Source organism: Lampris incognitus, chromosome 15, assembly GCF_029633865.1.
Source record: "Lampris incognitus isolate fLamInc1 chromosome 15, fLamInc1.hap2, whole genome shotgun sequence".
Taxonomy (NCBI): Eukaryota; Metazoa; Chordata; class Actinopteri; order Lampriformes; family Lampridae; genus Lampris; species Lampris incognitus.
Window position 1 is genome coordinate 7770694 of NC_079225.1, and position 144179 is coordinate 7914872.

Consider the following 144179-nt stretch of genomic DNA (forward strand, 5'->3'; position numbering starts at 1 on the left):
ACTGCCCACAAAGAGTGAATCCACTGTCTGCACTGCTTGCACTCCTTTCATTCTGCACAGCTTGGAAACGTGATGGCCCTTCCCACAAGCTCTGCACTTCATTCCATATGCTGGACATGCTTTTGGGCCATGTGTCTTTCCGCATCTGTTGCATACTTTTGTTTGGTTGACATATTTCTCCTGTTTATGATGAGCATTGAACGCTGTTTTGTTGACATTAGCTTTATTTTGCCTTATTGGTCTTGTTGCCTCTGTTATTGCATGCACCTCATTTTCCTTCTTTGCGCACACCATTATGCTGATTTGCTCCTTGGCTAGCTCTGATGCCCTGCAAATATCAATGGCTTTAGTTAAAGTCAGGTTAGGTTCTCTCAGCAGTTTCTCTTTCAGATGCTTATCTGTCACACTGAAAACGATTTTGTCTCTCAGCGTGTCATTTTCGGTTAGTCTTTGTTCCTGTGTTTTAGCTCTGTGACAAATCTGTCGATGTGCATCGGTTCTTGCATTGCATACATCCAAAATTGGTGCCTCTCAAATACCACGTTTTCTTTGGCGTACAGTAGTCTCTGAAAGCCTGCAATATGTGGTCCCCCTGCACGTGTTGGGGCTCGGCCCTGGCTATGTCAAGTGTGTTGTACACCTCGAGCGCTTCTTCGCCTAGCGTGTGCAGTAATATCGCCACTTGCACCTCCTTTTCCTTTTTCCACATTTCAGTTGCCGTCATGTACAACCTATATCTTTGCCCCCATCCGCGCCAGTTTTCACATATGTTGCCTATTAATACTAACGGAGGTGGTGATTTAAACTGTTCCATTTTGTCTTCTCTTCCGCGTTAGCGTAACCCCAACCTCTACTGACTTTCCGACCCAACACGTTTACCTTATGGTCACTGGGACTTTGCGACAAGCTCACCACTCTCTTCTCTCGGTCTCTCGTCTTCTTCGGCGATTAAACATCAAACGCCGCCACTTCTGACACCATGTTGTGGTCTGTACTGATGAGGAGACTGGCGGGGAGTCCTTCCTATGAACTTTATTCAGGAACAAAGCACAACAACCGCGCATGCGTATCCTAACCGACTTCAGTTCTACTTAAGTACATCCGCCCGAGAGCGCGCCTACTGGCCTCTCGTCGTATTACCTATAGTATAGGCTCAACACCGTATTACTCCGTGTATATGTTCAAACCTATATACAACACGGACTGAAGATCGGATGGGATGACGACCTACCTGAACACATTAAAAAGCGGTGGTCTGACTGGTTAGCTGGCTGGTTAGCCGGCCGGTTAGCCGGCCGATTAGCCGGTTAGCCGGCCGGTTAGCTGGCATTTCCAGCTTTGGAACGCTCCTCAGTTGCGAGACGTCCTACAGCTGAGAGTTGTGGAGTTCATGATGCATTCACGCAATTACGTCCCTTTGCCGATGCAAGTGAAGACGCATATGAGTCAGTCAGTTACCTTTTGTTGCGGAACATGGATAACGAGATCCTACACAACTACATCATGTCTTCCTACACAACCACCCGTCCTACACAACTACATCAGGTCTTCCTACACAACTACCCGTCCTACACAACTACATCATGTCTTCCTACACAACCACCCATCCTACACAACTACATCATATATTCCTACACAACCACCCGTCCTACACAACTACATCAGGTCTTCCTACACAGCCACCCGTCCTACACAACTACATCATTCCTTCCTACACAAACACCCGTCCTACATAACTACATCATGTCTTCCTACACAACTATCCGTCCTACACAACTACATCATGTCTTCCTACACAACCACCCGTCCTACATAACTACATCATGTCTTCCTACACAACTACCCGTCCTACACAACTACATCATATATTCCTGCACAACTACCCGTCCTACACAACTACATCATGTCTTCCTACACAACTACCCGTCCTACACAACTACATCATGTCTTCCTACACAATTACCAGTCCTACACATCTAAATCATGTCTTCCTACACAACTACCCGTCCTACACAAGTGCATCACGTCTTCCTACACAACTACCCGTCCTACATAACTAAATCATGTCTTCCTACACAACCACCCATCCTACACAACTACATCATATCGTCCTACACAACTACGCATCCTACACAAGTACATAATTTTCTTTCTACACAACTACCCGTCCTACACAACTACATCATGTCTTCCTACACAACTACCCGTCCTACACAACTACATCATATCTTCCTACTCAACTACCCGTCCTACACAACTACATCATATCTTCAAACATTTTTTAACATCAAGATTGGTGTTATGGTATTCATTACTTGTGTTCATGTATAAGGTCGTTTCTTGACGAACTTCAGCGACCAGACTTCCGGAAGTAAATTAATGGTTCACGATATGCTCCGCCATCGTCATTAGTTGTTCAGTTCAAATGCCGTTCTTCTATAGTGTGCTAGCTAAAGCAACGTTTGTAAGTACAGTTCATCCGACAATGTATGTTAACATAACCAGCAGGATAATTTGTGTCCGAATTAATGTTGAAGTAAATATTTTACAGTAGCCGTGGCAGTAAGCGGCTTAGCTAGGCTAGCTCTGTACCTCTATGCTACCTGACTGTGGCTAGGCTAGGCTAGTTCTGTACCTCTATGCTACCTGACTGTGGCTAGGCTAGGCTAGCTCTGTACCTCTATGCTACCTGACTGTGGCTAGGCTAGGCTAGCTCTGTACCTCTATGCTACCTGACTGTGGCTAGGCTAGGCTAGCTCTGCAGGCTAGCTCTGTAACTCTATGGTACCTGATGGTGGCTAGGCTAGGCTAACTCTGTACCTCTATGCTACCTGAATGTGGCTAGGCTAGGCTAGCTCTGTACCTCTATGCTGTCTGGCAGTCTTATCCAGAAAGGGCCGGTGTGGGTGCAGGTCTTTGTTCCAGCCAAGCAGTTACACACCTGTGTCTCCTAATCACGTCCCCCAGCAAAGACTACTGGTTGATTAGTGGGATCGGGTGTGCGTAACTGCTTGGTTGGAACAAAACCCTGCACCCACACCGGCCCTTTCCGGAACAAATTGCCCACCCCTGGTCTAGCAGCTAACTTACTAACCTGTTCTGTGTTTATCGTTTAATACTGTTTCATAATTCCGATGCCCTGTTTGTATCGTGCTTGCAGTTTCACAAGATTCCCAGTAAGCCTCATGAAAACAGATACCCTTGCCGTGGGAGTGATTATCTGGTTGGATAGTTAGTGTCATCGGCTAACGAGGCCTACACAGCTTGCATTGAATTTTCAAACCTGTTGCTCACCTCTGAAGAGATCCTGTGAAGCTTGCTTATTTGTTGGCATCATATTTATTGTGCTGTGTCCAAAGATGTACAAAAATACCATGAATATGAAATCTATGAGTTACCCTTATTGTAGGTAGTTATGGATAACAGCTTCAGAAAACAAGCCTTTGCTATTTTCAGTTAAATAAATTCGAGGTAATGTAAACTGGAGTATTGTTTTCTTCTTGCTGTTTAAATGTTCCTGTCAATATACTTGAAAGAAGACGAGCCCCAGCGTAACTGCTAGTCACATTCTAGAATAACAAGCAACACATGTAGAGAACAAGAGGATTTCCCCACTTTATTTACTTTTTTGATCCGTTCTGATATTAAGAAACAAGCAGCCACTTATAGGTTCACGTTCCATCACAACAACCAACGGACACACAGTCACTGACCAGTCACAGTGCCTTCAACAAATTAAACCACCCAACAATGACATAAACCAATTAAACCATCCAACAATGACATAAACCAATTAAACCACCCAACAATGACATAAACCAATTAAACCATCCAACAATGACATAAACCAATTAAACCACCCAACAATGACATAAACCAATTAAACCATCCAACAATGACATAAACCAATTAAAACATCCAACAATGACATAAACCAATTAAACCACCCAACAATGACATAAACCAATTAAAACATCCAACAATGATATAAACCAATGTGAGTCTCAGTAATTCCACAAAAAAAGAAAGAAAAAAAACACCAGTTTTTGAACCTGTGGCACTCTGTAAAGTTTTCTCCTGGGCGTATGTGGTATTTGCATGGTCTAGGTGGTATTTGTATGGCATATGGATGGATGGATTGGTGTGTGTGGTTGTATGGTGTGTGTGTATGGTGTATATGTGGCACCTATGATTCACCCTGGCTCAGATATTTTCTCAGCCTAAACAAACAACCACCTTAAAACATGGAACTGAGAGGAGATGTGATCATGTGTACTGTTAATACTGTGTACATGTGTACATATAATACTGTGTACATGTGTACATATAACACTGTTAGGCAGGAATGAGGAGACATCATTAGAAGAGGCAAAAGGAGGTGAAAGGAGAGTCCTTCATGGTTGTCTGCTTCCTGTGGAGTTCAGTCCGTCTGCCCCGTTGAGACGACTGCGTAACGCAGGAGTCCACATTCTTCTACTGGGATCTGAGTCACCTTCAGGATGTGTTCTGTTACAAGTTATTCAAGAAATCACTGCAAAACTGAAACCCAGTGACAAAAATCTCACAATTTATACTTTTCTTTGGATTACTGTACCGCCAATTCATGGACAAATAAGTAAAGGTATCGTATAATTTGAATAGTGCATTCTGTTACGTAAGAAGCATCATTTCAAGAGTCATACACATTTTAAAGTCTAAAGTTCACATCCGGCACATCTCTTACTTCGAGGATGCCTCTGAATGACTAAATATTTATCCAGTTTTTCCATAATATTTGCAATCGGGTAACAGGTTTTGTTTTTTGTTTTTTTAAATAAGAGTGCTGTATGTCGTCCTTCTATCGTCCCTACCAAGAGCAAGGTTCTTAGGGAATAATAGAGGATCGTTCCCCTCCAGAGAGGTGGGTGGAGATGTTTATTGTTGTTGTTGTTGTTGGAGGAAAGTCAGTGAAAGTGATATTTTCTCTGCCTCCCATCTCCATCGTGATCTTAAACCAATCCTTCACTGTGCTGGTCCCGTTCCCCCTTCATCTGACTGACCTGACATCATCAAATGTCCACATTTCCTGTGCTTTGCAGGGTGCAGATATTAACAGGTGTTAACAATGCACTGAGCCTTCTGAGTTTCCTCGATCACAGTGTCATTGCTGAGTGATCATAGCAGGAGCACTTGGACCACTTCTTCTTAGACTCAGAATCCATGTTGGTCTTTGTAAGACTTTGGTCTCAAGTATGTCCACAAATGCTGTATATATAAAATGTGTAAGTGTATAGTAGTCACTTAACGTCACAATCCATAGGAATTGGTACATTCCGGGTGACAGTGGGGTTTGTCTGGAACATGCAAGTGTTTTTCAGGCGGCAGAGACAGGATGGGGTTCTATGGGGTTCTTGTAAGGTCCTGATGGAGGACGGGGTTCTGAAGGGCGGTTCCAGCTAGAGAGTGTTGTGGGAACATCACAGAACATCAGAAGCAGTAGGATTTCATCACCACATGGCACAGTCATCCAAAGAAAGTAAAAACGTTGCTCAAGTAACACGTGATGACCAAGGAAAAGCAAGAACATGAGGTCGCTGGTTCACAAACACAAACTCAGAAGAAGAAGAAACACTCATCTGTTACATGACTCTAAAGCTATGGTGTCTGAAGTGTACATGAAGTGTGCACATGGCAAAGGGTACAGGTATTTCACTGACTTCTGTTTCCATTATTTTTTAAATAATTTCTTCAACATCACTTCAATTTAAACCATCAAAAACTGTACTGGTTTTGACCTTTCACAGTTGCTTGTTCAGTACGTGATCCTTTATGGGACACTCACGTGGTGGTAGACAATGAGAAGAATTTACACTTATGTTTGTATGAGGAGCTAGAATTTGGCCAGACATTGTATTTCATAGGTAGCCCATAGCTCTTATCCAGTTAATTGGGTAAATCTCTCCAATCAGATACTAATCAGAAACATGTCTTCGCTTTGGCAAATAACTGCCCACCCACTGGATGCTCGATACTTTAGACTATCCACCCATCGCAGAAAAGCGCTTCAATTTGTTTCTCCTTATTCTCTAACCCTGTGATTGAAAATCAGTGCAGTTTTCTTGGTTGCTCAGAAATATACAAAACGGCAAGGCTTCAACTGTGGATGTTCCAGTTTCTTCACAGTTACCAGATACCACTGGAGCGACCACCAGGGGGGGCCAAGATACGGGCGGAGGACCTCTTGGGGATGTGATCGTCCACTTGTGAGCCTGACAGAAATAAATAAATGTGAATAGATAATATTTAAATGCGGTCTGGGAGTCTAAGACTCGGACATATCATGTTCGCTGCACCGATGCTGTGCAATACAAATGAAAGATACATGCATCCTTCTGTTAGGTCTTCTGCTGTACTGCATATAAACCAGGTCAACACACATCCCTCAGTCTAGCTTCACACCTTTCTTTAGCCATCCATCTATCAGCCAAGCCCCTTATTCTAATCGGAGTCACGGGATGCTGGAGCCTATCCCAGCAGTCATCGGGCGGCAGGCAGGGAGACACCCTGGACAGGCCGCCAGTCCAGCACAGAGCCAACACATTCACACCTAGGGACAATTTAGTACGGCCGATTCACCTGACCTACATGTCTTTGGACTGTGGGAGGAAACCGGAGCCCCCGGAGGAAACCCACGCAGACACGGGGAGAACATGCAAAATCCAGACAGAGGACAACCTGGGATGACCCCCAAGGTTGGACTACACCGAGGTTCAAACCCAGGACCTTCTTGCTGGGAGGCAACCACGCTAACCACTGCGCCACCGTGCCGCCCACCTTTCTTCATCTACAGTAAACACAATTCATGCATTCAATAACTTCCTCTGCTGCTCCATCCCAGAAGCATATATTTACTGTCATCTTTCTGTTCCTGCTTTCTGTAAGATCCCACTATCTTTTATTTTAGGCCTCCTTTTGATTTTATTTTGTTTGATGCAGTTGACTTGGTAATACTTTTGGGAAGATGTTTAGTATTGTGTTGTTACTGTTACAATAGCCAACCTGAGAGGCTGAAGGAGGACTCATGGAGGTCTCGCACCCCCGTGTGCATCCGCACTGGGGGCTTTGTAGGTGTTTCTCCATCTATTGGGCCCAGCCCTAGCTCCTTCTTCATCGAGTTGGCCACCTTGGCCACATCTCCAGAGTACGGGTCCCTCTCAACCCCTTTCAAAATCTGACTCTAAACAGATTGGGAAAAGTGAGAATTAAGGTGTTCATATTTATACATTTATGTCTACTGTAGGTATATATATATATATATATATATATATATATATATATATATATATATATATTTGTATTTCTTTATAGTTATTCAACTCTGTATCGCTCCATCTACCCCTCTACAAATACACACAAGCACAAACACATTGTGATTTTTGACTTCTTTGTAGGACTTTTTTTTTGTGGATTTTCCCCCCTTTTCTACCCAATTGTACTTGGCCAGTTACCCCACTCTTCCGAGCCGTCCTTGTCGCTGCTGCACCCCCTCTGCCCATCCGGGAGCGGGGGGAGATCTGCAGACTACCACATGTCTCCTCCGATACATGTGGAGCCACCAGCCGCTTCGTTTCACCTGACAGTGAGGAGTTTCACCAGGGGGACGTAGCACACGCTATTCCCCCTCCTCCCCAAACAGGCGGCCTGACCAACCAGAGGAGGCGCTAGTGCAGCGACCAGGACACATACCCATGTCCGGCTTCCCACCCGCAGACACGGCCAATTGTGTCTAGGGACGTCTGACCAAGCCGGAGATAACACGGGGATTCGAACCGGCGATCCCTGTGTTGGTAGGCAACGGAATAGACCGCCACGCTACACGGACACCCCGTTGTGGGACATTGTATCAGAAACATTACTGCCCGTGTTGATGATATTGATGCACTGAGGATTCATCCCCGGTATCAGTGGAACTAGACAGTTATCGGTGGAACTAGATAGGTATTGGTGGAACGAGATGTCAGTGGAACTACATAGTTGTCAGTGGAACTAGATAGTTGTCAGTGGAACTAGATAGTTGTCAGTGGAACTAGAAAGTTATCGGTGGAACTAGATAGGTATCAGTGGAACTAGATAGTTATCATTGGAGCTAGATAGTTATCAGTGGAACTAGATAGCTTTCAGTGGAACTAGATAGTTTTCAGTGGAACTAGATAGTTATCAGTGGAACTAGACAGTTATCAGAGGAACTAGATAGTTATTGGTGGAACTAGATAGTTATCCGTGGAACCAGACAGTTGTCAGTGGAACTAGATACGTATGAGTGGAACTAGATAGGTATCAGTGGAACTAGATAGTTGTCAGTGGAACTAGATAGGTATCAGTGGAACTAGATAGTTGTCAGTGGGACTAGATAGGTATCAGTGGAACTAGACAGGTATCAGTGGAACTAGATAGGTATCAGTGGAACTAGATAGTTGTCAGTGGAACTAGATAGGTATCAGTGGAACTAGATAGTTGTCAGTGGGACTAGATAGGTATCAGTGGAACTAGATAGTTGTCAGTGGGACTAGATAGGTATCAGTGGAACTAGACAGGTATCAGTGGAACTAGATAGTTGTCAGTGGAACTAGATAGGTATTAGTGGAACTAGATAGTTGTCAGTGGAACTAGATAGGTATCAGTGGAACTAGATAGTTGTCAGTGGAACTAGATAGTTGTCAGTGGAACTAGATAGTTGTCAGTGGAACTAGATAGGTATTAGTGGAACTAGATAGTTGTCAGTGGAACTAGATAGGTATCAGTGGAACTAGATAGGTATCAGTGGAACTAGATAGTTGTCAGTGGAACTAGATAGGTATCAGTGGAACTAGATAGTTGTCAGTGGAACTAGATAGTTGTCAGTGGAACTAGATAGTTGTCAGTGGAACTAGATAGGTATTAGTGGAACTAGATAGTTGTCAGTGGAACTAGATAGGTATCAGTGGAACTAGATAGGTATCAGTGGAACTAGATAGTTGTCAGTGGAACTAGATAGTTGTCAGTGGAACTAGATAGTTGTCAGTAGAACTAGATAGGTATTAGTGGAACTAGATAGTTGTCAGTGGAACTAGATAGTTGTCAGTGGAACTAGATAGGTATTAGTGGAACTAGATAGTTGTCAGTGGGACTAGACAGGTATCAGTGGAACTAGATAGGTATCAGTGGAACTAGATAGGTATCAGTGGAACTAGATAGGTATCAGTGGAACTAGATAGTTGTCAGTGGGACTAGATAGGTATCAGTGGAACTAGATAGTTGTCAGTGGGACTAGATAGGTATCAGTGGAACTAGATAGGTATCAGTGGAACTAGATAGGTATTAGTGGAACTAGACAGTTGTCAGTGGAACTAGATAGGTATCAGTGGAACTAGATAGGTATCAGTGGAACTAGATAGTTGTCAGTGGAACTAGATAGGTTTCAGTGGAACTAGATAGTTGTCAGTGGAACTAGATAGGTATCAGTGGAACTAGATAGTTGTCAGTGGGACTAGATAGGTATCAGTGGAACTAGATAGGTATCAGTAGAACTAGATAGTTGTCAGTGGGACTAGATAGGTATCAGTGGAACTAGATAGTTGTCAGTGGAACTAGATAGGTATCGGTGGAACTAGATAGGTATCAGTGGAACTAGACAGGTATCAGTGGAACTAGATAGGTATCAGTGGAACTAGACAGGTATCAGTGGAACTAGATAGTTGTCAGTGGAACTAGATAGGTATCAGTGGAACTAGATAGTTGTCAGTGGAACTAGATAGTTGTCAGTGGAACTAGATAGGTATTAGTGGAACTAGATAGTTGTCAGCGGGACTAGATAGGTATCAGTGGAACTAGATAGTTGTCAGTGGGACTAGATAGGTATCAGTGGAACTAGATAGGTATCAGTGGAACTAGATAGGTATCAGTGGCACTAGATAGTTGTCAGTGGAACTAGATAGGTTTCAGTGGAACTAGATAGTTGTCAGTGGAACTAGATAGTTGTCAGTGGAACTAGATAGGTATCAGTGGAACTAGATAGGTATCAGTGGAACTAGATAGTTGTCAGTGGAACTAGATAGGTTTCAGTGGAACTAGATAGTTGTCAGTGGAACTAGATAGGTATCAGTGGAACTAGATAGTTGTCAGTGGGACTAGATAGGTATCAGTGGAACTAGATAGGTATCAGTAGAACTAGATAGTTGTCAGTGGGACTAGATAGGTATCAGTGGAACTAGATAGTTGTCAGTGGAACTAGATAGGTATCGGTGGAAAGTAGATAGGTATCAGTGGAACTAGACAGGTATCAGGGGAACTAGATAGGTATCAGTGGAACTAGACAGGTATCAGTGGAACTAGATAGTTGTCAGTGGAACTAGATAGGTATCAGTGGAACTAGATAGTTGTCAGTGGAACTAGATAGGTTTCAGTGGAACTAGATAGGTATCAGTGGAACTAGATAGGTATCAGTGGAACTAGATAGTTGTCAGTGGAACTAGATAGTTGTCAGTGGAACTAGATAGGTATCAGTGGAACTAGATAGTTGTCAGTGGGACTAGATAGGTATCAGTGGAACTAGATAGGTATTAGTGGAACTAGATAGTTGTCAGTGGGACTAGATAGGTATCAGTGGAACTAGATAGGTATCAGTGGAACTAGACAGGTATCAGTGGAACTAGACAGTTGTCAGTGGAACTAGATAGTTGTCAGTGGAACTAGATAGGTATCAGTGGAACTAGATAGTTATCATTGGAACTAGATAGGTATCAGTGGAACTAGAAAGGTATCAGTGGAACTAGATAGGTATCAGTGGAACTAGATAGTTGTCAGTGGAACTAGATAGGTATCAGTGGAACTAGATAGGTATCAGTGGAACTAGATAGTTGTCAGTGGAACTAGATAGGTATCAGTGGAACTAGATAGTTGTCAGTGGGACTAGATAGGTATCAGTGGAACTAGATAGGTATCAGTGGAACTAGATAGTTGTCAGTGGAACTAGACAGTTATCAGAGGAACTAGATAGGTATCAGTGGAACTAGATAGGTATCATTGGAACTAGATAGGTATTAGTGTAACTAGATAGGTATCAGTGGAACTAGGTAGTTGTCAGTGGAACTAGACAGTTATCAGTGGAACTAGATAGGTATCAGTGGAACTAGATAGGTATCAGTGGAACTAGATAGTTGTCAGTGGAACTAGACAGTTATCAGAGGAACTAGATAGGTATCAGTGGAACTAGATAGGTATCAGTGGAACTAGATAGGTATTAGTGTAACTAGATAGGTATCAGTGGAACTAGGTAGTTTTCAGTGGAACTAGACAGTTATCAGTGGAACTAGATAGGTATCAGAGGAACTAAATAGTTGTCAGTGGGACTAGACAGGTATCAGTGGAACAAGATAGGTATCAGTGGAACGAGATAGTTACATGATGTGAGTGCACACACCTTTTCTCTCTGCACCATCTTCTTGTACAAGTAGTCAGGGAAGGTGCGCAGGGGGTAGAACTTTCCGGAGCCCTCAGCACACATGAACGCTCCATTCTCACACACCAGACGACCCCGGCTGATGGTCACAAGGGGAACGCCATGGCAGCGCATACCCTCATACAGGTTGAAGTCGCCACCCTGCACCTGAGTGCTGAGAGAGATCGTCCTGGAGGAAGAAAAAAGGCGTGATCTTTGTTGTGTCTTTTTTTTACCCGTATGTGTGTTTATATATGTGTATGTATTTGGGTGTGCATGTGCCTGTTTGCGCATGGTTGTCTACACGTGTGTGTGTGTGCGTGCATGTGTTTGAAGTGTTTATGCATTCGCATAAATGTAATCCCACACAGAAAATTTGAGACTGAAGCCAGGACCTTCATGACCATGCCACTGCCCAGGCTATGTCACTGAATGTTACATCATGCCACCAGTCATCCTTAGACACTTAGTGCGTATGCTCCAATCACTTCTCCATCACTTTGTGTAATTGTCATAAGCAAAAGTAAATTCAGATTAGAGCCTCTGCTGTCAGACTCGATATCTTTGCGTGTCTGCACTGACTGCAGTACCTGCATTTGAAAAACTCGTAATAAAGAATCCACAATATCTTTATGTACCTGGTTGCATCAGGGTCCCAAACCACCACATCAGCATCGGCCCCAGGGATGATGCGACCCTTTCGAGGGTACAGGTTGTAAATCTTAGCTGCGTTAGAGCTTGTCACTGCTACAAAACGATTCTCATCCATCTTTCCCGCCACCTGGAAGGGAAGGTTTTCCAAAGCAATAGCCAACAGATTAGTTCTGTCACATGAATTTATATATTTGCTTCCCTCTCGTAGCCCCCCTTCCCATCCACCCCTGTTATATTATCTGTTGTCTTGTTTCACCCCGTTTATTGTAAAGCAACTTTGAGTATTAGAAAAGCGCTATATAAGTTTAATTCATTATATATATATACTTGGCACCAAAAGTAAGGAAATATGTGTTTGGTAGATTATTTCTTTGTTGTAACGATGCTTCTTGGCAATAAGTCTCACACCGTTGGAAAGCCTGTTTATCTCCCTTTTAAATGTGTAAGGAAAATGCATTTGTGGGATGAAGCCTCTTGGATGAGAGGCGAAACGTCTTCACGGATATATACCAAGTCCAGTTGCACTTGATTCAATTCCTTTGGATAACCATGACCTGGATGAATGAGAACATTCACAGACATGTTGCGGAACAATTTGGGTCTGACACCCTTAAAATGGTGAGGGAATATGAAAGGATGGCTCGGAAGATTGCAGACTACAGAAACCACTTGCAATTTAATCTGAGATGCAGACAACACAGGCTCATACCCACTAGCTTGCGCCTGTGTACCACAATGAAAGGACACAGAGCAGACAGAATCATAGAGAAGGCACAGAATCAACTCCTGAATGAAAGAGTGAGACAGGTCCATTTCGCTATTGAAGGGCTGAAGGAGAAATCTGACCAACTACTCCAGCAAATAACATCTCACTTGCCTGGTGCAGTCTTGGAGAGGTTCATTGATTTCACCAAGAAAGCCCAACTATCTCAACACCACAAAACCAAAGAAAGTCAGACAAGGAAGTTTCAAAACTTACAGCGACGAAACAACAACACTAGCCAAGCAGGTATACTTACCTGGAGACAAAAGACAGAACATCCCACACAAAACGGAACGCAGGACAGATGGATCAAGAATCTGTCGGGCAAGGTACTTACCCAATCAGAGAAGGAGGTCTTAGCCAAAGGACTGAACTTCGCCATGACACCCAACTACCTATAGTTGACCTCATCACATCCACAGAATCAGCCATAAGGAAAAACAAGCTAACGGAAACCGAGGCGGAACAGCTTAGGTTAAAGGTATCAGCAGCTCTGTCCAATGTGAAACTCCCTCCTTCCAACCTAACCATGGAGGAAAGGAAAGCCGTGAAGCCCTGAGCAAGGATGAAAACATCACTATCCTTCCAGCAGATAAGGGGAGATGCACGGTTATCCTCAACACAACAGACTACCACGCCAAGATCACGTCATTACTCAGCGACACCGACACCTATGATGAACCTCTGAGACGCGATCCTACTAGTGGTTACAAGAGGAGAATAATAGAGTACCTACAGAAACTACAGAAAGGAGGAACCATTGATCGGATACAATACCACCGTCTCTACCCACAAGATAACATTCCATGCATATATGGACTCCCTAAGATCCATAAAGATGGAACCCCCCTCAGGCCCATTGTCAGCAGCATAAACTCGGTCACGTACAACATTGCCAAACATATAGCCAACATCTTGACCCCTTTAGTGGGCGAAACACCTCACCATATCCAAAACTCCATTGACTTCATGGACAAGGTCCAAGGCGTAAAACTGGAACCGGATGAAACCATGGTATCCTACGACGTGACCTCGTTATTCACCTGCATCCCAACCATGGAGGCTTTGGAAACTGTGAGGCAACGTTTGCTACGGGACGACACCCTCCACAATATGACCAACCTCAGCCCAGACCAGATTTGCCAACAACTGGACCTTTGCCTGAACACTACATATTTCCAATTCAGGGGCCAGTTTTACAGACATAAACACGGCTGTGCAATGGGCTCACCGGTATCTCCCATTGTGGCCACCTTATATATGGAAGAGGTAGAACACAGGGCCCTGAACTCTTTCAGAGGAACACCTCCGAGGCACTGGTTCAGATATGTGGATGACACATGGGTCAAAATCCAAACACAAGAGGTGCAAGCGTTTACCAAACACATCAACTCAGTGGACAAGAACATTAAGTGCACAAGGGAAGACATAAAGAACAACAGTTTTCCCTTCTTGGACTGTGACGTCCACATTGGGGGAGACAGGAGCCTCCACATTGGGGTTTACAGGAAACCTACACACACAGACCAATATCTACTTTTCGACTCACACCACCCTCTGGAACACAAACTGAGCATCATCAGAACTCTGCAACACAGAGCTGACAATGTGCCCAGCAGCACTCAGGCCCAACGAGAAGAACACAAACACCTGAGGGGAGCTTTAAAAACCTGCGGCTACCCCAGTTGGACCTTTGTGAAAACTGCAACACGTTCCAGAAAGACCAACCGGATGAGCGAGGAGGAGAAGAGGAATAACATAGTCATCCCGTATGTTTCTGGGGTCTCCGAGAAACTCAGGAGAATTTTCAACAAACACCGCATCCTGGTATACTTCAAACCCAGCAACACACTCCCACAAAGACTGGTTCATCCCAAAGACCGTGTACCACACACCCAGAAAAGCAGTCTGGTGTATGCTGTACAATGCAATGAGGATTGAACTGACTTATACATAGGAGAAACCAAACAACCACTACACAAACGGATGGCCCAACACAGAAGGCCAAACTCCTCAGGACAAGACCCAGCAGTCTATCTACACCTAAAGGAGAAGACACACTCCTTCGAGGACAGCAACGTACACATTTTGGACAGAGACGATAGATGGTTTGAAAGAGGGGTGAAGGAAGCCATCTATGCGAAACTGGAAAAACCATCCCTCAACAGAGGAGGAGGTCTGCGACACCACCTATCTCCCACTTACAATGCCGTCCTTTCATCTCTACCCAGGAGACTTGAGAAGCCTAGCCTCCAAGAGCAACAGTCGGTCACTAACGGCTCCAACGACTCTCATGACCACTGAATAATGAAGTCGAAACTAACACCCCCAACGACCGTCGCTGCTTAACATCGGATCACAAAGAGCCACGCATATCAATACTTCTGATAACGACGGGCGTTGCTTAACATCGGAACACAAAGAGCCATGGACATCAATAGCTCTGATAACGACTCCAAAGAGGATAAATATCTGAGTCTCATCAGCAGCCAGTCAGACTAGCTTGGTCTAGTCAGGAAGGCACGAACTGAGGAAGCCTGGATGAGAGGCGAAACGTCTTCACGGATATATACCAAGTCCAGTTGCACTCCATTCAATTCCTTTGGATAACCATGACCTGGATGAATGAGAACATTTACAGACATCTGCCAATGCCAAACATCTTATTTTGCTGTTGCTATTGACTCTTGTTTTGAGCTGCTGGTACCCTATGTGCTGACAATCAGGTGCCTGATATAAGATTTACTGTCAAGAAGCATTGTTACAACAAAGAAATAATCTACCAAACACACATTTCCTTACTTTTTGTGCTAAGTTTATATGTGTGTGTGTGCGTGTGTGTGTGTCTGTGGTTTGTTTGAATGAAGGTTAGAATTGGGGGTTAGGGGGCATCCTGGTGGCGTGGCGGTTTATTCCATCACCTACCAACACGGGGATCGCCAGTTTGAATCCCTGTGTTACCTCCGGCTTGGTCGGGCGTCCTTACAGACACAATTGGCCGTGTCTGCGGGTGGGAAGCCGGATGTGGGTATGTGTCCTGGTCGCTGCACTAGCGCCTCGTCTGGTCAGTCGGGGCGCCTGTTCGGGGGGAGGGGGAACGGGGGGGAATAGCGTGATCCTCCCATGTGCTATGTCCCCCTGGCGAAACTCCTCACTGTCAGGTGAAAAGAAGCGGTTGGCAACTCCACATGTATTGGAGGAGGCACGTGGTAGTCTGCAGCCCTCCCCGGATTGGCAGAGGGGGTGGAGCAGCGCCCGGGACGGCTCGGAAGAGTGGGGTAACTGGCCAAGTACAACAGGGGAGAAAAAGGAGGAAAAGAAGAAGAAAAAAAAAGAATTGGGGGTTAGGTTAACCTTAAAGCAGTGATCACCAAAGTGAGCTTCTCCATGGACTTTCACCTTGTCCTGGTGGAGAAGCTTGTGTGGTCCTGAGATTCCAAGAGCAATGCCATCTGGAGCTATGCTTCTGGTAGGGTTACCCATGGCGGTAAGGTCAAGGGGTAGGTCTCTGACAAAGAGCAATCCAACCAAGACCTCAGCGGTAGAACAGACGGAACAAAGTAGAAAGAGCCCTGCAGTAGCTGCACTCAAGACTGAGCAGACCTCTGTAGGATCCACTCTGCTCACCCCACACCTGGAGAAGGGGCTCGACAAGGTGCACTAAAAATAGCCTGCCTCAAACCTCCTGACTGGATTACCGCGTCGAGGCATTACCACATGCGGTCAGAAACATAGAAATATAAACTTTGGAGCCTGGAACGTACGCACACTGATGGATAGTCTAACCAGTAACAGACCGGAGAGGAGAACTGCGATCATTGCTAGAGAACTGAAGAGATGCCGGATTGACATAGCTGCCCTTTCTGAAACCCAACGTGCAGATGAAGGACAGCTGAAGGAGGAGAAGGGTGGCTACACCTTCTTCTGGAAAGGAACAGCTGCTGATGAAACCAGGATCCATGGCATTGGATTTACCATCAGGAACCAGATCATCAGCTGCCTGTCTGAACATCCTGTCGGGATCAGTGAGTGTGATGAGACATCTGGTGCTTGCCAACAACCAGATGGCAACAGTTGTGAGTGCCTATGCCCCTACTTAAGACTCTGAAGAGGAATTAAAAGAGACCTTCTACACCTGCGTAGATGAGACACTGTCAAGAATCCCCAAGGAGGATAAGATTATTCTCCTAGGAGACAACAATGCCAGAGTCGGCAGGGATCAACACCTCTGGAAGGGCACTATAGGAATTGAAGGCATCGGGAACATCAACTCCAATGGAGTTCTGCTTCTTAGCAAATGTGCGCAGTACAACCTCACCATCAGTAAAAGACTGTTTCACCAGGAAAAACAAATTTAAGGCATCTTGGAGACACCCCCACTCCAAACAGTGGCATCTCCTTGACTATGTCATTGTACGAACCAGGGACCGACGTGACGTGAACATCACAAGAGCCATGATCGATGCAAATGACTCCTGGATGATCATTGCTTCATCCACTCCACGACCTCCATCAAACTCAAGACGAAAAGGAGGGTTAAAAAGATGCAGATCCGGCCAACACTGAACCTTGAAAGCCTGAATGAAACTGCCACCCAGCAGTGACTTCAGGCCTCTCTTAGGGAAACCTTCCAACAGGAATATCCTGATGACATTGAGAACCACTAAAGCCTGCTCAAATCTACCATCCTCTACTTTTGCAAAACCACCATTAGGTACGAGTCCATTCTCATCAAACCAGGACTGGTTTGATGAGAATGACACAGAGATAGAACAGATCATCTTCAAGAAAAGGAAAGCCTTTCATGCCTGGCAAAATGATGTAACCCGCAAGGCTAAAAGAGTAGTTCCCTCCAGAGCCAAGGCAGACATCCAGAGAAGGTTGAGGGAGCTTAGGAGCTCTTGGTGGACAGAAAAGGCTCTGGAAATCCAGTGACTGGCAGACTCGGGTGACACCAGAAGCGGAATTTGGAAGGTGGAATGTGGAAACTATAGGGGCATCTCACTCCTGTCAACAACAGGCAAAGTCCTTACTCATGTCCTTGCAAACTGACTGCTACCACTGGCTCAGGAAGTATTCCCAGAATCTCCGTGTGGCTTAAGGCCTTTGACTCAGTAGACTGCCAGGCTCTGTGAAGCATGCTATCAAAATATGGCTGCCTTGACAAATCCATCAGAATATTTAGGCTTCTACATGATGGCATGTTAGTCGAAGTGCTCAGCAACAGCAGCTCTGAGTCAGAGCCCTTCACTGTGTAAACAGGTATCAAACAGGGATGCCTCATCACACCAACCCTGTTTGCCATCTTTATTGCTGCCACATGCCACTTCATTGGCAAAGAGCTGCCACGAGGGATCACACTCCTTTACAGAACTGACGGCAGGCTCTTCAGGCTCTTCAACCTTAATAGGTTCAAGGCCACGAGCAAAGTCTGCTTCAGTATGCAGATGACAACACCATTGCAGAACACTCCGCAGAAGACCTCTGGGACATTCTGAATGCATTTGCCAAGGCATAGAGAGCCCTGGGTCTAGCGTTAAACATCAAGGGCACCCAGGTCCTATATCAACCTCCATCCAACCAGCCCTCTACCCGGGTCCACCATAAAAGTGGACAACAAAATTCTGGAAAACGTTGCTCACTTCCTCTACCTTGGCAGCCTTCTCTCCTCAAAAGCTGACATCGACTCTGAGGTCAACAATCGCCTGAGTTGTGCCAGTGGTGCTTACGCCAGACTCAGGAAAAGAGTTGAAGACTGAGACCTAAAGGCCCAAACAAAACTCCTGGTCTACAGAGCTGTTGTTCTCCCCACCCTGCTGTATGGAGCAGAGTCATGGACCACCTACACCAGGCACCTGAGAGCCCTGGAACAATACCACTGAAGATCTTTTAAAAAAGATCCTGATTATCAGCTGGAAGGACAGACACACCAACATCAGCGTTCTGGAAGAAGTTAACATGACTAGCATCACCACCACAATAATGCAGCACCAACTCTAATGGACAAGGCCATGTCATCCGCATGTCCAACACGTCTTCCCAAACAGATCCTGTACTCCCAGCTGAAGGAAATTCAGCGAATTCAAATTCAACATCACATCGAGCAACTGGATAGGCACTCCTGGAAGAAATCCATATAAGAAGGAGCTGCATGTCATGAAACGGAACTCTGTGCTGCAAGAGAAAAAGTGACAGCACCGCAAGGAGAGAGAGAGAAAAGGGCTCAACCACCACCACCACTACTTTCACCTGTTCACACTGCACCAAAGTATGTGGATCGTGGATCGGCCTCTACAGCCATCTGAAGTGAAGACCCACAAGTAGACAACCCCACGGGGAGGACAATCATACTCACTTTGAGTGACCGCTGATGATGATGATCACCAAAGCATGAGATACACCCACAGGGGGGCACAAGAGATGAGGCACAATGGTAAGAAAAAATACACTGAAGACTGAAAATCTATTAAAAGAATGTTGTGTGCAGAGAACATCACTTGTGCATCTGCAAAACATTCCTTTGATGTGCTATGCTCAGTCACTAGGGTAACCTGGAATCAGCTATTTTTCCAAAGTTGTTGATCAGAATCCCATCGTTGTCATTCAGTTCATTTATTTTATTTTTCATTTGCTGTTCACATATGCAGTTTTGCAAATGTATTTCTGTATTGTGCTAATGAGATATAGTATGTTCATCCATCCATCCATTATCCAAGCCGCTTATCCCAAGTGGGGTCGCAGGATGATGCAGCCTATCCCAACAGTCACTGGGCGGTAGGTGGGGAGACACCCTTGACAGGCCGCCAGTCCATCGCAAGGCCAAGACACTCACCCCTAGGGACAATTTAGTATGGCCAGTTCACCTGACCTACATGGCTTTGGACTGTGGGAGGAAACCAGAGCACCTGCAGGAAACCCACCGCAGACACAGGGAGACTATGCAAACTCCACACAGAGGACGGCCTGGGATGACCCCCCAAGGGTGGACAACCCTGGGGTTCGAACCCAGGACCTTCTTGCTGTGAGGCGACCGCGCTAACCACTGCGCCACCATGCCACCCGATAGAGGTTCAATTTCAGGTTTATGAGTGCCAAGTTGAAACATATCACTCAAACGGAATTAAATTGTATTTATATGCCACATGTCATTTATTAAAACATACTAGAAATTTGTCTTGGGGGGATTGTTGTAGAGAAACAAGAACATAAAGTATTTTATATCCAGAAAAACAGAAATAAGACCATCTGACTTTAAAGAAGAAATTATATGGACATATATAAAATACGTGCCTAATGTTCAGCTAAGCAAGGGATAATGTGAGAGGGAGTTCCTACTCATACATGTAGGCCAGAAGCAAGTTCTTCCATTGTTAAAGGCAGGTGGTGGTGGTGGGGGGATCGCCTAAAAGTTGGGGAATCGCTAATTTAGACCAAGTGGTTAGACTTTCGTGGCTAAGGTTGGGATTATTGATAGGGGATGAATATAAAACAATGCAATTATCCTTACAATTGTATTTAGCATCAGTAGTAGAACCAGTTTTCTATGTAGGTGTAGTGTTATATGTGTATATGTATACCCACCACTCCCCGCTCCCAGATGACACTCATTCTGTCCTGCACCCCTGCCACTCCATGGGGGATTTTAGTGAAGTCCTCCTTGCCCAGGGCTCTCTGTTTGGTGCTGAAAGGACGGTGCTCCGAAGCCACAACGCTCAGCGTGTCACTGGAAACAGGGCATTAATATGTCCTTTTAGGTGCTGGATGGTCTATCCAGAATGCTCTATACTGCCCCTGTCTTTACCAAAACCACATGGACGATGGTAATTTGTACACAGACTAAATCGTTTTCTGTTAACACCACCTAAGGACATCGTGTCAAATGACTTGACCATTGGTACTCCCTGGATTTGCACATTGAGGAGTGAAATTTCCCTTTAATTTAATGTTTTATCTACACGTTCGGAGTAAGTGTACAGGTCAGTGTATTAACGTGTGTGGTTATATCTGTGTGTGTGTATGTATTTCATTGCTGTTGCAGGAAAACTGCTGCAACCATGGATAAACCATTTTACTGCAACCATGTAACTGCTTTGTCTCAGTTAAACTGAGCATTTAAATTAATTTTTTGGATTTTTTTAATGTTTTTTATTTTGAGATACTTTATTGATCCCCGTAGGGGAATTCTACTCTGCATTTAACCCATCATAGCTTTATAGCTAGGAGCAGTGGGCAGCGACCATGCAGCGCCCGGGGACCAACTCCAGTTCGTCTTGCCATGCCTCCGTCAGGGGCACAGACAGGAGTATTAACCCTAACATGCATGTCTTTTTGATGGTGGGGGTACCGGAGCACCCGTAGAAAAGACACAACAGACACGGGCAGAACATGCAAAGTCATCCCAGGTCATCTTCTCCACACAGAAGACGACCTGGGATGACCCCCAAGGTTAGACAACCATGGAGTTCGAACCCAGGACCTTCTTGCTCTGAGGCAAAAGTGCTAACTACTGGGCCACCATCCAACAATTTATATAGATCATATATATATATATAATTATTTAGGTGCCCAGGTAAAACATGCTATCATAATGTTACATTAACTTTAATGAGAGTGAGGATTCTTTCCTCACAAGTTCAAGTTCACTTTTTTGTCAAAAACATATATGTACCATGTACCTTCAAATGCAGTGAAATGCATGTGCCCTGGCTCTCTCAGCCCTTAAATCTAGATCTAAGGAAATAATAGATCATAACAAAAACAATAAATAAGAAATCCCACAAAAAGATTAATCCCTGAAAATTATGTAAGGCAGCTACTGTTCATTATTCTGACGGCCTGGGGGTAAAAACTGTGTGTGAGGCGGCTGGTGGGAGCTCTGATGCTCTGTAAGTGTTGTCCTGAGGGAAGGAGGAGAACAGCCCACGTGCTTGGTGGCTGGTGTCCTCCATCATACTTAGGGCCTTCCTTCTGCAACGGGTGGTGTACATGCCCTGAAGCTGTGGCAGTGCTGTTCTTGTGATTTTTCTAAGCTGTTTTTACTATCCTCAGTTGTTTGTGGTGCTGTTCAGTCAGGTTGCCATACCACACCAGTATGCTTCCAGTAAGGATGGTCTCTATGGAAGTCTGGTAGAAACTGACCAGGATTTTTGCAGACATTCTGTATTATTTCCAACATCTCAGAAAGTATAGTCTCCGTTGTGCTTTATTAATGATACAACTGGTGTCAAGAGATCAGGAGAGAGAGTCTGAGATTTTAATGCCTACAAATATGAAGTTCTTCACAATTTCAACTAGGACACTGTTGATGTAAACTGGTGTCTGAACTGTTCTGGACTACCTAAAATCAACAATTATCTCGTTTTTTTTCTCAACATCAAGGGAGAGGTGGTTATCTGGACATCATATGGATAGATCCCTCACCTCCTTCCTATGGGCATCTTCATTGTTGTCATTTATTAGTCCAGTTAATTTGGTGCCATCTATGAATGTCACTCTGCTGTTATGATATTTGGTAATACAGTCATGAGTGACAGACTGTAGAGTAAGGGACTAAGACAACAACCCTGAAGTGCTCCTGTGTGGAGAACTACGGTAGATGAGTAGCTGGTACCTGTGTGGAGAGGTATGGTAGATGAGTAGCTGGTACCTGTGTGGAGAACTATGGTAGATGAGTAGCTGGTACCTGTGTGGAGAACTATGGTAGATGAGTAGCTGGTACCTGTGTGGAGAACTATGGTAGATGAGTGGCTGGTACCTGTGTGGAGAGGTATGGTAGATGAGTAGCTGGTACCTGTGTGGAGAACTATGGTAGATGAGTAGCTGGTACCTGTGTGGAGAACTATGGTAGATGAGTAGCTGGTACCTGTGTGAAGAGGTATGGTAGATGAGTAGCTGGTACCTGTGTGAAGAGGTATGGTAGATGAGTGGCTGGTACCTGTGTGGAGAACTATGGTACATGAGCAGCTGGTACCTGTGTGGAGAACTAAGGTAGATGAGTGGCTGGTACCTGTGTGGAGAACTATGGTAGATGAGTAGCTGGTACCTGTGTGGAGAACTATGGTAGATGAGTAGCTAGTACCTGTGTGAAGAGGTATGGTAGATGAGTAGCTGGTACCTGTGTGAAGAGGTATGGTAGATGAGTGGCTGGTACCTGTGTGGAGAACTATGGTACATGAGCAGCTGGTACCTGTGTGGAGAACTAAGGTAGATGAGTGGCTGGTACCTGTGTGGAGAACTATGGTAGATGAGTAGCTGGTACCTGTGTGGAGAACTATGGTAGATGAGTAGCTGGTACCTGTGTGGAGAACTATGGTAGATGAGTAGCTGGTACCTGTGTGAAGAGGTATGGTAGATGAGTGGCTGGTACCTGTGTGGAGAACTATGGTACATGAGCAGCTGGTACCTGTGTGGAGAACTAAGGTAGATGAGTGGCTGGTACCTGTGTGGAGAACTATGGTAGATGAGTAGCTGGTACCTGTGTGGAGAACTATGGTAGATGAGTAGCTGGTACCTGTGTGAAGAGGTATGGTAGATGAGTGGCTGGTACCTGTGTGGAGAACTATGGTACATGAGCAGCTGGTACCTGTGTGGAGAACTAAGGTAGATGAGTGGCTGGTACCTGTGTGGAGAACTATGGTAGATGAGTAGCTGGTACCTGTGTGGAGAACTATGGTAGATGAGTAGCTGGTACCTGTGTGAAGAGGTATGGTAGATGAGTAGCTGGTACCTGTGTGAAGAGGTATGGTAGATGAGTGGCTGGTACCTGTGTGGAGAACTATGGTACATGAGCAGCTGGTACCTGTGTGGAGAACTAAGGTAGATGAGTGGCTGGTACCTGTGTGGAGAACTATGGTAGATGAGTAGCTGGTACCTGTGTGGAGAACTATGGTAGATGAGTAGCTGGTACCTGTGTGGAGAACTATGGTAGATGGGTAGCTGGTACCTGTGTGAAGAGGTATGGTAGATGAGTAGCTGGTACCTGTGTGGAGAGGTATGGTAGATGAGTAGCTGGTACCTGTGTGGAGAGGTATGGTAGATGAGTAGCTGGTACCTGTGTGGAGAACTATGGTAGATGAGTGGCTGGTACCTGTGTGGAGAACTATGGTAGATGAGTAGCTGGTACCTGTGTGGAGAGGTATGGTAGATGAGTAGCTGGTACCTGTGTGGGGAACTATGGTAGATGAGTGGCTGGTACCTGTGTGGAGAGGTATGGTAGATGAGTGGCTGGTACCTGTGTGGAGAACTATGGTAGATGAGTAGCTGGTACCTGTGTGGAGAACTATGGTAGATGAGTAGCTGGTACCTGTGTGGAGAACTATGGTAGATGAGTAGCTGGTACCTGTGTGGAGAGGTATGGTAGATGAGTAGCTGGTACCTGTGTGGATAACTATGTTAGATGAGTAGCTGGTACCTGTGTGGAGAACTATGGTAGATGAGTAGCTGCTACCTGTGTGAAGAGGTATGGTAGACGAGTAGCTGGTACCTGTGTGGAGAGGTATGGTAGATGAGTAGCTGGCACCTGTGTGGAGAACTATGGTAGATGAGTAGCTGGTACCTGTGTGAAGAGGTATGGTAGATGACTAGCTGGTACCTGTGTGGAGAACTATGGTAGATGACTAGCTGGTACCTGTGTGGAGAACTATGGTAGATGTGTAGCTGGTACCTGTCTGGAAAACTATGGTAGATGACTAGCTGGTACCTGTGTGAAGAGGTATGGTAGATGAGTAGTTGGTACCTGTGTGGAGATTTATGGTAGATGAGTAGCTGGTACCTGTGTGAAGAGGTATGGTAGATGAGTAGCTGGTACCTGTGTGGAGAACTATGGTAGATGACTAGCTGGTACCTGCTCTCACTGTCTGAGGTCTGCCTGTCAGAAAGTCATATAACAACATACAGATAGAATTACAAAGACCAGGTGACATGATCGCTGGCCAGAGGGTCAGTAGCCAAGGGGTGTGGCATCTCCCTGTCGGCCAGTGTGAGTGGCACCTGCCCTTGGCCTGTGATTAGGTGCACCTGTGCTGGGGACTATTTGACCGCGTGCTTTGCAGACAGACGCCGTTGAGTCTTGGAAAAGCTTAGCATCGGTCTGCGGATGCCCGTGTCTCCTGAACCCTCGTCTGCCTCCTCTGTGTGAGCGGGTGTTTAGTATTTTATGTTAATTCGTGTTTGCATTTCTGCCTGCCCTGTTTGGCAGTGGTTTTTGGTTATTGTATGTTTTCCGGAGTCCAGTAAAGCGCCTTAGTATTTAACAACTGCCTCTGCCTCGTCTCTGCAATTGGGTCCAAACACACGACGTTACAGCAAGACTCGACCAGACATGGACCCAGCAGAGTTAGAGCAGTTACGCGTCGCCATTACCGCCCAGGGTGCAGCTCTGGGCGAAGAGCACACCGAGCTGCAGCCGCTGAAGGCGGGCATCCGCTCCATCTCCAGCCTGGTTGGAGAGATCCGCCCCATGCTTCAGAGGCAGGCAGCAGATCACTCCCAGCTGCAGCAGGTCCAGGCTCAACAGTGGCAGTTGGTGGCCGCCATCACTAGCTTCACCCCCCCCCCCAACAGCAACAGCCTGCCCAGGCGGCACCACAGCGCCAGCAACACCGAACCCGACCGTCTCTACTGACCAGCCTTCCACTCTATCCAGACTCTCAGAACCGAACCTGCCCCCCCCCCCCCAGAGAGGTATTCTGGGAACCACGAGACCTGCCGCCAGTTCCTGGTCCAATGTGAGCTAGCCATTGGGGCTCAGCCCTCCAAGTTTGTAAACAAGATGGCTAAGGTCTAGTTTATTATACAGCTCCTGTTGGGCCCTCCCCTGGCATGGGCCACTGCTTTGTGGGAGCAGCATGCGCCCGCCTGCCAGTCCTACCGAACCTTCGTGGAGGAGCTGCGCCGAGTTTTCGACCACCCTGTGACGGGACAGGAGGCAGCCAAGTGACTATACGCCCTGCGACAGGCAGGGGAGACAGTAGCGGACTACACCATCAAGTTCCGCACGCTGGCAGTAGAGAGCGGATGGAACACTGCCTCCCTCCTCACCGTTTATCAGCATGGACTGTCGGAGGACATTAAGGATGAGCTGGCCGCCAGGGAGCAGCAGGACGACCTGGAGGAGCTCATTAAACTCGCCATCCGAGTGGACAATCGCATCCGGGAGCGGCGGAGGGAGAAGAGCGTTCGGGGCGCCCATGGATCCCAGCTCGGTACCTACGCCACTCAGCCCACTGGCCGCTTTCCGGCACCTGCAGCCCCCCCCCCCGCTGGGAGCAGAGGAGCCCATGCAGATCGGCAGGGCCAGTCTGTCAAGGGCGGAGCGTGTCCGCTGGCGGAGGGAGGGCTGCTGTTTGTACTGCGGAGAGGCTGGCCACTTCGTCGCCCACTGTCCCAAGGCTCCAGCAAAAGACGAGACCCGTCAGTAGCTGGGGAGATTCTGACGGGTCGAGTCTCCATACTTCCTTCTCCCCAGCCCCCCGTGTTGTTGTCCGCCACCGTTTCCTGGGGCTCTCAGACACATCAGCTCAGCGCCTTTGTTGACTCCGGCGCCGCCGGGAACCTGCTAGACATTGCCCTGGCCCAGGAGTGGGGCATCCCCACCCGACACTTGGAGGAGGACATTAACGTGACAGCCCTCGATGGCCGGTCCGGGAAGGTTCGGCTTTGCACCATCCCCATCACATTGGTCCTGGTGGGGAGTCACCGCGAGGAGATCTCCCTGCACCTCGTCGACTCACCCGCCTATCCTCTGGTGCTGGGGTATCCTTGGCTGGCCCTACACAACCCGCAGCTGGATTGGACCGCAGGTCGGCTGGAGGGGTGGGGGCCCCTCTGCCAGTTTTCCTGCCTCAAGGAACCTCGGGAGACACCCCAGCATGTAGTGGAAACCAAGCCCGCTGACCTAGCCAATGTTCCCCCTGAGTATGCTGACCTACGGGAGGTGTTCAGCAAAAAGCGGGCAACCGTCCTTCCTCCGCACCGCTCCTACGACTGTGCTATTGAGCTCCGTGCCGGCACCAGCCCTCCCCGGGGACACCCGTACTCCCTCTCGGCTCCAGAGACTGCTGCCATGGAGCAGTATATTAAGGAGGCCTTGGAGATGGGATTTATCCGGCCATTGACTTCCCCAGCGGCTGCTGGATTCTTCTTCGTGGGGAAGAAGGATGGCACACTTCGCCCCTGCAATAGATTACCGGCCCCTGAATGCCATTACCATCAAAAACCGGTACCCTCTCCCTCTGCTGGCCGCCGCTTTTGAACACCTTCGAGGGGCCACCATCTTCACCAAAATCAACCTGCGCAATGCCTACATGATCCGGATCCGAGAGGGGGACGAGTGGAAGACAGCATTCATCACTCCCATGGGCCACTATGAGTATCTGGTGATGCCCTTCGGCTTGGCAAACGCCCCAGCCGTATTCCAGGAGCTCATCAACAATGTCCTGCGGGACATGCTGGGCAGGTTTGTGTATGTATATCTAGACGATATTCTTGTGTTCTCCCAGACCCGGCAGGAGCACGTCCAGCATGTCCGCAGGGTCCTGAAGAGGCTCCTTGCAGCACCACCTGTTTGTCAAACCGGAGAAGTGTGAGTTCCACGCCACCACAGTCTCCTTCCTGGGCTCCATCCTTCCCCCCTCTGGCATGTCAATGGATCCAGAGAAGGTGCGAGCCGTGGCAGAGTGGCCCCAGCCCAAGTCTGTAAGGCAGGTAAACCAATTCATGGGCTTGGCCAACTTCTATCGCAGGTTTATCCGGGGCTTCAGCACCATCGCGGCCCCGATAAACGACACCACCAAGGAGAACTCCTCCCCGTTCCGCTGGACCCCCCAGGCAGACCGGGCCTTCGCCCGGCTCAAACAGTGCTTCGCATCTAGCCCCATCACCGTCCATGCGAACCTGACGCTGCCTTCGTCGTGGAGGTGGATGCATCGGAGGTGGGCATCGGGGCCGTCCTGTCCCAACGGGCGCCCGCGGACGGTAAGCTCCATCCGTGTGCCTTTTTTCTCCATCCCGCAGAGAGAAATTATGACGTTGGGGACCGGGAGCTGCTGGCAGTAGTGAAGGCTCTGATACAATGGCGGCACTGGTTGGAGGGCTCGAGGCATCCATTTGTGGTTTGGACCGACCACAAAAACCTGTCCTACAGCCGCAGTGCCAAACGGCTGAACTCCCGGCAAGCCAGGTGGGCTCTTTTCTTCAGCCGGTTTGACTTTGTGTTGTCGTACCGCCCAGGCAGTAAGAACACCAAAGCCGAGGCTACGGGGAGGAGTGCAGAGCCCGAGCCAAGCCCATCCTGGCCTCATCCCGCATCATCGCACCGGTCCTGTGAGGGACTGAGACCGAGGTGGTGGCTGCACAATGCACTGATCCAGGGCCTGGTGGCGGCCCGCAGGACTGTCTGTATGTGCCCCCTGCAGTGCGGCCACAGGTCTTGGAGTGGGGACATTCGTCTCATCTGGTGGGCCATCCAGGGGAGAGGAGGACTCTGGAGTTTGTCGGCCGCAGGTTTTGGTGGCCAACCATGCGGAGGGATGTTTTCTCCTTTCTGGCAGCCTGTGTCACCTGTGCCCAGCAGAAGTCCCCACGCCAGCATCCGCCCAGCCTGCTCTGTCCATTGCCTATCCCACATCGGCCCTGGTCCCACCTGTCAGTCGACTACGTCACCGGCCTCCCTCAATCCGAGGGGAAGTCGTCATCCTGGTTGTCGTGGATTGGTTCTCCAAGGCGGCGTGGTTCGTTGCTCTGGCCAATCTCCCGTCTGCTCGGGAGACCGCTGCCTTGATGATGGAGCATGTGTTCCGCGTGCATGGCCTTCGTCGTGATGTGGTGTCGGATCGTGGTCCTCAGTTCGTCTCCCGTTTCTGGAAGGCCTTCTGCTCCCTCCCCGGGGCCACTGCCAGCCTCTCTTCAGGCTTCCACCCTCAGTCCAATGGGCAGACGGAGAGGGTGAACCAGGATCTAGAGACCATGCTGCGCTGTCTGGCTGCTTCCAACCCGTCCTCCTGAAGCTCACAACTGCTGTGGGCGGAGTATGCGCACAACACCTTGCGGTCCTCCTCAACCGGCATGTTGCCGTTGGAGCACCAGATGGGGTACCAGCCGCCAGTGTTCCTGGACCAGGAGGCTGAAGTGGGGGTTCCGGCAGCAGCCGACTTTGTGAGGCGGTGTGCGCGGACCTGGAGGAGGGCCCGAGCTGCGCTGTTACATGCCAGGTCCAGGTACACTCAGCAGGCCAACCGGCCAGCGGTTTCCTTCCAGCCGGGGGATAAGGTGTGGTTGTCGTCCAGGGACCTCCCCCTGCGGGTGGAGAATCGGAAGCTGGCTCCGTGCTTCTTGGGTCCATTCGCCGTGGTGGCACAGATCGGTCCAGACTCCTACCGGTTGCAATTGCCTGCTTCCATGCGGGTCCACCCAGTATTCCATGTGTCTCTCCTGAAGCCTGTCTCCACCAGCCCTCTGTCTCCTCCAGTCCCGCCCCCGCCTCCTCCTCGCCTGATCGATGGGCTGCCTGCCCACACAGCGGAGGATTCTGGACTCCCGCTGGGTGCGTCGTAGCATCCAGTATTTGGTGGACTGGGAGGGCTATGGGCCGGAGGAACGGTGCTGGGTTCCGGCGCAGGCCATCTTGGATTTCCAGCGCCGTGGCCCAGGCCCGGTCAGGGGTACGTCAGGCGCCGTCGCTGGGAGGGGGGTACTGACATGATCGCTGGCCAGAGGGTCAGCAGCCAACAGGTGTGGCATCTCCCTGTCGGCCAGTGTGAGTGGCACCTGCCCTTGATTGGCCTGTGATGAGGTGCACCTGTGCTGGGGACTATTTGACCGGGTGCTTTGCAGACATTCCTCATCGAGTCTTGGAAAAGCTTAGCGTCGGTCTGCGGATGCCCGTGTCTCCTGAACCCTCGTCTGCCTCCTCTGTGTGAGCGAGTATTTTGTGTGTGTAGTGTTTTTTGTTAATTCGTGTTTGCGTTTTTGCCTGCCCTGTTTGGCAGTGGTTTTTGGTTGTTGTGTGTTTTCCGGGGTCCAGTAAAGCACCTTGGTATTTAACAACTGCCTCTGCCTCGTCTCTGCGATTGGGTCCAAACAGACGACGTTACAGCAGGGTCCCTAAGCCTTAACGCCAGTTTAGATGGTCCAATGGAATTAAATGCAGAGCTGTAGTCAATAAACAACATTGTGACATAGTAGGTGTTTTTTCCTCATTCAAGGTGTTTTAACACAGTATACAGTATGCAGAGCCAACGACACAGCAGCTTCCACACATCTACCGGACCGCTAAGCAAACTGTAGTGGGTCAAGGTTGGCAGGAATGCTGGATTTATGTATGTCTTAACTAATATTTCAAAGCATTTCATTATTGCTGAGGTCAAAGAGACAGGTCTGTAGTCCTAGGACAGGATACAGGGTTTTTTCTGGGTACAGGCATAAGGGTTTTCTTACAGCATGTAGAAACCACACATAGTGATAATGACAGGTGAACTATGTCTTTAAAAACGTTTGATAGCTGACTGGAGCATGTCTTACGGACGCCAGATGAGATGCCTGCTTGGACAGATTTAAAAACCCTACTCACGCCAGCCTCCGTCACTTGTATACAATCAACTTTTGGCAGTAATGTGCTCGCCAATAGACGGCAGGGACATTTTCACTGCTGTCGATGTACAGTGCACATACTTGCCCAGCAGGCCCATGAGGTAGTTTGGTGTGTTGGGGTCCAGGCGAAGGGGAGGGGCTATGACATGGGCGGCAGCATGAGCCCAGTCTTGGTGGTAATACTGCATCCCATTCAGCACGGCGTGGGCTACTGTGGTTTCTGCATGGACCACCTTCCCTGAACAGAGTTAAGAGAAGCGAAGGAGGGGAAGGAAGGGTTGCAGGGAGGATGGAAAGAGAGGGAGGTGGGTGTGCGGGTGAAGAGCAGGAGAAGAGAGCAGCAGGGATGAGCTAAGAGATGGTGGGAGAGGGAAATGGTTGGCGGTAAAGGACAAAAGCACAGAGATCCACAGAAAATGAAAAAAAAAACGAGTTCATTATTTGTCACAGTGATAGTATTACATGATACACAAGTTATTTGTTACAAGGGTGCCATCTTCGTTATCATTACTATAAAACAAAGTAAAATAACATGAATTTAAATGAAATAAAATAAAATAAGACATACATTAGAGCCCGAATAAGTCAGAACCTAAATTAGAAAGTTGCAGGAACTATTCATACTTGACTGTGTCCTCGGTATACCTTGGCTGGACATATGCTGCTGTGAGGGATTTGAAAGAACTGTTTGCTGTGGCGTTAGGGGAAATCCCTCATGAAATAGTAGGCTGCTCTACACAAAGTTTGGCACTTCTCTTGTTCCAGCCTATCTAACTGTGCGTGCAGTCTGCCTCTGTTAAGTGATAAGATGGTAATATAGGTGTTAGTGTTGGTATTGGTGTCGGTGTTAGTGTTGGTATCGGTGTTAGTGTTGGTGTTGGTGTTAACGTTGGTGTTGGTGTTGGTGTTAAGTGTTGGTATTGGTGTTGGTGTTGGTATTGGTGTTAGTATTAGTGTTGGTGTTGGTAGTGGCGTTAGTGTTGTATTAGTGTTGGTGTTAGTATTATATTGGTGTTGGTGTTGGTACTGGCATTGGTGTTGGTAGTGTTGTTGGTGTTGGTATTGGCGTTAGTGTTGTATTAGTGTTGGTGTTAGTATTATATTGGTGTTGGTGTTGGTACTGGCATTGGTGTTAGTATTGCTGTTAGTGTTGGTAGTGGCGTTAGTGTTGTATTAGTGTTGGTGTTAGTATTATATTGGTGTTGGTGTTGGTACTGGCATTGGTGTTGGTAGTGTTGTTGGTGTTGGTATTGGCGTTAGTGTTGTATTAGTGTTGGTGTTAGTATTATATTGGTGTTGGTGTTGGTACTGGCATTGGTGTTGGTAGTGTTGTTGGTGTTGGTATTGGCGTTAGTGTTGTATTAGTGTTGGTGTTAGTATTATATTGGTGTTGGTGTTGGTACTGGCATTGGTGTTGGTAGTGTTGTTGGTGTTGGTATTGGCGTTAGTGTTGTATTAGTGTTGGTGTTAGTATTATATTGGTGTTGGTGTCGGTATTGTATTGGTGTTGTACTGGTGTTGGTATTGCTGTTGGTGTTGGTATTGGTGTTGGTATTGGCGTTAGTGTTGTATTAGTGTTGGTGTTAGTATTATATTGGTATTGGTGTCGGTATTGGTGTTAGTGTTGTATTAGTGTTGGTGTTAGTATTATATTGGTGTTGGTGTCGGTATTGGCGTTAGTGTTGTACTGGTGTTGGTATTGCTGTTGGTGTTGGTATTGGCGTTAGTGTTGTATTAGTGTTGGTGTTAGTATTATATTGGTATTGGTGTTGGTATTGGCGTTAGTGTTGTATTAGTGTTGGTGTTAGTATTGTATTGGTGTTGGTGTTGGTATTGGCGTTAGTGTTGTATTAGTGTTGGTGTTAGTATTATATTGGTGTTGGTGTTGGTATTGGCGTTAGTGTTGTATTAGTGTTGGTGTTAGTAGTGTATTGGTGTTGGTGTTGGTATTGGCGTTAGTGTTGTATTAGTGTTGGTGTTAGTATTGTATTGGTGTTGGTGTTGGTATTGGCGTTAGTGTTGTATTAGTGTTGGTGTTAGTATTATATTGGTGTTGGTGTTGGTATTGGCGTTAGTGTTGTATTAGTGTTGGTGTTAGTATTGTATTGGTGTTGGTGTTGGTATTGGCGTTAGTGTTGTATTAGTGTTGGTGTTAGTATTATATTGGTGTTGGTGTTGGTATTGGCGTTAGTGTTGTATTAGTGTTGGTGTTAGTATTGTATTGGTGTTGGTGTTGGTATTGGCGTTAGTGTTGTATTAGTGTTGGTGTTAGTATTATATTGGTGTTGGTGTTGGTATTGGCGTTAGTGTTGTATTAGTGTTGGTGTTAGTATTATATTGGTGTTGGTGTTGGTATTGGCGTTAGTGTTGTATTAGTGTTGGTGTTAGTATTGTATTGGTGTTGGTATTGGCGTTAGTGTTGTATTAGTGTTGGTGTTAGTATTATATTGGTGTTGGTGTCGGTATTGTATTGGTGTTGTGCTGGTGTTGGTGTTGCTGTTGGTGTTGGTATTGGTGTTGGTATTGGCGTTAGTGTTGTATTAGTGTTGGTGTTAGTATTATATTGGTGTTGGTGTCGGTATTGTATTGGTGTTGTGCTGGTGTTGGTATTGCTATTGGTGTTGGTATTGGTGTTGGTATTGGCATTAGTGTTGTATTAGTGTTGGTGTTAGTATTATATTGGTGTTGGTGTTGGCATTGTATTGGTGTTGTACTGGTGTTGGTATTGGCATTAGTGTTGTATTAGTGTTGGTGTTAGTATTATATTGGTATTGGTGTTGGTATTGGCGTTAGTGTTGTATTAGTGTTGGTGTTAGTATTATATTGGTGTTGGTAGTGGCGTTAGTGTTGTATTAGTGTTGGTGTTAGTATTATATTGGTGTTGGTGTCGGTATTGTATTGGTGTTGTACTGGTGTTGGTATTGCTGTTGGTGTTGGTGTTGGTATTGGCGTTAGTGTTGTATTAGTGTTGGTGTTAGTATTATATTGGTGTTGGTGTCGGTATTGTATTGGTGTTGTACTGGTGTTGGTATTGGTGTTGGTATTGGCGTTAGTGTTGTACTGGTGTTGGTATTGCTATTGGTGTTGGTATTGGTGTTGGTATTGGCGTTAGTGTTGTTTTAGTGTTGGTGTTAGTATTATATTGGTGTTGGTGTCGGTATTGTATTGGTGTTGTACTGGTGTTGGTATTGCTATTGGTGTTGGTATTGGTGTTGGTATTGGCATTAGTGTTGTATTAGTGTTGGTGTTAGTATTATATTGGTATTGGTGTTGGTGTTGGTGTTGGTATTGGCGTTAGTGTTGTATTAGTGTTGGTGTTAGTATTGTATTGGTGTTGGTGTTGGTATTGGCGTTAGTGTTGTATTAGTGTTAGTGTTAGTATTATATTGGTATTGGTGTTGGTATTGGCGTTACTGTTGTATTAGTGTTGGTGTTAGTATTATATTGGTGTTGGTGTTGGTATTGGCGTTAGTGTTGTATTAGTGTTGGTGTTAGTATTATATTGGTATTGGTGTTGGTATTGGCGTTAGTGTTGTATTAGTGTTGGTGTTAGTATTATATTGGTGTTGGTGTCGGTATTGTATTGGTGTTGTATTGGTGTTGGTATTGCTGTTGGTGTTGGTATTGGCGTTAGTGTTGTTACAACCCCGGCTCAAGGGACATAACAAAAGAAGGGCGACAAGTTGAGGGTTGCAATAATAATCAAAATATTTAATAATACAAAACAAGATGAATCAAGTTCCAAAAGCAATGTGCTGGTGGGAGCGAGGAAGCGGTGGGATCCGGAAGTCTCAGGAAGCGCACAGATCCCCCGGAAGCCTCCCCGGAGCGCGGGAACAACAAAGTGTGAATCCGCCAACCTGAAACTGAAACAGAGACAAAGCCAGCAGGCAGGAAGGGGAGGCCGCAACCCCCCGCCCCCCCAAAAAAAACCAGGGACCATAAAGGACCCAAAACTAACAGGCACAACAACAAAACAAGCAAGACACAAACAACTCAAACCAAATAAAAAAACAAAAAACAAAATACTGGCCTGACCTGGGACAACCTCTGCCCCCTCCGGTCACCTCCCCTGGCGGACCCCCCACCCCTCAGCAACCAAGGGCCCTAGGAAGCAAATTTAAGAGGGGCGAGAGAGCCAGGGGATGGAGACAGAGGAGGTAGGGAGACCGAGACAGACAGGACAGTACAAACAACACAGAACACAAATACTAAATGTGCCCTGACCCAACTCAGGGAGCAGGGGCACGGGAGAGAGCATCCGCCACAACACTGTCTAGCCCCCTAATGTGACCCACGTCCAAGTGGTACGCCTGCAAACACAGGCACCACCACCGCATGACCCTCTGATTTGGGCACAGAATGGACCTCAGGAACACAAGAGGGTTATGGTCTGTATAAACCACTAACAAAACGATCCCTGACCCCACATAAACCTCAAAGTGGATCAGCGCCCAGATCAGCGCAAGCGCCCCCTTCTCGATCACTGAGTAGTTTAGCTGGTAGATGTTGAACTTTTTAGAGAAAAAACTAACGGGTCGATCCACCCCCGAACCATCTGCCTGCAGCAGCACAGCACCCCAAACGTTGCTGGCGTCCACCTGGAGTGAAAACGGAACATCGAATCTAGGCGCATCTAGAACTGGACCCAAGGTCAAAAGTTGTTTAACATTCTCAAATGCCAGCTCACATGATCGATCCCACTCAAATTTGGCCTTAGCCTTAAGCAAACTAGTCAGGGGAGCCACAACCGTGGAACAATTCCGACAGAGCCCACGGTAGCAACCCACCAACCCTAGAAAGTGTTGAAGCTCTTTCTTGGTCGACGGGACAGGGTACAGATTGATAAAAGACACTTTTGCACGCACTGGACACACCTGACCCTGTGCAACCACCTTACCGAGGTACGTCACAGTGGCCTGCGCCAACTCACACTTTGCGAGGTTAACAGTGAGATGTGCCTCGGCCAGACGATCAAACTGCTCCCCCACCCGGGAGAAATGCCGCTCCCAAGTGTCACTAAAGACAACCACATTGTCTAGGTAAACAGCACAACCCTCCAACCCGGCAACAACTCGATTCATCAAGCGCTGAAAGGTGGCTGGGGCGTTCCTCAATCCAAAACTCATTCCAGAGTACGAATACAGTCCTGACGGCGTGATAAAGGCGGCTATCTCTCTAGCACGCGCTGACAGCGGAACCTGCCAGTATCCCTTCAAGAGGTCAAATTCGCTGACAAACGCAGCATATCCGACCTGATCTACACAATCCTCCATGCGAGGAAGGGGATAGGAGTCAGGCTTTGTGACACTGTTGACTTTTCGGTGGTCAGTACAAAACCTAAATGTACCATCAGGTTTATTCACCAAAAGACATGGAGAGGAGGATGGCTACGCAATACCATTCTCTAACATATATCTAATCTCGTCATCCACATGGCTACGTTTCTCCGCTGACACCCGATAGAACCACTGCTGGATCGGCTCCACACCCCCCACGTCGATGTCGTGTTCAATAAAATGCGTACAGAAGGGGGTGTCACTGAACAGCAAGGGATACCTGCGGATCAAAGCAGCCAACTCTGAACATCTACTCACAGACAGGTGAGCCCACAATGCCTCCAGGTTCAAGAGGGACTCAGAGTTCTTTAACCGGCCTAGTAGCACACAATCATCAGGCCCAACTACACTATCCTCACTCAGTGCTGCCACCACCGGGCCAGGAGGTGAGTTGGGCACCTCTGCACCACCCGCCAGCAACACTGGCTTAACGTCACCATCAGCCTCAGAGGCTCGAGAGTAATAGGGCCTCAGGAGGTTAACGTGACCTGTGTCTTCTTCCTCCACTCGGAGTTGAGATGAGATAGTTTTGAGGAGAGAGACAGCGAACGACAGAATAGGGGCCAGAAAACTTAGCCTGAAAAGGAGAACCAGGAAGTGGCAACAAAGCCACAACCTGATCACCAGGTGCAAAATCACGTTTCTCTGCTGTACGATCTTCTTCATTTTACTCTGGGAGGATGCTAACTTCTCCCTGGCCATCATGCCAGCGGCATACAACCGTTGCCTAAAGCTGCTCACATAGGAAAACAGGTTCTGAGAAGGCCCAGACTCCTTCCAGTCATCCATCAGCACAGCCAGAAAACCCCGCTCTATGTGACCAAAGACTAAGTCATTGGGACTAAACCCAAAGCTCTCCTGGGAAACCTCGCGGGCAGCCAAGAGCAACCAAGGCAAACCCTCCTCCCAGCCTTGCTCCAACTCAGTGCAATAGGAGCGGAGTAGCGACTTCAGCGTCTGATGGACGCGTTCTAATGCACCCTGACTTTTTGGATGATAGGCACTGGATTGGTTGTGTTTCACATGCAGTTGTTTCAACAATTGTGCAAACATGTGGGACGTAAAGTTGGACCCCCGGTCACTCTGGATAACCTTAGGGATACCAAATATGGATATGAACTACATTAAAGCCCTCATGATAGACTTGGCGGTTAAACTATGCAACGGATAGGCTGCGGGATACCTGGTAGCCTGACACATCACGGTCAGCAGATACATGCTGCCTGACTTCGACTGAGGTAGTGGACCAACACAGTCAATGACCAAGTGCTCAAAAGGTGTACTGATAGCAGGGATAGGATACGGTGGAGCAGGTTTTATTACCTGACTAGGTTTTCCAGTCAACTGGCAGGTATGGCACGTTTGAATATAGGCAGAAATATCAGCCTTTAACCGAGGCCAATAGAAATGATACAAAATGCGATCATACATTTTCTTAACACCCAGACGACCAGCCATGTCATGCGAAGCCTGCAAAACCTTCTTTTGGAATGCATGGGGAACTACAATCTGTACGACTGGATCTCCAACAAAACAATCACCACGAGGAACCCATTTCCTTACTAGCAACGGATCTGGGAGGTAATAGCCACCAGCAGCACTCTCTACCTCACCAGCAGAGAGAACCTGGTCAAACAAGTCTGCCAATTTAGGGTCAGCTTTCTGTTCTCTCACGAGGTCATCTCGAGTAACTGAACCGGGAAGTTTAGACAGGTGATCACTGGAGTTATCGACCACTGGACAAGGGACCACCGGAGGACCCACAGCAGCCGCACAACTCATACAGCATGTTACAGCACAAGCTGGAAAAACCCCAGGGAAACACTTCTCACTCTCATCAGTGCAGAGGGGGACAGACGAAACAACCAGAGGTGGGGAAACATCATGCCAAACGCGCCCACCAGCTAGATTATTCCCCAAAATAACCTCCACCCCCAGCACAGGCAACGAAGACCGCACCCCCATAACAACCTCTCGCTCTACCAGCTCAGAGGTAAATACGAGTCTATGTAAGGGAACCGACAAGGTGTTAAGTCCTATACCCCGGGTCAGGACACTGTCACCTGTATCCGTCACCCGAGAAAAGGGCAGCACAGTTTGTAAAACAAAAGATTCTGACGCGCCAGTGTCACACAATATTCTTACTGCCACTTTCTCCTCACTGCCAACCATAGACACAAAGCCATGTGTAATGAACGGTGCATAATCTGAACCAACCGGGGTTTTCTCGACTGGCTGCAGGTGAGGCAATAACACAACCTTGGTGCTAGGCAGCGACTTAGAGGCCTTAGCCTTCAGGACAGGACACTCATCCTTCCAGTGACCCCTACCCTGACAGTAGTTACAGACTCTATGAAAGTCACCCTTCTCTTTGGGAACCACCATCGGATTTAACAGACGGATACTCATTCCCAGCACCATAGCATGGCGAGCCCCAAATGAACTCTTCCTTCTCATTACATCCCCATTCATGAGCACGGGTTTCCCCCAAACGGCCCTTGTGCGTTAACACATATTCATGCCAAACCAGCAGCCTCTGCAGCTGTATCTACCTTGTGCTCATGAAGACAGACTGCGAGACGCTCCGGGAGAGAATCTTTAAATTGCTCCAATATAACCAACTGACACAACGCATCAAATGTGGACACGACAGAAGCAGTGCACCAGTGACCAAACTGCACAGTCATTTCACGGACAAAGTCAACATGAGATTGTTTATCCTTTCGTTTTAAGCCTCTAAACCGCTGGCGATGAGCTCATAGGCCCTCAAAATCACAGTTTTAACTGTCGTGTAATTCTCAGAAGTGCTCAAAGCAGAGTAGGCTTCTTGAGCTCTGCCCGTTTACACACTTTGTAGAAGCAGTACGCGGTCCGAATCAGACCAATCTCTAGTCTCAGCGACTTGCTCAATAATACAAAGAACGTATCTGGATCATCCTCATTAAACTTAGGCACAAGCCGCAGATTTGCAGTCACATCGCTCCCCCTAGGGGATTCGGGAGTAGGAGAGCCCTCCACCATTTTACCTTCCCTGATCAACACCACACGCTCGTGTTGGAGTTCTAGTCTTAACTTTTCAAGTGCATTCTTAGCTTCCTCCAACTCCCTTTGTTTTTTTTTGTGATCAAATATTTTTTATTTTATCATTTTTTAAACAAGACACACAAATGAACAATAATGCAAACAAAAACCCACCCACAAACGAGAAAAAAAAGGGAGAAGAAAAGAAGAAAAAAAAAAACTACAGAAAAAATTGCAAAAAAGAAACAGCATACAGTACTCGGTCAGTGTTCAGTCAATAAAGTTCTTCTTCAACTCAGCGGCCACAGAATTCCACATGTCTATAGTTCCAGCCCTTGCTCCATGGATCCTTGCTGTCGCTCCAAATATACAATGTCCAGATATAAGAGGGCCCAATGACGAGATGACAAATCATCTGGAGCTTTCCACGCATAGCAACCATCTTCTTGGCTGCTGTGAGTCCCGCAAGCAATATGCGCTGCTTGATTAGTGGTACAGGTAGTGCAGAGAAGTCATTTAGAAGTAATACCGCAGGCTCAGCGGGTACAGTAATCGACAAAAATTGGGACAATTTATCAGCAACCATTTCCCAAAACCCTTTCACCCTTGGACATTCCCAGACCATATGAAAGAAGGTTCCAACCACATTCAGCGAACAAAATGTACAGTTTGGGCTATCAGCAAGTTTCATACAAAACCTCTGTAGTGGGGTGCGATATGTCCGATGTATAAAATTATAGTGTATCTGCTGATGATCTGGATTCCTAGACGCTAAGAGAATACTAGACCACACTGTCTCCCAACAGAACTCAGTATCCAGATCGGGCACATCTGTTCTCCAAATTGTGTCCAGTGCAAGGGGTTTGTATGTTCTTTCCAGGATAAAGCCATACAGCACAGAAACTAAACCCCTAGTACTAACCTTTTCACTAATTATTCTATAAAGTGGATGCACTGGGAGAGAAGAGAGCCACGGCACCCCGTGAGCCTTCATGGAAGCCCTCAACTGAAGACAGAAAAAAAAAGACCAGGCCGGTAAATCATATTGATTCCTGAGATCCTCAAAAGAATGCAGACCACGGTCATCACACAGATTACCAAGAGAGTGTACACCCCTACTGGACCAGCTATTATGCGGGATAGGACGACGATCAACTAGGAGACCTTGGTTGTAAAATATAGGAGAGCAAACGTTCCACTTAGCGGTGATCTTACATGCCGACTCCACAGATCTCCAGACCGCAACCAGGTGTGATATGATGGGGCCGAATCGTTTCCTACACTGGGCAGTAGAAATATTAGAAAACAGTAAATTTGCTAGTCGTATGGGGTGAACCAAGTTTTCTTCCAAAGATTTCCACGGGACCTCTGCACAAGGATCGAGCCAGGTCGTAAGTGAACGCAAGGTGTAGGCCCAACAGTAATACTTTAAGTTAGGGAGCGCAACGCCACCATCTGATCTGTTACGATTCATGGTCGTGCGTTTGAGGCGAGGAGGCTTGTTCTTCCAGACGAATTTGGTAATCGCTGAATGGAGTTTATCCCAGTACCGAGGAGGGGGCGGAAGAGGGAGCATAGAGCTAACAAAATTAACCCGCGGCAATATATTCATCTTGACGATGGAAACCCTAGCACGAATGGAATTGGGCATTGAAGCCCATCTAATCATGTCCTCAGAGACCTTCTTAAAGGTCAAGTCGAAGTTAGATTTTGTTGTGACTGTCAGAAACGGAAAGATGTCAATCCCTAAATATTTGAAGTGGCTTACAATCGGAACAAGCGGGGGAAGTACGGCCGACCGCATGGCCTCGTTCAGGGGCAATAACGCTGATTTGGTTCAATTAATGCTGTAACCCGATAAGGAACTAAATTGGTCAAAAATATCCAGGAGAGGAGGAATTGATTTGGGGGCATCGGCTACATACAGGAGACAATCGTCCGCGTATAACGAAATAAGGTGAGAGGTACCATTGAGCACGAGGGGAGCAACGAGATCAGACTGCCTAATAGTCTGTGCTAGGGGTTCCAGTGAGAGCACAAACAGCAGGGGGCTAAGGGGACAACCCTTCCTGGAGCCCCTGGCTATATCAAACAAGGGTGAAGAAGTCTTCCCGGTTAGAACTCTAGCAGTAGGGTTAGCATACATCACCCTGATCATATTAATAAAGGGATCACTGATACCCATGGCAGCCAGCACAGACCAGAGAAAAGACCACTCAAGGCGGTCAAAAGCTTTAAGAGCATCAAGTGACAGCACAGCAGCAGGCGTTCTAATGCTAGAAGCTTTATCAATAATGTGGAGCAAACGTCTGACATTGTCAGAGGCCAGCCTTGTTCTGATAAACCCAGTCTGGTCGCAGTGTACTAACTTAAGCATATAATTTTGGAGGCGGCCTGCTAAAGTTTTAGCGAAAATCTTAACATCAGCATTGAGCAGAGAAAGAGGTCTATAATTGCCACATTCAGTGGGATCTTTGCCTTTCTTCAATAATAATGAAATAATAGCAATATTCACATCCCTTGCGAGAGACCCTTCATCAATAGAAAACAATATCATGTTGAGAAGGTGTGGACCCAGAACTTCCCAAAAAGTTAAATAGAATTCGGGGAGGATGCCATCACACCCAGGCGATTTGCCTCTGCGCATAGCCTTAACCGCCTCCTTCAACTCATCCAGAGTGACAGGAGAGTTCAGTGAGGCAGATTCCTCTTCTGTGAGACGAGGTAGTACGAGATTGTCTAGAAAATCTTTATGCTTGGCTGCATCTGGAGTAACCTCAGAGGCGTACAGGTCTACATAAAAGGACTGGAATACCTTGTTCACCTGCACAGGATCAGATCTGACTATGCCATCAGCATCCTTGACAGTAGAAATATCAACAAAATGTTCATTAGATTTCAAACGCATGGCAAGCAGATGACTCGGCCTTGCCCCATTAAAATAATAAAACTGCCTTGTGCGGTGTATTTGGAATTCAGCTCTTCGTTTAAGGAGAGAATTTATTTCTTTTTTAACTAAAATGCGCTGTAAGGCTGTGCTGTCACTGTATTTGGCCTGTAACTGACTGTCCAGAGCGATGAACCTATTTTCAGGATCACAAAGCTTCCTAGCCCTCGCCTTACTTAGAGTCGAAGTATATACTGTAGTATTATTCAAAATAAAACCCCTAATCGCATTCCAAAGAATCCTTGGGTCACCAACTGATCCGACATTAATAACTAAAAAGTCTTTCATAGCAGCCACAAACTGTGTCTTAAATGACTCATCATTCAGGAGGGAGGTGTTGAAGCGCCAGCGAGGGGCCTTGTTTAAAGAAGGGCAGATAGAGGCCTTAGCTAACACTGCTTTGTGATCGACAAGGGTCATGGGGACAAGTATAACATTATCAATATTTTGGAGTAAGCCCTGCGAAACAAAAATATAATCGATTCTCGAGAAGGACTTATGCCTTGCTGAATAAAATGAAAAGTCCTTAGCAGATGGATTAAACCTTCTCCAAAGGTCCATCACACCCACCTCATCAGCCACCTTACGAGCATATCCGAGGCCGCCTTTTGGTCATGCGATGCACTACTCCCTGACCTGTCCAGCACATTATTCATGACCACGTTAAAATCGGCCCCCACAACGAAAGCACAATCGGAATATTTTAACATAGTGACAGTAAGTAGATTGAAAAAGTCTTTGACACAGCCATTAGGAGCATACGCAGATACAAGAGCAATACGCCGTCCTTCAACAAAAACCTTAACCAAAGTTATCCTACCCGACTCGTCAGAGAAACACTCATGCACAACCATATTTAATCTGTGGCAGCAGAGTATCGCTACCCCTCTCGTTCTACTGTTTGCGCACGATGATGCCACAATCTTGAAATATTTATTAGCTAGTCTGTTCACATCAGAGGATAATCTGTGGGTTTCTTGTAAAAGGATGATGTCTGCCCCCCTCTTACGAACCACCTCCATCAGTGCAACACGCTTGCTATGGTGATTCAGACCATTGGCATTAAGGCTAATAAACGTTAGAATCGCCATGGGCTGAGAGTGTAAAAATGGCTGACTAGACAGACCACTGACCTGGCATTTGTCAGAGTGAAAGATGCATCAATGAAAACAGTAACAAAAAACCCCCCAACTAAACCCACCCACATAACATTAACCCCATTGCGCACACAGGCATAGAGATGTTCCTGCATTTCTCTAGGCTGTGACTGGTATGCAAAGCAATGCTTCTATCCAGCAAATTCGACCAGAATTATATTCAAGAAACAACATAAAAGATAAGCAGTATATGAAGATAATTAGGCCACTACGGACAGTAGCCCAGAAACAACCATCGACAATAACATTAGAAGTAGTCCTACAGCCAGAGGAAGTGCGACCAATATTGAATTATAGCCTAATGGCTAGGCCTGAGTCGGGAGGGGAGAAAAAAAAACACATACTGTGTTATGAAATAAAAATAATAATTGCAAAAAGCCTCACCTCCCCACACTATAAAAACAACATAAAAGATAGGCCTAAGCAGTATATGTAGATAATTAGGCCACAACGAACAGTAGCCCAAAAACAATCGACCTTAAAAGTAAAACCATAGGCTATAGGCCTAGAGCCCGGGCGGAGGCGGAGAAAAGTGTAGGCCTATTACAAAAATATTGATAGACCTAGGCTAATAAGCCACTAACCCAACCTTACCCGGTAATGAGTGTTTGGCCTATCACACAAACCACACTTCCATGGTAGGACACAGGAAATAATAACATTCAAAAGTAGGCCTACAGCCAGAGGGAGTGCGACCAATATTGAATTATAGCCTAATATATGGCTGAGTCGGGAGGGGGAAAACAAAAACACATAAGCCTACTCAACAAAATTAGCTTAATGATAAATGTATTATGAAATGAATTACAGAAAGCCTCACCTCCCTACACCCTAGGCTAGATAAATAAACAGCCAGGTAGGCTATAATGTGTATAATATATATTATTAAACTGGCAACTTCTTCAGGACATTGAAGACGGCCTTAAAATGGCGCATAGATCTTATCCAAACTGGCGTCCAATAATGTAGGCTAGGCCTAGATCAGATTATTGTGTGAAAAAAAGCGACCAGATAGGCTAACATAGAAACGAAAAATATAGCCGTCTGGCCGACTACAAGTAGCACACAGACATCAAACTCAAGAACAGGGCACCTACCCCAGCAAGATTACACATTAGTGAACGGCATCAGACGTCAGTCCAGGTCCACAAACGAAGGTCAGTGGCAGCTAGCAGCGGAGACTAGCCGCCAAGATCAGGCTGGACCCAGGGCGTCCAGAAACCGCATGGCTTTCTTGGGGTCGGCAAAGACGTGACGCTCTCCGGGTTTGGGGAGCAGGACCAGACCGGCGCTGAAGTTGTAGTGGTATCTGAAGGAGGGGTGGTCCTGTCGCAGCCTCCTCCGAACCTCATCGAACTTGGCCCATTTCTGCGCGTGGACGGTAGAAAGATCCGGAAAGATGTGGATCCGTGCGTCCCTGTATTTAAGAACACCCATCTTCCGCGCCTTCTCCAGAATATCCTCCTTCTCCCTGAAGGTCTGCAGGCAGAGCAGGTAGTGCCTGGCCGCGGGACGGTTCCCTTCCTCCCCGCTCCGCACGCGTCCCACACGATGAGCTCTCTCAACTCTGGGCAGAGAGGTCAGGTTCAGCATGTCTTTCAGGAACCTCGCAGCAAACTCGTGCTGCGGAGGCGACTCAGAACTCTCCGGCAGGCCCATGATTCTCAGGTTATTCCCCCTAGACCTCGACTCAAGATCAGCACAGCGTTCGGTCAGATATTCCACCTGAAGTTCCAATTTACCGATTTTTCCATCTCTGGTATCACCCTTGTTCTGGAGCTCGAACACGTCCGCTCGGTTCAACTCGACAGACTCCTCGCATTTCGTAATGGCGGATTCCAGCGCACGCGTCTTCTCAAAGAGGCACTTGTCCATCTGATCAAACTTGGCTAGAATCGGGTCAATGTGCCCCTTGATCTTCTCGTCAAAGGTGTCTCTGAATTCTCTGACCATGTTCTGTACCTCCTCCATCATTTTGGCCAGCGGCTCAATCTGTTTCTGCTCTTCTCTCGCCGAGCGGCCCGTCTTCCTTCTGGGAAGCGACTTGTTGCTAGCAGGTGCCTGGCTGGACCTGCTAGCATCGGAATTTTCATCCCCAGACGACATTCTTCGGCCAAAAAATCTAACAAAAAGTCGAAATACACTGCGATAACATGAACTTGAATACGAATGTCAAGAATACAGGATTCTGCTCGATAGAAATATGAAATAAAGTCACGGGCCTCCGGAGCTCACAGCAAACGTGGCATTTCGCTCGCTGGCCAAACCGGAAGCCTCCAACTCCCTTTGTTGATAAAACATCAAATTACTACTCATAGGCAGAACAGCAGGTGATGTAGCTGACGTATGCGGAGGTGGACTAGCCTCACTCTTAATGACACTGGTCTCCTTAAGCTTGTCAGACAGAAAAGACCTAAGACTCTCTTTGTTTCGGGAACCAGTTATCTTAATCTCAAAGGCCTCTGCAATTTGCATAAACTTGTCTCTCGTACATTTACCCAGCAAGTCATCGGACGGCTGCTGGACAAACTTGTCCACTAGAGTAGCCATAATAACCAAAGTTGTGCATATCGAGTAGCTACAACAACGATATGTCTCACTCCTCCACCTGCTAAAACACACCAAACCAAAACGGAGGCAACCGTGCTAATCGCCCCAAGAGTCTTCGTGCGGCTTCGTGGTGGGAATTTATGCACTATAGACCGCTGGCTCACTCAGAATAACCAGCACGTTGGCGACTCTTAGAACCACGGCCGGGCTCCCGAGACAAGATGCTGTGACCACTAGCGCCACACAACAATAACAAACTAAAATAACAAACAAACGCCCAACACACCCCAACAGAGGGAATACGCCGCTTATGCCGATGTGGGGATAATAGAAGGCAACAGCTCCGGGTAGCAACAAACCACCCCAAATCTCTAACCACTGCACAAGGAACAACCAACACTCACCCCTAGGTCTGATGTCCCAACAGGTAGCAAAGCAAAGCCTCCCCAGCCTGGGCGGATGGCTGGAGACAAACCGTGGCCCTCTCTCCAACGCAGCACAAAAAACGAACAGCCGCAACAACTACGCCCGCAAAATACCACAATGGACATATCTCCCAACAGCGCGCAGCAAATGATATCACTGACAATATCATAACCACTGCCAAGCAGTGAAACGAACAAAACGTGCTAACAAACAAAAAACAATAGGCTACTAGGGGCAGTAGGCTATAACGACGGCCTGGTTCAAACCCAGATCCCGGACGAGCCCCCACTTGTTACAACCCCGGCTCAAGGGACGTAACAAAAGAAGGGAGACAAGTCGAGGATTGCAATAATAATCAAAATATTTAATAATACAAAAAAGGATGAAGTAAAAAAAAAATGTGCAGGTCGGAGAGAGGAAGCGGTGGGATCCGGAAGTGTCAGGAAGCACGCAGATCCCCAAAAGCATCAAACAACAAAGCGCAAAAACCGCCGACCTGAAACTGAGACAGAGACAAAGCCAGCAGGCAGAAAGAGGAGGCCGTAACAGTGTTGTATTGGTATTGGTGTTGGTGTTGGTATTGTATTGGTGTTGGTGTTGCTACTGGTGTTGGTATTGGTATTGGCGTTGATGCTGGCATTGTATTGGTGTGGTATTGGTGTTAGTGTTGGTATTGTATTGGTGATGGTATTGGTATTGGTGTTGGTAGTGGTGTTGGTGTTGGTATTGCATTGGTGTTGGTATTGGTGTTGTATTGGTGTTGGTGTTAGTGTTGGTAGTGGTGTTAGTATTGGTATTGGTATTGGTGTTAGTGTTGGTATTGGATTGGTGTTGGTGTTAGTGTTGGTAGTGGTGTTAGTATTGGTATTGGTGTTGGTGTTGTATTGGTGTTGGTATTGGTGTTAGTGTTGGTGTTGGTATTGGTGTTGTATTGGTGTTGGTATTGGTGTTGGTATTGTATTGGTGTTGGTATTGGTGTTGTATTGGTGTTGGTGTTAGTGTTGGTGTTGGTATTAGTGCTGGGATGCCAACACCAAGTTTATATTCAGTATTAGTCACCCCGCATGCCAGTGAAAGCAGATGTGAAGCTATCGATCCCTGGTTTGTTGGTTTCCAGTAATTAGACTGCTCTCACAACCGGGGTTCAGACTAAATGTGGTCTGTCAGGTGACTTACCCTGCATCTTAGCAGCAGAGATCATGTCCACAGCAGACATACTGGATACGTTCACCAAGTAAATTGGACAGTGGGCCTAGAATCAGAGTAAGTCATTCGCTCATTGTCATGAACACGTAGGCTCTTACAGACTGGGTGTGTAACCCCTGTAGTCTGTCCACTTACCCGATTGGCGATGGTGATGGCTCTGTGAGTAGCCTCGGACTCCAACTGACAAGAAAAAATCACATTTTTACAATGTTGCACGTAATTAATACTAATTTGCATTTAAAGCTACAACAAAACAAAACCTTTTCCAGTAACAGTATGATGACTCCCACAGCAAAACAGGCCTGGACTCACATACTGCCAACATTATGGACATATTGTAACGATCATGGACGAATAGGCTCCGCAGCCCTTGGCTAATGGGTCGGACCCTGTAGTCGACTGGTTAACGTTGTCGTCCGCGATGCGGGAAATCTGGAATAGGGCGTCGCTGGCCGGACCGTCACAGCCAGGGATCCCATTTCTGACACCAATGTAGCGAATTCGGAGGGCAGCCCGGCCGGACCGTCACAGCCAGGGCGCGAACTCGGATTTCCCGCATTGCGGGTGACAAAGTTAACCAGTTGACTAAAGGGTCCGACCCGTTAGCCAAGGGCCAACGAGCCTATTCATCCGTGATCGCTACAATATACGTATTACCAACATTATGAGCAGTAAACTCACATATAACTAATATTATGAGCAGTAAACTCACACATTCCTAACGTAGTGAACAGTAACCTCATGTATTACCAACGTTATCCCCAGCAAATTCATATATTACAAACATTAGGAGCAGTAAATTCATATACTAGCAAAGTTATAAGCTGTAAACTCACATATTACTAATTTAATGCACAGTAAACTCATATATTACCAACGTTATGACCAGTAACCTCACATATTACCAATGTTATGAACGGTAAACTCATATATTACCAATGTTATGAACAGTAAACTCATATATTACCAATGTTATGAGCAGTAAACTCATATATTACCAATGTTATGAGCGGTAAACTCATATATTACCAATGTTATGAACAGTAAACTCACATATTACCAATGTTATGAACAGTAAACTCATATATTACCAATGTTATGAACAGTAAACTCACATATTACCAATGTTATGAGCAGTAACCTCACATATTACCAACGTTATGAGCAGTAACCTCACATATTACCAATGTTATGAGCGGTAAACTCATATATTACCAATGTTATGAACGGTAAACTCATATATTACCAATGTTATGAGCGGTAAACTCATATATTACCAATGTTATGAACAGTAAACTCATATATTACCAATGTTATGAACAGTAAACTCATATATTACCAATGTTATGAGCGGTAAACTCATATATTACCAATGTTATGAACGGTAAACTCATATATTACCAATGTTATGAACAGTAAACTCATATATTACCAATGTTATGAACGGTAAACTCATATATTACCAATGTTATGAACAGTAAACTCATATATTACCAATGTTATGAGCGGTAAACTCATATATTACCAATGTTATGAGAAGTAAACTCATATATTACCAATGTTATGAGCAGTAAACTCATATATTACCAATGTTATGAGCGGTAAACTCATATATTACCAATGTTATGAACAGTAAACTCACATATTACCAATGTTATGAGCGGTAAACTCATATATTACCAATGTTATGAACAGTAAACTCATATATTACCAATGTTATGAACAGTAAACTCATATATTACCAATGTTATGAACAGTAAACTCATATATTACCAATGTTATGAGCGGTAAACTCATATATTACCAATGTTATGAACAGTAAACTCACATATTACCAATGTTATGAGCAGTAAACTCATATATTACCAATGTTATGAGCGGTAAACTCATATATTACCAATGTTATGAACAGTAAACTCATATATTACCAATGTTATGAGCAGTAAACTCATATATTACCAATGTTATGAGCGGTAAACTCATATATTACCAATGTTATGAACAGTAAACTCATATATTACCAATGTTATGAGCAGTAAACTTTTACAAGCATCCTTGTAAACAATCAAGAAATCAAAGCAGGTGTAAATGAACCTCCTCTGGTCTGCTGATCTCAATACCCTCAGGTCCACTGATGCCCAAATCCAGAGCCTCTCTGGCCCCCTGAGAAGACAACACACACACACACACACACACACACACACACACACACACACACACACACACACACACACACACACACACACACACACACACACACACACACACACACACACACACACACACACGTTAATACAGGCAATGCAAATATTAATTCAGCACCTTCCAACCTAGTGAATATGACTATCACTTCAGTAGGTTTCCTGTTTTCCCTTTATCAATGAGTTTTGCACACACACACACACACACACACACACACACACACACACACACACACACACACACACGTATATATGTATTACATGTGTACGTATGTGTGCATCTTAACTCCTGGAGTGATTCTGAATTGCTGGTTCATCTAGAATAGAGTAAGTATCATCTTTCTAGCTTAACAAGCTGCTACTATGTAGTCTTATTCCAGCTGCGTGAGTATTAGTCCTTTTCTCTATACATCTGCTGCTGGTTCCTGGTGGGAAGTAGTGGGATCTTATTCTAGCTGTAGCTGTCTTATTCTATTTTATTTTTTTAATTTGTCACCTAGTGTGTCCTTAAATATTTCTTGTTGCCTAGCTGTTTTGACTTAGGTATCCTTTTAGATTATAAATATATTCCTTGGTAACTTGCTGTTTGCAGTTTTAATACTATTGTGTGAGGTTTGATAGAGTTTTACATAAGTGACCAGTTTCTGGGCAATAGGCCTATTTTCAGTGTACCTCTTTGGCCAATTGGGTGTTAAGTGGTCAGGGTGTGGCCTGCACTCCTGGCAGCCAATTAGCAATCAGTGTTCTTTAAATCACTGCTGCTACTTGGCAGGCAAACAAGCCAAGGGCAAACAGGTCTAAGTTGAAGGAAGGCTAGAGTGAACAAAGGCAAGTGCGACTTTTTCAAGCCAAGACTTCGTCAAGCACGGACTGCTATTTTTAGATCCGGTCAGTCATCTGTATTTTGTGTACCTAGTATAGACTATGTGTTTCCTTCACATTCCTGTCCTTTCCTCTTCCCGGGGCTGGCATAGACGTTGGGTCACTCCTAGGCGCGGTGACCCAACCAATCTCATCTATCCCACTCTCTTCATGCACGTTGAGCAAGCGGTGATGGGAGGGCTCTGGAATTGCCAGTCTGCGGTGCCGAAAGCTGAGTTTATCTCAGGCTGCGCATCCTACGCATCCCTCAACTTTCTTGTTCTAACTGAGACCTGGATCATGCCAGAAAACACTACCACACCCGCAGCTCTGTCTGATGTGTACTCTTTTTCTCACACTCCCAGAGCTGGGAGGCGGGGTGGTGGTACTGGCCTGCTAATCTCCCTGAAATGGAAATACTCTCTTGTTTCCATTCCACAATTTTCTCCGCCCTCTTTTGAGTTTCATGCTGTTACTGTCTCTTATCCAGTCAAACTCACCATCGTGGTTGTGTACCGCCCACCAGGCCCCCTTGGTGAGTTTCTGGAGGAACTTGACACACTTGTCTCGCACTTCCCCGTTGATGACTCTGCACTTATCCTTCTCAGTGACTTCAATGTCCACACTAACAAGCTAGATCCTCTTCTCTCTTTCCTCTCCTCCTTTGGCCTTCACCACTCACCCTCTCCCCCTACCCACAAGGCTGGCAACCAGCTGGACCTTATCTTTACTAGACACTGTCCTATTTCCAATCTCTCTGTTACTCCCCTCCAGCTCTCTGACCACTATTACATCTCCTACTCTCTCTCCCTATCTTCAACCCCCTCAGCCCCTTCCACAACCCACATGGTTTCCACCCATAGACACCTCCGCTCTCCCTCCGCCACTGATCTTTCCTCTTCTCTTACCTCTATCCTCCCTATACCTGAATCTTTCTCTCTCCTACCCCCTGACACTGCTACTGATCTTCTCTCTACCCTCTCCTCTGCTCTGGACAATCTCTGTCCCCTCACCCCCAGGCCTGCACGCCCAACTCCACCTGCCCCTTGGCTGTCCGACTCAGTATGTACTGACAGACAGAGCCTAAGAGTGGCAGAGCACAAATGGAGAAAAGGCAAACTCCCAGAGGATCTTCTCAACTTCCAATCCCTTCTTTCTACTTTCTCCTCCTCCCAGCTAAGGCTGCCTTCTATCACTCTAAAATCCTATCTTCTGCCTCTAATCCTAAGAAACTCTTTGAAACCTTCTCTACACTTCTTCAACCCCCACCTCCTCCTCCTACTTCCTCCTTTCTTCTTGATGACTTCGCTAACTTCTTTGACAAGAAGGTAAACGACAACAGATCCTCCTTTTCTCACCACCCGGTTAGTGCTGCTTGCACTATCCCACCCTCCCTTCTACCCTTTCTTTCCAAAACTTTCGAACGTGCTGTCTTTAACTAACTTTCTTTGTGCCTCCACCAGAACAACCTCCTGGACCCCAACCAGTCTGGGTTCAAGGTGGGTCACTCGACAGAGACGGCCCTCCTTGCAGTGACAGAATCGCTGCACTCTGCGAGAGCAAACTCTCTCTCCTCTGTCCTGATACTCCTGGACCTGTCAGCTGCGTTCGACACAGTGAACCACCAGATCCTCCTCTCTACCCTCGAGGGGCTTGGTGTCACAGGCTCTGCACTCTCAATGTTTGCATCCTATCTGACGGGTCGCTCCTACCAGTTAACATGGGGGGGATCTGTGTCGAAGCCTCGCAGACTGACTACAGGCATTCCACAGGGTTCGGTTCTGGGTCATCTCCTTTTCTCCCTGTACACGACATCCCTGGGTTCTGTTATTTGCTCGCATGACTTCTCTTACCATTGTTATGCTGATGACACCCAGCTGATCTTGCCCTTTCCTCCCTCTGACACACAAATAGAGACACGCATTGCTGCGTGCTTGTCTGACATCTCGGGAGTGGATGGTGACACACCACCTGAAGCTCAATCTGGGCAAGACAGAGCTGATGTTCCTCCCGGGGAAAGGTTGCCCACATCGGGACCTGGCCATCACCATTGACAACACCGTGGTGACACCAACTCGGACTGTGCGGAATCTGGGTGTGATCCTGGACAACCAACTGTCGTTTGCTGCAAAAGTTGCATCGGTTGCTCGCTCCTGCAGATTTCTCCTCTATAACATCAGGAGGATTCGCCCATTCCTCACTGACAACACAGCACAGGTGCTCATCCAGGCTCTGGTCATCTCGCGGCCGGACTACGGCAACTCCCTCCTTGCTGGCGTCCCGGTGTCGGCCATCAGACCTTTGGAGCTTGTTCAGAAAGCTGCAGCTCGTCTGGTGTTCAACCGCCCTAAGTTCTCCCACACAACTCCCCTTCTCATGTCCCTACACTGGCTCCCAGTAGCTGCTCGCATCCACTTTAAGACTCTGGTGCTAGCCTACAGGGCAGTGAAAGGAACAGCTCCTTCCTATCTCCAGGCCATGGTCAAGCCCTACACCCCCGCCCGACCACTTCGCTCTGCTGCCTCGGGACACCTGGTTGCCCCGTCGCTCAGAGGCCCCTGGTGCTGATCGACCCGGTCACGGCTCTTTTCTGTCCTGGCCCCACAGTGGTGGAATGAACTCCCCACTGATGTCAGGACAGCGGAGTCGCTGCCCATCTTTCGGTGCAGGTTGAAAACTCACCTCTTCAAGAACTACTACCCTGTTACTTGTTCTTGCCACTTACTGTATTCACTCACTTAAAAAACAAACAAGAAAAAAAATCTCTTTCTTGCGCTTTTACTGTAGCACTGGTTTTGCTCTTAGATGCTTGTTTAGATGCACTTATGACCTCTGATGACTAGTAGTTCTCCTGATCTCCTGCATTAAATGCTGCACTTGCTGTCACTTTGGATAAAAGCATCTGTAATGACTGTAATGTAATGTATATACATATATATACGCATATGTGTGTGTGCATACATACATATATATATATATATATATATATACACACACATATGTTTATATATAATATCCGCGATATAGCATAATATTGTTTCCTACTTGTGTCACTTGTTGTAGGACCCCGCAGTGTTTTTCACCAGCAGATGCGCTAAAAATTACAGATAGTAATGTTTTGAAAATCTTTACTGTATATACTTAAAGGTTCCTGTGTGTGTGTGTGTGTGTGTGTGTCTTTCCATAGACACACATACCTCTGCCACCAGCCCGCCGTTCTCGGCGTGCACGCGTGCAATGGCGCCGATGTCCTTGCAGGTCTGCAGGGTCTGGTAGAGCTCTGAGTCCTTCAGCATCATCATGTCTTTGTAGGCCATGAACATCTGGAAGGAGTTGACCCCATGCTCCCTCACCAGGGTCTCCATCTCATTACGCACCTGACGGCCAGAAGGAAAAGGTCAAGGGTTAGAGCTGAGTTGGTGTCGGAGCCAGTACCTGGGGATTTACCACAAGTTGTGATGTTGGTAAAGGAGTGAGAGGGTCTGTGTACTGGCCAGGAAATGAGAGACAGAAAGGAGGTGGTGTATGTGTGTTTGTGTTTGAACATTACATATGTGTGTTTTATGGGGCATGAAATGAGCCTTCATAGCAGTCGGCTGCAGATCAGGTTCCACTGCCATGGCTTAACACCATGAACCCTCAGACAGGTGTTTAGAAAAGCTCCTGAACTCACAAAAGACAGTAAACCAAACGATGTGGTCTTAAAACGAAAACATTTCTGCTACAGGAAGAGTGTGTAAAGACCAAGGCAACCTTGTAAACCAGGTTAGGTTGGTTGTAAACCAGGTTAGGTTGGTCGACCTGGCAGAAAGGACAGGGATTAATCAGTATGTGGTACGAAACCAATGGTAGTCATCCTTTGAACAGAGCAAAGTTTAGTTTGTGAGAAATGAGCATTAGCTAGCTATGTTAATGCATTAGCATTAGCTAGCTATGTTAATGCATTAGCATTAGCTAACTATGTGATTATTAATGCTGGTGTATGTCAGGGGTGTGAAACCGTGCTCTGAAAATCAAAAGCAATGTCTTTTGATTCCTTATATGTGCATTTATACTGTAGGATGACAGCAGAATAGTAATAGTCATAATAGTGTCTGTGGTGTTACTACACTGCTCAAAAAAATAAAGGGAACACATAAGCAATGCAATGTAGCTCCAAGTCAATCACACTTTTGAGATATCAACCTGTCCAGTTAGGAAGCAACACTGACTTGTGAATCAATTTCACCTGTTGGTAAATTGTCTAATTTCCACCAGGTGGAAATTAGACAATTTGCAAGACAACCCCTATAACAGGAATGGATTTGCAGGTGGTGGCCACAGACCATTTGCCTGCCCTCATCTTTTCTGGCCGATCTTTGGTTAGTTTTTCATTTTGCTAGTGCCCTCACCACTAGAGGTGGCATGAGGCGGTATCTGCAACCTACAGAAGTTGCTCAGGTAGTGCAGCTCATCCAGGATGGCACATCAATGCGTGCTGTGGCAAGAAGATGTGATGTGTCTCCCAGCACAGTGTCCAGAGCATGGAGGAGGTACCAGGAGACAGGCCAGTACACCAGGAGACGTGGAGGGGGCCGCAGAAGGACAACAACCCCGCAGCAGGACCGCTATCTGGTCCTTTGTGCAAGGAGGAACAGGAGGAGCACTGCCGGAGCCCTACAAAACGACCTTCAACAGGCCACTAATGTGCAGGTTTCTGCTCAAACAGTGAGAAACAGAATGCATGAGGATGGTATGAGGGCCCGACGTCCACAATTGGGGCCTGTGCTCACAGCCCAACACCGTGCAGCCCGATTGACCTTTGCCAGAGAACATCTTGGTTGGCAGATTCGCCATTGGCGCCCTGTGCTCTTCACAGATGAGAGCAGGTTCACACTGAACACATGTGACAGACGTGAGAGAGTCTGGAGACGCTGTGGAGAACGTTCTGCTGCCTGCAACATCCTCCAGCATGACCGGTTTGGTGGTGGGTCAGTGATGGTCTGGGGAGGCATATCCTTGGAGGGCCGCACAGACCTCTACGTGCTAGCCAGAGGTACCATGACTGCCATTAGGTACCGGGATGAGATCCTCAGACCCCTTGTCAGACCATATGCTGGTGCAGTGGGCCCTGGGTTCCTGCTCATGCATGACAATGCTCGTCCTCATGTGGCCAGAGTGTGTCAGCAGTTTCTGTATGTCGAGGGCATTGATGCTATGGACCGGCCTGCACGTTCACCAGACCTGAATCCAATCGAGCACCTCTGGGAGATCATGTCTCGTACCATCCGCCAACGCCATGTCGCACCACAGACTGTCCAGGAGTTGACCGATGCCCTGATCCAGGTCTGGGAGGAGATCCCTCAGGAGACCGTCCGTCGTCTCATCAGGAGCATGCCCAGACGTTGTAGGGAGTGCATACAGGCACGTGGAGGCCACACACACTACTGAGCCTCATTTTGAATCGTCTTGAAGAATTTCCACAGAAGTTGGATCAGCCTATGTTCTCATTTTCCACTTTGATTTTGAGTATGATTCTGAATCCAGACCTTAATGGGCTAATGATTTTGATTTCCATTGATCATTCTTAGGTTATTTTGCTCTAAACACATTCCTCTGTCTAATAAATAAAGATTTTCAGCTGAAATATTTCATTCATCGAGGTCTATATTGTGTTTTTAGGTGTTCCCTTTATTCTTTTGAGCAGTGTATTTCCTCCCCCCCCTTTTTCTCCCCAATTGTACTTGGCCAATTACCCCACTCTTTCAGTCTGTCCCGGTCTCTGCTCCACCCCCTCTGCCGATCCGGGGAGGGCTGCAGACTACCACATGCCTCCTCCCATACATGTGGAGTCACCACCTGCTTCTTTTCACCAGACAGTGAGGAGTTTCACTGGGGGGACGTAGCGCGTGGGAGGATCACGCTATTCCCCCCGGTTCCCCCTCCCCCCCAAACAGGCGCCCCGACCGGCCAGACGAGGCGCTAGTGCAGCGACCAGGTATCATGCCCACATCCGGCTTCCCACCCGCAGACACGGCCAGTTGTGTCTGTAGGGACGCCCGACCCAGCCGGAGGCAACACGGGGACTGGAAAGGGCAATCCCTGTGGCGGTAAGCAAGGCAATAGACTGCTACGCTGCCCGGACGCCGCCTGGTGTAAAGATCTTAATGTGATCCTTACTGTAATGGTTTAATCCCATCTAAATGGCAGTGGATTATTTTGACAGGAAGTAAGAGAGCTAGATCAGTGTTCCACGGAGAACTAACCTTTAGGAAGCCACAGTGTCATGACAACATCCTGTCCGTCCCCCACCTCAAATGTTTCCCAGTGTATTATAGTGTTACTGTATCCTAGTGTTACTGTCTTATAGTGTTACTGTATCATAGCGTTAAATGTATCCTAGTGTTACTGTATCCTAGTGTTACTGTCTTACAGTGTTGCTGTATTAGAGTGTTAATGTATTATGTTACTGTCTTATCGTGTTATAGTGTTACTGTATCATAGTGTTGCTGTGTTATAGTGTTACTTTGTTATAGTGTTAATGTGTCCTAGTGTTAATGTATCATAGTGTTACTGTATCCGAGTGTTAATGTATCATAGTGTTAAATGTATCATAGTGTTACTGTATCATAGTGTTAATGTATCATAGTGTTATTGTATCATAGTGTTAAATGTATCATAGTGTTACTGTATCATAGTGTTAATGTGTTATACTGTTAATGTATTCTAGTGTTACTGTATCATAGTGTTACTGTGTCATAGTGTTACTGTGTTATAGTGTTTATGTATTCTAGTGTTACTGTATTGTAGTGTTGCTGTATCATAGTGTTACTGTGTTATAGTGTTAATGTATCATAGTGTTGCTGTATCATAGTGTTACTGTGTTATAGTGTTAATGTATCATAGTGTTGCTGTATCATAGTGTTAATGTATCATAGTGTTACTGTATTAGAGTGTTACTGTGTTATAGCGTTAATGTATCATAGTGTTTCTGTATCATAGTGCTAATGTATCATAGTGTTAATGTATTCTAGTGTTACTGTATTGTAGTGTTACTGTATCATAGTGTTACTGTGTTACAGTGTCAATGTATTCGAGTGTTACTGTATCATAGTGTTACTGTATCACGGTGTTACTGTGTCATAGTGTAAATGTATCATAGTGTTAATGTATCATAGTGTTGCTGTGTTATAGTGTTACTGTGTAACTGTATCATAGTGTTACTGTATCATAGTGTTAATGTATCATAGTGTTACTGTATCATAGTGTTACTGTGTTATAGTGTTACTGTGTAACTGTATCATAGTGTTACTGTGTCATAGTGTTACTGTGTTATAGTGTTACTGTATCATAGTGTTACTGTGTCATAGTGTTACTGTGTTATAGTGTTACTGTATTCTAGTGTTACTGTGTTATAGTGTTACTGTGTCATAGTGCTACTGTATCATAGTGTTACTGTGTTATAGTGTTACTGTGTTATAGTGTTAATGTATCATAGTGTTTCTGTATCATAGTGCTAATGTATCATAGTGTTAATGTATTCTAGTGTTACTGTATTGTAGTGTTACTGTATCATAGTGTTACTGTGTTACATTGTCAATGTATTCGAGTGTTACTGTATCATAGTGTTACTGTATCACGGTGTTACTGTGTCATAGTGTAAATGTATCATAGTGTTAATGTATCATAGTGTTGCTGTGTTATAGTGTTACTGTGTAACTGTATCATAGTGTTACTGTATCATAGTGTTAATGTATCATAGTGTTACTGTATCATAGTGTTACTGTGTTATAGTGTTACTGTGTAACTGTATCATAGTGTTACTGTGTCATAGTGTTACTGTGTTATAGTGTTACTGTATCATAGTGTTACTGTGTCATAGTGTTACTGTGTTATAGTGTTATTGTATTCTAGTGTTACTGTGTTATAGTGTTACTGTGTCATAGTGCTACTGTGTTATAGTGTTACTGTATCATAGTGTTACTGTGTCATAGTGTTACTGTGTTATAGTGTTACTGTATCATAGTGTTACTGTGTCATAGTGTTACTGTGTTATAGTGTTACTGTATCATAGTGTTATTGTATCATAGTGTTACTGTATCATCGTGTTACTGTGTCATAGTGTTACTGTGTTATAGTGTTTATGTATTCTAGTGTTACTGTATTGTAGTGTTGCTGTATCATAGTGTTACTGTGTTATAGTGTTAATGTATCATAGTGTTACTGTGTTATAGTGTTAATGTATCATAGTGTTACTGTGTTATAGTGTTTATGTATTCTAGAGTTACTGTATTGTAGTGTTGCTGTATCATAGTGTTACTGTGTTATAGTGTTAATGTATCATAGTGTTACTGTGTCATAGTGTTACTGTGTTATAGTGTTACTGTGTTATAGTGTTACTGTGTTATAGTGTTAATGTATTCTAGTGTTACTGTGTTATAGTGTTACTGTGTTATAGTGTTGCTGTATCATAGTGTTACTGTGTTATAGTGTTACTGTGTAACTGTATCATAGTGTTACTGTGTTATAGTGTTAATGTATCATAGTGTTACTGTGTTATAGTGTTACTGTGTTATAGTGTTGCTGTATCATAGTGTTACTGTGTTATAGTGTTACTGTGTAACTGTGTCATAGTGTTACTATGTCATAGTGTTACTGTGTCATAGTGTTACTGTGTTACTGTGTCATAGTGTTACTGTGTCATAGTGTTACTGTGTTATAGTGTTACTGTGTTATAGTGTTACTGTGTTATAGTGTTAATGTATTCTAGTGTTACTGTGTTATAGTGTTACTGTGTTATAGTGTTACTGTGTAACTGCATCATAGTGTTACTGTGTTATAGTGTAACTGTATCATAGTGTTACTGTGTTATAGTGTTGCTGTATCATAGTGTTACTGTGTTATAGTGTTACTGTGTAACTGTATCATAGTGTTACTGTGTCATAGTGTTACTGTGTCATAGTGTTACTGTGTTATAGTGTTACTGTGTTATAGTGTTACTGTGTTATAGTGTTAATGTATTCTAGTGTTACTGTGTTATAGTGTTACTGTGTTATAGTGTTACTGTGTAACTGCATCATAGTGTTACTGTGTTATAGTGTAACTGTATCATAGTGTTACTGTGTTATAGTGTTGCTGTATCATAGTGTTACTGTGTTATAGTGTTACTGTGTAACTGTATCATAGTGTTATTGTGTTATAGTGTTGCTGTATCATAGTGTTACTGTGTTATAGTGTTACTGTGTAACTGTATCATAGTGTTACTGTGTTATAGTGTTGCTGTATCATAGTGTTACTGTGTTATAGTGTTAATGTATCATAGTGTTACTGTGTTATAGTGTTTATGTATTCTAGTGTTACTGTATTGTAGTGTTGCTGTATCATAGTGTTACTGTGTTATAGTGTTAATGTATCATAGTGTTACTGTATTGTAGTGTTGCTGTATCATAGTGTTACTGTGTTATAGTGTTAATGTATTCTAGTGTTACTGTGTTATAGTGTTGCTGTATCATAGTGTTACTGTGTTATAGTGTTGCTGTATCATAGTGTTAAGAAAAGTGTTATGATCACCTCTCTTCCAGAAAATTAGACAAACGATGAAACATTGTCTGCACACCACAGCGCTGGAGAGATGAAGGGCGGAGCTGGTGGGTGTGGCCTGGGGACCCCGCCTCTGCCTACTGGTCCACGGCAGGCGTCCCCCTGGTGTCTGGGACGTTTCATTCAGGTCATGGTACTTGTAGCTCATGGAAAAGGAAAGGCTTGGGGCTATGTGAGTATTTATTAACTCAGAATCAGACTAGTGTAGTAAAAGATGTGTACATTTACTCCACATGCACTACGAGTACTCGTGTGCACTGCTGGGTATATGTCGTCGTCATGATGATGATGATGATGATGACATCTTCAGTCGTCTGTAGGCATGGCCGATGGACCGATGTCCAGGACCCGTAGACAGACCTCTCCGTCTGAGTGGAGAGGTCTGTATACCGGTCATGTCCATCGGCCCATCCTACAAGTCTGGTCAACTCCATCACAGCCCAACCAGAATACTTACTTTTTTGGTGGTGGTGGTGGTGGTGGTGGTGGGGGGGTGGGGTGGGGTGGGGGGGTGGGGTTCATGACCCGGAGTGTAAAAGGGATATCACTTATAATCTGTTGTTGAGAATGAGGAGGACACCATCATTAACTGCACCGCAGTTATGATTTGAATTTCAAGAAGACCGATGTGAATATTTATTACACCTTTTAATCCAACAGCACTTCCTAAGTGTGTGTCTGTTGTGTGGTGTGTGCTTGTGTACTTGGCATGTGAGTTTGCAGAGAGCAGAAGCTGGAAGTTGCTGTGACCGTGTTTTCACCTCAGGCCGGTCTCACCTTGGGGCCCCACCAGGTCACTCCCACGTGCAGAGCGTAGTCACTGCAGCACTTGGCGTCGGCCAACGAACGGCACTTCTCATAGGCGTCCAGCAGGGAGCAGTGTTGTTCAGGCAGGACCAGGGACACCACCATGGTAGTACCGCCCATCAGAGCGGCCTGGCAAGGAGGACACACACACACACACGCACACACGCACACACACACACACACACACACACACACACACACACACACACACAGGACAGAGAGAAAGAAAGAAAAAGAGAAGAGGTAGGGAGAGAGGGAGGAGGAGAGAGGGAAGAGGAGAGAGGGAGGAGGAGAGAGGGCAGAGGAGAGAGGGAAGAGGAGAGAGGGCAGAGGAGAGAGGGCAGAGGAGAGAGGGCAGAGGAGAGAAGGCAGAGGAGAGAGGGCAGAGGAGAGAGGGAAGAGGAGAGAGGGAAGAGGAGAGAGGGAAGAGGAGAGAGGGAAGAGGAGAGAGGGAAGAGGAGAGAGGGAAGAGGAGAGAGGGCAGAGGAGAGAAGGCAGAGGAGAGAGGGCAGAGGAGAGAGGGAGGAGGAGAGAGGGAAGAGGAGAGAGGGCAGAGGAGAGAAGGCAGAGGAGAGAGGGCAGAGGAGAGAGGGAGGAGGAGAGAGGGAGGAGGAGAGAGGGAAGAGGAGAGAGGGAAGTTATACTGGAGTGTTAGTGCATCCCTGGTCAGAATGACTCACATTATAGTCATGCTGTTGACTAGACAGGCCTGCGGTATGAAGGTATCAAATGTTAGTCTGCACCACGGATGCAGAGGTACACTGGGCACCTGGACAAGTTCACCGTGCACATTAATATATAAGGAAAACTGCATCTTCAGTACCATGCTGAACATGTGATCAACTGTACTTTATCAGTGTGTATGACCAGAACATCACCAACATACCTCCTCCATATGACCAGAACATCACCAACATACCTCCTCCATATGACCAGAACATCACCAACATACCTCCTCCATATGACCAGAACATCACCAACATACCTCCTCCATATGACCAGAACATCACCAACATACCTCCTCCATATGACCAGAACATCACCAACATACCTCCTCCATATGACCAGAACATCACCAACATACCTCCTCCATATGACCAGAACATCACCAACATACCTCCTCCATATGACCAGAACATCACCAACATACCTCCTCCATATGACCAGAACATCACCAACATACCTCCTCCATATGACCAGAACATCACCAACATACCTCCTCCATATGACCAGAACATCACCAACATACCTCCTCCATATGACCAGAACATCACCAACATACCTCCTCCATATGACCAGAACATCACCAACATACCTCTTCCATATGACCAGAACATCACCAACATACCTCCTCCATATGACCAGAACATCACCAACATACCTCCTCCATATGACCAGAACATCACCAACATACCTCCTCCATATGACCAGAACATCACCAACATACCTCCTCCATATGACCAGAACATCACCAACATACCTCCTCCATATGACCAGAACATCACCAACATACCTCCTCCATATGACTAAACCGGTACCGCTGCAGCTCAACTGGCTCTTCATCATCTAAACCAGTCCCGCTGCAGCTCAACTGGCTCTTCATCATCTAAACCAGTCCCGCTGCAGCTCAACTGGCTCTTCATCATCTAAACCAGTCCCGCTGCAGCTCAACTGGCTCTTCATCATCTAAACCGGTCCCGCTGCAGCTCAACTGGCTCTTCATCATCTGAACGAGTGTCCTGTACGAAGGCCAGCTGAACTGTTTTCGTTCTAAACACAATACGTTTCTTTACAGTACCAACTGTACAGATGTGTGTGTCTGCATGCCAGTACTACACGGTAAGCCTCCATCAGAGTACTACCTGTATGTGTAAAGCTGTGTGTGTCTGCATGCCAGTACTACACGGTAAGCCTCCATCAGAGTACTACCTGTATGTGTAAAGCTGTGTGTGTCTGCATGCCAGTACTACACGGTAAGCCTCCATCAGAGTACTACCTGTATGTGTAAAGCTGTGTGTGTCTGCATGCCAGTACTACACGGTAAGCCTCCATCAGAGTACTACCTGTATGTGTAAAGCTGTGTGTGTCTGCATGCCAGTACTACACGGTAAGCCTCCATCAGAGTACTACCTGTATGTGTAAAGCTGTGTGTGTCTGCATGCCAGTACTACACGGTAAGCCTCCATCAGAGTACTACCTGTATGTGTAAAGCTGTGTGTGTCTGCATGCCAGTACTACACGGTAAGCCTCCATCAGAGTACTACCTGTATGTGTAAAGATGTGTGTGTCTGCATGCCAGTACTACACGGTAAGCCTCCATCAGAGTACTACCTGCCTCTGTCCTATACTAGGCTTCATCACATCAGTACAGCTGTAGAATCATAACGAGGCAAGAGACGAGCGCCGCACGTTTTCAGCTCCTTTCTTTTCATCCCACTTCTTCATCACCCTCAGCACCGTACTACACTCAGCAACAATCATTAGGCTACTGCGCCCTCTGGTGGCGTGGTGGTATTGCAATGCATGAACAATGAATGAACCGACTACACAACATATGCCCCCTCTCTTAAGAAGCTTACCCGTACATGAAAATACCATGTCCCATGTCACAGACATGAGTAGTACAATAACTCAAGTGCTATCAGCATCAACACAACTTCCCACAATAGAAATGTTACAATAACCATGAACCACAATAACCATGAACCACAGTTCCACCGTAATATTACTGTAAATAAAATATAGCAGGAAATCTTGAACCTGTAATCCCCAAAATGTTAATCAGTGTAACATAGGCACTTTCAATCACAAGGAACTAACATCACAGTGACCTGGTATCAATCAAAATCAGTGCAAAACAAACATTTCTTTTTTTTCCTTAGTCACAGCGTTGTTGTTTTTTTCACATTTTAGTATCAACAGTATTTCTTTTCCCCATTTTCACATCCACTTATTCTCTCCTCATTTCTCACCGTCCATTGGACTAACTAGTGTTCATAGTCCTTCAGCCAAGCAGGCTCCTTTCTTACTCTCACAGGTCTGTCCATGACCCCAGTGCCAACTGGTTGTTGGGGCGGCTCAGGTTGTCGGGCCGACTCCGGCACTGGAGCAGGGTTGGCAACAGGCTCTGGATCGGATTCCCTGTTTGTTCCGCTTTCAGGGACCAGAGAGAGGTGGGCAGCGTTCCATGCACGCCCATCCTCTAGCACATAAGCACTCGAACCAGCTTTGCGTATCACTCGGGTAGGTCTCTGAAACTTAGACAGTCCCTTTTTCACCTGGAAAGGTTTCCTCACTCTGACTAAGCTTCCCTCTTTGATCTTAGGCCCACGTGCTCCCCTTTTCTTGTCAGTGTAGGTTTTCGATGCCTCCTGTTTGGCAGCGACCCGACTGCGTAGTTGTTCCTCCGACAGTGGGTCAGGTTTTCGTGCAGGGCCAATGTTCACTTTGGTTCGCATCAGTCGGTTGTACATGAGTTCATACGGTGACACCCCGGTGGTGCCATGTGGGGTAGCACGGTAGGTGGACAAGAAATCCTGTACGTATGGCTTCCATGGCCTTCTCTCCTGCTCGGCAGAGAGTAGTGTTTCTTTGAGAACGCGGTTCCAGCGCTCCACGGCTCCATTCGCTTGTGGATAGTAAAGAGACACTCTACTGTGTTTAATGTCTCTCGCTGCAAGGTAGTCTGCCAACTCGGTAGAGGTGAATTGTGTTCCATTGTCACTCACCAGTTCGATAGGATTTCCAAACCGGGAGAACACAGCAGACAGGAAGGCAGTGATTGCAGCGGTAGTGATAGTTGAAGTGAAAGCGACCTCTGGCCACTTTGTGTAGTAGTCAGTCAGCGTCACAGCAAAGCGACAGTCCCAAGTAGCTGACTCGAACGGTCCCACTATGTCTATCCCCACTTTCTGCCATGGGGCATCCGGGAGTGGGATGGGCTGGAGAGGAGCAGAATGCGTCTTGGCACTTTTATCATTCATCTGGCACGATCCACATGAGCAAATAGTCTCCTGCACACACGTGTCCATACCGGGCCACCAGTATAAGTCCCGCAGCCTCTGTTTGGTGCGGACCACCCCTTGGTGTGTCTCGTGTGCCAAGTCCACCAGCTGCTTCCGTAGGGCAACTGGCACAAGTCGTCGGTGAGGCCCCCTGTAAATAATCACATCCTGTATTGACAGTTCATTTCTCGTGGCGAAGTATGGTTTGAGCTCGTCTGGTAGGGACTTAGCTGTCTAAGGCCAGCCCCTGTTTATCTGTGCTCTAAGAGCTGCGAGCTCAGGGCACGCCTCACATGCCTCCGTAAAGTCTTTTACTGAAAGAGCTTTCAGTTCTGTGTCCAACAGAGCAACAAGCTCCGGCTCGGTCACTGGCTCTGTATCCTCGTCTGCAGGGAGGGGCAACCGGGAAAAGCAGTCGGCCGCCTGGTTTTGTGAGCCAGGACGGTACTCCACGTCGTATGTAAAGCACAGTCGTCTCGCAGACCAACGCGCAATACGCATCCCTGCGCGGCCCAGGCCTTTTGTTGCAAGTAGTGTGGTCGAAGCCTGGTGGTCCGTGCGTAGTGTAAACCTAGTACCCCATAAGAAGGTCCTCCATTTTTCAGCGGCCCACACGCAGGCCAACGCCTCCTTTTCAACAATGGAGTACTTGCGTTCAGCGGGGTTAAGTGTGCGTGAGGCACATGCAACTGTACGTTCTGTCCCATCCGGGTGTAGTTGTGTCAGTACGGCCCCCAAGCCATAATCGGATGCGTCCGTAGACACGTAGGTGGGGAGGCTGGGGTCGAAGACGGACAGCGCTGGGCTGTTTACAATACGGTCCTTCACCGCCTCGAAGCTCTCCTGACCTGCTGAAGTCCACTGAAATGTGTCCTCACGCAGACATGCTCGCATAGGCTCCACGAGCGACGCGTAGTTGTTTACGAACTTCTGGTACCATGCCGTGAGCCCTAGAAATGAGCGAAGTGTTGTAGCATCACTTGGCACTGGAGCCTCTGTAATGGCTCTGACGTGCTCGGTGAGTGGCTGCAGGCCCTGGGCAGAGATCCTGTGCCCAAGGAACCGCAGGCTGGACCGGTTAAACTGGCATTTTTCCTCATTTAATTGGAGGCCGGCGCCCCTGATAGCGGCGAGCACCTCCTGCAGGTTGCAGTCGTGGTCCTCCTTGACCTTGTCATACACTATGACATCGTCCAAGTAGTACTGGACCCCCTTGAGGCCTTTAAGTACGAGCGACATCATCTTGGAGAACGCACTTGGGGCGGAGCACAGCCCGTATGGGACCCGTTTGAACCTGAAAAGTCCGTCGTGCGTTATGAATGCGGTTAAGTCCCGGCTTTCTGGCGCTAAAAGGACTTGATGATATGCGTTTGCGAGATCTATGGAAGAATATACAGTAGCACCGCTCATCTCGGAGAACAAGTCATTCATGTGTGGAAGTGGGTAACTGTCCATCACTATAGCCTTGTTAGGCTCACGTAAGTCAACGCACAGTCTCACCGCAACGTTCTTCCGTCGCGTGACCACGATGGGTGAAACCCATGGAGATGCATCAATCCTCTCTATCACGTCCATTTCTAACAGTCTCTCAAGTTCTGTGGAGACAGCTTGTCTCACGGAGAGGGGAAGTCTCCTCAGCTTCTGTTGGACGGGCTGTACTGCTTCATTGCCCTCCTTCACTTTAAGACGGTGGACAAAACCCTCGGCTAAGCCGAGTTTCACTGGTCCAGTTTTAACCTCTGTCACTGGAGCCGCAGTTGAGAGCACAGTATTATTTACTATAGAAAGTCTCAGTGCCCTGAATAAGTCCATCCCCAAGACAGCGGTACCTGTCTTTTTCACAATGTATAGCGTAGCCGGAACTGTAGTATCTTCGTGCTGCACTGTAGCAGATAGACAGCCCAATACTGGGATGTCTGACTTTGTATATGACACTAACTTAACCTCTGGTTCTGTCAGGGGCACATCGCTGAAATGCTCTCTGTAGACGGGTTCAGGAATGATGGACACAGCGGCGCCCGTATCCACCACTAGCGCTACTGGGCAAGAAGTTGACTTGGCATTAATAGTCACTTCACATGATATTTTCCGAGCTGGTTGGGTTGCATTAATTCCCAGCACTTGCACAACAACTTCACCTACTTTTTTGGTAGACTTTTCACCTGGCCTTTCAGAAGATTTACAAACTTTGGCAAAATGACCTACTTTATTGCATTTCCGACAAGTCATCTTCAGGGCAGGGCAGTCTGGAGCATTTGCAAGATGAGTAGACGACCCACACCTAAAACAACATCTGTCCTGTCTTGGAGTGGCGTTTGCAGGCTCTGCAGAGCGGTTGTATTTCCCTTTATTTTTGAATGGACGTTTAGGCTTCGCCGTCACAGCTTGCACGGGACCCTGGGACTCTGAACCTAGCGTGCGCGCATACCCGATGGCAGCTTCCGCCTGGCATGCAATCTGGAGTGTTTCTTCAAGTGTCAAATTTGCATCTGCTTGTCCTAGCAGTCTCTCGCGTATCTTTGCACAATGGATATGCTCGATGATCTGGTCACGTATCATTTCGTCTCTACTGTTGTCAAACCCACATGTTGTGGCAAGCTCGCGCAGCGCGGCAACGTCCTCTGTAATGGACTCCTGCGGTCTCTGTATTCTCTGTCTGAACTTATGACGTTCCACCACAACATTTATGGCTGGGTTGAAGGGTGCACGCAGTGCCATCGTCGCTTCTTTGTAAGTCCTACCTGCATCTGCAAGTGTATAAAACACACGCTGGCCCTCTGTACCCAGATCATGTAAAAGAAGTGCACGTAACCTCGTGTCTGGCCGGTCATCACCATCCGCATCAATGGCTAGCAGATAGTTCTCGAACATCCTAGCCCACATGTCGGACGGAATTGTAGGTTGTCCGGCACACGGCAGAAATAAAGCAGGTACGGGCACAGCTGCAGTCGCCATTTCTCTTCGCCAATTTGTCCTATACTAGACTTTATCACATTAGTATAGCTGTAAAATAATAACGAGGCAAGAGACGAGCACCGTACGTTTTCAACTCCCTTCTTCTCATCTCACTTCTTCATCACCCTCAGCACCGTACTACACTCAGCAACAATCATTAGGCTACTGCGCACTCTGGTGGCGTGCTGGTATTGCAATGCATGAACAATGAATGAACCGACTACACAACAGCCTCCATCAGAGTACTACCTGTATGTGTAAAGATGTGTGTGTCTGCATGCCAATACTAAACGGTAAGCCCCCATCAGAGTACTACCTGTATGTGCAAAGATGTGTGTAAGCCTCCATCAGAGTACTACGTGTATGTGTAAAGATGTGTGTGTCTGCATGCCAATACTACACGGTAAGCCTCCATCAGAGTACTACCTGTATGTGTAAAGATGTGTGTAAGCCTCCATCAGAGTACTCCCTGTATGTGTAAAGATGTGTGTAAGCCTCCATCAGAGTACTACGTGTATGTGTAAAACGAAAGCATTATCTTGACGACATCCTGTGCCAGCAGCCGGCCGCCAGACTCGGCGTGGGCACAGACAGGACAGACAGCTGCCATGATAAAGCCGCTGAGGACTCGATGGTCCGGAGACAGACGACATCATATACTACTGTCACCTGCCCACACTGGGCAACACTGGAGCAGCACCTTTCTGTGATGTCCATCTATGGAGTGGACATTATAGTCTTGCTAGCAGTCCTGCATCTGGACTGTTTGCATGTGGCCACCCTGCACGTCTCACTGTCTGTTCTGCCGTCTGTCTGTCTGTCTGTCTGTCTGTCTGTCTGTCTGTCTGTCTGTCTGTCTGTCTGTGTGTGTGTGTGTGTGTGTGTGTGTGTGTGTGTGTGTGTGTGTGTGTGTGTGTGTGTGTGTGTGTGTGTGTGTGTGTGTGTCTGCGTGAAGGTACTGTCACAGAGACGGTTCACCCTCCAGACAGGCCTCAGACAAGGCCGGCACCTCTGTGAGCCTGACTGACTTCCCCACCAACCAGCCGGCGCTTAGATTCCCTGTTACCATAGAAACGAGACCGAATCTACCACTACATCAGCATCCGTGGTCACGTGAGCAGGGTGCAGGTATTCATATGCATGTGGAGGTTACTATCATCACTCATGTTGTGTGTGTGTTAGGGCTAGGGTTAGATTCCCTAACCCTAACCCTAGCCCTAGCCCTAGGGGTTAGGGTTAGGGTTAGGGTTAGGGAATCTAACCCTAACCCTTAGGGCTAGGGTTAGGGTTAGGGTTAGATTCCCTAACCCTAACCCTAGCCCTAACCCTAGCCCTAGGGGTTAGGGTTAGGGTTAGGGTTAGGGAATCTAACCCTAACCCTAACCCTAGCCCTAAGGGTTAGGGTTAGATTCCCTAACCCTAACCCTAACCCAACTCCACAGGGAGTTGCAGAGATCAGAGGAACACAGACACAGCTGACAGTTACTTCTCCCCCCCCCCTCCCCCCCAACTGTATCCGGCGAATTACCCCACTCTTCCGAGCCGTCCCGGTCTCTGCTCCACCCCCTCTGCTGATCCTGGGAGGCCTGCAGACTACCACATGCCTCCTCCCATACATGTGGAGTCACCAGCCGCTTCTTTTCACCTGACAGTGAGGAGTTTCACCAGGGGGATGTGGCCCAGCCCCCCCCCCCCCGAACAGTCACCCCGACCGACAAGAGGAGGCGCTAGTGCAATGACCAGGACACATACCCACATCTGGCTTCCCACCCGCAGACACGGCCAATTGTGTCTGTAGGGACGCCCGACCAAGCCGGAGGCAACACGGGGACTCGAACCACCGATCCCCATGTTGGTAGGCAACAGAATAGACTGCCAAACTACCTGGATGCTGCCAGTTTGATGTTGGATTGTCTGGTTGTGGGATTGTCTGTCTGTTTATATAGTGTTGATAAAATGTACTGGTAGTCTGCAGGACTGACAACACTGCATGTCTGTGTAGCCAGACTGCAGACAGACAGACAGACAGACAGACAGACAGACAGACAGACAGACAGACAGACAGCAGACAGACAACGTGACAGCAGACAGACAGACAGACAGACAGACAGACAGACAGACAACGTGACAGACAGACAGACAGCAGACAGCCAGACAGCAGACAGACAACGTGACAGCAGACAGACAGACAGACAGCAGACAGCCAGACAGCAGACAGACAATGTGACAGCAGACAGACAGACAGACAGACAGACAGACAACGTGACAGCAGACAGACAGACAGCAGACAGACAGACAGACAGACAGACAGACAGACAGACAGACAGACAGACAACGTGACAGCAGACAGACAGACAGACAGACAGACAAACAGACAACGTGACAGCAGACAGACAGCAGACAGACAGACAGACAGACAGACAGCAGACTGACAGCAGAGTGACAGCAGACTGACAGACAGCAGACAGACAGACAGACAGCAGACAGCAGACAGACAGACAGCAGACAGCAGACAGACAGCAGACAGACAGGCAGACAGCAGACTGACAGCAGAGTGACAGCAGACTGACAGACAGCAGACAGACAGACAGACAGCAGACAGCAGACAGACAGACAGCAGACAGCAGACAGACAGCAGACAGACAGACAGACAGACAGACAGACAGACAGACAGACAGACAGACAGACAGCAGACAGACAGCAGACAGACAGGCAGACAGCAGACTGACAGCAGAGTGACAGCAGACTGACAGACAGCAGACAGACAGACAGACAGCAGACAGCAGACAGACAGACAGCAGACAGACGGACAGCAGACAGACGGACAGACAGACAGACAGACAGACAGACAGCAGACAGACAGACAGACAGACAGCAGACAGACAGACAGCAGACAGCAGACAGATGGACAGACAGACAGACAGCAGACAGACAGCAGGGGGGAGGGCGGGATGTGAATGAATACCGGGTGCAGACACAGTCAGTCCTGTGCTGTGCACAGCAAGTGTGTTGTGAGGCTAACAGCCTTGTTTTTATCTGCAAGGCAGGAAGGACACATACCCACATCCGGCTTCCCACCCGCACACACCGCCAGTTGTGTCTGGAGGGACGCCCGACCAAGCCAGAGGTAACACGGGGATTCGAACCGGCGATCCCCGTGTTGGTAGGCAACGGAACAGACCACTACACCACCCAGATGCCCCAGTGTATACCACTCTTGCTGGTAATCGATCTTTTAATTATGCTGCACTCAATTAGTCCAATTGTCCAAAAGAATGACTGCTATTATTTTGGACCTTAACGTGACGAGGACTCAAGGCCTCATGATGTGCCGCCTGCAGCCCGGACTGCCGTGCAACTTCCACCGCTTTCCTCACATTGCTTCCTCTCCCACCCACAGAAGCTCTGACCCACTTACCATGTGTCTGGCTCACAAAGCCCGTCTGTACTGACCCACTCTGCAGCACATTTGGGTGGTGACCCACAACCCCGCCCCACCCCACCCCAACGAAATGAAGCGCCCACCCCATTAAAGACCCCTCACCCCTCCTGTGAATATAATCCTGCAGGAAGGACAGACTGCATGGTTGTGCCCCCTACCGTCTCCCAGTGGAAGAGAAGGTGTGAGTGTTCATGTACACACATGTACACACGTGTGTGTGTGTGTGTGTGTGTGGGGGGGGGTCGTTAAATGCATAAAGGAGGGAGAAATTGAGACGAGAGATTTTATTGATTTTCAAAAAGGTACATTTATTCCAAATACGTTAGAGTGCAACAGCTTATAGCCAAACACAACTAGCCCCTTCTATCGCAGCTCATACCAAAGCCGCTTTCAGGGGGAGCACAACCCTGAGTACTCCCAACAAGTATTCGGAAAACACAAAATTCCAAAATAAAATAGTCCAACATAACAAACACAACATCACCTCAGGGGGGTTGCAGCAACAAAACATCCTGTCCTTAGACCCTCGCATGGAATGAGGAACGACTCCCTAAAACACCCTTTAACAGGGAGAAAGAGTACACACCCCAATTCCAGTGAAGTTGGGACGTTGTGTAAAAGGTGAATAAAACCACAACACAATGATGTGCAAATCCTTCCCCACCTACACGCAATAGAATACACGAAGAAGAAGAAGAAGAAGACCAGACATTCATGCTGAAACTGATCCACTTTACTGCCAAGATTCCCTCGTTTGGAATGTGATGCCTGCAACACGTCGCACAAACTGCCCAGCCACACCCCAGAAAACTGCCCCACCACACCCCAGAAAACTGCCCCACACACCCCAGAAAACTGCCCCGCCACACCCCAGAAAACTGCCCTGCCACACCCCAGAAAACTGTCCTGCCACACCCCAGAAAACTGCCCTGCCACACCCCAGAAAACTGCCCAGCCACACCCCAGAAAACTGCCCCACACACCCCAGAAAACTGCCCCGCCACACCCCAGAAAACTGCCCCACACTACCCAGAAAACTGCCCCACACACCCCAGAAAACTGCCCCGCCACACCCCAGAAAACTGCCCCACACACCCCAGAAAACTGCCCTGCCACACCCCAGAAAACTGCCCCGCCACACCCCAGAAAACTGCCCCTCACCCCAGAATTTGAAGTTGCAAAATGCTTTGCAATACACATGTATATTTGTCATGCTAATAAAAGCACATTTGAATTTGAATTTCAGAAAGACAGAGTTGGGAAAGAGAGTGGGAGACAGAGAGAGAATTGGGAGAGAGACAGAGAGAGAGCGCAAGAGACAGAGAGAGAGACAGAGAGAGAGTAGGGAGAGACAGACACAGAGAAACAGAGACAGAGAGACAGAGAGAGGATGTGTTCTGTGAATGTGAAGCTACCAGTGTTAGAGGAATTATTGTGAACACATCCCATCAGCCCTTCTTATTCATCACATTACAGCTGCTTGTCCAAACCCCGCTCATCCCTATCCCCTGTCTCTACCATGTACTGAGACAGGCAGTATACAAGTTCCTATGCTGTCCCTACAATGTACTGAGACAGGCAGTATACAAGTTCCTATGCTGTCCCTACCATGGACTGAGACAGGCAGTATACAAGTTCCTATGCTGTCCCTACCATGTACTGAGACAGGCAGTATACAAGTTCCTATGCTGTCCCTACCATGTACTGAGAAAGGCAGTATACAAGTTCCTATGCTGTCCCTACCATGGACTGAGACAGGCAGTATACAAGTTCCTATGCTGTCCCTACCATGTACTGAAACAGGCAGTATACAAGTTCCTATGCTGTCCCTACCATGGACTGAGACAGGCAGTATACAAGTTCCTATGCTGTCCCTACCATGTACTGAGACAGGCAGTATACAAGTCTCACATCTTAAGTGTGTCAGAGCTAGTATGCTGTCCCTACCATGTACTAAAACAGGCAGTATACAAGTTCCTATGCTGTCCCTACCATGGACTGAGACAGGCAGTATACAAGTTCCTATGCTGTCCCTACCATGTACTGAAACAGGCAGTATACAAGTTCCTATGCTGTCCCTACCATGTACTGAGACAGGCAGTATACAAGTTCCTATGCTGTCCCTACCAGGTACTGAGACAGGCAGTATACAAGTTCCTATACTGTCCCTACCATGTACTGAGACAGGCAGTATACAAGTTCCTATGCTGTCCCTACCATGGACTGAGACAGGCAGTATACAAGTTCCTATGCTGTCCCTACCATGTACTGAGACAGGCAGTATACAAGTCTCACATCTTAAGTGTGTCATAGCTAGTATGCTGTCCCTACCATGTACTAAAACAGGCAGTATACAAGTTCCTATGCTGTCCCTACCATGGACTGAGACAGGCAGTATACAAGTTCCTATGCTGTCCCTACCATGTACTGAAACAGTCAGTATACAAGTTCCTATGCTGTCCCTACCATGTACTGAGACAGGCAGTATACAAGTTCCTATACTGTCCCTACCATGTACTGAGACAGGCAGTATACAAGTTCCTATGCTGTCCCTACCATGTACTGAGACAGGCAATATACAAGTTCCTATGTTGTCCCTACCATGTACTGAGACAGGCAGTATACAAGTTCCTATGCTGTCCCTACCATGGACTGAGACAGCCAGTATACAAGTTCCTATGCTGTCCCTACCATGTACTGAAACAGGCAGTATACAAGTTCCTATGCTGTCCCTACCATGGACTGAGACAGGCAGTATACAAGTTCCAATGCTGTCCCTACCATGTACTGAAACAGGCAGTATACAAGTTCCTATGCTGTCCCTACCATGGACTGAGACAGGCAGTATACAAGTTCCTATGCCGTCCCTACCATGTACTGAGACAGTCAGTATACAAGTCTCACATCTTAAGTGTGTCGCAGCTAGTATGATGTCCCTACCATGTACTGAGTCAGGCAGTATACAAGTTCCTATGCTGTCCCTACCATGGACTGAGGCAGGCAGTATACAAGTTCCTATGCTGTCCCTACCATGTACTGAGACAGGCAGTATACAAGTTCCTATACTGTCCCTACCATGTACTGAGACAGGCAGTATACAAGTTCCTATGCTGTCCCTACCATGTACTGAAACAGGCAGTATACAAGTTCCTATACTGTCCCTACCATGTACTGAGACAGGCAGTATACAAGTTCCTATGCTGTCCCTACCATGTACTGAAACAGGCAGTATACAAGTTCCTATACTGTCTCTACCATGTACTGAGACAGGCAGTATACAAGTTCCTATGCTGTCTCTACCATGTACTGAGACAGGCAGTATACAAGTTCCTATGCTGTCCCTACCATGTACTGAGACAGGCAGTATACAAGTTCCTATGCTGTCCCTACCATGGACTGAGACAGGCAGTATACAAGTTCCTATGCTGTCCCTACCAGGTACTGAGACAGGCAGTATACAAGTTCCTATACTGTCCCTACCATGTACTGAGACAGGCAGTATACAAGTTCCTATGCTGTCCCTACCAGACAGGCAGACAGCAGACTGACAGCAGAGTGACAGCAGACTGACAGACAGCAGACAGACAGACAGACAGCAGACAGCAGACAGACAGACAGCAGACAGCAGACAGACAGCAGACAGACAGACAGACAGACAGACAGACAGACAGACAGACAGACAGACAGCAGACAGACAGCAGACAGACAGGCAGACAGCAGACTGACAGCAGAGTGACAGCAGACTGACAGACAGCAGACAGACAGACAGACAGCAGACAGCAGACAGACAGACAGCAGACAGACGGACAGCAGACAGACGGACAGACAGACAGACAGACAGACAGACAGCAGACAGACAGACAGACAGACAGCAGACAGACAGACAGCAGACAGCAGACAGATGGACAGACAGACAGACAGCAGACAGACAGCAGGGGGGAGGGCGGGATGTGAATGAATACCGGGTGCAGACACAGTCAGTCCTGTGCTGTGCACAGCAAGTGTGTTGTGAGGCTAACAGCCTTGTTTTTATCTGCAAGGCAGGAAGGACACATACCCACATCCGGCTTCCCACCCGCACACACCGCCAGTTGTGTCTGGAGGGACGCCCGACCAAGCCAGAGGTAACACGGGGATTCGAACCGGCGATCCCCGTGTTGGTAGGCAACGGAACAGACCACTACACCACCCAGATGCCCCAGTGTATACCACTCTTGCTGGTAATCGATCTTTTAATTATGCTGCACTCAATTAGTCCAATTGTCCAAAAGAATGACTGCTATTATTTTGGACCTTAACGTGACGAGGACTCAAGGCCTCATGATGTGCCGCCTGCAGCCCGGACTGCCGTGCAACTTCCACCGCTTTCCTCACATTGCTTCCTCTCCCACCCACAGAAGCTCTGACCCACTTACCATGTGTCTGGCTCACAAAGCCCGTCTGTACTGACCCACTCTGCAGCACATTGGGTGGTGACCCACAACCCCGCCCCACCCCACCCCAACGAAATGAAGCGCCCACCCCATTAAAGACCCCTCACCCCTCCTGTGAATATAATCCTGCAGGAAGGACAGACTGCATGGTTGTGCCCCCTACCGTCTCCCAGTGGAAGAGAAGGTGTGAGTGTTCATGTACACACATGTACACACGTGTGTGTGTGTGTGTGTGTGTGGGGGGGGGTCGTTAAATGCATAAAGGAGGGAGAAATTGAGACGAGAGATTTTATTGATTTTCAAAAAGGTACATTTATTCCAAATACGTTAGAGTGCAACAGCTTATAGCCAAACACAACTAGCCCCTTCTATCGCAGCTCATACCAAAGCCGCTTTCAGGGGGAGCACAACCCTGAGTACTCCCAACAAGTATTCGGAAAACACAAAATTCCAAAATAAAATAGTCCAACATAACAAACACAACATCACCTCAGGGGGGTTGCAGCAACAAAACATCCTGTCCTTAGACCCTCGCATGGAATGAGGAACGACTCCCTAAAACACCCTTTAACAGGGAGAAAGAGTACACACCCCAATTCCAGTGAAGTTGGGACGTTGTGTAAAAGGTGAATAAAACCACAACACAATGATGTGCAAATCCTTCCCCACCTACACGCAATAGAATACACGAAGAAGAAGAAGAAGAAGACCAGACATTCATGCTGAAACTGATCCACTTTACTGCCAAGATTCCCTCGTTTGGAATGTGATGCCTGCAACACGTCGCACAAACTGCCCAGCCACACCCCAGAAAACTGCCCCACCACACCCCAGAAAACTGCCCCACACACCCCAGAAAACTGCCCCGCCACACCCCAGAAAACTGCCCTGCCACACCCCAGAAAACTGTCCTGCCACACCCCAGAAAACTGCCCTGCCACACCCCAGAAAACTGCCCAGCCACACCCCAGAAAACTGCCCCACACACCCCAGAAAACTGCCCCGCCACACCCCAGAAAACTGCCCCACACTACCCAGAAAACTGCCCCACACACCCCAGAAAACTGCCCCGCCACACCCCAGAAAACTGCCCCACACACCCCAGAAAACTGCCCTGCCACACCCCAGAAAACTGCCCCGCCACACCCCAGAAAACTGCCCCTCACCCCAGAATTTGAAGTTGCAAAATGCTTTGCAATACACATGTATATTTGTCATGCTAATAAAAGCACATTTGAATTTGAATTTCAGAAAGACAGAGTTGGGAAAGAGAGTGGGAGACAGAGAGAGAATTGGGAGAGAGACAGAGAGAGAGCGCAAGAGACAGAGAGAGAGACAGAGAGAGAGTAGGGAGAGACAGACACAGAGAAACAGAGACAGAGAGACAGAGAGAGGATGTGTTCTGTGAATGTGAAGCTACCAGTGTTAGAGGAATTATTGTGAACACATCCCATCAGCCCTTCTTATTCATCACATTACAGCTGCTTGTCCAAACCCCGCTCATCCCTATCCCCTGTCTCTACCATGTACTGAGACAGGCAGTATACAAGTTCCTATGCTGTCCCTACAATGTACTGAGACAGGCAGTATACAAGTTCCTATGCTGTCCCTACCATGGACTGAGACAGGCAGTATACAAGTTCCTATGCTGTCCCTACCATGTACTGAGACAGGCAGTATACAAGTTCCTATGCTGTCCCTACCATGTACTGAGAAAGGCAGTATACAAGTTCCTATGCTGTCCCTACCATGGACTGAGACAGGCAGTATACAAGTTCCTATGCTGTCCCTACCATGTACTGAAACAGGCAGTATACAAGTTCCTATGCTGTCCCTACCATGGACTGAGACAGGCAGTATACAAGTTCCTATGCTGTCCCTACCATGTACTGAGACAGGCAGTATACAAGTCTCACATCTTAAGTGTGTCAGAGCTAGTATGCTGTCCCTACCATGTACTAAAACAGGCAGTATACAAGTTCCTATGCTGTCCCTACCATGGACTGAGACAGGCAGTATACAAGTTCCTATGCTGTCCCTACCATGTACTGAAACAGGCAGTATACAAGTTCCTATGCTGTCCCTACCATGTACTGAGACAGGCAGTATACAAGTTCCTATGCTGTCCCTACCAGGTACTGAGACAGGCAGTATACAAGTTCCTATACTGTCCCTACCATGTACTGAGACAGGCAGTATACAAGTTCCTATGCTGTCCCTACCATGGACTGAGACAGGCAGTATACAAGTTCCTATGCTGTCCCTACCATGTACTGAGACAGGCAGTATACAAGTCTCACATCTTAAGTGTGTCATAGCTAGTATGCTGTCCCTACCATGTACTAAAACAGGCAGTATACAAGTTCCTATGCTGTCCCTACCATGGACTGAGACAGGCAGTATACAAGTTCCTATGCTGTCCCTACCATGTACTGAAACAGTCAGTATACAAGTTCCTATGCTGTCCCTACCATGTACTGAGACAGGCAGTATACAAGTTCCTATACTGTCCCTACCATGTACTGAGACAGGCAGTATACAAGTTCCTATGCTGTCCCTACCATGTACTGAGACAGGCAATATACAAGTTCCTATGTTGTCCCTACCATGTACTGAGACAGGCAGTATACAAGTTCCTATGCTGTCCCTACCATGGACTGAGACAGCCAGTATACAAGTTCCTATGCTGTCCCTACCATGTACTGAAACAGGCAGTATACAAGTTCCTATGCTGTCCCTACCATGGACTGAGACAGGCAGTATACAAGTTCCAATGCTGTCCCTACCATGTACTGAAACAGGCAGTATACAAGTTCCTATGCTGTCCCTACCATGGACTGAGACAGGCAGTATACAAGTTCCTATGCCGTCCCTACCATGTACTGAGACAGTCAGTATACAAGTCTCACATCTTAAGTGTGTCGCAGCTAGTATGATGTCCCTACCATGTACTGAGTCAGGCAGTATACAAGTTCCTATGCTGTCCCTACCATGGACTGAGGCAGGCAGTATACAAGTTCCTATGCTGTCCCTACCATGTACTGAGACAGGCAGTATACAAGTTCCTATACTGTCCCTACCATGTACTGAGACAGGCAGTATACAAGTTCCTATGCTGTCCCTACCATGTACTGAAACAGGCAGTATACAAGTTCCTATACTGTCTCTACCATGTACTGAGACAGGCAGTATACAAGTTCCTATGCTGTCTCTACCATGTACTGAGACAGGCAGTATACAAGTTCCTATGCTGTCCCTACCATGTACTGAGACAGGCAGTATACAAGTTCCTATGCTGTCCCTACCATGGACTGAGACAGGCAGTATACAAGTTCCTATGCTGTCCCTACCAGGTACTGAGACAGGCAGTATACAAGTTCCTATACTGTCCCTACCATGTACTGAGACAGGCAGTATACAAGTTCCTATGCTGTCCCTACCATGTACTGAGACAAGCAGTATACAAGTTCCTATGCTGTCCCTACCATGTACTGAAACAGGCAGTATACAAGTTCCTATGCTGTCCCTACCATTGGACTGAGACAGGCAGTATACAAGTTCCTATGCTGTCCCTACCATGGACTGAGACAGGCAGTATACAAGCTCCTATGCTGTCCCTACCATGTACTGAGACAGGCAGTATACAAGTCTCACATCTTAAGTGTGTCAGAGCTAGTATGCTGTCCCTACCATGTATTGAAACAGGCAGTATACAAGTTCCTATGCTGTCCCTACCATGGACTGAGACAGGCAGTATACAAGTTCCTATGCTGTCCCTACCATGTACTGAAACAGGCAGTATACAAGTCTCACATCTTAAGTGTGTCGCAGCTAGTATGATGTCCCTACCATGTACTGAGTCAGGCAGTATACAAGTTCCTATGCTGTCCCTACCATGTACTGAAACAGGCAGTATACAAGTTCCTATGCTGTCCCTACCATGGACTGAGACAGGCAGTATACAAGTTCCAATGCTGTCCCTACCATGTACTGAAACAGGCAGTATACAAGTTCCTATGCTGTCCCTACCATGGACTGAGACAGGCAGTATACAAGTTCCTATGCCGTCCCTACCATGTACTGAGACAGTCAGTATACAAGTCTCACATCTTAAGTGTGTCGCAGCTAGTATGATGTCCCTACCATGTACTGAGTCAGGCAGTATACAAGTTCCTATGCTGTCCCTACCATGGACTGAGGCAGGCAGTATACAAGTTCCTATGCTGTCCCTACCATGTACTGAGACAGGCAGTATACAAGTTCCTATACTGTCCCTACCATGTACTGAGACAGGCAGTATACAAGTTCCTATGCTGTCCCTACCATGTACTGAAACAGGCAGTATACAGGTTCCTATACTGTCTCTACCATGTACTGAGACAGGCAGTATACAAGTTCCTATGCTGTCTCTACCATGTACTGAGACAGGCAGTATACAAGTTCCTATGCTGTCCCTACCATGTACTGAGACAGGCAGTATACAAGTTCCTATGCTGTCCCTACCATGGACTGAGACAGGCAGTATACAAGTTCCTATGCTGTCCCTACCAGGTACTGAGACAGGCAGTATACAAGTTCCTATACTGTCCCTACCATGTACTGAGACAGGCAGTATACAAGTTCCTATGCTGTCCCTACCATGTACTGAGACAAGCAGTATACAAGTTCCTATGCTGTCCCTACCATGTACTGAAACAGGCAGTATACAAGTTCCTATGCTGTCCCTACCATTGGACTGAGACAGGCAGTATACAAGTTCCTATGCTGTCCCTACCATGTACTGAGACAGGCAGTATACAAGTTCCTATGCTGTCCCTACCATGGACTGAGACAGGCAGTATACAAGCTCCTATGCTGTCCCTACCATGTACTGAGACAGGCAGTATACAAGTCTCACATCTTAAGTGTGTCAGAGCTAGTATGCTGTCCCTACCATGTATTGAAACAGGCAGTATACAAGTTCCTATGCTGTCCCTACCATGGACTGAGACAGGCAGTATACAAGTTCCTATGCTGTCCCTACCATGTACTGAAACAGGCAGTATACAAGTTCCTATGCTGTCCCTACCATGGACTGAGACAGGCAGTATGCAAGTTCCTATGCTGTCCCTACCATGTACTGAGACAGTCAGTATACAAGTCTCACATCTTAAGTGTGTCGCAGCTAGTATGCTGTCCCTACCATGTACTGAGTCAGGCAGTATACAAGTCTCACATCTTAAGTGTGTCGCAGCTAGTATGCTGTCCCTACAATGTACTGAGACAGGCAGTATACAAAGTTTCACATCTTAAGTGTGTCAGAGCTAGTATGCTGTCCCTACCATGTACTGAGACAGTCAGTATACAAGTCTCACATCTTAAGTGTGTCGCAGCTAGTATGCTGTCCCTACAATGTACTGAGACAGGCAGTATACAAGCTCCTATGCTGTCCCTACCATGTACTGAGACAGTCAGTATACAAGTCTCACATCTTAAGTGTGTCGCAGCTAGTATGCTGTCCCTACCATGTACTGAGTCAGGCAGTATACAAGTTCCTATGCTGTCCCTACCATGTACTGAGTCAGGCAGTATACAAGTTCCTATGCTGTCCCTACCATGTACTGAGACAGGCAGTATACAAGTCTCACATCTTAAGCGTGTCAGCTAGTATGTGTTCCTGCGCTTGTGTTTCACAGCGGTCTCTCGGGTGTTGTCTCGGATCTGGAGCCTATTAAAATGAGCAGTTATGTAGATCTGTAATTGTTCCATGATAAGAAAAACATATCACAAGCAGTTATGTCACAAAAAGTGTATATGTTCTGCCCATAATGTGATTTATGTGTTCTTAAGTAACTTTAAACTTGAAGTGTTTGTATGTTCACATCACTTAATGCACTATTTGATGTGTGTCAAGGTTTGAGTGGGACTTTGTTGTGATGCCCACAGAGATAAGGGGGAAGCATAAAGAGGAAACACCACCGGAAGTTTTCAATGTAAACAAACCAAGCATGGTCGCTATTGTCACGCAGATTCACGTTACTTCTATCTGTCTCAATCTGTCGCGTCAACCCTTCAGAAAGCAACGACTGTAAGTGTTACATGATCATAAGACGTTTATAACTTAAATGTCATGGGTTTTGGTAACTTTGATGACGTTTTGGATGTTTTGATAACTAGGGATGGGTATCGTTAGGGTTTTATCGATACTACTACTCTTAGCGGTACTGCTTATCGGTTCGGTACTTTATCGATACTCTTATCGGTTCTTTTGATTATTACGCAAGAAAAAAAGACACTTAATTAAGAACAGAATCGACATTGCTTTATTATTCTATTATATAACTTTATATAAATATAAACAAATATTATTTATTCAGCAGCAACAGCAGCAGCAGCAGTTTTAAATGCGTCTGAATTATAGACTTTATAATCAACATTCAACAACAACAAATAAGATAAAAAATAAAAGTAGATAAAAATAAAGAAAAAAAATATATTAAAAATACATTTTTACAGCAAAAGGCTAACGGAAGTTCAAACAAACAAGAACCTAGAACATTATCCTAACAGTTCTTCTGCAGAAAAATCAACATATCTGCCTTCTCCGGCAGGAGTCGTGATCTCTCCTGACTTATAGTGTCCGCGGCTATTAGCCTAGCTAACTCCGTATCTATGGCTTATATATTAGTAGCTAAACAATTAGCTGAGCAATTATATTTTATTTATTGGCCTATTCGTAATAATTCGTTATTAGCCTAGCTAACTCCGTATCAATGGCTCATACAGCTTACCTGCAGGGGACGTGGATGGAACACTACGAGCAAAGCAGTGGAAAACTCCGCATTTCTGCAGATTAATACCATGTTTCGACAAAAGATGTTTCAACAGATTGCTTGTATTGCCACCCTTACTGGCAAATGATTTGTTGCACTTGTGGCAACGAGCGTTGTTGTCATCGACTTTTGAAAAATATACCCAAACTTTTGAACGTTTAGTTCTCTCGGCCATGATGAGCACTTGAGCAGAGCTGTCTGCGCGTGTGTGAGCGAGTGTGTGGAGCACAGCACAGCCCCGCCCCTCGCGCTGTAAGAGAGAGAGACAGAGAGATGGAGAAAACGGCAAACAAGATTATGTTCGCGACGTTTAAATTCCTCGAAAAAAACACAACTGCCACAATATAAATATCACTCCATGATTTCTCGAGTACCTACCGACTACCGATAGCAGAACCGAAAACGTCGGATCTTAAAAATGCTCCGGTTTTTACTAATTTAGAACCGGTTCCCGTTTAGAACCGGGTTTCGGGGGGCATCCCTATTGATAACTGAATACGATCGCTGCAACTGCGCGATGCTGCTCGGTAGCCAGACACGTTAGCATGGCTGCTAGTGATGCTAGCTTATGGGAGGTATTTTAAGTAAGCACTTTTCTATTTTCTCTTTTTATTTGTAGTTTCACTGCGATTCAGTGTTGTCAACTTGACTGCTGCAACTGGAAGCCATTAAAGGAGCAAGAAGGCTCCTTGTCCTGGCTCTTGAAAGGGACTCTGGCTGGCTGTTTAATCCACGTTAACGGGTAGGAAGAGCAGTACAGTGGAAAGTCGGACCGTCAGAGGGATTTATGCCACAGTTATGGAGACCCAATCAGCAGGAAATGCACCGTCAGTGTCCGGATCCAGGCACTCCTCTGCCTCCAAGTGCTCAGTAGCAGGCGCAGCCATGACAGCCAGAGCTGCATTCGCACAGCAGGAGCTAGAAATCAAGAAGCAGAGAGCTAGATTGGATCTAGAAAAGGCTACACTGGAAGCGAGCCTGCAAGCCCTTGAACTTGAAAAAGCAGCGGCTGCTGCCAATGCAGAGGCTGAAGTCTTAGAGGCGGCAGCCAAAATGGCGTGTGAGGACATGCTCAGTCCCAGGAGTGCCATCGCACCACTGGAGGTACAGCAGCGGACGGAGGCATACGTGGCACAACATGCACGGGTTAGCGTCAACCCCAATGCTCCCCCTCAAGACAGATCTCCTCCTCTCCGTCTCAAAGAGTCACCGCCATCGAGACACGCCCCTGTGTTAAGCCCCACGATGCCCGATGTTTATTCAGCCACACAACACAGTGACTACTTACCTGCGTCAGAGCACCAGCCACATTCACCTCGACGCCCCACCTCGTACTCTCACTCTCCACCCAGAGCCTGTCAGCAGCAAGGCTGCTCCCCAGGCAAGCGTGTGAGCTACCCAGACCATTCGCCTGGGAATGACCCACAGAGCCCTCCTCCTGTCAATCAGGCCCCTGACATCACAGGCTTTGCTAAGTATCTGGCCCGCAGGGAGTTAGTTACTACAGCGCTAAATACATTTGATGATCAGCCTGAACGTTTTAGAGCATGGCAGTCCTCCTCTTTTAATGCTACACAGGGCCTAGAGTTAACAGCTGGTGAAGAGCTAGACCTGCTCATTAAATGGCTAGGAAAGGAGTCCTCAGACCATGTTAAAAGAATCCGAGCAGTGTATGTCTCTGATCCCCAAGCTGCACTGCAGTTGTCTCGGACAAGACTTGGAGAGTGCTATGCCACCCCCGAAGTGATAGAGAGTGCCCTATTCAAGCGGCTGGACAGTTGGCCTCGTCTCAGTTCCAACGAAAACCCCAAGCCGAGAGAGCTTAGTGACCTGCTCCCGGAGCTGCTCTCAGCCCACGCGTAATCACATGTCTCGTCTTCAGAAGACAAAGCGGGCTTGTTGTCATTTGCTGTTCTCACGAACACATTCAGTCCAAGTGTGTCCTCAGGACGCATGCTGACAGGCGAGTGGCTGGAGGGCTCATGTCTTTGCGCCCCCCCCGCGGTAGCTTGCCTCGTCTTCGACGCGGTGTCAGGTAAGAAGGACGTCCGTTCTGCGGGACGTTTGTCTTGCAGACAGCAACAGTGGGCTTGTGGGCACCGTCAGTCTACGTTAACGCTCAGCAAGCACAACATGCGGAAAGAGCAGTACAGCATAGATAAGTCCTCGTTCAACCGTTTACCAAATACCAAAGACCCGGGGGCCGCCTCAGGGGGTCCAGTCGGCCCCCTTTAGTCAAGGGGTTAGCGCCGTCGCCTCGTGGTGCAATACAGCCCTGGATAGCGGGCGGAATAATGCTCAGTTATATTGGCGGCAGCGGCGGGACCTGGAAATGCCTGGAAGCGTGCAGATCGTCAGAAGTCCCTTCGGAAGTGTCCGGAAGTGTGCAGAGCCTTAGAAGTCTCTTTGAGCGCGGGAATTACAAAGCGCGAGGGCGCGCTTCCGGGAGAAGGTGACTACTGTACCACGAGGCGACATCGCTAACCGCTCGACTAAAGGGGGCCGACCCCCCCGGCCAGGGGGTCTCTTTTTTGTAGGTTACACAAACATGCATAAAACACACCAAACTTTTTGGAAAATGTTATTTTTGTTATTAACAAATAACCATACAAACAGCAATACTGGAGAATAACATAATCTTTCTTAATTAATGCCTTTAATTAAACCGAAAGACACGTGTTGCACCGCTATGCCGTCCACCTCAGCCAACAGCAGGTAAATGTCTGGCTGACTCCTTCCCGAGTCAACCCCCCCCCCAGCTCCGAGTACTATTCACTGTTGATTACGACCAAAACCCCGGAGTCCAAAAAAAAAAAGGCATTCAGGACAGGCCTATAGCGTGCACAGAGTCATGATGCAGCACATTTCATGAAGCATTTCTCAGCACAGTAGTCGGAACTCGGATAGGCCGGGAGCCAGGACCAGCCCTCACTCAGGATGTTTTCTGCTACCTTTTTCTCACTACCATTTCTTGTTAGCCTATACCTTGGGCCATCACAAGTTGATAACGAGCACCCCCAACTCAGCTATATTTTCTATACACAAGTGAGGGACAGATATTCACCACAAAGTGCTGAAGAAGAATAATGTTGATGAGAATTTGTCCGGCGGACAGTACTTTTTGGGAATGGTGTGGGTAAGATCTTAAAATAGAGTTGCCACAAGCAAGCCTTAGAATCTTATTTTCCTGCTTCCCCCCTCTATGTATCAGGATACGCTAGGCCAAACTTCATACTTGTATGACTATTTATTGTAGTACCTTCATATTTGCATTTACATAATTTCGCCCGGAACATGTCCCAAAAATTGGGTTTTTGGCCCCCTGAGGCCAAACGGGGCTGAGTTGGGGGTGCTCGTTATCAACTTGCAATGGCCCAAGGTCCTGGCTCCCGGCCTAGGAAAGATGGCGTCCTTTTGACCAGCTGTGCTTGCTAGCTTAGCTAGTGCTACAGTTTCATGACTGACTTATGTTATTAGTGCTACAGTTTCATGACTATCCTATGTTATTAGTGCTACAGTTTCATGACTAACCTATGTTATTAGTGCTACAGTTTCATGACTAACCTATGTTATTAGTGCTACAGTTTCATGACTAACCTATGTTATTAGTGCTACAGTTTCATGACTGACTTATGTTATTAGTGCTACAGTTTCATGACTATCCTATGTTATTAGTGCTACAGTTTCATGACTAACCTATGTTATTAGTGCTACAGTTTCATGACTAACCTATGTTATTAGTGCTACAGTTTCATGACTAACCTATGTTATTAGTGCTACAGTTTCATGACTAACCTGTTATTAGTGCTACAGTTTCATGACTAACCTATGTTATTAGTGCTACAGTTTCATGACTAACCTATGTTATTAGTGCTACAGTTTCATGACTAACCTATGTTATTAGTGCTACAGTTTCATGACTAACCTATGTTATTAGTGCTACAGTTTCATGACTAACCTATGTTATTAGTGCTACAGTTTCATGACTATCCTGTTATTAGTGCTACAGTTTCATGACTAACCTGTTATTAGTGCTACAGTTTCATGACTAACCTATGTTATTAGTGCTACAGTTTCATGACTAACCTATGTTATTAGTGCTACAGTTTCATGACTAACCTATGTTATTAGTGCTACAGTTTCATGACTAACCTGTTATTAGTGCTACAGTTTCATGACTAACCTATGTTATTAGTGCTACAGTTTCATGAATAACCTATGTTATTAGTGCTACAGTTTCATGACTAACTTGTTATTAGAGCTACAGTGTTGTGACTAACCTATGTTATTAGTGCTACAGTTTCATGACTAACCTATGTTATTAGTGCTACAGTTTCATGACTAACCTATGTTATTAGTGCTACAGTTTCATGACTATCCTATGTTATTAGTGCTACAGTTTCATGACTAACCTGTTATTAGTGCTACAGTTTCATGACTAACCTATGTTATTAGTGCTACAGTTTCATGACTAACCTATGTTATTAGTGCTACAGTTTCATGACTAACCTATGTTATTAGTGCTACAGTTTCATGACTAACCTATGTTATTAGTGCTACAGTTTCATGATTAACCTATGTTATTAGTGCTACAGTTTCATGACTATCCTATGTTATTAGTGCTACAGTTTCATGACTAACCTGTTATTAGTGCTACAGTTTCATGACTAACCTATGTTATTAGTGCTACAGTTTCATGACTAACCTATGTTATTAGTGCTAGAGTTTCATGACTAACCTATGTTATTAGTGCTACAGTTTCATGACTAACCTGTTATTAGTGCTACAGTTTCATGACTAACCTATGTTATTAGTGCTACAGTTTCATGAATAACCTATGTTATTAGTGCTACAGTTTCATGACTAACTTGTTATTAGAGCTACAGTGTTGTGACTAACCTATGTTATTAGTGCTACAGTTTTGTGACTAACTTGTTGTTAGTGCTACAGTTTTGTGACTAACTTGTTATTAGTGCTACAGCTTCATGACTAAGCTTTGTTATTAGTGCTACAGTTTCGTGACTAACTTGTTATTAGTGCTACAGTGTTGTGACTAACCTATGTTATTAGTGCTACAGTGTTGTGACTAACCTATGTTATTAGTGCTAGAGTTTTGTGACTAACCTATGTTATTAGTGCTACAGTTTCATGACTAACCTATGTTATTAGTGCTACAGTTTCGTGACTAACTTGTTATTAGTGCTACAGTGTTGTGACTAACCTATGTTATTAGTGCTACAATGTTGTGACTAACCTATGTTATTAGTGCTACAGTTTCGTGACTAACTTGTTATTAGTGCTACAGTGTTGTGACTAACCTATGTTATTAGTGCTACAGTGTTGTGACTAACCTATGTTATTAGTGCTAGAGTTTCATGACTAACCTATGTTATTAGTGCTACAGCTTCATGACTAACCTATGTTATTAGTGCTACAGTTTCATGACTAACCTATGTTATTAGTGCTACAGTTTCATGACTAACCTATGTTATTAGTGCTACAGTTTCATGACTAACCTATGTTATTAGTGCTACAGTTTCATGACTATCCTGTTATTAGTGCTACAGTTTCATGACTAACCTGTTATTAGTGCTACAGTTTCATGACTAACCTATGTTATTAGTGCTACAGTTTCATGACTAACCTATGTTATTAGTGCTACAGTTTCATGACTAACCTATGTTATTAGTGCTACAGTTTCATGACTAACCTGTTATTAGTGCTACAGTTTCATGACTAACCTATGTTATTAGTGCTACAGTTTCATGAATAACCTATGTTATTAGTGCTACAGTTTCATGACTAACTTGTTATTAGAGCTACAGTGTTGTGACTAACCTATGTTATTAGTGCTACAGTTTCATGACTAACCTATGTTATTAGTGCTACAGTTTCATGACTAACCTATGTTATTAGTGCTACAGTTTCATGACTATCCTATGTTATTAGTGCTACAGTTTCATGACTAACCTGTTATTAGTGCTACAGTTTCATGACTAACCTATGTTATTAGTGCTACAGTTTCATGACTAACCTATGTTATTAGTGCTACAGTTTCATGACTAACCTATGTTATTAGTGCTACAGTTTCATGACTAACCTATGTTATTAGTGCTACAGTTTCATGATTAACCTATGTTATTAGTGCTACAGTTTCATGACTATCCTATGTTATTAGTGCTACAGTTTCATGACTAACCTGTTATTAGTGCTACAGTTTCATGACTAACCTATGTTATTAGTGCTACAGTTTCATGACTAACCTATGTTATTAGTGCTAGAGTTTCATGACTAACCTATGTTATTAGTGCTACAGTTTCATGACTAACCTGTTATTAGTGCTACAGTTTCATGACTAACCTATGTTATTAGTGCTACAGTTTCATGAATAACCTATGTTATTAGTGCTACAGTTTCATGACTAACTTGTTATTAGAGCTACAGTGTTGTGACTAACCTATGTTATTAGTGCTACAGTTTTGTGACTAACTTGTTGTTAGTGCTACAGTTTTGTGACTAACTTGTTATTAGTGCTACAGCTTCATGACTAAGCTTTGTTATTAGTGCTACAGTTTCGTGACTAACTTGTTATTAGTGCTACAGTGTTGTGACTAACCTATGTTATTAGTGCTACAGTGTTGTGACTAACCTATGTTATTAGTGCTAGAGTTTTGTGACTAACCTATGTTATTAGTGCTACAGTTTCATGACTAACCTATGTTATTAGTGCTACAGTTTCGTGACTAACTTGTTATTAGTGCTACAGTGTTGTGACTAACCTATGTTATTAGTGCTACAATGTTGTGACTAACCTATGTTATTAGTGCTACAGTTTCGTGACTAACTTGTTATTAGTGCTACAGTGTTGTGACTAACCTATGTTATTAGTGCTACAGTGTTGTGACTAACCTATGTTATTAGTGCTAGAGTTTTGTGACTAACCTATGTTATTAGTGCTACAGTTTCATGACTAACCTATGTTATTAGTGCTACAGTTTTGTGACTAACTTGTTATTAGTGCTACAGTGTTGTGACTAACCTATGTTATTAGTGCTACAATGTTGTGACTAACCTATGTTATTAGTGCTACAGTTTCGTGACTAACTTGTTATTAGTGCTACAGTGTTGTGACTAACCTATGTTATTAGTGCTACAGTGTTGTGACTAACCTATGTTATTAGTGCTACAGTTTCATGACTAACCTATGTTATTAGTGCTACAGTTTCATGACTAACCTATGTTATTAGTGCTACAGATTTGTGACTAACCTGTGTTATTAGTGCTACAGTGTTGTGACTACCCTATGTTATTATTGCTAGAGTTTTGTGACTAACCTATGTTATTAGTGCTACAGCTTCATGACTAACCTATGTTATTAGTGCTACAGTGTTGTGACAAACCTATGTTATTAGTGCTACAGTTTCGTGACTAACCTAAGTTATTGGTGCTACAGTGTTATGACTAACCTATGTTATTAGTGCTAGAGTTTTGTGACTAACCTATGTTATTAGTGCTACAGTGTTGTGACTACCCTATGTTATTAGTGCTACAGTTTCGTGACTAACCTATGTTATTAGTGCTACAGTTTTGTCACTAACCTGCATTATTACACACCTGCTATGCAAGTGTGACAGGTTTTATTATCATGCCTCGTAGGGAATTGCATTCAACAATGCATTCTAATATCTTAAATTTGTCTTAAGATGATTGCTTACAATTAACAGTGTACCTCTCCCTGCATGAAGCCAAGTTTGCATGATGTCATACATGAAGTCAGGGTTGTTGAATCCTCGTTTCCTTTGTTCTTTCGTTTTATTTAGCTAGTTAGCTCTACCTCACATGAGGTATAATGAGTCATACATTTTTTTTGTTCTCTTAGGTTAATTCCAGTCTCTGTCGGGGGTGGGGTTGGGTGGAGGGTGGTGGAAGAAAAGGTAAAGAAAAGGCGCTCAGTACATTCGACAGAGAGAAAGGGGGGGGGGGGCAGAGTGTTCAGAATGATGGAGGGAGAGATGGAGAATGGAAGAGGGGTGAATATGGAAGGTGATGGCTTAGGGTTTGTGACAATTGCACAAGAGCCATCTCCAAGGTAACACAGTCACCATAGAGACCACACAATACCCCTGTTTCAGTCTATTGCGATTATGGGCACACCCATGCATGCACGCACACACACGCATGCACACACACGTGCGCCCACGCACACATGCGCACACATATTTGCTTGGCTGCACATACAATCATCGTAAGGCCTCAGGATCTCAATATGCATGCTGGGAGCTGGTTGACCAGGGGTGCATGCTGGGGGTTGGTTGCCATGGAAGCGAGGTCATTGGGTGGGGGTGGGGAGCAGGGTAAAAGAGCATGTGGAGGACGCCCCCCCATCACTTCTCATTCCACTTCCATTGGGATTCCATAAGACTAAAGCAGTGCACACTTTCTCTGATAACCCCATCACACTAGTACAAACCCCAATTCCAGTGAAGTTGGGACGTTGTGTAAAACGTGAATAAAAACAGAATACAATGATTTGCAAATCCTTTTCCACTACAAAGACAAGATATTTGATGTTCAAACTGATAAACTTTATTGTTTTTTGCAAATATTCCCTCATTTTGAATTTGATGCCTGCAACACGTTCCAAAGAAGCTGGGACAGGGGCAACAAAAGACTGGGAAAGTTGAGGAATGCTCAAAAAACACCTGTTTGGAACATTCCACAGGTGAACAGGTTAACTGGAAACAGGGGAGTGTCATGATTGGGTATAAAAGGAGCATCCCCGAAAGGCTCAGTCGTTCACAAGCAAGGATGGGGCGAGGTTCACCACTTTGTGAACAACTGCATGAGCAAATAGTCCAACAGTTTAAGAACAACGTTTCTCAACGTACAACTGCAAGGAATTTAGGGATTTCATCATCTCCAGTCCATAATATCATCACAAGATTCAGAGAATCCGGAGAAATCTCTGGACGTAAGCGGCAAGGCCCAAAACCAACATTGAATGCCCATGACCTTCGATCTCTCAGGCGGCACTGCATTAAAAACCGACATCATTGTGTAAAGGATGTGACCACGTGGGCTCAGGAGCACTTCGAAAAACCATCGTCAGTTAACACAGCTCGTCGCTACATCTACAAGTGCAAGTTAAAACTCTCCCATGCAAAGCCAAAGCTAGATATCAACACCACCCAGAAACGCCGCTGGCTTCTCTGGGCCCGAGCTCATCTGAGATGGACTGACGCAAAGTGGACAAGTGTGCTGTGGTCTGGTGAGTCCACATTTCAAATTGTTTTTGGAAATCATGGACGTCGTGTCCTCCGGGCTAAAGAAGAAAAGGACCATCCTGATTGTTATCAGGCCAAAGTTCAAAAGCCAGCATCTGTGATGGTATGGGGGTGTGTTAGGGCCCATGACATCATGGGTAATTTGCACATCTGTGAAGGCACCATTAATGCTGAAAGGTACATACAGGTTTGGAGCAACATATGCTGCCATCCAAGCGACGTCTTTTTCAGGGACGCCTCTGCTTATTTCAGCAAGACAATGCCAAGCTGTTGGCATTGTCTTGCTGGCAATCTGTTTTTATTTACGTTTTACACAATGTCCCAACTTCACTGGAATTGGGGTTTGTACATGTGTAAATGGTCACACTAGTGCATGTGTAAAGGCCACACTAGTACATGTATGCACAACTCCAATACCCAAGAAACCTGGTGCAGACCCCAACAATTTGAATAATTTTCGCTCAATCTCAAAATTACCATTTCTTTCTAAAACACTTGAAAGAACAGTCACATGTCAGGTTCAGCTCACTTGACTAACAACAATCTGTTTGAACAATTCCAGTCTGGTTTTCGCTCCATGCACAGTACGGAGACAGCCTTGGTGAAAACCACTAAAGATCTGTTGATAGCAGCTGACTCTGGGCTCGTAACCATACTTGTCCTCCTTGATCTGAGTGCAGCCTTTGCTACCATCTCACATAACATCCTCCTAGAGAGATTAGCTTCCATTGGAATAACTGCCCCCCCCCCAAAAAAAACTGGTTTAGAGCATACCCCTCTGGCCGCACTCAGTTTGTCCAACTTAAAAATTGGAGATCACAGTCCTTTCCTGTTACTACCGGTGTACCTCAGGGCTCTGTATTGGGACCCCTCCTATTTATTATTTACCTATTACCTCTTGGCCACATTTTCAGGAAATCTGGCATTCAATTTCACTGCTATGCAGATGACACTCAGCTTTATCTATCCACCAAGCTTACCTCCACTCTTCCGCCCACTTCCCTTTCTGACTGCTTACTAGAAATTAAATCCTGGTTTTCATACAATTTCCTCAAACTTAATAGTGATAAAACTGAGGTCCTCCTACTAGGCACTAAATCTACTTTGGCCAAACCTGATAGTTTTTATCTGACTATTGACAATTCTATAGTTCCTCCACTGCCTCAGGTTAAGAGTCTGGGTGTCATCTTGGACAGCACATTATCTTTTGAAGCCCACATCAACAATGTTACTCGGTCTGCATACTTCCACCTACGCAATATTAATCATCTTCACCTGTCACTTACACCTAAAAGCACAGCCATACTCACTCACACCCTGGTTACATCCCGTATTGACTACTGTAATTCCATCCTCTTTGGTCTTCCCCTCAAGTGTCTTCATAAACTTCAATTGGTCCAGAATTCAGCTGCCCGTATCATTACCAGAACTCCTTCCATACATCATATCACGCCTGTTCTTCAGCAACTCCATTGGTTCCCTGTTAAATACCGTATTAACTTCAAGATACTGCTTCTCACATTTAAGGCCCTTAATAACCTAGTACACATGTAAATGGACACACTAGTAAATGTGTAAATGGTCATACTAGTACATGTGTAAATGTTCACACTAGTACATGTGTAAATTGCCACACTGGTGCATGTGTGAATGGTCACACTATTACATGTGTAAATGGTGACACTAGTACATGTTAAATGGTCACACTAGTACATGTGTACATGGTGACACTAGTGCATGTGTACATGGTGACACTAGTGCATGTGTAAATGGTCACACTAGTACATGTGTAAGTGGTGACACTAGTACATGTGTAAACGGTGACACTAGTACATGTGTAAATGGTGACACTAGTACATGTGTGAATGGTCACACTAGTGCATGTGTAAATGGTGACACTAGTACATGTGCAAACGGAGGTGACACTAGTACATGTGTAAACGGTGACACTAGTACACGTGTACATTTTCACAGTAGTACATGTGTAAATGGTCACGCTGGTGCATGTGTAATGGTCACACTAGTTCATGTGTAAATGGTGACACTAGTACATATGTAAATGGTGACACTAGTACATGTGTAAATGGTGACACTGGTACATGTGTAAATGGTCACACTGGTGCATGTGTTAATGGTCAAAATAATAGATGTGTAAATGGTCACACTCCCTAATGTCCTGACACCCTTCTTTCTCTTCTCAGTCGTTGATGAATCCCTGACGACATGCCTAACACTCAGCAGCTGTGTGTGTGTGTGTGTGTGTGTGTGTGTGTGTGTGTGTGTGTGTGTATTTGGCATACAGATAGATAGATAGATAGATAGATAGATAGATAGATAGATAGATAGATAGATAGATAGATAGATAGATAGATAGATAGATAGATAGATAGATAGATAGATAGATAGATCAGTAGTACTTAAACATTGACAAATAATATTTTTTGAAAGGGCTTTATTACAACAAGGCCCATTCCTTAACCAGATCAACACTGGGCTATTATTAAATATGCGATTTACGAGACATGAAAAAGCATGATCATGTACTACATGCTGTACCAGTAGGCTACAGCAATTTTAAAGTGTTACCATGGCAACCTTAACTATTGCTACATATGGCAAAATTGCAAGCCGTGTATAATTATTGTCATGAATGGTTTCCCCTGGCAATTCAAATACCTCTATGGTCCCTGTAGTAGCCCGGGCTGCAGACAACCCACAGCCCAGTGGTGTAGTAAAGCCCAGAACAACTGTAGTACAGTCTATAACCATAGATGTAGTAAACCCAGAACAACTGTAGTACAGTCTATAACAACTGCACTACAGTCTATAACCACATAAATACAATCATATAGTAGGCTACGTACAGAGCCCTGAATGAGGAATGAGGAAGTACAGCAAATTATACAGAGGAAGAGATTGGCAAAGAAGAAGTGGGATAGTCAGAGAGATGAAGAAAGTAGACAGGAGTACAAGGAGATGCAGCATAAAGCGAAGAGAGAGGTGGCAGAGGCAAAAGAAAAGGCGTATGGTGAGTTGTATGACAGATTAGACACTAAGGAAGGAGAAAAGGACTTGTACCGATTGGCTAGATAGAGGGACGAAGCTGCAAAGGATGTGCAGCAAGTTAGGGCGATCAAGGATAGAGATGGAGATGTGCTGACAAGCGAGGAGAGTGTGCTGAGAAGGTGGAAGGAATACTTTGAGGGGCTGATGAATGAAGAAAATGAGAGAGAGAGAAGGTTGGATGATGTGGGGATAGTGAATCAGGAAGTTCAGCGGATTAGCAAGGAGGAAGTGAGGGTAGCTATGAAGAGGATGAAGAGTGGAAAGGCAGTTGGTCCTGATGACATACCTGTGGAGGCATGGAGGTGTTTAGGAGAGATGGCAGTGGGGTTTTTAACTAGATTGTTTAACACAATCCTGGAAAGTGAGAGGATGCCTGAGGAGTGGAGAAGAAGCATACCAGTACCGATTTTCAAGAACAAGGGCGATGTGCAGAACTGTAACAACTACAGAGGTATAAAGTTGATCAGCCACAGCATGAAGATTTGGGAACGAGTAATAGAAGCTAGGTTAAGAGGAGGAGAGGTGATGATCAGCCAGCAGCAGTATGGTTTTGTAGCCCAGTGGATAAAGTGAGCTATGAGCATTTAATGAATAAGTTAAAACAGAACCAGTTAAATGAATAAATAAGATTACAGTACATTCAATAAATAAGCTACAGTTCATCTCATGGTTATGTACACGTTTATTTACAATGGCTATAAGTTATTATATGTAAAACTTACAAGCGCTAACGTGAGTTCATTCCTGAGCCTGGTTTATTTGATGTGTACAATATACAGTACGTGTTGCTAGCTTGGTTGTTAGGCTTACAGCCTAACTGATGTTAAATGTCATTCATTCCTTTCGTTTCTTTCATTGGTACGTTTGTAATATTTAGCCAACCAAAATGTATGCTGAGATAGAGGGGCGGGATTTAGTACTACGATGTTAGGTCGCGTGAAGTAAAGAGTCAGAACGCTTGAGCACACCGCTGAGCAAAGCTGCTATTCTGTATTGTGAGCTGTTTGTACATAACGTCGGGATCAACAGAGCGTTATCCGTGGGATGTATGTACTAACCGGACGTACAAGAGGTGGGCCGTGGGCCGCCCACCCCGCGCCGGCAGCCAATCAGCTCGTCAGGGCCGGGCTTAGCCGTCAGGGCTGGGCTTAAGTTTGCTGGTCTCCCGGCGTCCGTTGTCAGTTCGTGCCGTAACCTCCTCGCAGTAGCGGCTACTCTTCCCTCACGGTGCTTTTCTCTCCGAACTCACCCCAGCCTTGGTTTATGGTTTCCCTTGCAAGGTTTCCCCGTGGAAGTATCCTGCCGTGTTCCCGTTTGGATTACCCGCAAGTTTTTCCCCTTGGACTTCCCGTTTTCTTGTCGCTCATTGCCCTCCTGTGTTTGACCGTTGTACGAGCAAGGAATAAAGTACGCCAGTTTCGGCTAACCCCATCTCTGTCTGGTGTCGTGCGCTTGGGGTCTTCCACAAACCCTAACAGTACGAACTGACCATGACGACCCCAGCCGACACAGAGAGCGTACTGACCAGCCCGCTTCAAGCGGCTCTCATCAGACAGATCCAACTGACCAACTCCCACACCCAGCAGCTAGAGGTGGCCTCTGCTGCGGTAAGGGATCTTCAGACTCGGGTCCCGCCCCTCCAGGCCTGTGTGGGTAACCTAACGAGCCAGCAGGTGGCATTGGCGAGCCAACAAGCAGAGCTCCTGCGGCAGTTGCAGACCATCCAGCCCTGGAGTCATGGGTAACCCGCCCCCTGGGCCTGCTGCCCCAGTTAACCCTGTGGGGCTCAACCCAGTTCCCCGGGAGCCCTGCCTCTCCAGCCCACGACCAGTTGATGGCGACTTTGAGACCTGTGCCACGTTCATCATGCAGTGTGAGCTGGTCTTCCTGCACCAACCCAGCATGTTCACGCCTGATGCTGCCCGTGTCGCTTACGTGACCAACCTGCTCACAGGCCGAGCAGCTCAGTGGGCCACTGCTTCCTGGTCCATGAAGGCCAGTTTCTGCCTCACCTACAAGGACTTTGTGGCGGAACTACAGAAGGTTTTCCACCATCCAGTCGGTGGCCAGGACCCTGGTGCTCGGCTGAGCAGTATCCAGCAGGGCAGTGGCAGTGTCACAGACTACTCGGTGGAGTTCAGGCTGGCTGCAGCTGAGAGCGGCTAGAACGACCAGTCACTTCGGGTCAGCTTCTGGAGAGGTCTCAGCGAGGCTGTCAAGGACCAGCTAGCCACCCGGGAGGAGCCCACCTCCCTCGATGACCTGATCAAGCTCACCATCCGCATCGACGGACGCCTCTGGGAGAGGAGGCGCGAGCGAGCCCTGCGTGGATCCTTGTCCATTCCCCAGTCGTCCAGCACTCCTGACAGGACCCCTACTCCTGCTCGCCCCACTTTCCCTGTGGCCGTTTCTCCCCCCGCGCCCCAGACCACGACGGGGGAGGAACCTATGCAGCTGGGGCGCACGCGCCTTAGTCCGGCCGAATGGGAGGCCTGGTTCAAGGCAGGTCAATGCCTCTACTGTGGCCAGAAGGGACATCTGATCAGCGGTTGCCCCACTCGGCCAAAAGACGAGGCTCACTGGGGCCCCGGGAGATCCTAGTGAGCCACCTTTACTGTTCCCGCCGTCCTGCCCCACAGAACCATCTAGTTAGCGTTACCCTGGCCTGGGCTGACCAGCGGCTCACGGTGGGTGCACTCCTCAACTCGGGGGCTGATGAGTGTTTCCTGGACTCAGAGTTTGCTGCCCAGGCTAACATCCCGCTAGAGACGCTGGAGAAGCCCATGGATGCCTTCATGCTGGACGAGCGCTGCCTGGCCAGCGTCACCCAACGCACCCACCCTGTCTCTCTCACCATAGCAGGAAACCATGTGGAGAGACTTCGGTTCTACATCATCCAGTCCCCGTTAGTCCCTGTGATCCTAGGGTGCCCCTGGTTCGTGCAGCATGAGCCACACATCGCCTGGGCCTCCGGTACCATCAGGGAGTGGAGCTCCTCCTGTCATGCCCAATGTCTCCAGGCTGCTCCCGGCCCATCCCCCCGACGTACCCCTAGTACCCCGCCTCCCGACCTCTCCTCTGTTCCCCCTGAGTACCCTGAGCTAGGTGAGGTTTTCAGCAAGACCCGGGCCCAATCTCTTCCTCCTCATCGGCCTTATGACTGTGCTATCGACCTCCACTCTGGGGCACCCCTTCCCAGCAGTCGTCTGTACAGTCTGACCATCCTCGAGAAGGCTGAGATGGACGAGTACATCTCTGAGTCCTTGGCAGCGGGGCTCATTTGGCCCTTGTCCTCCCAGGTGGCAGCTGGATTCTTTTTCGTGAAGAAGAAGGACGGGGGCCTCCGACCCTGCATTGACTATCGCCAACTCAATGAGATAGCCGTCAAGAACAAGTACCCCCTTCCTCTCATGAGTTCCACCCTTGAGCCCCTCACCTAGGCTACAGTCTTCACTAAGCTGGACCTCCGGTGTGCCTATCATCTGGTCCGGATCCGGAAGGGGGACGAGTGGAAGACAGCCTTTAAGAAGCCCCGGGGTCATTATGAGTACCTGGTCATACCGTTTGGCCTAACCAACGCCCCGGCGGTATTCCAGGCTCTCATGAATGACATTCTCCGTGACATGCTCGACGAGTTTTTGGTGGTCTACCTCGATGACATCCTCATCTTCTCCAGGACCCTCGAGGAACATGTCCAGCATGTCTGCCGGGTACTCGAACGTCTCCTCTGGAACCGGCTCTTCGTCAAGGCAGAGAAGTGCCGGTTCCATTCCCCTTCCATTGACTACCTGGGCTTCGTCGTTGAGAGGGGACAGACCCGGGCCGACCCCGCAAGATCAAGGCTGTGGTGGACTGGCCCGATCCCACATCACAGAAAGAATTACAGAGCTTCCTCAGGTTTGCGAACTTCTATCGGAGGTTCATCAGGAACTACAGCTGCGTGGCAGAACCTCTCACCAGGCTGACCTCCCCCTCCCAGCCGTTCATCTGGTCTCCGGCTGCCCGCTCTGCATTCCAGTCCCTCAAGGAGAGGTTCACCAGCGCCCCGGTCCTGCTCCACCCCGACCCCAAGAGACAGTTCATCGTGGAAGTGGACGCTTCGGACACCGGGTTGGGGGCTGTCCTCTCCCAACGGTCAGCATCTGACCAGAAGGTCCATCCATGTGCCTTCTTCTCTCGCCGGTTCCTCCCCACCGAGGAGAACTAGGATGTTGGGAACTGGGAGCTGCTGGCAGTGGTGGCTGCTCTGGAGGAGTGGCGCCATTGGCTGGAGGGGGTGGAACAGCCGTTCACCATCTGGACTGATCATAAGAACTTGACGTTCATCCGAGCAACCAAGCGCCTCAATGGTCGGCAGGCACAGTGGGCCAGCTTCCTCAGTGGGTTGACTTCACGCTGACTTATTGCCCCGGGTCCCGCAACACGAAGGCAGACTCCCTGTCCTGACAACACCCGAGAAGGGAGCCAGCTACAGAGGAGCCGACTCCCATCCTTCCTGAGGCCAGGGTGGTTGGCGTGGTTACCTGGGGCATTGAGAACGTGGTCAGGCAGGCGTTGCGCTCCCATCCCGCCCCGAGCCACGTGCCTCCACACCGCCTGTTCGTCCCGGACTCAGTCCTGTCCCGGGTTCTTCAGTGGGGCCATGCCAGTCAGTTTGCAAGCAAAGAGACAGAGAGGGATTAGGAACGAGTATATTAGAGGGACAGCTCAGGTTGGACGGTTTGGAGACAAAACAAAAGAGGCGAGATTGAGATGGTTTGGACATGTGTGGAGGAGAGATGCTGGGTATATTGGGAGGAGGGTGTTGAATATGGAGCTGCCAGGGAAGAGGAGAAGAGGAAGGCCAAGAGGAGGTTTATGGATGTGGTGAGGGAGGACATGCAGGTGGCTGGTGTGACAGAGGAAGATGCAGAGGACAGGAAGAAATGGAAACGGATGATCCGCTGTGGCGCCCCCTAACGGGAGCAGCCAAAAGTAGTAGTAGTAGTAGTAGTAGTAGTAGTACAGAGCCCGATCACCGCCAAGTCCTTAACTATAGCTTTATATTCCCTCTCACTCAGGAGGGGGAGACAAAGAGAGGGGACACACACACACACGCACGCACGCACGCACGCACACACACACACACACACACACACACACACACACACACACTCAGTTGGAGAACAGGAGGGTGACAGAGGGGGAGAAGGGTGGGAGAGACAGAGACTCATACAGAGTGAGAGCACTTCAGTTTTACTGAACAAATGCAATTAAGTTGGTAAAAGGTTAGCAGGAGATGAACGGTGGATTCACACCATTCAGTGACAGCCCTGCAACACAATGCTTTTGTCCTTGGCCTCTGTGCTACCTGGGCACGATGATCCAGAGGGGCAATTCAGCTCTATTTGACTTTTTTCAGCTAGTTCGGTAGGACTCGTTACTCTACATCAGGTGTTTTCATAAAGCAGACAGATGAAACTCATCCTGTATCTCGGGGGTTTTAAAAGTGTGAGGCCCACCTCCCCTGGGGGACGCCAGAGAATTTCAGGAGAGGCATGGGAAAAAAGCACGGAAATACAAGAAATACCTGAACTGAACCCAGCAGAAAGCGCAGAAAATATGACAACGTATATTTAAAGTTGGGATTTTCCAGTTGCGAACCGTGGCCCAGGACCCTGTACCTTCAGTAGGACCGCATGTGGCAATAATAATAATAATAACAAAAAATCAAACACAGCAATAAAAATAATAGCCAGAGCCCTGTCACATGGAAGTTCAGCATATTAAAGGTTTCTTTGCTCTAACTGGCTTCACAACACGCAAAGGTGATTCCGGAAAACCTTATAATCCAGCTTCTAGCATACCCCTCTGGTCAATTGTTTACAAGATACCTCATTAGAACAGCAGACGTCAGCAGAAGTTACATAATTTCAAGATAGAATAAAAATAGAGAAAACCAGCCGATTATTGAAAAAAGTTGCATACTCACAAAATGAAGATCACTTGAAAACAAAGTCCATGCTGCGATCATTTTTAACAAAGTGCACAATTGCTGGGTCATACAGTTTGTCCTTTCACTTCAACATTATATTACAGTAATTTAGCTGACGCTTTTATCCATAGCGACTTACAATAAGTGAATTTAACGTAGGAAATCAGGAGAACTACTAGTCATCAGAGGTCATAAGTGCATCTAAACAAGCATCTAAGACAGTGTTTCTCAACCCAGTCCTCAAGAAACCCCTATCCTGCATATTTTCTTTGCAACCCTGAATAGGTACCTGTTTGTAGTTATTCAACAAATCAGCAATGAATTTTGTCAGATGTTGCACACCTTGCATAATTAAGTGCTGCGAGATGATTGGTCGAGTAAGTAGAAGCAGGGTTACCTATGCAGGGTTACAATGAAAATCTGCAGGATAGGGGTTCCTTGAGGACTGGGTTGAGAAACACTGATCTAAGAGCAAAACCAGTGCTAAAATAAAATTTCAAGAAAGAGTTTTTTTTAAATGAGTGAATACAATAAGTGCTAAGAACAAGTAACAGCGTAGTAGTTCTTGAAGAGGTGAGTTTTCAACCTGCGCTGAAAGATGGGCAGCGACTCCGCTGTCCTGACATCAGTGGGGAGTTCATTCCACCACTGTGGGGCCAAGACAGAAAAGAGCCATGACGGGTCGATCAGCAGCAAGGGCCTCTGAGCGATGGGGCAACCAGGTGTCCCGAGGCAGCAGAGTGAAGTGGTCGGGCGGGGGTGTAGGGCTTGACCATTCTGGAGATAGGAAGGAGCTGTTCCTTTCACTGCCCTGTGGGCTAGCACTAGAGTCTTAAACTGGATGCGAGCAGCTACTTGGAGCCAGTGTAGGGACATGAGAAGGGGAGTTGTGTGGGAGAACTTAGGGCAGTTGAACACCAGACGAGCTGCAGCTTTCTGAACATGCTCCAGCAGATTGATGGCCGACGCCAGGGCGCCAGCAAGGAGGGAGTTGCCGTAGTCCAGCCAGGAGATGACCAGAGCCTGGATGAGCACCTGTGCTGTGTCGTCGGTGAGGAATGGGCGAATCCTCCTGATGTTATAGAGGAGAAATCTGCAGGAGCGAGCAACTGATGCAACGTTTTCAGCAAACGACACTTGGTCGTCCAAGATCACACCCAGATTCCTCACAGCCCGAGTTGGCGTCACCACGGTGTTGTCAATGGTGATAGCCAGGTCTTGGTGTGGGCAACCTTTCCCCGGGAGGAACATCAGCTCTGTCTTGTCCAGATTGAGCTTCAGGTGGTGTGTCGCCATCCACTCCCGAGATGTCAGTCAAGCACGCAGCAATGTGTGTCTCTACTTGTGTGTCAGAGGGAGGAAAGAACAAGATCAGCTGGGTGTCATCGACATAACAATGGTAAGAGAAGCCATGCGAGCGAATAACAGAACCCAGGGATGTCATGTACAGGGAGAATAGGAGAGGACCCAGAACCAAACCCTGTGGAACGCCTGTAGTCAGTCTGCGAGGCTCTGACACAGATCCCCTCCATGTTACCTGGTAGGAGCCACCCGTCAGATAGGATGCAAACATTGAGAGTGCAGAGCCTGTGACACCCAGTCTCTCGAGGGTAGAGAGGAGGATCTGGTGGTTCACTGTGTCGAACGAAGCTGACAGGTCCAGGAGGATCAGGACAGAGGAGAGAGAGTTTCTGTCACTGCAAGGAGGGCCGATTCTGTCAAGTGACCCAACCTGAACCCAGACTGGTTGGGGTCAAGGAGGTTGTTCTGGTGGAGGTACAAAGAAAGTTGGTTAAAGACAGCACGTTCGAAAGTTTTGGAAAGAAAGGGTAGAAGGGAAACTGGTCTGTAGTTTTTGACATTAGAGGGGTTAAGTGATGGTTTCTTGAGAAGGGGGGTGACTCTAACAGTCTTGAAGGCAGATGGAAAGCATCCTGCCTGGAGGGAGGTGTTGATGAGGTGGGTTAGATCAGGAAGGAGTTCAGGTGCTATAGACTGAAGAAGAGGGGAGGGGACCGGGTCAAGGGAGCATGTGGTGGGGCGACTGGATGTGATGAAGTTTAGAACCTCATCGGGGGAGAGGGGAGTGAGGTGGGATAGGATGGGACGTGGAGAGGTGAGGGAGGGTGCAGAGGATGCAGAGGGTGGGATAGTGCAAGCAGTACTAACTGGGTGGTGAGAAAAGGAGGATCTGATGTCGTTTACCTTCTTGTCAAAGAAGTTAGCGAAGTCATCAGGGAGAAGGGCGGAAGTAGGAGGAGAAGGTGGGGGTTGAAGAAGTGTAGAGAAGGTTTCAAAGAGTTTCTTAGGATTAGAGGCAGAGGATAGGATTTTAGAGCGATAGAAGGCAGCCTTAGCAGCAGAAAGGGAGGAGGAGAAAGTGGAAAGAAGAGACTGGAAGTTGAGAAGGTCCTCTGGGAGTTTGCCTTTTCTCCATTTGTGCTCTGCCACTCTCAGGCTCCGTCTGTCAGTATGTACTGAGTCGGTCAGCCAAGGGGCAGGTGGAGTTGGGCATGCAGGCCTGGAGGTGAGGGGACAGAGATTGTCCAGAGAAGAGGAGAGGGTAGAGAGAAGAAGATCAGTAGCAGTGTCAGTGGATAGGAGAGAGAAAGGTTCAAGTGTAGGGAGGATAGAGGTAACAGAGGTAGAAAGATCAGTGGCGGAGGGAGAGCGGAGGTGTCTACGGGTGGAAACCATGTGGGTAGGGGAAGGGGCTGAGGGGGTTGAAGAGCGGGAGAGAGAGTAGGAGATGTAATAGTGGTCAGAGAGCTGGAGGGGAGTAACAGAGATTGGAAATAGGACAGTGTCTAGTAAAGATAAGGTCCAGCTGGTTGCCAGCCTTGTGGGTAGGAGAGGGTGAGAGGTGAAGGTCAAGGAAGGAGAGGAAAGAGAGAAGAGGATCCAGCTTGTCAGCGTGGATGTTGAAGTCACCGAGAAGGATAAGTGCAGAGTCATCAACAGGGAAGTGCGAGACAAGTGTGTCAAGTTCCTCCAGAAACTCACCAAGGGGGCCTGGTGGGCGGTACACAACCACGATGGTGAGTTTGACTGGATAAGAGACAGTAACAGCATGAAACTCAAAAGAGGGCGGAGAAAATTGTGGAATGGAAACAAGAGAGTATTTCCATTTCAGGGAGATTGGCAGGCTAGTACCACCACCTTGCCTCCCAGCTCTGGGAGTGTGAAAAAAAGAGTACACATCAGACAGAGCTGCGGGTGTGGTAGTGTTTTCTGGCATGATCCAGGTCTCAGTTAGAGCAAGAAAGTTATGAGAGAGCAAGGATGCGCAGCCTGAGATAAACTCAGCTTTCGGCACCGCAGACAGGCAATTCCAGAGCCCTCCTGTCACCACTTGCTCAACGTGAGTGAAGAGAGTGGGATAGATGAGATTGGTAGGGTCACAGCACCTAGGAGCGACCCAACATCTATGCCAGTCCCGGGAAGAGGAAAGGACAGGAATGTGAAGGAAACACATAGTCTATACTAGGTTCACAAAATACAGAAGACTGACTGGATCTAAAAAGAGCAGTCCGTGCTTGACGAAGTCTTGGCTTGAAAAATTCGCGCTTGCCTTTGTTCACTCTAGCCTACGTTCAACCTAGGCTTGTTTGACTGATGCTTGGAAGCTAAAGCTTCCAAGTAGCAGCAGTGGTTTAAAGAACACTGATTCCTAATTGTGTGCCATGAGGGAAGGTCACACCCTGGCCACTTAACATCCAATTGGCCAAAGAGGTACACTGAAAATAGGCCTATTGCCCAGAAACTGGTCACTTATGTAAAACTCTATCAAAACTTACACAATACTATTAAAACTGCAAACAGCAAGTTACTAAGGAATATATTTATAAGCTAAAAGGATACCTAAGTCAAAACAGCCAGGCAACAAGGAATATTTAAGGTCACACTAGGTGAAAAATGAAAAAACAGCTACAGCTAGATTAAGTAAATAAGACAAGTAAATAGAATAAGACAGCTACAGCTAGAATAAGATCCCACCAGGAACCAGCAGCAGATGTATAGAGAAAAGGACTAATACTCAAGCAGCTGGAATAAGACTAGTAGCAACTTGTTAAGCAAGAAAGATGATACTTACTCTATTCTAGATGAACCAGCAATTCAGAATCACTCCAGAAGTTAAGATGCACACTGGATTAAAACTGAATCAGGCCAGACTTATAAATCCCTGTGATGTTCCGGCCACATCCTGGCCACTTAACACCCAATTGGCCAAAGAGGTACACTGAAAATAGGCCTATTGCCCAGAAACTGGTCACTTATGTAAAACTCTATCAAGCCTCACACAATAGTATTAAAACTGCAAACAGCAAGTTACCAAGGAACATATTTATAAGCTAAAAGGATAACTAAGTCAAAACAGCTAGGCAACAAGAAATATTTAAGGGCACACTAGGTGAAAAAACAGCAACAGCTAGATTAAGTAAATCTACTACTACTACTTTCGGCTGCTCCCGTTAGGGGTCGCCACAGCGGATCATCCGTTTCCATTTCTTCCTGTCTTCTGTGTCTTCCTCTGTCACACCAGCCACCTGCATGTCTTCCCTCACCACATCCATAAACCTCCTCTTTGGCCTTCCTCTTCTCCTCTTCCCTGGCAGCACCATATTCAGCATCCTTCTCCCAATATACTCAGCATCTCTCCTCCACACATGTCCAAGCCATCTCAATCTTGCCTCTCTTGCTTTGTCTCCAAACCGTCCAACCTGAGCGGTCCCTCTAATATAATCGTTCCTAATCCTGTCCTTCTTCGTTACTCCCAGTGAAAATCTTAGCATCTTCAACTCTGCCACCTCCAGCTCTGCCTCCTGTCTTTTCGTCAGTGCCACTGTCTCCAAACCATATAACATAGCTGGTCTCACAACCATCTTGTAAACTTTCCCTTTAACTTTTGCTGATACCCTTCTGTCGCAAATCACTCCTGACACACTTCTCCACCCACTCCACCCTGCCTGCACTCTCTTCTTCACCTCTCTACTGCACTCCCCGTTACTTTGGACAGTTGACCCCAAGTATTTAAACTCAAATGCCTTTGTCACCTCCACTCCTTGCATCCTGACCATTCCACTGTCCTCTCTCTCATTCACGCATAGGTATTCCGTCTTGCTCCTACTGACTTTCATTCCTCTTCTCTCCAGTGCATACCTCCACCTCTCCAGGCTCTCCTCAACCTGCACCCTACTCTCGCTACAGATCACTATGTCATCCGCGAACATCATCGTCCATGGAGACTCCTGCCTGATCTTGTCCGTCAACCTGTCCATCACCATTGCAAACAAGAAAGGGCTAAGAGCCGACCCTTGATGTAATCCCACCTCCACCTTGGACCCATCTGTCATTCCAACCGCACACCTCACCATTGTCACACTTCCCTCATACGTATCCTGCACCACTCCTACATACTTCTCTGCAACTCCTGACTTCCTCATACAATACCACACCTCCTCTCTCGGCACTCTGTCATAAGCTTTCTCTAAATCTACAAAGACACAATGCAACTCTTTCTGGCCTTCTCTATACTTCTCAATCAACATTCCAAGCTAGATTAAGAAAATAAGACGAGTAAATGGAACAAGACAGCTACAGTTAGAATAAGATCCCACTAGGAACCAGCAGCAGATGTATAGAGAAAAGGACTAATACTCAAGCATCTGGAATAAAGGTAATAGATGATACTTACTCTATTCCAGATGAACCAGCAATTCAGAATCACTCCAGAAGTTAAAATGCACACTGACACCTTAGATGTTGCCAGTTGGCATCACAGCTCACTGTCATATTCAGCTAGTCCAACTCCAAATAATTTCCCTTGTTCGCCATTTTCTGCTCTCATCATGTCCTCTAAACAGCAAGTCCTACTTCCCCAAAAACACCACAGTGTGGATAAGCCGTTTCAAAATCTCCCTGTTCTGTCTCAGCTATGGGCAGAGATATGTGTCACTAGAAACTGAATTTGAATCACTTGTATTTGAATTTGTATCGTTTAACTTGAATAACTGCATTGACAAACAATCTGAATAGCATAATTTGACATCGAATTTATTAGTTTGGAACTGAATTCTAGTAAACTTGAAACTGAATGTAATATGATGAAATTGAATTAATTTACTCTGAAACTATTTGATCCTCACTGAAAATACTGCTGTGAACTCAAGGGGGCAGCCGAAAACCGCCACCGCCGTATATTCCGCACCGCGGGCGACAACGTTAACCGGTCGACTAAAGGGTCCGACCCGTTAGCCAAGAGCTAACGTGTCTACTTATCCATGCACGTTACACTACCCCCTCCTCCAGGAAGCGAAGCGCGTCCCCACGCTTCAGCATATCAGCTCCCTCACGCCTCCGGGCGCACGCGCTTCCGAAGACCTCGCGGTCTCACCCTCCCACTTCTGACACCAATGCAGCGAACTCAGGGGGCAGTCCGAGAACCGCCACAGCCGGGACGCGAACTCGTGTATTCCGCACCGCGGGCGACAACGTTAACCAGTCGACTCAAGGGTCCGGCCCGTTAGCCAAGGGCTAACGTGTCTACTTATCCATGCACGTTACACTGCAGTTGAATTTTCAGTGAGGGTCAGGATCAAGGCTGACTCCAGACATTTCGCGACCTTTTTTTTTTCCAAGGTGCGAGTGATTTTTTTTTCAAAGGTAGCACCGGTACGACTACACAATTAATAGATGTTGCGAAAAAACAAAGAAACAAACAAAACAAAAACAATTTCTTGTTTCGCCGTCTGGCTGAAACTGTTTCGGTCTGATGGTCAAGTCATACGCTGCTGTGACCAACCGGAAGATAGTCTGGCGACATATGTATTTCTGCGCATGCTCACCTTCTGGTTGTGTGCAGTGGTCTCTCCGCTGTGGCTCACTCAGCTGCAGGTCAATACGTGTGTTTCCAAATGCGTTCGGAGAAACAGGAAGCGGACTGATGTTCCAGAGCTGCTTTAGTGAAGCAACTCAGATGAGTAAGTCCCGTGCTGGACCAGGGCCCCTGTCCGGGTTGGAGAGCAAGCGGTCCCAGCAGTGCAGCATGTTGGTGCGCAGGCTGCCCGTTAGCCACGGATAGCCACTGTAGCTGCTAGCTTAAAAATGCCTCTGGTAGCGCTTGGTAGCTTGCACCAGTCCTGGCAAGGCGGGTGATGGTCGACCTTTCTGCATTATTTCTAGTTTTTCCTGAAAAGGCAATCTAGAAAATGGAGTTTCTATTAATTCAGCCACACGGTGGTCTTCTTCTTCACTAACTCCCGCCATGTCGCTGCTCTCTAAACCCTTTGTTGTCGTCCCGCCGTCTCTTTTTCCCCCATGCTCACTCACTGACTACCTTTGCTGGTCGCTTATCAAATTCATGAATACCCGGAAGATGTCGGGATATTGTCCCGCCCACAAATCAACAAAATGTGATTGGCTAAGATAACTGTCAAAATCAAATTCACGCCCACATTGACGTGTAGGCATTCGTTTACAGCTACCGAAGGTCCTGGCACGGGGGAGCCGCTGATTAACCCAGATAGCATCGGAAGAAAAATTGTGATTGGTCTATTTCATGTTAACCCAAGACATATTAGTCCAAACATATAAAGATGATCTCGAAATTATTACTATTATTCCAGTGAATAACAATAATTTAAAAAATGTCCAAAGGAATTGAATCAAGTGCAACTGGACTTGGTATATATCCGTGAAGACGTTTCACCTCTCATCCAAGAGGCTTCCTCAGTTCGTGCCTTTCTGACTAGACCAAGCTAGTCTGACTGGCTGGTGATGAGACTCAGAATGTATCCTCTAGGAGTCGTTATCAGAGCTATTGATATGCGTGGCTCTTTTGTGTTCCGATGTTTAGCAACGACAGTCGTTATCAGAGGTATTGATATGCGTGGCTCTTTTGTGTTCCGATGTTTAGCAACGACAGTCGTTGGGGGTGTTAGTTTCGACTTCGTTATTGGTCCATTCAGTGGTCATGAGTCGTTGGAGCCGTTAGTGAGCGACTGTTGTTCTTGGAGGCTAGGCTTCTTGAGTCTCCTGGGTAGAGATGAAAGGACGGCATTGTAAGTGGGAGATAGGTGGTGTCGCAGACCTCCTCCTCTGTTGAGGGATGGTTTTTCCAGTTTCACATAGATGGCTTCCTTCACCCCTCTTTCAAACCAGCTATCTTCTCTGTCCAAAATGTGTACGTTGCTGTCCTGGAAGGAGTGTGTCTTCTCCTTTAGGTGTAGATAGACTGCTGAGTCTTGTCCTGAGGAGTTTGACCTTCTGTGTTGGGCCATCTGTTTGTGTAGTGGTGGTTTGGTTTCTCCTATGTATAGGTCAGTGTAATCCTCATTGCATTGGACAGCATACACCAGATTGCTTTTCCAGGTGTGTGGTACACGGTCTTTGGGATGAACCAGTCTTTGTGGGAGTGTGTTGCTGGGTTTGAAGTATACCAGGATACGGTGTTTGTTAAAAATTCTCCTGAGTTTCTCGGAGACCCCAGAAACATACGGGATGACTATGTTATTCCTCTTCTCCTCGTCGCTCACCCGGTTGGTCTTTCTGGAAGGTGTTGCAGTTTTCACAAAGGTCCAACTGGGGTAGCCGCAGTTTTTTAAAGCTCCCCTCAGGTGTTTGTGTTCTTCTCGTTGGGCCTGAGTGCTGCTGGGCACATTGTCAGCTCTGTGTTGCAGAGTTCTGATGACGCTCAGTTTGTGTTTCAGAGGGTGGTGTGAGTCAAAAAGTAGATATTGGTCTGTGTGTGTAGGTTTCCTGTAAACCCCAATGTGGAGGCTCCTGTCTTCCCCAATGTGGACGTCACAGTCCAAGAAGGGCAAACTGTTGTTCTTTACATCTTCCCTTGTGAACTTAATGTTCTTGTCCACTGAGTTGATGTGTTTGGTAAACGCTTGCACCTCTTGTGTTTGGATTTTGACCCATGTGTCGTCCACATATCTGAACCAGTGGCTCGGAGGTGTTCCTCTGAAGGAGTTCAGGGCCCTGTGTTCTACCTCTTCCATATATAAGTTGGCCACAATGGGAGATACCGGTGAGCCCATTGCACAGCCGTGTTTCTGTCTGTAAAACTGGCCCCTAAATTGGAAATATGTAGTGTTCAGGCAAAGGTCCAGTAGTTGGGAAATCTGGTCTGGGCTGAGGTTGTTCTTATTGTGGAGGGTGTCGTCCCGTAGCAAACGTTGCTTCACAGTTTCCAAAGCCTCCGTGGTTGGGATGCAGGTGAATAACAAGGTCACGTCGTAGCATACCATGGTTTCATCCGGTTCCAGTTTTACGCCTTGGACCTTGTCCATGAAGTCAATGGAGTTTTGGATATGGTGAGGTGTTTCGCCCACTAAAGGGGTCAAGATGGTGGCTATATGTTTGGCAATGTTGTACGTGACCGAGTTTATGCTGCTGACGATGGGCCTGAGGGGGGTTCCATCTTTATGGATCTTAGGGAGTCCATATATGCATGGAATGTTATCTTGTGGGTAGAGACGGTGGTATTGTATCCGATCAATGGTTCCTCCTTTCTGTAGTTTCTGTAGGTACTCTATTATTCTCCTCTTGTAACCACTAGTAGGATCGCGTCTCAGGGGTTCATCATAGGTGTCGGTGTCGCTGAGTAATGACGTGATCTTGGCGTGGTAGTCTGTTGTGTTGAGGATAACCGTGCATCTCCCCTTATCTGCTGGAAGGATAGTGATGTTTTCATCCTTGCTCAGGGCTGTCACGGCTTTCCTTTCCTCCATGGTTAGATTGGAAGGAGGGAGTTTCGCATTGGACAGAGCTGCTGATACCTTTAACCTAAGCTGTTCCGCCTCGGTTACCGTTAGATTGTTTTTCCTTATGGCTGATTCTGTGGATGTGATGAGGTCAACTATAGGTAGTTGGGTGTCATGGCGAAGTGCAGTCCTTTGGCTAAGACCTCTTTCTCTGATTGGGTAAGTACCTTGTCCGACAGATTCTTGATCCATCTGTCCTGCGTTCCGTTTTGTGTGGGATGTTCTGTCTTTTGTCTCCAGGTAAGTATACCTGCTTGGCTAGTGTTGTTGGTTCGTCGCTGTAAGTTTTGAAACTTCCTTGTCTGCCTTTCTTTGGTTTTGTGGTGTTGAGATAGTTGGGCTTTCTTGGTGAAATCAGTGAACCTCTCCAAGACTGCACCAGGCAAGTGAGATGTTATTTGCTGGAGTAGTTGGTCAGACTTCTCCTTCAGCCCTTCAGTAGTGAAATGGACCTGTCTCACTCTTTCATTCAGGAGTTGATTCTGTGCCTTCTCTATGATTCTGTCTGCTCTATGTCCTTTCATTGTGGTACACAGGTGCAGGCTAGTGGGTATGAGCCTGTGTTGTCTGCATCTCAGATTGAATCGCAAGTGGTTTCTGTAGTCTGCAATATTCCGAGCCATCCTTTCATATTCCCTCACCATTTTAAGGGTGTCAGACCCAAATTGTTCCGCAACATGTCTGTGAATGTTCTCATTCATCCAGGTCATGGTTATCCAAAGGAATTGAATCGAGTGCAACTGGACTTGGTATATATCCGTGAAGACGTTTCGCCTCTCATCCAAGAGGCTTCATCAAAAATGTGTATTAGGAGCACAAAAATTCAAGCAAGAAGGTCCTGGGTTCAAGCCCCGGGGTAGTCCAACCTTGGGGCCGTCCGGGTCGTCCTCTGTGTGGAGTTTGCATGTTCTCTCCGTGTCTGCGTGGGTTTCCTCCGGGTGCTCCGGTTTCGTCTCACAGCTCAAAGACATGTAGGTCAGGTGAATCGGCCGTACTAAATTGTCAGCAGGTGTGAATGTGTGCGTGTGTGTGTGTGTGTGTGTGTGTCTGTGTCTGTGTGTGTGTGTGGACCCTGTGATGGCTTGGCGGCCTGTCCAGTGTGTCTCCCCGCCTGCCACCCAGTGACTGCTGGGATAGGCTCCAGCATCCCCGCGACCCTGAGAGCAGGAGAAGTGGTTCGGATAACGGATGGATGGATGGAAAAATTGGAGACTACTTAAAGGGCTTCAACGTAGTCATCAAAGAGCCGCATAAGGCTGAAGTACCACTGCCATAGATAACCAAGTAGATACCACAGATAGATAGATAGACAAGTGGTGTAGATTCATGTGAAGATGAGAATGGGATGATTTTGGATGAGAGTGAGAGTGAGTGAGAGAGAGAGAGAGAGGGGGAGAGGGAGAGAGAGAGAGAGAGAGAGAGAGAGAGAGAGAGGGAGAGAGAGAGAGAGTGTGTGTCTGGATTTAAATATGCAGCATTGTTATCAGTGGTACACTGACTGGCTAGGGGTGTAAGGAAATATCGATACACTGGCGTATCGTGATATTATCTTTTGTGATACTGTGTAACGTGCATGGACAAGTAGACACGCTGACGGGTCGGACCCTTTAGTCGAGCGGTTGCCGATGTCTCCCGCGGTGCGGGAGGTACGGGTTCGCGTCCCGGCCGCGGCGGTTCCTGTGGTTGCCCCCCCCCCCCCCGCATTCACTACAAGGTATCGATTCTCAAAACCACTATATCCATTATTAATTGTTTACATGTAAAGGTTTGTGACAAACATGTTGTGTTGTGTGTAACCCCACGGCCGCTAGACAACAGTGTGTAATCTATCTTCAGCCATTTGACTCTTCCACCCCAACGCAACAACCTAAACCGAGACAGGAAGTAGCGTAAGCACAAAGAACACAGGCCTATGAAACCGCAATATATCAGCTTCCTTACAGTACGGCGATATATGGTGATATATTGAACCGTAACCCCTGTATCGTGATGCGCATCGTATCGCCAGATTCTCGCCAGTACACAGCCCTATGACTGGCAATGTCAGAAAAGCCTAATATGGGCTCCTGTTTTTTGTATGCATACTGGTATTGTGTGTGTGTCTTATTTATTGTCTTATTGTATTTGCATGTGAGCAGTTTGTCAGTAGTTCTGAATATGCCTTAATATGTATGTGTGTGTTTGTGTGTCTGTGTGCATCAGTATGCTTATGATTGTTCCTGTGTGAGAAGTGTGTATGTCTGTTTGTGTGCTTTCTTTGTGTTACCTTGGTGCCACTGTAGAAGTCATCCTGGATTGTGGCATTCATGAAGCTCTGCTGCAGATGTACACACGTGTCTATTCCACCCGGCAACACCAGCTTCCCTGATGCGTCAATCACCTTCGCCCCCCCAGGAATCATCAGCTCTTTCCCCACCTGGTGGAGGCACAAGAAGGACACATTAGTCAAGTCAACATTTTGGATTTAACCCCTGATTAAGTATCTGAACACAAGACTAATGACTGAGACGAGCGATGTCTCCACGAGGAAGGATGTGACTTGACTGTGAGTGTAACTCCTTGACTTAGAGGGTGTGCATGGCTTGTTGACTGACCATATTCACAAGTTACTTATTAAATAGTTTGCTATACATTCTCATCTTCATTTTAATTACTCTCATTTTCTAAATTAGAAAGTCAATCCATTGTCCCGTTCCGGATTCAACGCTGGCCCAATCAAGCCCGCTTTATGAACAGATAACCGGCCGACACTCAAGATGCCGGACTTGGACAGTTCGTTTTCCTGCCATGGGGGGGCGTACTGAATGAGCACATTGGGAAAGCAAACGTGAAAGCTACTGGGTTGTCATGGTGTATGTATTACTTGGCTGAACATTTCACTGGCAGTTGAAGTTTCCATGGCAACTTTATAGGAATTCTAGCTTAGCGACCGCGAGGCAACAGGCAGAGGTGTCCTTTACATCAGTGTACTTCATGAGCCAAAAACAGTGTGCAGTTTCATCATGTGGAGTTACTGTCTGAATGTAGAATGTACTGTGACACACAGCATTCGCCCGTGGGCGTATTTACATTGTGTGCATGAATAAGATGCGTCGCTGTGGCAGAACGTGTCCCTACATGAGGGGTTGAGTTAGGGAGTCGGGATCATGTTTTGCCCATGCTTATACGCCGGTCACCTGCTGAATGATGCCGTTTTCAATGTAGACATCCGCCTCCTGGGTGAAATCGTCGTTGACCACCTTCCCCCCCTTAATGAGAACACGCGTTGACCCTGCGTTGGCAGTCATCGTCCTGGCAGAGGACAAGAAGGCACAGGCAGAATAATCACTACATCATAAAGGCATCATGACGGTAGCGTCTAGAAAACAGAGCTCTAATTCAGTCGTGAATTTCAGGCTTGTAGTTAGAAGAAAAACATCAAGGCAGCGGTCAGTATGAGGTGGGATGCAAATGATGCCCCCCCCCATTTAATTAGTGATATTTAGATTGTATCTCTGTGTTTTATATGTTCATTTAATAGAGCCGGGCGATATGGACCAAGAATTATATCTTGGTGTTTTTAGGCTGAACGGTGATACTTCAGTCTCTTATCTAGGCCTATGTCTTTTTTCACATGGTGACAGATGAGGTACCCCCTTCATTTCACTGCATGTTTTGACTTTGCATTTCTGTGCATGTGACAAATAAAGTACTTGAACTTGAACTTGATACACGATATGCGTACTATATCTGGGTATTTTCTACCCAGTGGGCTAAATGTTCAGTTGTAAGTCTCAAGCACGTTTATTAAAACACAACAGATGAAAATAAAATGCAACGACAGGGTTTCCTCCCCTGTTTTCAAATATACAGCTGCACAATGTATCCACGTGTGAATGAAAAATTATCTAAAATAAATAGCCTACATGAAACAAAAACAAGCCTATCTTTGGATTTTCACTTTCATAACTGTGGGAAAAATGCAGACCTGCCGCTCCCTGAATTCTCCTACAATTGCATATATTTGTATTCAAAATGAGTTTTAGATCAATTGCACAAACACGATATGACGAGATCCACCTAAAACGACCATGAGTGGACAAAATGACGGCCCGTAATTTGCACGTGGTGGTGCGCGTCATGTCAGCATTTATGACGTGTGTTGGTCGCATCATTTCCTTCGTGAAGTCCGTTGCTGTGTCCTAGAAACACCCTAGCGTTCTCCAGCGCAGACAGATAGCCTAACCTTGATTTGTGATTATTGCAACACGTCTGGTTACAGACGCACCATGACTACCACCGAGGCCTTGCGGTATTTACAGGCATCGGACAGCTCAAGGGCTATCCAAAGTGAGTGCAACTACCCAACGCATAAGCTTGAATACTTAGCACTGAAGTAGGCACTGAAGTAGGCCTTGTGTGAGAAGTTTCATGATTATCGTGTCTGTAGGGACGCCCGACCCAATGAACTAAATTTCTACGCTATTGGATCTCTTATCATTGTGTCAAAGAAGTGCCCATTGACCGTGTACGTTTTGTAGCCTTGACCACCCGCCCTCCTCATATTAATTAAAAAACAAATTGCTGTGCCAAGAGTTCAGAGCTCAACTTCACTTGCACCTGGTTTATTCATCAAAAAAGATAAAGGTACATGGCAACAACAAATGTGCGGATAGCCACTTATTGTACAGCCTTTGCATACTAAAGTCTTGGTGGCTAAAGGCATTTTACAGTATGGCAGTATGTGTTAGGCTGTTAGGACGGGGTCCATCCATCCATCCATCCATCCATCCATCCATCCATCCATTATCCACGCCGCTTATCCTGCTCTCGGGGTCGCGGGGATGCTGGCGCCTATCCCAGCAGTCACTGGGCAGCAGGAGGGGAGACGCCCTGGACAGGCCGCCAGGCCATCACACAGGGCCCACACACACACACACACACACACACACACACACACACCTAGGGACAATTTAGGACGGCCGATTCACCTGACCTCCATGTCTTTGGACTGTGGGAGGAAACCGGAGCACCTGGAGGAAACCCACGCAGACACGGGGAGAACATGTAAACTCCACACAGAGGACGACCCGGGACGGCCCCCAAGGTTGGACTACCCCGGGGCTCGAATCCAGGAACTTCGTTAGTGGTCTTTAGAGGAACAGGATTAACGTAGTAGCTTGAATCTGATTCTCCCTGATACACATCTAACTGTTGCTAATCCTAGATTCCAGACAAGTTGTTTGTGATTTTTGGTGTAAGAAATGCTGCTTGGGTCGGGGAAATGTCTGATATTGATACCACCCTGATATCATAACCCTTCCAGATTCAAATTCGGATTTAGAATTTAAAACATTACTTATTGCATCATCCGCTTGTGGCGAGCTTGTGCGGCTGACGTCAGTAAGAATCGACAGTAACATGGCTGAGGCGTGTGCACATGTGCCTGTAGGGATGTGCTTGCAATCTGCATGGACAGCTGTGCATGTGTTTGACAGCCAAGTGAAAATACCCTGACAAGCCAATGGCACCAACAAGAGGACCAGCGAGAAGACGGGTGGAGTTTTTATCCAAATGGAGGGTTCCTCGCTGTGGGACTGTAGAGCCATCTGGGACTGTCACTGGGTTTCTTAACTTGCATGGGTTTAGGTAAGACTCGGGTTCAACACTACTTTCAAAAATGTTAGTGAATAAGTCACCACTAAATAAAGTTTGTGATTAATACTGATAAATTAATGATTAGGAAATGTTTAGCCCGATATGAGCAGCCACCAGGCAACCCACACGCTAAACTGACTGGCTCAGGATTTAACCAACATTGTTTTAAGTCAGGATGGGCCAGCCTAACATCTGCAAAGCCCTGTCAAGCTTCAAGAGGATGGACGTAAGGGTGGCGAGGGAGAGGATGGACATAAGGATGGAGAGGGAGAGGATGGACGTAAGGATGGAGAGGGAGAGGATGGACATAAGGGTGGAGAGGGAGAGGATGGACGTAAGGATGGAGAGGGAGAGGATGGACGTAAGGGTGGAGAGGGAGAGGATGGACGTAAGGATGGAGAGGGAGAGGATGGACATAAGGATGGAGAGGGAGAGGATGGACATAAGGGTGGCGAGGGAGAGGATGGACGTAAGGATGGAGAGGGAGAGGATGGACATAAGGGTGGCGAGGGAGAGGATGGACATAAGGATGGAGAGGGAGAGGATGGACATAAGGGTGGCGAGGGAGAGGATGGACATAAGGATGGAGAGGGAGAGGATGGACGTAAGGGTGGCGAGGGAGAGGATGGACGTAAGGATGGAGAGGGAGAGGATGGACGTAAGGGTGGCGAGGGAGAGGATGGACATAAGGATGGAGAGGGAGAGGATGGACGTAAGGATGGAGAGGGAGAGGATGGACATAAGGGTGGCGAGGGAGAGGATGGACGTAAGGATGGAGAGGGAGAGGATGGACATAAGGGTGGCGAGGGAGAGGATGGACATAAGGATGGAGAGGGAGAGGATGGACATAAGGGTGGGAGGGAGAGGATGGACGTAAGGATGGAGAGGGAGAGGATGGACATAAGGGTGGCGAGGGAGAGGATGGACATAAGGATGGAGAGGGAGAGGATGGACATAAGGATGGAGAGGGAGAGGATGGACGTAAGGATGGCGAGGGAGAGGATGGACGTAAGGATGGAGAGGGAGAGGATGGACATAAGGATGGAGAGGAAGAGGATGGACATAAGGATGGAGAGGGAGAGGATGGACGTAAGGATGGAGAGGGAGAGGATGGACATAAGGATGGAGAGGGAGAGGATGGACGTAAGGGTGGCGAGGGAGAGGATGGACATAAGGATGGAGAGGGAGAGGATGGACATAAGGGTGGCGAGGGAGAGGATGGACATAAGGATGGAGAGGGAGAGGATGGACGTAAGGGTGGCGAGGGAGAGGATGGACATAAGGATGGAGAGGGAGAGGATGGACGTAAGGATGGAGAGGGAGAGGATGGACGTAAGGATGGAGAGGGAGAGGATGGACATAAGGATGGAGAGGGAGAGGATGGACATAAGGGTGGCGAGGGAGAGGATGGACGTAAGGATGGAGAGGGAGAGGATGGACATAAGGGTGGCGAGGGAGAGGATGGACATAAGGGTGGAGAGGGAGAGGATGGACATAAGGATGGAGAGGGAGAGGATGGACGTAAGGATGGAGAGGAAGAGGATGGACATAAGGATGGAGAGGGAGAGGATGGACGTAAGGATGGAGAGGGAGAGGATGGACATAAGGGTGGTGAGGGAGAGGATGGACGTAAGGATGGAGAGGGAGAGGATGGACATAAGGATGGCGAGGGAGAGGATGGACGTAAGGATGGAGAGGGAGAGGATGGACGTAAGGATGGAGAGGGAGAGGATGGACATAAGGGTGGAGAGGGAGAGGATGGACATAAGGATGGCGAGGGAGAGGATGGACATAAGGGTGGAGAGGGAGAGGATGGACATAAGGATGGAGAGGGAGAGGATGGACGTAAGGATGGAGAGGAAGAGGATGGACATAAGGATGGAGAGGGAGAGGATGGACGTAAGGATGGAGAGGGAGAGGATGGACATAAGGGTGGTGAGGGAGAGGATGGACGTAAGGATGGAGAGGGAGAGGATGGACATAAGGATGGCGAGGGAGAGGATGGACGTAAGGATGGCGAGGGAGAGGATGGACGTAAGGATGGAGAGGGAGAGGATGGACATAAGGGTGGCGAGGGAGAGGATGGACGTAAGGATGGAGAGGGAGAGGATGGACATAAGGGTGGCGAGGGAGAGGATGGACATAAGGATGGAGAGGGAGAGGATGGACATAAGGGTGGCGAGGGAGAGGATGGACATAAGGATGGAGAGGGAGAGGATGGACGTAAGGGTGGCGAGGGAGAGGATGGACGTAAGGATGGAGAGGGAGAGGATGGACGTAAGGGTGGCGAGGGAGAGGATGGACATAAGGATGGAGAGGGAGAGGATGGACGTAAGGATGGAGAGGGAGAGGATGGACATAAGGGTGGCGAGGGAGAGGATGGACGTAAGGATGGAGAGGGAGAGGATGGACATAAGGGTGGCGAGGGAGAGGATGGACATAAGGATGGAGAGGGAGAGGATGGACATAAGGGTGGGAGGGAGAGGATGGACGTAAGGATGGAGAGGGAGAGGATGGACATAAGGGTGGCGAGGGAGAGGATGGACGTAAGGATGGAGAGGGAGAGGATGGACATAAGGATGGAGAGGGAGAGGATGGACGTAAGGATGGCGAGGGAGAGGATGGACGTAAGGATGGAGAGGGAGAGGATGGACATAAGGATGGAGAGGAAGAGGATGGACATAAGGATGGAGAGGGAGAGGATGGACGTAAGGATGGAGAGGGAGAGGATGGACATAAGGATGGAGAGGGAGAGGATGGACGTAAGGGTGGCGAGGGAGAGGATGGACATAAGGATGGAGAGGGAGAGGATGGACATAAGGGTGGCGAGGGAGAGGATGGACATAAGGATGGAGAGGGAGAGGATGGACGTAAGGGTGGCGAGGGAGAGGATGGACATAAGGATGGAGAGGGAGAGGATGGACGTAAGGATGGAGAGGGAGAGGATGGACGTAAGGATGGAGAGGGAGAGGATGGACATAAGGATGGAGAGGGAGAGGATGGACATAAGGGTGGCGAGGGAGAGGATGGACGTAAGGATGGAGAGGGAGAGGATGGACATAAGGGTGGCGAGGGAGAGGATGGACATAAGGGTGGAGAGGGAGAGGATGGACATAAGGATGGAGAGGGAGAGGATGGACGTAAGGATGGAGAGGAAGAGGATGGACATAAGGATGGAGAGGGAGAGGATGGACGTAAGGATGGAGAGGGAGAGGATGGACATAAGGGTGGTGAGGGAGAGGATGGACGTAAGGATGGAGAGGGAGAGGATGGACATAAGGATGGCGAGGGAGAGGATGGACGTAAGGATGGAGAGGGAGAGGATGGACGTAAGGATGGAGAGGGAGAGGATGGACATAAGGGTGGAGAGGGAGAGGATGGACATAAGGATGGCGAGGGAGAGGATGGACATAAGGGTGGAGAGGGAGAGGATGGACATAAGGATGGAGAGGGAGAGGATGGACGTAAGGATGGAGAGGAAGAGGATGGACATAAGGATGGAGAGGGAGAGGATGGACGTAAGGATGGAGAGGGAGAGGATGGACATAAGGGTGGTGAGGGAGAGGATGGACGTAAGGATGGAGAGGGAGAGGATGGACATAAGGATGGCGAGGGAGAGGATGGACGTAAGGATGGCGAGGGAGAGGATGGACGTAAGGATGGAGAGGGAGAGGATGGACATAAGGGTGGCGAGGGAGAGGATGGACGTAAGGATGGAGAGGGAGAGGATGGACATAAGGGTGGCGAGGGAGAGGATGGACATAAGGATGGAGAGGGAGAGGATGGACATAAGGGTGGCGAGGGAGAGGATGGACATAAGGATGGAGAGGGAGAGGATGGACGTAAGGGTGGCGAGGGAGAGGATGGACGTAAGGATGGAGAGGGAGAGGATGGACGTAAGGGTGGCGAGGGAGAGGATGGACATAAGGATGGAGAGGGAGAGGATGGACGTAAGGATGGAGAGGGAGAGGATGGACATAAGGGTGGCGAGGGAGAGGATGGACGTAAGGATGGAGAGGGAGAGGATGGACATAAGGGTGGCGAGGGAGAGGATGGACATAAGGATGGAGAGGGAGAGGATGGACATAAGGGTGGGAGGGAGAGGATGGACGTAAGGATGGAGAGGGAGAGGATGGACATAAGGGTGGCGAGGGAGAGGATGGACGTAAGGATGGAGAGGGAGAGGATGGACATAAGGATGGAGAGGGAGAGGATGGACGTAAGGATGGCGAGGGAGAGGATGGACGTAAGGATGGAGAGGGAGAGGATGGACATAAGGATGGAGAGGAAGAGGATGGACATAAGGATGGAGAGGGAGAGGATGGACGTAAGGATGGAGAGGGAGAGGATGGACATAAGGATGGAGAGGGAGAGGATGGACGTAAGGGTGGCGAGGGAGAGGATGGACATAAGGATGGAGAGGGAGAGGATGGACATAAGGGTGGCGAGGGAGAGGATGGACATAAGGATGGAGAGGGAGAGGATGGACGTAAGGGTGGCGAGGGAGAGGATGGACATAAGGATGGAGAGGGAGAGGATGGACGTAAGGATGGAGAGGGAGAGGATGGACGTAAGGATGGAGAGGGAGAGGATGGACATAAGGATGGAGAGGGAGAGGATGGACATAAGGGTGGCGAGGGAGAGGATGGACGTAAGGATGGAGAGGGAGAGGATGGACATAAGGGTGGCGAGGGAGAGGATGGACATAAGGGTGGAGAGGGAGAGGATGGACATAAGGATGGAGAGGGAGAGGATGGACGTAAGGATGGAGAGGAAGAGGATGGACATAAGGATGGAGAGGGAGAGGATGGACGTAAGGATGGAGAGGGAGAGGATGGACATAAGGGTGGTGAGGGAGAGGATGGACGTAAGGATGGAGAGGGAGAGGATGGACATAAGGATGGCGAGGGAGAGGATGGACGTAAGGATGGAGAGGGAGAGGATGGACGTAAGGATGGAGAGGGAGAGGATGGACATAAGGGTGGAGAGGGAGAGGATGGACATAAGGATGGCGAGGGAGAGGATGGACATAAGGGTGGAGAGGGAGAGGATGGACATAAGGATGGAGAGGGAGAGGATGGACGTAAGGATGGAGAGGAAGAGGATGGACATAAGGATGGAGAGGGAGAGGATGGACGTAAGGATGGAGAGGGAGAGGATGGACATAAGGGTGGTGAGGGAGAGGATGGACGTAAGGATGGAGAGGGAGAGGATGGACATAAGGATGGCGAGGGAGAGGATGGACGTAAGGATGGCGAGGGAGAGGATGGACGTAAGGATGGAGAGGGAGAGGATGGACATAAGGGTGGAGAGGGAGAGGATGGACATAAGGATGGCGAGGGAGAGGATGGACATAAGGGTGGAGAGGGAGAGGATGGACATAAGGATGGAGAGGGAGAGGATGGACGTAAGGATGGAGAGGGAGAGGATGGACATAAGGGTGGCGAGGGAGAGGATGGACGTAAGGATGGAGAGGGAGAGGATGGACATAAGGGTGGCGAGGGAGAGGATGGACATAAGGATGGAGAGGGAGAGGATGGACATAAGGGTGGTGAGGGAGAGGATGGACGTAAGGATGGAGAGGGAGAGGATGGACATAAGGATGGCGAGGGAGAGGATGGACGTAAGGATGGAGAGGGAGAGGATGGACGTAAGGGTGGCGAGGGAGAGGATGGACGTAAGGATGGAGAGGGAGAGGATGGACGTAAGGGTGGCGAGGGAGAGGATGGACATAAGGATGGAGAGGGAGAGGATGGACATAAGGATGGAGAGGGAGAGGATGGACATAAGGATGGAGAGGGAGAGGATGGACATAAGGATGGAGAGGGAGAGGATGGACATAAGGATGGAGAGGAAGAGGATGGACATAAGGATGGAGAGGGAGAGGATGGACATAAGGATGGAGAGGGAGAGGATGGACGTAAGGATGGAGAGGGAGAGGATGGACATAAGGATGGAGAGGGAGAGGATGGACGTAAGGATGGAGAGGGAGAGGATGGACATAAGGATGGAGAGGGAGAGGATGGACGTAAGGATGGAGAGGGAGAGGATGGACATAAGGGTGGCGAGGGAGAGGATGGACATAAGGATGGAGAGGGAGAGGATGGACATAAGGATGGAGAGGGAGAGGATGGACATAAGGATGGAGAGGGAGAGGATGGACAGAAGGATGGAGAGGAAGAGGATGGACATAAGGATGGAGAGGAAGAGGATGGAAATAAGGATGGAGAGGAAGAGGACGGACATAAGGATGGAGAGGAAGAGGATGGACATAAGGATGGAGAGGAAGAGGATGGAAGTAAGGATGGAGAGGAAGAGGACGGACATAAGGATGGAGAGGAAGAGGATGGACATAAGGATGGAGAGGAAGAGGATGGAAGTAAGGATGGAGAGGAAGAGGGGGTAAAGGGACAGAGGTAACATGGAAGATTTGATGAGAAGAGACGAGTGCTGTTAAAAGTTGAGTGTAACGCAGATGAAGATAAGCCAGATAAAACAGAGACAGACAGAGAGAGAGACAGACAGACAGATAGACAGACATACAGACAGACAGATGGATAGAGAGAGACCGACCGACAGACAGACAGACAGACAGACAGACAGACAGACAGACAGACAGAGACAGAGAGACACACAGACATACAGAAGACAGACAGAGAAACAGACAGACAGGTAGACAGACAGACAGACAGACAGACAGACAGGTAGACAGAGAGCAAGATAGACAGGTAGAGAGAGACAGACAGACAGACAGACACACACACAGACAGAGACAGACAGACAGAGAGACAGACAGAGACAGACAGAGAGACTGATAGAAAGAGAGACAGACAGACAGACACAGACAGGTAGACAGACAGAGAGACAGACAGACAGACAGACAGACAGACAGGTGGACAGAGAGCAAGATAGACAGGTAGAGAGAGACAGACAGACAGACAGACACACACACACAGAGACACACAGACAGAGAAAGACAGAGAGACTGACAGAAAGAGAGACAGACAGACAGACAGACAGACAGACAGACACAGACAGGTAGACAGACAGACAGACAGACAGACAGGCAGAGACAGACAGAGACAGACAGCGACAGACAGACAGACAGACAGACAGACAGACAGACAGACAGACAGACAGGCAGAGACAGACAGAGAAAGGCAGACAGACAGAGACAGGCAGAGACAGACAGACAGACAGGCAGAGACAGACAGAGACAGACAGCGACAGACAGACAGACAGTCAGACAGAGACAGGCAGAGACAGACAGACAGACAGACAGACAGACAGACAGACAGACAGACAGGCAGAGACAGACAGAGAAAGGCAGACAGACAGAGACAGGCAGAGACAGACAGACAGACAGACAGACAGACAGACAGACAGACAGACAGACAGGCAGAGACAGACAGAGACAGACAGCGACAGACAGACAGTCAGACAGAGACAGGCAGAGACAGACAGACAGACAGACAGACAGACAGACAGACAGACAGACAGACAGACAGGCAGAGACAGACAGAGAAAGGCAGACAGACAGAGACAGGCAGAGACAGACAGAGACAGGCAGAGACAGACAGACAGACAGACAGACAGACAGACAGACAGACAGACAGACAGACAGACAGGCAGAGACAGACAGAGAAAGGCAGACAGAGACAGGCAGAGACAGACAGACAGACAGGCAGAGACAGACAGAGACAGACAGAGACAGGCAGAGACAGACAGACAGACAGGCAGAGACAGACAGAGACAGGCAGAGACAGACAGACAGACAGGCAGAGACAGACAGAGACAGGCAGAGACAGACAGACAGGCAGAGGGAATGAGCGGGCAGCAGCCGAGGACGTGTGTCCTCAGGGCTAGGATCTGGGATACAAGACTGGTTTCCTAGGTGATAGGAATTTGAAGGCTGAAAAGAAGAAGAAAAAGAAAAAAGAAACACGCAGACGCGCACAAACACACATCCACATGGCCACACACATAGACACACGTACACACATGCACATACACATTTACACACAATTCACAGTAAAGCAGAGCAGCTCAGCATACTAAACACCAAGACAAGGCACATTTATTTATGTCGCACAGTTCAGCTACAAGACCACTCACACAAGACACCTACGCACAATTCCACGCTGGAGACACAAGCGACGACAGATGGAACAGGAGCGTGCCGGTGCAGTGCAAGGTGCAAGTGCGAAGCTGGGCTTTTGTGTACCAGAGGCAGACAGGAAAGTCTTCAGCCCAGACTCACAGGAACTTGGGGCTGCAGCAGACCTGCAGCTTTCAGGCAGGTTGTTGCAGACATGTGGTGCGGAAACCCTGAAAGCTACCTCTCCATGCCTAGTTCGGACTCTGGGGGCAAAAAGCAGACCGGTCCAGACCATCCGAGAGGTCTGGATGGTCCATAGTGTTTGACTGTTTTTAGAAAGACCTGCAAAGACGCCGTTACGGTGGTCGAGTCGACCGAAGATCAATGCATGATTGGCACATGAGCAGCATTTTGTTAAAATATCAACAGAAATGCACACAAACAAAAACATGAGGAATATAAAACCACTTCCGCCCACTTTCAGCCCAGCTGACTGAGAACCCCCACCAGCAGAACCTTAAACCTGCTTCTGTGACTGAAGGATGAATAAAGCACCACCATGCTGACACTGCTGCTCCTCCTGTGTGCTACACCCCCACCACCCTACACCATTGCGGCGCTGGGAGACGGTTCTACAACAGCCGCCTTTACGTGACCATGGTCCTTCATCGTTGTCTCAGTGAGCAAGAGAAGACAACAAGCTGTACGGCAAAATGTTACCGCCACATGTTCCACATACCTGCTCCGCTTCCCGTGTGGGAAGATGGCGGCGCAAATTCACATCTGCAGCGGCCTCACCCAGCACCGGTGTGGGAAGATGGCAGCATGAATCCACGTTTGTGGCGGCCTCACCCAGCACCGGTGTGGGGAGATGGCAGCATGAACTTATGTTTGCAGCAGCCTCACCCAGCACCGTCCATGCAGTGTCTTTGTCCACGTCTGCGTCTACGTTTGCTTTGTCTTCGTTTCATGGCTGGGAGAGCTGGCGCTGGATCAGCCGAGGGAGCCTGGTCTGCTGCACCCTGTGGGCCCAGGGACCGAGGCCCTGCCTGGAGCAGCACACAAGGAGGTAACACCGAGGGTGGTCTGACAGGATGTGGAAACGGGGCAGGCTAAGCTAACTGCTAGCCCACTGCTAGCTAAGCTAACTGCTAGCTAATTGCTAGCCCAGTTCCGATAACATCGAGGGCGGTCTGACAGGATGTGGAAACGGGGCAGGCTAAGCTAACTGCTAGCCCACTGCTAGCTAAGCTAACTGCTAGCTAATTGCTAGCCCAGTTCCGATAACACCGAGGGCGGTCTGGCGGCAGTCTCGCCTAGCCTTGACTGTGTTTTTAGTGTCGTCAGGTGGAGTGCCGGGAGGGGTGTCGAAGGTGTCTGGCTGGGAGAGCTGGCGTCGGATGGGTTGAGGGAGCTTTGGTCGGCTGCGTCCTGTGGGCCCAAGGACCACGGCCCTGACCGGAGCTGTGCCCAAAGAGATAATACGGAGGGCGGTCTGACAGGACTGCTAGCCCATGCTGACCGGCAGTCCAGACAGTCATCCTGGCTGGCGCTCGTTCCCCTGGACGGTGATTTTTTGTTTTTGTTTAGTGCAACTATATGTGTTAGTTTGGGTATGTGTGTTAGTGTGGGTATGTGTGTTAGTGTGGGTATGTGTGTTAGTTTGGGTATGTGTGATAGTGTGGGTATGTGTGTTAGTGTGGGTATGTGTGTTGTTGTAGTTTTTGGATGTGTTATTGTCTTTGTGTTGCACTGCTGTGGGCTGGGGGAAACCATGTTTCGTTTCATTTCATGTGCACAAGTGCATGGAATGAAAGGACACACAAAGTGTTTCTGGCTCTGACATGATTCCTGCTCTGCACTGTAACAGCGCCGCCACCCTGCAGCTACAGGAATTGCTTGTGGACATTTACAGCAGCTTTTCCAAACTTGATTTCCCAAATCAGACCCCCCCCCCCATCCCAGAAGACCCATGCATTGCCTATAATGGAGTTGTAGCTCCTTGACATGGTCTCAAAATACATAGGTGCAGCTCTGGAAGCTAAGATGTCGGCCTCACCACCCAGTCATCTTGGACAACACAGCTGACCAGGCAAACATGCCTCCTCTACTCCAGACTCTTCCTGCCTCCCAACAGACCCCATCCCAGGTTTCTTCTCATGTCAGGCTTCAGGGCACAGCCGCGGACCACAGCACATACCAGCCCCAGTCTCCCTGCAACCAGCCAGCATCCAGGCGGCGAGGCCTTCTGAAGCAGCAGCCTGGATGTGACTGAGCCTGGAGGACTCGGTGTTAAGGGAAGAAGTGAAACACTGGGTGACAGAGCGAGGCAGCAAGTGCGTTACATGCACAGTGAAGTCGAGCTACGGTTACAGCTCCGTTAGGCCATGTAACTGGACTACTGTCGCTGTCCCAGTATACAAGAACCGGGGCAGAATCGAGTTATTGACAGAAGTATGTCTGACCCCGGTACGGTAGGTGGCGCTATGCCCCCTTTCAGCTGGTTGCTATTGGATCACGGGAACTATGGATCATGCGCAGAACACCAAGGCCAGTTCGAGGCCAAATGAAGCTATACATGCCAGAGTAAATCCATCCCGAACCGTATCATCTAGGTGTGTTAGTCCCACTTTCAGAAACTCTGGACGTCAGTGGGACTACCACGTTCACACGTGCTTTACCAGTCCAGTCTCAGTCGCACCAACACAATACAACCACTTTTCCTAACATCAGGCAAACGTAGTCAGCAACGAAGAGATGGACGGAGAGAGGAAGGGATGGACAGAGAGAGGAAGAGACAGACGGAGATAGGTAGAGAAGAAGAGATTGACAAAGATAGGAAGGAAGAGACGGACAGAGATAGGAAGAGAGGCAGAGATGAACGGAGATAGGTCTGACATCGACTCCCAAGCCCAGATGACTTCGCCAAGGTGTGTCGACTCAGTCGTGTAGTTTACCCTTGTTTAGACATTTAACCATCGTTCCATACAGTAATTTGCCTTTTGCTTCTTCTAAATTTAGAAAAGTACTTCTCTTCTCATTCAAAAAAAAGCCTGAACAGTCATCAAAGCTGGGACGAATACTTAAACAAGGAAAAGGACCATCTGTATGAGGCACGATCAACCCATTGCTGCATTCATTCAACAGGATGAATTCATGCCCCGTCAGACAGCGTCTCCAGTGGTCAAGCAGCCTGTTGATGATCCTCACAGAAGGCACTCCCAGACCAGCCGTAAGAGCAGCGGCATTGCACAAGTCAGGTCCAGCAGTGTTCACCACCGATTCAAGGGTTAGAAAACCTGCTCTGCAAAACACTTCTGTGACTGCCGATCCTGCCCAGCAGGGGGCGTTCAGACGTCCTCCATGCGCCACAGGCTCCCTCAACAACCAGTACAGGGAGTCGCATTGCTTTGTCCTCTCTTTCACCACCATCTTCCACACTGTGAAGACACCGCGGTAGAAAGGTGGCTGGTTTGTAACTTCACAGTCTTTAAATCCATGAGGAACAGTGAGTCATGCAGTCCCAAACCACCAAACTTCTGCAACACTATGTGTGCCAGTGGTCTCCGCACCAAGTCTTTCGGGCCATAAAGCAGTCTCTGGATGAATTGAAGGCAGAACGCAGCGCCTCTACTGGCCAAATGTGCAAGTCCTTGTCCTCCTTCCTCCTTTGGGAGAAAAAGGGCAGCCTGGGGAATCCAATGTAAATTATCCCAAAAAAAATCAACTAAAACAGCTTGAATTCTTGCAAGTAAATTTGGAGGGGGGTCAACACAAACTAATCTGTGCCATAATGAGGAGGATACTAGATTGTTGATTACAAGCGTCCTCCCTCTGTAAGACATGCTTGGCAGGAGCCACTTCCACCTTTTAAGCCGGCCTTCTATTTTTTCTAAAATGTTCCCCCAGTTCTTTTCCAACACAGATTCTTCACCCAAATAAACTCCCAAGTACTTTATCCCTCCCTTTTTCCAAATCAGCCCTCCCGGTAGAACTAAATTGTCAAGTGGCCTTTTCCCAACCATCACGGCTTCACTTTTTTCCCAGTTTACCTTAGCAGATGACAAACTATTGAAAAGACCTACAGTCCCCTCCAAGGTATCAATATCACTCTGTTTGTTAATCATTATCATAACGTCATCTGCATATGCTGAGACCTTCACAGCTGTGGTACAACCTGGGAAAAAAACACCTGAGAGTTTTTCCCTGAGTTTGTGAAGGAAAGGCTCAATGGAAAGGGAGTACAGCATTCCAGAGAGTGCGCATCCTTGACGTACTCCCCTCTGTACAATGAAAGGTGCAGCCAAACCACCATTAATTTTTAGTATACTCACAATGTCACGGTACAGTACCTGGATCTTGGCTATGAAACCTGGGCTGAACCCAAAGGCATTTAGCGTCTGCCACAGGCACTTGTGTTCAACCCGGTCAAAAGCCTTTTCCTGGTCTATGGAAATGAGACCAGTATCTACACCCAATGAGCCAGAGAGTTCCAAAACGTGCCCAATTAGTGTGATATTGTCACTTATTAACCTGCCGGGCACACAGTAAGTCTGGTCAACATGAATGGCCTTACTCATCACCTCTCTAAGTCTAGAGGCTAAAACTTTAGAGAGGATTTTATAGTCCCCACACAGCAGAGATACAGGTCTCCAGTTCTTCAGGTCTTGTAGAGCCCCCTTTTTCGGCAGCAAAGTGATAACTGCCCTTCTACAGCTCAGCGGTAGCTGTCCTCTGCACAAACTGTCCTGAAGCACCTCCAGCAAATCTTTGCCGACCACAGACCAGAAAGACTTATAAAATTCAACGGGCAGTCCATCAATGCCAGGTGCTTTACAATTGCCCAGGCTCATGAGAGCAGTGTACAGTTCATTCAGAGACAGTTCTGCATCTAACACCGCATTGGTATCACCGTCCACCTGAGGTAGCCCAGCATAAAAAGAACTGGCCAACTCTGCATCCTCCACAAATTCACTTTTAAACAGATCATTGTAGAAGGAGGTGGCATATCTGCGGATCTCAGGGGTTCTCGTTATCGTGGTTCCATCGCCAGAGCGTAACGAATGAATGATCTTCCTCTGACCATTCCTTCGCTCCAAACCAAAAAAAACTGTGATGGGGCATCCATTTGAGACACATTCATGAAACGTGAACGGACCAGAGCTCCCTGTGCTGTAGTGCCCAACAGGTTGGCTAAGGCAGCCTTTTTAGCTTTAAGGGCTTCAATATGCCCTTGATTTCTTGTAGAATCCACTAAACCCTGTAACTCTACTACTTCAATCTCCAGTTCTTTAAGAGATCTGGTAATGCACTTGGTGACATTGCGAGTATACTCCTGACATAATTGTCTTATCTTGCTCTTTCCTACATCCCACCATTGCTGTAATGAAGAAAAAGTGGTCTTGCTTTTTCCATGCAAAGCCCAAAGAAACTCAACAGCCTCTCTGAAAGTTCTATCATGTAGAAGACCAGTGTTAAAATGCCAATATGCACTCCGTACTTTAACATTCTGAATGAAAAAGAGCACTGAACAAGACAATGGTCCGAAAAACCAACAGGAGTTATTTGACTTGATTTAAAGATACCAAAATTATGTTTGAAACAATAAAAACGATCAAGTCTGGCCAGAGATAACAAATTATCCTTGGAGTGACTCCACGTGTACTGCCTGTCACTCTTGTAAAAACCTCTCCAAACATCCTGTAGGCCATGGGTTTCAATCAACCGCTTAAGTTTAGCAGATGAAGCGGGATGAGGCTCTCAACGCCCGAAACTGGGGCATAAACATTCACAAAAAACAATTTCGCACCCTCATATTGTACTGTGACTTTTAGAATGCGACCACACACTATCTCTTCTACCTCAGAAGAAGAGGGACTGAAACCCTTAGAGAAAAGCACACCAACGCCGCCACTGTTAGTTAATTTGTGGCTTAGGAAGACCTCCCCAGGCCGCTCCTTCTTCCAGTCACTTTCATTCACGGCGTCACTGTGAGTTTCTTGAATAAAGACCACATCCAACCCTTTCAATTCTACCAACTTGAAGAGAGAAGCTCTCTTCACATCGCTCCTGGCTCCATTTATATTTAAAGACCTTATCTTCAAATCAGCCATGAAAGGGAAAGAAGTTGTCTCTGCAACAAGAAAAGCACATACAAACAATATGAGGAGAACAAATTTTGTCTTAATCATCACTGATTAATTGTGCCTTGACTTTTGTCGTGATTTTCTTGAGCCGGTAAACCTCTTGGTCAGTGAAAGCCCCCTCTTCCTTCCTCAGTCGTGCCACAGACCTGACGAAAGATCTCAAATCGGGGAAGAACTGTTTGGTTTTAACCGCCCTTTGCCCTTTAGTGTCAGTTAAAAATTTCCTAATTGTCTGGAGGGGATAAAAAATGGTTTCATCCTCTTGTGATGGTGTCCACTCACTTTCCTCATCCGATGAATCATCCAACACTTTCTTGGCCTTGGCACTACCCTGCTCTTCGTCAGACATTTTCCTTTTACTGCGTTTAGCTGTTAAACCAGTCTCCTCCGTAAACATGGTGCCATCTACCAGTTCCTCACTGACCACACTTTCCACACTCTGACCACAGTTCATTTTACCTTTATCATATTTCCTTTCCTCTGCCAGCTTACATTTTTCCTGTTTCTCTCTGGTCTGGGCATTATCGGCATCATTTCGACTCTTAGCTTGGTCCTGTTCCTCACTCTGCTCCCTGTCCTGCGTGTCGGCCTCGGTCTCCTCTACTTTCTCTGCGGACTGCTGTGCACCGGGCGAGTCAGACTCGGCTTCAGGCTGCGGCGCTTCAGGCTGCGGCGCCTCAGGCCGTGGCGCGTCAGGCTGCGGCGCTTCAGGCTGCGGCGCCTCAGGCCGTGGCGCGTCAGGCTGTGGCGCTTCAGGCCTCGGTGCTTCAGGCTGCGGCGCTTCAGGCCTCGGTGCTTCAGGCTGCGGCGCTTCAGGCTGCGGCGCCTCAGGCCGTGGCGCGTCAAACTGTGGCGCCTTGGGCCGCGGCGCCTTGGGCTGCGGCGCTTCAGGCGGGTTCGAGCTGGTCTGCTGTCCGGCCTCAGGGCAAGACCGAACCACATGTCCTTCTGCACCGCAACCGAAGCATTTCATCGTCTCAGAGGTGGCAAACACGGTATAACTAAAACCGTCTACTTTGAACGTGAAAGTCAGGTTTAAATCGCCCGTGTTGTCCTGGAGGATCATGAACACCTGTCTTCTGTGACACACAACGTGTCTTAGTTTTGGCGACTTGGACCCCAGCAGAACCAATTTAATGGGGGACACCAGCTGCCCGAAACGCGACAGCTCCGTGGCCAACACTTCGTTCTTAATGAACGGAGGCGCGTTTGAAATAGTGACCTTCTTTGCCAGGTTCACCAGCGGGAGAACAGGGGTGAGAGAGTCGCGAATCACGACGCCATTTTCCACAACTTTTCAAACTTTGGCCACGTCATCTAAGAAAATGACAACAGCTTTGTTCATACGCGAAGCAGACTTCACACTTTCAAACCCGACAAACTCTCCGACAGCATAGCTGGCCTCCTCCACCCTAACAGCATAGCTGGCCTCCTCCACCCTAACAGCATAGCTGGCCTCCTTCACTGAACAGCCGACACTCGGCAATATCTTAACCGCATGACGGCGTGTCAGCTTCTCCAGCTCCGCACTACTACTGACAACGGGCATGGTGCCCGGCTGCCAACCGCACCACCAAAATACACCCCAAAAAATTGACCACCTAACAACAAACTAATCACGAAAATAGATACAGAAAAGAAAGAGAAAGCATGGAAATTTTCACTCACACCGAAGCAAAAAGCGCAGTCGCTCCGTTCACTCACTCGCACTTCCACTCGAGAGAGAGAGAGAGAGAGAGGGAGAGAGGAAGAGATAGACAGAGATAGGAAGAGAGGAAGAGATGGACAGAGACAGGAAGAGATGGACAGAGATAGGTAGAGAGGAAGAGATGGACAGAGACAGGAAGAGATGGACAGAGATAGGGACAGAGGAAGAGATGGACAGAGATAGGGAGAGAGGAAGAGATGGACAGAGATAGGAAGAGAGGAAGAGATGGACAGACATAGGAAGAGAGCAAGAGATGGACAGAGATAGGAAGAGATGGACAGAGACAGGAAGAGATGGACAGAGATAGGGACAGAGGAAGAGATGGACAGAGATAGGGAGAGAGGAAGAGATGGACAGAGATAGGAAGAGAGGAAGAGATGGACAGATATAGGAAAAGAGCAAGAGATGGACAGAGATAGGAAGAGAGGAAGAGATGGAAAGAGATAGGGAGAGAGGAAGAGATGGACAGAGATAGGGAGAGAGGAATAGATGGACAGAGATAGAAAGAGATGGACAGAGATAGGTAGAGAGGAAGAGATGGACAGAGATAGGTAGAGAGGAAGAGATGGACAGAGATAGGGGGAGAGGAAGAGATGGACAGAGATAGGGCGAGGGGAAGAGATGGACAGAGATAGGGAGAGAGGAAGAGATGGACAGAGATAGTTAGAGAGGAAGAGATGGACAGAGACAGGAAGAGATGGACAGAGATAGGTAGAGAGGAAGAGATGGACAGAGATAGGTAGAGAGGAAGAGATGGACAGAGACAGGAAGAGATGGACAGAGATAGGGACAGAGGAAGAGATGGACAGAGATAGGGAGAGAGGAAGAGATGGACAGAGATAGGAAGAGAGGAAGAGATGGACAGACATAGGAAGAGAGCAAGAGATGGACAGAGATAGGAAGAGATGGACAGAGACAGGAAGAGATGGACAGAGATAGGGACAGAGGAAGAGATGGACAGAGATAGGGAGAGAGGAAGAGATGGACAGAGATAGGAAGAGAGGAAGAGATGGACAGACATAGGAAAAGAGCAAGAGATGGACAGAGATAGGAAGAGAGGAAGAGATGGAAAGAGATAGGGAGAGAGGAAGAGATGGACAGAGATAGGGAGAGAGGAAGAGATGGACAGAGATAGAAAGAGATGGACAGAGATAGGTAGAGAGGAAGAGATGGACAGAGATAGGTAGAGAGGAAGAGATGGACAGAGATAGGGGGAGAGGAAGAGATGGACAGAGATAGGGCGAGGGGAAGAGATGGACAGAGATAGGGAGAGAGGAAGAGATGGACAGAGATAGGAAGAGATGGACAGAGATAGGGAGAGAGGAAGAGATGGACAGAGATAGGAAGAGATGGACAGAGATAGGTAGAGAGGAAGAGATGGACAGAGATAGGTAGAGAGGAAGAGATGGACACAGACAGGAAGAGATGGACAGAGATAGGGACAGAGGAAGAGATGGACAGAGATAGGGAGAGAGGAAGAGATGGACAGAGATAGGAAGAGAGGAAGAGATGGACAGACATAGGAAGAGAGCAAGAGATGGACAGAGATAGGAAAAGAGGAAGAGATGGAAAGAGATAGGGAGAGAGGAAGAGATGGACAGAGATAGGAAGAGAGGAAGAGATGGACAGACATAGGAAGAGAGCAAGAGATGGACAGAGATAGGAAGAGAGGAAGAGATGGAAAGAGATAGGGAGAGAGGAAGAGATGGACAGAGACAGGAAGAGATGGACAGAGATAGGTAGAGAGGAAGAGATGGACAGAGATAGGAAGAGAGGAAGAGATGGGCAGAGATAGGAACAGATGGACAGAGATAGGGACAGAGGAAGAGATGGACAGAGATAGGGAGAGAGGAAGAGATGGACAGAGATAGGAAGAGAGGAAGAGATGGACAGACATAGGAAGAGAGCAAGAGATGGACAGAGATAGGAAGAGAGGAAGAGATGGAAAGAGATAGGGAGAGAGGAAGAGATGGACAGAGATAGGGAGAGAGGAAGAGATGGACAGAGATAGGAAGAGATGGACAGAGATAGGGAGAGAGGAAGAGATGGACAGAGATAGGAAGAAATGGACAGAGATAGGGAGAGATGGACAGAAATAGGAAGAGAGGAAGAGATGGACAGAGATAGGGAGAGAGGAAGAGATGGACAGAGATAGGAAGAGAGGAAGAGATGGACAGAGATAGGGAGAGATGGACAGAGATAGGGAGAGATGGACAGAAATAGCAAGAGAGGAAGAGATGGACAGAGATAGGAAGAGAGGAAGAGATGGACAGAGATAGGAAGAGATGGACAGAGATAGGTAGAGAGGAAGAGATGGACAGAGATAGGGAGAGAGGAAGAGATGGACAGAGATAGGGAGAGAGGAAGAGATGGACAGAGATAGGGAGAGAGGAAGAGATGGACAGAGATAGGAAGAGATGGACAGAGATAGGTAGAGAGGAAGAGATGGACAGAGATAGGTAGAGAGGAAGAGATGGACAGAGATAGGGAGAGAGGAAGAGATGGACAGAGATAGGGCGAGGGGAAGAGATGGACAGAGATAGGGAGAGAGGAAGAGATGGACAGAGATAGGAAGAGAGGAAGAGATGGACAGAGATAGGAAGAGATGGACAGAGATAGGGACAGAGGAAGAGATGGACAGAGATAGGGAGAGAGGAAGAGATGGACAGAGATAGGAAGAGAGGAAGAGATGGACAGAGATAGGAAGAGAGCAAGAGATGGACAGAGATAGGAAGAGAGGAAGAGATGGACAGAGATAGGGAGAGATGAAGAGATGGACAGAGATAGGGAGAGAGGAAGAGATGGACAGAGATAGGAAGAGATGGAGAGAGATAGGGAGAGAGGAAAAGATGGACAGAGATAGGAAGGGATGAACAGAGATAGGGAGAGATGGACAGAAATAGGAAGAGAGGAAGAGATGGACAGAGATAGGGAGAGAGGAAGAGATGGACAGAGACGGGGAGAGAGGAAGAGATGGACAGCGATAGGGAGAGAGGAAGAGATGGACAGAGATAGGGAGAGGGGAAGAGATGGACAGAGATAGGGAGAGATGGACAGAGATAGGGAGAGATGGACAGAAATGGGAAGAGAGGAAGAGATGGACAGAGATAGGGAGAGGGGAAGAGATGGACAGAGATAGGGAGAGATGGACAGAGATAGGAAGAGAGGAAAAGATGGACAGAGATAGGGAGAGGGGAAGAGATGGACAGAGATAGGGAGAGAGGAAGAGATGGACAGAGATAGGGAGAGAGGAAGCGATGGACAGAGATAGGGAGAGAAGAAGAGATGGACAGAGATAGGGAGAGAGGAAGAGATGGACAGAGATAGGGAGAGAGGAAGAGATGGACAGAGATAGGAAGAGATGGACAGAGATAGGTAGAGAGGAAGAGATGGACAGAGACAGGAAGAGATGGACAGAGATAGGGACAGAGGAAGAGATGGACAGAGATAGGGAGAGAGGAAGAGATGGACAGAGATAGGAAGAGAGGAAGAGATGGACAGACATAGGAAGAGAGCAAGAGATGGACAGAGATAGGAAGAGATGGACAGAGACAGGAAGAGATGGACAGAGATAGGGACAGAGGAAGAGATGGACAGAGATAGGGAGAGAGGAAGAGATGGACAGAGATAGGAAGAGAGGAAGAGATGGACAGACATAGGAAAAGAGCAAGAGATGGACAGAGATAGGAAGAGAGGAAGAGATGGAAAGAGATAGGGAGAGAGGAAGAGATGGACAGAGATAGGGAGAGAGGAAGAGATGGACAGAGATAGAAAGAGATGGACAGAGATAGGTAGAGAGGAAGAGATGGACAGAGATAGGTAGAGAGGAAGAGATGGACAGAGATAGGGGGAGAGGAAGAGATGGACAGAGATAGGGCGAGGGGAAGAGATGGACAGAGATAGGGAGAGAGGAAGAGATGGACAGAGATAGGAAGAGATGGACAGAGATAGGGAGAGAGGAAGAGATGGACAGAGATAGGAAGAGATGAACAGAGATAGGTAGAGAGGAAGAGATGGACAGAGATAGGTAGAGAGGAAGAGATGGACAGAGACAGGAAGAGATGGACAGAGATAGGGACAGAGGAAGAGATGGACAGAGATAGGGAGAGAGGAAGAGATGGACAGAGATAGGAAGAGAGGAAGAGATGGACAGACATAGGAAGAGAGCAAGAGATGGACAGAGATAAGAAAAGAGGAAGAGATGGAAAGAGATAGGGAGAGAGGAAGAGATGGACAGAGATAGGAAGAGAGGAAGAGATGGACAGACATAGGAAGAGAGTAAGAGATGGAAAGAGATAGGGAGAGAGGAAGAGATGGACAGAGACAGGAAGAGATGGACAGAGATAGGTAGAGAGGAAGAGATGGACAGAGATAGGAAGAGAGGAAGAGATGGACAGAGATAGGAAGAGATGGACAGAGATAGGGACAGAGGAAGAGATGGACAGAGATAGGGAGAGAGGAAGAGATGGACAGAGATAGGAAGAGAGGAAGAGATGGACAGACATAGGAAGAGAGCAAGAGATGGACAGAGATAGGAAGAGAGGAAGAGATGGACAGAGATAGGGAGAGAGGAAGAGATGGACAGAGATAGGAAGAGATGGACAGAGATAGGGAGAGAGGAAGAGATGGACAGAGACAGGAAGAAATGGACAGAGATAGGGAGAGATGGACAGAAATAGGAAGAGAGGAAGAGATGGACAGAGATAGGGAGAGAGGAAGAGATGGACAGAGACAGGGGAGAGGGGAAGAGATGGACAGAGATAGGGAGAGATGGACAGAGATAGGGAGAGATGGACAGAAATAGGAAGAGAGGAAGAGATGGACAGAGATAGGAAGAGAGGAAGAGATGGACAGAGATAGGAAGAGATGGACAGATATAGGGAGAGAGGAAGAGATGGACAGAGATAGGGAGAGAGGAAGAGAGGGACAGAGATAGGAAGAGATGGACAGAGATGGACAGAGATAGGGAGAGAGGAAGAGATGGACAGAGATAGGAAGAGATGGACAGAGATAGGTAGAGAGGAAGAGATGGACAGAGATAGGGAGAGAGGAAGAGATGGACAGATATAGGAAGAGATGGACAGAGATAGGTAGAGAGGAAGAGATGGACAGAGATAGGAAGAGATGGACAGAGATAGGTAGAGAGGAAGAGATGGACAGAGATAGGGAGAGAGGAAGAGATGGACAGAGATAGGGAGAGAGGAAGAGATGGACAGAGATAGGGAGAGAGGAAGAGATGGACAGAGATAGGAAGAGATGGAAAGAGATAGGTAGAGAGGAAGAGATGGACAGAGATAGGTAGAGAGGAAGAGATGGACAGAGATAGGGAGAGAGGAAGAGATGGACAGAGATAGGGCGAGGGGAAGAGATGGACAGAGATAGGGAGAGAGGAAGAGATGGACAGAGATAGGAAGAGATGGACAGAGATAGGGAGAGAGGAAGAGATGGACAGAGATAGGAAGAGAGGAAGAGATGGACAGAGATAGGAAGAGATGGACAGAGATAGGGACAGAGGAAGAGATGGACAGATATAGGGAGAGAGGAAGAGATGGACAGAGATAGGAAGAGAGGAAGAGATGGACAGAGATAGGGAGAGAGGAAGAGATGGACAGAGACGGGGAGAGAGGAAGAGATGGACAGCGATAGGGAGAGAGGAAGAGATGGACAGAGATAGGGAGAGGGGAAGAGATGGACAGAGATAGGGAGAGATGGACAGAGATAGGGAGAGATGGACAGAAATGGGAAGAGAGGAAGAGATGGACAGAGATAGGGAGAGGGGAAGAGATGGACAGAGATAGGGAGAGATGGACAGAGATAGGAAGAGAGGAAGAGATGGACAGATATAGGGAGAGGGGAAGAGATGGACAGAGATAGGGAGAGAGGAAGAGATGGACAGAGATAGGGAGAGAGGAAGCGATGGACAGAGATAGGGAGAGAAGAAGAGATGGACAGAGATAGGGAGAGAGGAAGAGATGGACAGAGATAGGGAGAGAGGAAGAGATGGACAGAGATAGGAAGAGATGGACAGAGATAGGTAGAGAGGAAGAGATGGACAGAGACAGGAAGAGATGGACAGAGATAGGGACAGAGGAAGAGATGGACAGAGATAGGGAGAGAGGAAGAGATGGACAGAGATAGGAAGAGAGGAAGAGATGGACAGACATAGGAAGAGAGCAAGAGATGGACAGAGATAGGAAGAGATGGACAGAGACAGGAAGAGATGGACAGAGATAGGGACAGAGGAAGAGATGGACAGAGATAGGGAGAGAGGAAGAGATGGACAGAGATAGGAAGAGAGGAAGAGATGGACAGACATAGGAAAAGAGCAAGAGATGGACAGAGATAGGAAGAGAGGAAGAGATGGAAAGAGATAGGGAGAGAGGAAGAGATGGACAGAGATAGGGAGAGAGGAAGAGATGGACAGAGATAGAAAGAGATGGACAGAGATAGGTAGAGAGGAAGAGATGGACAGAGATAGGTAGAGAGGAAGAGATGGACAGAGATAGGGGGAGAGGAAGAGATGGACAGAGATAGGGCGAGGGGAAGAGATGGACAGAGATAGGGAGAGAGGAAGAGATGGACAGAGATAGGAAGAGATGGACAGAGATAGGGAGAGAGGAAGAGATGGACAGAGATAGGAAGAGATGAACAGAGATAGGTAGAGAGGAAGAGATGGACAGAGATAGGTAGAGAGGAAGAGATGGACAGAGACAGGAAGAGATGGACAGAGATAGGGACAGAGGAAGAGATGGACAGAGATAGGGAGAGAGGAAGAGATGGACAGAGATAGGAAGAGAGGAAGAGATGGACAGACATAGGAAGAGAGCAAGAGATGGACAGAGATAAGAAAAGAGGAAGAGATGGAAAGAGATAGGGAGAGAGGAAGAGATGGACAGAGATAGGAAGAGAGGAAGAGATGGACAGACATAGGAAGAGAGTAAGAGATGGAAAGAGATAGGGAGAGAGGAAGAGATGGACAGAGACAGGAAGAGATGGACAGAGATAGGTAGAGAGGAAGAGATGGACAGAGATAGGAAGAGAGGAAGAGATGGACAGAGATAGGAAGAGATGGACAGAGATAGGGACAGAGGAAGAGATGGACAGAGATAGGGAGAGAGGAAGAGATGGACAGAGATAGGAAGAGAGGAAGAGATGGACAGACATAGGAAGAGAGCAAGAGATGGACAGAGATAGGAAGAGAGGAAGAGATGGACAGAGATAGGGAGAGAGGAAGAGATGGACAGAGATAGGAAGAGATGGACAGAGATAGGGAGAGAGGAAGAGATGGACAGAGACAGGAAGAAATGGACAGAGATAGGGAGAGATGGACAGAAATAGGAAGAGAGGAAGAGATGGACAGAGATAGGGAGAGAGGAAGAGATGGACAGAGACAGGGGAGAGGGGAAGAGATGGACAGAGATAGGGAGAGATGGACAGAGATAGGGAGAGATGGACAGAAATAGGAAGAGAGGAAGAGATGGACAGAGATAGGAAGAGAGGAAGAGATGGACAGAGATAGGAAGAGATGGACAGATATAGGGAGAGAGGAAGAGATGGACAGAGATAGGGAGAGAGGAAGAGAGGGACAGAGATAGGAAGAGATGGACAGAGATGGACAGAGATAGGGAGAGAGGAAGAGATGGACAGAGATAGGAAGAGATGGACAGAGATAGGTAGAGAGGAAGAGATGGACAGAGATAGGGAGAGAGGAAGAGATGGACAGAGATAGGAAGAGATGGACAGAGATAGGTAGAGAGGAAGAGATGGACAGAGATAGGAAGAGATAGACAGAGATAGGTAGAGAGGAAGAGATGGACAGAGATAGGGAGAGAGGAAGAGATGGACAGAGATAGGGAGAGAGGAAGAGATGGACAGAGATAGGGAGAGAGGAAGAGATGGACAGAGATAGGAAGAGATGGAAAGAGATAGGTAGAGAGGAAGAGATGGACAGAGATAGGTAGAGAGGAAGAGATGGACAGAGATAGGGAGAGAGGAAGAGATGGACAGAGATAGGGCGAGGGGAAGAGATGGACAGAGATAGGGAGAGAGGAAGAGATGGACAGAGATAGGAAGAGATGGACAGAGATAGGGAGAGAGGAAGAGATGGACAGAGATAGGAAGAGAGGAAGAGATGGACAGAGATAGGAAGAGATGGACAGAGATAGGGACAGAGGAAGAGATGGACAGATATAGGGAGAGAGGAAGAGATGGACAGAGATAGGAAGAGAGGAAGAGATGGACAGAGATAGGAAGAGAGCAAGAGATGGACAGAGATAGGAAGAGAGGAAGAGATGGACAGAGATAGGGAGAGATGAAGAGATGGACAGAGATAGGGAGAGAGGAAGAGATGGACAGAGATAGGAAGAGATGGAGAGAGATAGGGAGAGAGGAAAAGATGGACAGAGATAGGAAGGGATGAACAGAGATAGGGAGAGATGGACAGAAATAGGAAGAGAGGAAGAGATGGACAGAGATAGGGAGAGAGGAAGAGATGGACAGAGACGGGGAGAGAGGAAGAGATGGACAGCGATAGGGAGAGAGGAAGAGATGGACAGAGATAGGGAGAGGGGAAGAGATGGACAGAGATAGGGAGAGATGGACAGAGATAGGGAGAGATGGACAGAAATGGGAAGAGAGGAAGAGATGGACAGAGATAGGGAGAGGGGAAGAGATGGACAGAGATAGGAAGAGATGGACAGAGATAGGAAGAGAGGAAGAGATGGACAGAGATAGGGAGAGGGGAAGAGATGGACAGAGATAGGGAGAGAGGAAGAGATGGACAGAGATAGGGAGAGAGGAAGAGATGGACAGAGATAGGGAGAGAAGAAGAGATGGACAGAGATAGGGAGAGAGGAAGAGATGGACAGAGATAGGGAGAGAGGAAGAGATGGACATAGATAGGAAGAGATGGACAGAGATAGGTAGAGAGGAAGAGATGGACAGAGATAGGAAGAGAGGAAGAGATGGACAGAGATAGGAAGAGAGGAAGAGATGGACAGAGATAGGAAGAGAGGAAGAGACGGACAGAGATAGGAAGAGAGCAAGAGATGGACAGAGATAGGAAGAGAGGAGGAGATGGACAGAGATAGGGAGAGATGAAGAGATGGACAGAGATAGGGAGAGAGGAAGAGATGGACAGAGATAGGAAGAGATGGAGAGAGATAGGGAGAGAGGAAAAGATGGACAGAGATAGGAAGGGATGAACAGAGATAGGGAGAGATGGACAGAAATAGGAAGAGAGGAAGAGATGGACAGAGATAGGGAGAGAGGAAGAGATGGACAGAGACGGGGAGAGAGGAAGAGATGGACAGCGATAGGGAGAGAGGAAGAGATGGACAGAGATAGGGAGAGGGGAAGAGATGGACAGAGATAGGGAGAGATGGACAGAGATAGGGAGAGATGGACAGAAATGGGAAGAGAGGAAGAGATGGACAGAGATAGGGAGAGGGGAAGAGATGGACAGAGATAGGAAGAGATGGACAGAGATAGGAAGAGAGGAAGAGATGGACAGAGATAGGGAGAGGGGAAGAGATGGACAGAGATAGGGAGAGAGGAAGAGATGGACAGAGATAGGGAGAGAGGAAGAGATGGACAGAGATAGGGAGAGAGGAAGAGATGGACAGAGATAGGGAGAGAAGAAGAGATGGACAGAGATAGGGAGAGAGGAAGAGATGGACAGAGATAGGGAGAGAGGAAGAGATGGACATAGATAGGAAGAGATGAACAGAGATAGGGAGAGATGGACAGAAATAGGAAGAGAGGAAGAGATGGACAGAGATAGGGAGAGAGGAAGAGATGGACAGAGACGGGGAGAGAGGAAGAGATGGACAGCGATAGGGAGAGAGGAAGAGATGGACAGAGATAGGGAGAGGGGAAGAGATGGACAGAGATAGGGAGAGATGGACAGAGATAGGGAGAGATGGACAGAAATGGGAAGAGAGGAAGAGATGGACAGAGATAGGGAGAGGGGAAGAGATGGACAGAGATAGGAAGAGATGGACAGAGATAGGAAGAGAGGAAGAGATGGACAGAGATAGGGAGAGGGGAAGAGATGGACAGAGATAGGGAGAGAGGAAGAGATGGACAGAGATAGGGAGAGAGGAAGAGATGGACAGAGATAGGGAGAGAGGAAGAGATGGACAGAGATAGGGAGAGAAGAAGAGATGGACAGAGATAGGGAGAGAGGAAGAGATGGACAGAGATAGGGAGAGAGGAAGAGATGGACATAGATAGGAAGAGATGGACAGAGATAGGTAGAGAGGAAGAGATGGACAGAGATAGGAAGAGAGGAAGAGATGGACAGAGATAGGAAGAGAGGAAGAGACGGACAGAGATAGGAAGAGAGCAAGAGATGGACAGATATAGGAAGAGAGGAGGAGATGGACAGAGATAGGGAGAGATGAAGAGATGGACAGAGATAGGGAGAGAGGAAGAGATGGACAGAGATAGGAAGAGATGGACAGAGATAGGGAGAGAGGAAAAGATGGACAGAGATAGGAAGAGATGGACAGAGATAGGTAGAGAGGAAGAGATGGACAGAGATAGGAAGAGAGGAAGAGATGGACAGAGATAGGAAGAGAGGAAGAGATGGACAGAGATAGGAAGAGAGGAAGAGACGGACAGAGATAGGAAGAGAGCAAGAGATGGACAGAAATAGGAAGAGAGGAAGAGATGGACAGAGATAGGGAGAGAGGAAGAGATGGACAGAGACAGGGGAGAGAGGAAGAGATGGACAGAGATAGGGAGAGAGGAAGAGATGGACAGAGATAGGGAGAGGGGAAGAGATGGACAGAGATAGGGGGAGATGGACAGAGATAGGGAGAGAGGGACAGAAATAGGAAGAGAGGAAGAGATGAAGAGAGATAGGGAGAGGGGAAGAGATGGACAGAGATAGGGAGAGATGGACAGAGATAGGAAGAGAGGAAGAGATGGACAGAGATAGGGAGAGGGGAAGAGATGGACAGAGATAGGGAGAGAGGAAGAGATGGACAGAGATAGGGAGAGAGGAAGAGATGGACAGAGATAGGGAGAGAGGAAGAGATGGACAGAGATAGGGAGAGAGGAAGAGTTGGACAGAGATAGGGAGAGAGGAAGAGATGGACAGAGATAGGGAGAGAGGAAGAGATGGACAGAGATAGGAAGAGATGGACAGAGATAGGTAGAGAGGAAGAGATGGACAGAGATAGGAAGAGAGGAAGAGATGGACAGAGATAGGAAGAGATGGACAGAGATAGGTAGAGAGGAAGAGAAGGACAGAGATAGGGAGAGAGGAAGAGATGGACAGAGATAGGGAGAGAGGAAGAGATGGACAGAGATAGGAAGAGATGGACAGAGATAGGTAGAGAGGAAGAGATGGACAGAGATAGGGAGAGATGGACAGAGATAGGTAGAGAGGAAGAGATGGACAGAGATAGGGAGAGAGGAAGAGATGGACAGAGATAGGGAGAGGGGAAGAGATGGACAGAGATAGGGAGAGAGGAAGAGATGGACAGAGATAGGGAGAGAGGAAGAGATGGACAGAGATAGGGAGAGAGGAAGAGATGGACAGAGATAGGGAGAGAGGAAGAGTTGGACAGAGATAGGGAGAGAGGAAGAGATGGACAGAGATAGGGAGAGAGAAAGAGATGGACAGAGATAGGAAGAGATGGACAGAGATAGGTAGAGAGGAAGAGATGGACAGAGATAGGAAGAGAGGAAGAGATGGACAGAGATAGGAAGAGATGGACAGAGATAGGTAGAGAGGAAGAGATGGACAGAGATAGGGAGAGAGGAAGAGATGGACAGAGATAGGGAGAGAGGAAGAGATGGACAGAGATAGGTAGAGAGGAAGAGATGGACAGAGATAGGGAGAGAGGAAAAGATGGACAGAGATAGGAAGAGATGGACAGAGATAGGGAGAGATGGACAGAAATAGGAAGAGAGGAAGAGATGGACAGAGATAGGGAGAGAGGAAGAGATGGACAGAGATAGGGAGAGAGGAAGAGATGGACAGAGATAGGGAGAGAGGAAAAGATGGACAGAGATAGGAAGGGATGAACAGAGATAGGGAGAGAGGAAGAGATGGACAGAGACGGGGAGAGAGGAAGAGATGGACAGCGATAGGGAGAGATGGACAGAGATAGGAAGAGAGGAAGAGATGGACAGAGATAGGGAGAGAGGAAGAGATGGACAGAGACGGGGAGAGAGGAAGAGATGGACAGCGATAGGGAGAGAGGAAGAGATGGACAGAGATAGGGAGAGGGGAAGAGATGGACAGAGATAGGGAGAGATGGACAGAGATAGGGAGAGATGGACAGAA

At 47.4% G+C, this 144179-nt stretch overlaps 1 protein-coding gene across 1 annotated transcript; it reads right to left on the minus strand.

Moving 5' to 3' along the window:
• Positions 1-6162: 6162 nt before the first annotated feature.
• Positions 6163-113579, minus strand: LOC130124777 (dihydropyrimidinase-related protein 5-like). The gene is made up of 13 exons (XM_056294126.1): positions 113469-113579; positions 112559-112708; positions 60523-60681; positions 53364-53543; positions 49199-49267; positions 47240-47284; positions 47075-47150; positions 30540-30696; positions 20454-20595; positions 12094-12236; positions 11438-11645; positions 7039-7216; positions 6163-6248 (listed from the first exon to the last, which is right to left on the minus strand). The coding sequence occupies exons 1-13, from the start codon at positions 113577-113579 to the stop codon at positions 6163-6165; spliced, it is 1704 nt and encodes a 567-aa protein (XP_056150101.1).
• Positions 113580-144179: the final 30600 nt, after the last annotated feature.

Bases quoted from the DNA above. Each gene is read 5' to 3' on its own strand.
- LOC130124777 (XM_056294126.1), bottom strand. From the start codon at position 113,579: ATGACTGCCAACGCAGGGTCAACGCGTGTTCTCATTAAGGGGGGGAAG. The intron at 12,237-20,453 runs GTGGGTATACAT...CTTCCCTTCCAG, and splicing joins TCATCTGGGAGCGGGGAGTG to GTGGCGGGAAAGATGGATGA. The intron at 6,249-7,038 runs GTTGGCTATTGT...TATTTCTGTCAG, and splicing joins GTCCTCCTTCAGCCTCTCAG to GCTCACAAGTGGACGATCAC.